The 144,179-nt window shown below is 38.2% G+C and overlaps 6 protein-coding genes across 6 annotated transcripts in view; 3 read left to right on the top strand and 3 right to left on the bottom strand.

The window, feature by feature from the left end:
- LOC139739946 (sterile alpha motif domain-containing protein 9-like) overlaps window positions 1-2,866 on the top strand; it is a 4,693-nt gene extending 1,827 nt beyond the window's left edge. The window contains exon 2 of the mRNA XM_071650546.1: window positions 1-2,866. This exon is cut by the window's left edge and continues 736 nt beyond it. Coding sequence (XP_071506647.1) covers window positions 1-2,866 — 2,866 coding nt within the window.
- Window positions 2,867-10,511: 7,645 nt separating this feature from the next.
- On the bottom strand, window positions 10,512-18,259 carry LOC139739897 (ubiquitin-like domain-containing CTD phosphatase 1). Its single transcript, XM_071650498.1, has 7 exons — window positions 18,100-18,259; window positions 16,130-16,307; window positions 15,099-15,214; window positions 14,785-14,883; window positions 13,707-13,843; window positions 12,354-12,467; window positions 10,512-11,737 (listed from the first exon to the last, which is right to left on the bottom strand). The coding sequence occupies exons 1-7, from the start codon at window positions 18,257-18,259 to the stop codon at window positions 11,591-11,593; spliced, it is 951 nt and encodes a 316-aa protein (XP_071506599.1). The 3' UTR covers window positions 10,512-11,590.
- A 10,118-nt stretch (window positions 18,260-28,377) lies between these two features.
- On the top strand, window positions 28,378-82,501 carry LOC139739896 (exocyst complex component 4-like). The gene is made up of 23 exons (XM_071650497.1): window positions 28,378-28,875; window positions 30,674-30,720; window positions 31,553-31,641; window positions 45,366-45,567; window positions 61,024-61,189; window positions 62,273-62,480; window positions 63,719-63,864; window positions 65,094-65,164; window positions 67,129-67,267; window positions 68,037-68,096; window positions 68,547-68,638; window positions 70,468-70,603; window positions 71,348-71,490; window positions 72,106-72,209; window positions 73,496-73,708; window positions 74,309-74,496; window positions 75,320-75,427; window positions 76,226-76,315; window positions 78,574-78,720; window positions 79,568-79,686; window positions 80,395-80,490; window positions 81,279-81,390; window positions 82,343-82,501. Exons 1-23 carry the CDS (start codon window positions 28,438-28,440, stop codon window positions 82,499-82,501), a joined length of 3,273 nt encoding a protein of 1,090 aa, XP_071506598.1. The 5' UTR covers window positions 28,378-28,437.
- A 7,200-nt stretch (window positions 82,502-89,701) lies between these two features.
- LOC139739895 (protein FAM136A-like) lies at window positions 89,702-95,487 on the bottom strand. Its single transcript, XM_071650496.1, has 3 exons — window positions 95,372-95,487; window positions 93,454-93,585; window positions 89,702-89,913 (listed from the first exon to the last, which is right to left on the bottom strand). Exons 1-3 carry the CDS (start codon window positions 95,477-95,479, stop codon window positions 89,719-89,721), a joined length of 435 nt encoding a protein of 144 aa, XP_071506597.1. The 5' UTR covers window positions 95,480-95,487; the 3' UTR covers window positions 89,702-89,718.
- A 352-nt stretch (window positions 95,488-95,839) lies between these two features.
- On the top strand, window positions 95,840-135,101 carry LOC139739894 (ribose-5-phosphate isomerase-like). Its single transcript, XM_071650494.1, has 8 exons — window positions 95,840-96,047; window positions 100,480-100,540; window positions 101,849-101,964; window positions 102,286-102,350; window positions 110,090-110,158; window positions 131,566-131,707; window positions 132,544-132,646; window positions 133,890-135,101. The coding sequence occupies exons 1-8, from the start codon at window positions 95,871-95,873 to the stop codon at window positions 133,976-133,978; spliced, it is 822 nt and encodes a 273-aa protein (XP_071506595.1). The 5' UTR covers window positions 95,840-95,870; the 3' UTR covers window positions 133,979-135,101.
- Window positions 113,174-123,751, bottom strand: LOC139739855 (uncharacterized). The gene is made up of 4 exons (XM_071650456.1): window positions 123,612-123,751; window positions 119,621-119,930; window positions 118,114-118,141; window positions 113,174-117,050 (listed from the first exon to the last, which is right to left on the bottom strand). Exons 2-4 carry the CDS (start codon window positions 119,910-119,912, stop codon window positions 116,783-116,785), a joined length of 588 nt encoding a protein of 195 aa, XP_071506557.1. The 5' UTR covers window positions 119,913-119,930; window positions 123,612-123,751; the 3' UTR covers window positions 113,174-116,782.
- Window positions 135,102-144,179: the final 9,078 nt, after the last annotated feature.

Below are 144,179 nucleotides of genomic sequence, written 5' to 3'. Positions count from 1 at the left end.
AATAAGATCAGAAGCAATAGAAGAACTGGGCCAGCGAGCGATTGTAGGAATATCTCCGGCCGATATTGACTGCTTTATGCAGCAAATGATGACTGCAACAGATAAGGCAGACAACGCCATTGAGCTCCCATCGAAAGGGCAACCATGTCATGTGCCAGGCAAAGTCAGGATGAGTTGGCAGGATTTGGATATCATAACTTGGGATGATTGTAGGTGCGATTCAATAAAGTCTGACAGCAAGGAATTCAAGGAATTTGTAGAGAAGAAGAAACTCGAATTCTACCAAGGGTGCTCAAGTGATTGGTGGCCGTTTTATCTGACAGAATACCACAAGAAAGACCTAGTCCTTCGTCGAAAGTGCGCTGAGGAATTGAAGAAAAAGGTTACTGGCATTCTGACTGCCTCACCTGATGGTGGCTATACTGGTGGTGGCGTTGATACAGTTGTCACCATCGACATCTTCCATGACCCCGGGTCAGGTGGAAGTACATGTGCAAGACAAGTGCTCTGGGACTTCCATCAAAAGTTGCGATGTGTCAGTGTTCGAAGAGTCGTTCCTGACACAATGGCAGCAATTCTTGCAGTCAGGCGTTACGGCTACTCCGACGACGAAAAAGAAGCAAACATACCGCCAATTCTCGTTCTCATCGACAAATCAAGTAGCAAAACCATCAAATACCTGATGTCACAAGCGAAAATGAAGACGAAGGGACTTCACCAGTTGGTATGCATATTTCTTTGCTGCAGGAGAACCGATGCAAGCATGCAGTGTGGCAAGGATGGGGACGAGAATCTATCAATTTGCGTTGAGCACAAATTGACTGAAGAAGAACGAATGTGGTTTGTTAGCAAGTCTGAGCAGTTCGAGACAAAATATCACCAAACACCGGAACAGTTGATAGGTTTTGTTGTCATGAAGGAAGAAGGTCATCCTCAATGGGTAGAGAAAATTGTGCGAAACGTCCTCCGAGATGCAAGTTTTCATGAGCAAACGCTGCTGAAGTACATAGCTATCATGGAAAAATTCATTCATAATTTCAGCATGCCTGTGTCTTGTTGTGACGATCTAATGGATGGGCATAATGATGTGAAAGTCTCAGAAAGCCAATCCAAACATACTAGTTTTCACCCATGGGAATATCACCTGACTAAGGCGGCACAACTGTTTCTCATCGGTACTGCCATACACACGAAAAAAGGACGAACAAAGGCCCTAGAACTAGTCAACTCCATCTTGGCACCAGAACTTGTTAAGCAGCTTGTTGACGAGAGAAGAGAGAGCATCGGTACTGTTGTCTGGCAGTTTACCTCGAGTCTTGTGGTTCAGCAAGTACAACAATGTACCAGTAATGTGAGTCAAGTGCACTTAGTCAATGAGTTAGTGAGGCTACTGACAGAACGAAACAACATAGAACACCCAAAGCTCATCAGGAGATACAAATTTTCCTTACTCTTGGAATACCTTCTTGAGAATGAGAAAATGCAAGCCTATGCGATTGTTCACGCTTTTCACAATTATCGTGGAGGTTTCGCGCCATGTCAGACTCTTGCCCGGATGTACCTCAGCGATGAGTTGTATGACACAGCAATGCATTATGCCCGCCTGGGGACAAACAGCAATTACGATATTCCCGGAAGAATAATAGTTGCCCAACTAAAGGGGTACTGTCTCGGCGAATGCGAAACCCCACTGAATTCTGCTGATGTAGAGGGCTTGCTTATGTTATTCTCGCAGGGTCTGGAAATTTTTAAGAAGGGGAAGGACGGCAATGTCGATACTGACAACGTAAGGGATGGTACTTTGACACCATACTACGGAGAGCTAGAGTTGATTAGTTCATTTTTGAACATTCTGAAGGTTTGTGTCGAGCCATTTTGTTCACAGGAATCACACTACCTGTTGCAGACATATCTGACTACAGATGATGATGTAGAGGGACTGGGAGATGTAATGAGACGCCACCGGGGGCAACTACATGAACTCCAGGATCGAGTAACGGCAATCATAAGCTTGATCTCAGAATTCTTGTCATCCTCAAATGACAGCAAGGGCATTGCCAAGATTTTGGGTTTTCATGAAATCAACTACTCGAAACTCGAATACTACTTCACTCTCCCAGAGAATGATGACCAAGTGGCAAATAAGCAGAGACGTAAAAAAGTGGAATCCATTATGATGTGCAAGCCCACACTTCGTGCCATCTTTAACTTCTTCAAAGAGGATGACAGGAAGAGTTTGAAATCAATCATACGTCTCTTGAGTGACAACCAGCCCAAAGACATATTTGATCTCAAAGTGCTTGTCTGTGCACACTTTGCTCTGGCAGCATTTCCCGATGAAACTGTCGACTATGGAACAGTTGAGCATTATGTACAGAGACTGCGAAGACTTCGTCCCCCGAGTCTGTACGGTGCATTCTTTCACCTGATGCTACTTTGGCCTCGGACCAACCAAACAACAATGAAGCAATCTTTGCCGCAAGCTATTAAAGCACTTGAAGATGCAAGGAATCTCACTAATCAAAATGAGAGTCACGTTGTCTTGAAACCACGTTTCTTCTTGGCTAAAAGACGGGGTCTACGCGCATTCATTCACCGGTCAACACTTGGCCTGGCAGACAGTGGCAACTCATTGGATGTTGAATCGGTAACCGAGTGTTTGCAAAGTGAGCAGCTTCGTGGGGTGCTGGCTAGACAGAAGGGTACTCTTAAAGACAACAGTCTCAAGTATTCCATACCAACAGGGGAGAAAATCACTATCAAGCTGTCAAGTCCTTACCATGTGGCTACAAGACGCGCTAAGGTCACTTTCATTCTTGGATTTAGCTATGCCGGACCAGTTGCCTATGATGTACATGAACTTTAAAAGTTTCGGTTCCAAGATCTACGAAATCCATAAATGCGATCCATGAAATGAAGGCATGACACGAGCTTTCTCTGGGTTTCTACTGACGAAAGGGTATGGTAGATATATTGAATTTGTCCATGTGCACATGTACGTTCTTGAACAGGGCTCAGAATGATCATCAAATTAAAGCAATGTTTATGTTATTATGTGTGCAGCTAGTATAAAGCAATTATCCCCGGGGAATTCGTAACGCTGTTAAAGAGTGAGCAAACATTAAATACTTATAGTGTCGGCCTATAGCTTTAACAGGAATATTATTAGGAAGATGGCGTCATTTCACTCCTGCAGAAATGTGGACTCTATAGCTGCGGACACCAACCAATTGAGGATTATTTTTCGATCACTGTGATTCAGAATACCGTCGATCAGTATGCCCTATCTCTAAGTTGTTACACTCTTGAAACTTACTTCATTGGTGCCTGAGAAACATATCTGTTAAGCATGAGGCACCATCTTTGTGTTTCATGGGAATATCAAAATAGTTTATTTAGCCTATCTTTAAAGAACTTCATTTATGCAGCGTGCATGACATATAGATAGATAGAGGGAGGTGTCAAATACGAGTGCCAACTGCCGGTAGATGATTATCTGTTCAAGATATGGGTCTTTCCTCTTCCGTGCAGTGTTGGGAAGACGTCAGCTTAGATGTTTTGTAATATTCGACTTTAAATTTACCCCTTGCCCTTTTAGTAGCATTATCTTTAGAACTGACACACATGCAACTTTTATGATTGCCATTATGTAAATATGACCTCGAGTTTATCGTTTCTTCATTACCATAAAACAAACTTGTTTTTGAATTTCATGTGTCCATGTAGAAGTGCTTGTCTAACTAAAATGTTTTACATCTTCATGCATGGTCATTATAGGTCAAGATTATATTACTTTGGAATATGACAAAATTATTTTTGTATGTATGTATGTATGTATGTATTATGCTGTATATCGTAACATGCTTATTTTTTTAATCAGAATTAGCCAAACAAGATTCGTTGACTAGAGAGGGTTACTTTACCTACTACTAAGTAATTAAATTGAAGACTAGAAATCAATAACTAAATGTCTATACTGAAAATTGAACTTGTTAGGAATGCCTCCTCAACACAAGCAACAATGATATTGATTTATTGTGTGGCGTAATTACATCAATGATGTGAAGAAATTGCTATTATATTCATTAATTTAAAGTTCATCCAGATTTCCAGGACCTTGTTTTATAAAAGTTGAGATCAAACATAAGTTTCTGAATACTCAATTTTGATTGGCTGAAACGTGCCTCAAATTTGGTTTTCTGGCGATCTTTTGAGACAAAAGAACCCTGCATTATGGCCTTTCTTTCAATACGCTTCTACTTCGCAGTTGGAGAATCACTTTACTGTTGCAATGGCATGCACATCGTACTGATCTGATAGTGCTCTAAAAGAGATGATTTACATTAACATACCGGACCTACATATTCAGTTGTGTTTCATATCGTCAAAAATTTTGTAGGCGTGCAAAATCTGTGTGTGAATACCTCATAATGCACACAACAGGTGACTTATTGTTTATCTATACCTTATCTAACACCCACTTGAATCATTACAATCTCAGGCGTTGTTTTCCCAATGTCTCTACTTGTAGTAGGTTATTATGTTATTGAATTGTTACATCATGTGGCCTTCCTGTGTTTTAGTAACATTTATTTGATCGTTTTTTCTTTGTTTTAATCGGTTCACCCAGTCACAATAGGGTCTAAAATATATCTGCATTTCATAATTTCCCTAATCTGATTTATCACGGGACCTGCAGCTGTACAAGCTTGTTTTTATGCAGGACCCATCATATTTCTCGCATTATGACCATAGCTCAACTCTAATGTATACACACTTTTGTGTTTATAACGAGACAAACTATTGTACATTCCGGTGAAGTATGTCTTGTACAATTTTTGTCTTGTGTAATTCTATTTTTTTTTCTCTGTGCTATTTGTGAGAAATATAAGATGAAATTGAAATGTTGTTATAAGTTGCATGAGATAGAATGAGCATCCAACTAGAGAGTTCGGTAAGTTAGAGAAATTTCCAAAGTACCGTATTCATAACCTTAAAAAAAACCCCGCAAAATATTACACTCAAAGTGTGCACCAGATCGTAAAATTTCAATTCTGAAAACTCAAAAGCTCCCTAACGACTGTGGGAGGATGGCAATACCCGGCCCTCCCACACCATCCCCCTCCCGGCCGCCCTGCTCTCTCGTTTGAGTGTTTCCCCGAAGTTGAACATATTCCTGCTCCTATTTACCCCTGAAAAAAGTCCGGTATTTCCAGTATTGAACCCCATACATGAATGGTAACGGGCTTTTATTATCATACGTTATTGTCATTATGATAATGTGAACGCAACTTTGTCGTCTACCATATGTAAGTAGTTATCATGTTTACAAGAAAAATAAGCTCACTGACGTAAATGCGTTATGAACACCATACTGGTTGGCAAAGAGTCTGGCATGACATCCGAGGATGCCAATATGAAAGGGGTATTAGATAAAAGTCATGATGTGTTTATCGTATAATGAACCGTAAAGGTGAAGTAAATAGCACAAATTTACTCACAGTATCAACCGCATGTGTTTTGACGTAGTCTCATATTTAAATAAGAGTCGCCACATTTGTAGTTTTGCAGAAAATCGTTTATGTTGATCATTCAATTTAATCGTCATTCTAATAATTCACGTATTGTAAACATGCAAGTATAAGCCAGTGCTAAACAGTGAACATGATATTATTCCGTTCACTGAGCACGCTGAGTGGGAATTGCCGAATTACATTTTAATCATGACAATATCACGTTTCATATCATAACTAATTTCAACCTATTGTGTGTATGTTGAATATGATGTGTGTTTAATCTGTATAAGATACATGCCTATGTAATACAAATGTGTCAACAAACAGATTCATCTAATCAGATAATGTGCGATATAATGTTATTATATATTTCCATAATCGATTTCAATATCAATTTCAATATTCGTTCTTATCATTCACCTGACAAGGTGGGGATTTGCTTGTATGTGTCTATTTTGCAGAATATATGTTGTACCTTTGATATTATGTTGTAAATATATATATATGAATATATATACCATAAGATTATAATCTACATACCGCTACACAGACAAACGTTGGTCATAGTGCTGTATGTAAGACAATTCACATTAAATACTGGATCTGTTGTGCTTCAAATCGTCAAAAAAGTTATGAGCTTGTAGAATCTGTGTGAATGTCTCACCAATGACAGCAACAACTGACTTTATTACGTAACATTTCATAATGAAATACATGAGATGATATTCAGTTATGTAATATAATACATTATAATCATTATGCACTTGTAAAACCAACTTTATCCATTACACCACAGAAGCAAACGGATTTATATGGATCTTTGTGGCACATTTCACGCATGGATGGCTAAAAGATTCTGGTTCAGATCAAAATGTATTTACTGCCCAATAATTTTCAGGAAGCGTAGCAGCGTTATTTCCTCATCGTATCATCGCAAATTTTTTTCTTAAGATTGCTTTACCTACTAAAATGTATACCCCTATATTTTATGTGTCTTTAGTATTTGATATGATTACCACAGGCCAAAACTATATACAGTAGACTCTCGTTATGACAAAGTCCTTGGGACCGGCAGTTTTCTTTTGAAATACACTTTGTATCGAAATTTCGTTATAACTGAACAAATAAACAATAAAAATACATAGAGTGGATATTGCTTAGGCCTGAATTCTTACTTCGTAGTAACCGGAATTTTGTTATAACCGTGTCATTCGTTATATCGGGAGTGCACTGTATCTAATTGTTACAAGGACAGTGAACTCCTTCACAGATGTGTGACGTAATAAGAGACCAGCACTGGGTCCGTTCAAGCACTCCTGTGGAGCAAGGTGCTCCATCAATTGTGTTAATGATTCAGCGTTACCCTCTGTTTAAATACTGAATATCCCAAAATGTTCGTTCTCACCTTTTCCACAAATCTGGTTTGATACACTTTTCCCACTTATTGCATCTCACTTTTATAGTTGCTTTAACGTTTCTTGATTTGTGTTCATTTGCTATGCCTATATATCTCTGAACTTGATTTTCGTCTTGTGTACCTGTCACAAGCAATGTGCAGGACCTGCTTTCAATTAAGATTTTACCCAGAATGTGTCTACTTATATTTGCGTACAAAGCATTTATATTTTTCATGCTGCATGTGTTCGTATTTTAACTCAACTACACGTACTACTAGTACTTTGTTGACGAGGGAGGTTTTCTTTCATGTATGCCAATAAAGGTTACGGACGAAATATAAGAGAATTTTGAGATCGATAATTAGTTCACAAGTTCGTCACCCTATTTAACTGACGCATCGTACGATCTTCGTGCGGACAGTATATACCCGACAATAACAATGTGTATATATCTATTGCAACTGGAATTGGCATAGAATGTGGCGTTGTTTTATTACATTGTACTTAATTATCAATTGTAGGTGGAAATCTTAGAAAGGCGTATTTACATTCTATTTGCACGTTGTTAACATGAAGATCAATCTTTATACAGTTGCATGCACTGGCACGTGCTAGTCATAGTACAGCTCAAGTGTACAAGTATTGGAAGACGATTCATATTATCGGGACTTGTTCACCCATGACAATAATATTTAATGGAAGGATTGTGTTTCCACCCAACATGTGAAATGAAAAAGAGTGGAATTTCTGGATATATAAAAAACATATCATTTATTCAAATTAATGAAACCATCTCTGTCGATAGGGCAAGAGCTCGGTAGTCTAGTGGATATAGCAGTCAGGAGATCGTGAGTTCAATTCCCACCACAGCGTGTATGATCCAGGATTGCTTTATCATGGCTACTATACTCAAACAGTGAGTGATTGGTGTTTATTCACGTCGGTGAAGGGCAATTGCCGTACAGTTGTAACATATTTTTGTTGCCATGATACAGTAATATCTTACTCTCTTTCTTCCTCGTGTGAAATAAATGAAACACAGAAACAGAGTTTTTCACACCAATCGCAAAATCAAATGGTTGTCCATTTACCAATTTGAGTATTCCATGCATTCTTGCATGTGAAACTTGTCAACAATTTAGTTGCAAGGTCCTATAACAATTCACCATTCTCATGTTCACATTCATATTGGATATTTCATGCGACATAATTTCTGATCTGCACATTTCAAGCACTGTATGTGGTCTACCTGCAGTGTGAAATTTGAATTAAATTTGTGTTTTAATAGCCTTCACAATATAAAGAAAACTGGGTACAAATGTCTCAATACAGACAACAGATTGTTTGTTACACTGCCTGCCTGAGAGACCTATGTTCTTCCATCTTTTTTTTTCCCACTTGCACTTGTAGTAAATAGGAACGTATAATTGCGTTTTATCCGAGTTTCCAAGAGAAAAATAATTAAAAAGTATATTGATTGAATGTACCTGTTACTACGCATTTTGAAGTTTGCATGAGGCATGGTGTGTAGAGTATTTTTATTGCTAAAATATCTACAAGTCTTCAACTTACCGGTTGTCATCAGAGGTCATTTACGTAATTCAGGCAATCATGCATATTGAGCATGTATGCATAATTGATGTTTTAACTGTATGATATACAAAGTGTATAGTAATATAGTGGTTTTTTTTCCCCAAAATGTAGCTTTGCATTGTATATCATGTCCAGCATATTATTTCAAAAAATGGCAAACAGTTCAATTTGATCACTTATCTTTACAGCCACTGCTAGGGATGGATTTGATTTGATCTAAAGTGAATTCTATTTGTGTCACAGGGAATGATTCAGTCAATGTTAATTCCACTTTTTCACCCGACATCCAACTTCTACTTCTACAGCTTTCTTTGCAGGTATATCTATTTTCCACTGTGTTCATGTACATGTACATTGTTTATACATATATATATATATATATATATATATATATATATATACATATATATATACACATATATTTACATGTGTGTGTGTATATATATATATATATTTATACACACAAACACATCTGTGTGTGTATGTGTGTTTGCTTGTGTCTGTTTGTGGGTGTGTGTTGATGCATTCCAGGGAGGTGAGAGGACCCCCCCTGTGCATTCACATAATGAAGTCAATATAAAAACATACCGGCACCAATTTTTAGAAACAAATCTCGGTGAGGTAATACCTGTGAAATCAAAGGGAGTCTGCAGTGTACTAGCAACTGGATACCAAGATGTTGATTACACAGTAGATTACACAGTTGGTTAGACAAGGATAAAAAAACACAACCCAGCCCTCAACTAAGGATTACACTTGAATCCATTTGGAAAAGTGTTGAAGAAATCCCGTGCCTATTTGGGGATTAAAATCAAATTACTGTAAAGCGAGGAATTTTCACGTGCATTTTAATTTCGCGAATTTCGCGAGCGCCAAGATTCGCGAAATTAAAATGCACGCGAAAGTTCTTTTTTACACTATATGCATTGAATGCCAGTGGCAGTTCGCGAAAATTTCATGCCGCAAAAAAGGCCGTCAGCTCCAATTCGCGAAAAATTCATGCCGCGAATATATCATGTTTTACAGTAAACATGATGGCCAAGACTCCAACATGGGAATTCTAAATCAGTAAAAATTTGTCTGAAAAGAAATAGTAAAATTTTAGAAGCACTACTTACAATTTGATCAAAATTTGATATAAAGCATTCAAAGGAAGTTATGAAATTTAAAAGATTCATCAATTTTTGCAAAACAGTTCTTGTACAGTTGATATGAATATGCAAGTGAGCTGATGATGTCATCACTTCATAATTTTCCTTTATGTACCAGAAAATTAACAAAAATTCAATTCTTCTGCTATGAAATAGTAAACCTTATATAATTCTTGGCTGAATAATTTCAAAATAATGATCGGTTTTACAGGCTACATAAGAATTTGAGCCTTGGGTATAATTTGAGCAAAAACAAAACAAAACAAAACAAAAACTGGATATCTCAAGACTATATGTACAAAATACTGTATATATGCAAGTTTTACGGCCATGACTCATCAACTTACTATTTGCATATTCATATTGACTATTCAAGGTACGTTTGTAAAAATTAGTGAAATTTCACAATTTCATAACCCCTAATTTTTACCCAATTTTGATCAACAATCGCATTTTTACTGTTATACTGGCAATTGGAATTGTATGTTTTTGTATAATCTTTCCATTTTTTGAGTGCATAGGGACATGATATATGGGCACCATCAATTATTACAATTATTCAAATGTTGTCCTTTCTTTTCAGACTAACTTGACTAGTACAGAATGCCCCTTTAAAGGAACCCACAAAAAGACCTTCAATCTAAAATCAGATGTAAGTAGAGGGTAAGTCTAATAGCATCAGTCATGTGTGCCCTTTATGAAAGAGACCTTGCTGATGCAGCCATTATTTCCTTTCCCTTCTTGGAGCAGTTAACATCAAATCACACTTGATGCATGAAACATTGGACATGTTTGGACAGAAACACAAGTGGCATACCAATTGACTTTTTGAGTTTTCAGCTTTATTCCTTTTGCTTGCTCTGAAATATTCATACAATACCCCATGGTACAATAGTTGTCATAACCTGGTTTCACAAGATGTAAAGAACCAAATACAGCTGTAGGTGTTCTTCAATGTTAAAGTTGATGCAAAAACTGTTGCTAGCCTTGACAAACATGAATGCCAATAGTAACAACAAAAAATAAACCATACTACATGTAGTTGAATCGGAAGGATGTCTAATATTTTGTGGAGACAACCTCAGGAACTGAATACAATGTTACCTTGCTGTGCAGAAATGATTTCTCTTCTCTTTGCTACACATATTTTTTTTATCTGCTTAATTTCTCCTTCCCAACACCTGGGATTATTGAGGAGTCAAAATTGATGTGAAAGTGAATATTGTTGTGATAGAGCTGTCTACCTGCTAATACAGTGGACTCCCGTTATAATGAAGTCCTCGGGACTGGCAATTTTCTTTTGTTATATCGAAATTTCGTTATAACCGAATGAATAAACAATAAAAATATATAGAGTTGATAATGTTGCAGCCCTTAATTTTACTTTGTTGTAACCGGAATTTCGATAGATGACCGTGTTCGTTATAATGGGAGTGCACTGTACTGGTAAAATGACATGACACTAAAAAAAAAAAGGAATTCTACAAAATTATAGAGATTTATGAGACTTGCTCTCCTTGGCATAATTTTTTCATACTGTCAGCAAACTATTTACAGCAAAAAGTATGAAAACACACTTCCGGACCCATTTGCTAAAGATGTTTGCTGTAATTATAAATCACAACAATTGCAGTCACCATAGCACAACTGATCAGCAGCGAATGTGAAGTTGTTGCAATTATTGTAACATATAATAATTGCAAACATCTTTAATGAAATGGGCCCCTTGGTTACAGAGTTTTTGGGCTCCTTTTCCCCTCCAAGAAAGGACAATGTATGCAGTAACAAGTCTGACAGGCACTCCAGGTCTTTTCCATTGGTAGTCACGCCCACTTGAAGTTGGTGACAGCACCCATCCAGACCACTGTCGACGCCCACCCAGACTTGTCCACGCCCACCCAGACTCGTCCACGCCCATCCCAGCTTGCACACTTCACCTTGGTGGCTTGTAGCGCTCCCAGTGTCTGTGGTTCAAGTGGCTGAGGTCATCCAGGGTCGCGATGTCCTTCAGGTAGCGAGACAGCTTCAAGAGCTCACGGTCATGCTCCCGATTCTTATGTGCTTCCCGGAAAGGTCGTATCTTGTGGAGAGAGGCAGAAAGGCTTTAGAGTCCATTACCAAAAGACTACCACAAGACTACCCACTTGGCATGTCACATCAATACACAATGTCATGCAACTGTGCTGTGTGGAAAAATTACTCACTCAAGAGCTGCACAGCATCAAATCATGAAATCGTTACAAAGCATCCTAAAACTTGCAAGGGACATTTCGGTTTATTATCACACAAAATCTGAGGCATCTAACTTGGGTCAAAGATCAAACATATGCCCAATTCCCAGTTAATATGAGGTCTGGTTATTTTTGCTGCCATCAGATACTGTACATTTGGATTCAATAGGTAGATGTGAAAGACAGAATGTTCTGATTTTCAAAATTTGATGGTCAGTACAACAGTGGGGTGCAGCTCCACACCCTCACAAGTGTTTTTACGGGTCAAATTAGAGAGAAGACAAATGCTCAGAATGAAGCAAAACTCTACCACTTTTCACTGTCAATAAGCTATGGAACACACAATTGTGAGGAGATTGTATTCAAGAAACATGATTTATGTTACTTTCAGAACTACACAAATACCATAAATTGCATCATATGTGTTTCTAAACACACGTACAGATGAGTCCTTTTGTTATTTACCTTTAGGCCGTTCTGCGGATTCATCAGGAAATTCCTTCGAAGGTCATCAAACATGATGGTGTTCTTTGGAGTGTACTGTTCGTACTTGCCCCAAATCACCCCCAGAGGCTTGGTCTATCGGAAAAATAAACGGGGATAAAATTCTGGGTAACAAGAACCAAACCAAAATGTACCAGAAATCTCCACATTTTCTATGTTGCAGGAAGAAACCTCACCATGTACAGTCAACCTTGCCTGAGTCAAATCTACTTGGACTGAAGAAATAGCTTCGCCTTTGAGAAAATTCTGAGAAAAAGACCTTTGACTTAGGCAATTATTTGATTTATGCGAGGCCAACCTAAGCAAGGTTGACTGTATTCATTGTTCACTCTCTATACTCTTTAAAATGAATAGGTTCTACACACCTTGAACTACAGTACAAGATAAAAGATTATTGTAACTTGACAAAGCCAAAGTTGTAACTAGATATCTCACACAACAGCATGGACCAAACTTGGCAAAATTCCAGCATATTATGGCTTGCAGAGTTTACATACAGTTTGGAATATAGGTAATACATGTTTCTGATTTAACAAGTACCTAAAGTTTGCTGCAACCAACTTGTATTTGTTTTTAATTCTGTGAAATCACAGAGATAAAATATTACTACATATTGCAAGCAAAAATATTTACATGCTTTTATTTTTGCACTAGTTTCATGGCACGTGAAATGCATGAAAAGTTCCACTTATATACAGTATATCTAGCATTATGTAGTAAATACGGCAAAAATCATATATGTAGGCCCCATTTTGTCAAAAGATTTAATCGATTATAAATTTCCTTAACACTCGGGCTGCCACAGATTTATGATAGAAATCAACTACACTGTATATAATCAATACTAACTCTTCATAAAATAGGGCAATGAACTTATTTGTAATTGGTTACATCCAGCTGCCACTACAGAGCACTCCCGTTATAACGAAAATGGTTATAACAAAATTCCGTTTACAACAAAATAAGAATTTAGGCTGCAACATTATCTTCTTAGTTTTCTATTGTTTATTTGTTTGGTTATAACAAAATTTCAATATAACAAAAGAAAACTGCTGGTCACAAGGACTTCTGTTATAATGGGAGTCCACTGTATTTTCAGGAATGCCACACATTTACACTTCAAAATCAGGGAGGTTCCAAATAGCAATGATGAAAATTCTTGTATGTTACATGTGCATGCATTTCAATGGGCTAGTATCATTCCTAATCACAGAGGGTTTCATATTCTATTGCCAGGACCTGAAGAGAAATCTATAATTTTCAGGGAGCCTCATTCAGAATCAGGATGACTCTATGATAATCAGCTCTGCATACCTCAATCACACCGTACTTTTGTGTGTGCACAGTGATGCAGGCTCGGCTGTCCACCATGAAGGCAATCTTGTAGTTTGGATTACTGCTGACACCCAACTCCCTCATCTTCACCTCAATCCACTTCATGTTGGTAGCAGCTGCAAGCACAAAGAGAAATCTATTTGTCATCTAGTTAATATCAGAGCATCATTTCAGTTCTATTAGAGGCCTGGCAACATTTGTAAATAATGCTAGCATTGTGCAACATCTGCAAAAATTAGAGTCAGCCAATGGAAAATGCTTCAAAACAAGAATTTTCACAAGAGAAATATTGATGCAATTACAGTCATTTTGGACATCAATGGGAGAAATATGAAAACCCTGTTCTTTTTCTGGACATGCTTACAACTTTTGCCAGCAAGTGATACTAGGATAATGAACAACTGGGTCAATGTTTAAGAGTCTATATCTTGCTGGCTTCTTTACCTACACTATACAAGATTCTAAAATTCCCATTAAGGCTTTGCATTTGGCCCATTACCGGTAGGTTTCTGATAGTTGTGGGTAGCACAGCCTTCATGCTCCCATCACTGTAGTACAGTAGTTCCTTGTTGAGAAAACTTTAGAGAGCATGCTGCTGATTTCACATTTCCTTGAAATCTGTCAATATGTATGCATCATGCCTCAACGTACCTTTGTGATGCAGGATGTATACTCATTTACACACATACAGAATAAGTCATATTTGCAGAATCTCCATGTGCAAAATATCTGAGCATGATTTAGAGGACATGAAGTCAAAGATAAATATGGTTATATTACAGAGTCTTCAAGACTTCATGTTACATGGTTTTATTGGTATTTTATTCAAACAGAAGATATCATTAATTTTTTAATGTTAAAATTTATCATTCTCATGCATTGTGTATGTAAATGACATTTCAATTCAATTCAAGTGATTTCTTAGAGTAAATACCAATTGAACATAAAATGATGATGAGGACTGCAGAAATAACAGAGACCCAGCAATTTGACAATGGTTACTTTGCACTCTATAGGAAATGTTGGAGCAAGAAACCAGTGTATCAACCAGACTCACACCAGATGGCGATGTCGTAGTCTTCGTAAGCTGCTGTCAGGAACTCATGAAGGTGTGGCCGCATCAGCTCCCGAGCATTCTCTGCCACAGAACGATGATCTTCAAAAGAGGAGATGAGCAAATGGAAGATTAAATTTTTACAAGCTCATCTGGTTATAGGTAAAGGTTGCACAGAGGATGGAAGAAAAATTAGCATTATACATAACAATGTACACTTGTATACATAGAATTTGGTCATTTTAAATGAGTTCAACAAAAGTGTCAAAAACTTATGATAAGTTGTTTTCAATGTGATTCACAGTTGCTGCACATACCAAAGAAGGTGTAATCGACATCAAGAACAAGAAGTTTCTTTCCGGGCCTGGATTCATTGACGACTTTGATCTCGTACTCTCGCACACGTCGCTCCACTTTCTGCAAGTACTCCTCTCTGTTAACAGAGACAAGAATATCAAATCAGTTGAGTGCTACAAGGGCATTCAGCCTGTCTACACTCTACAGCACTAGTGCCCTTCTGGCTCTTAATTTATTTAAAACAATTAAACATCATCAACCAAGACTGATGTCCATGATGATCAGGGGGATATTCCATGCTAGGGCCGCAGAATGTTTTTAAGGTATAGGGGATTTAGATGGGCTGCAAGTCAATGATTACCATTGCCCTTTCGCTTAATAGACAGGAAGAATCTAAGGACAAAATCTTCAGTAAGTATATTATTTGAGCACTGTGATTTTTGCCAGATTTTTTTTTCTACTCCCCCACAACCCACCCCCCTCCCCCAAAGCTCAGAATGTCATAGAATAAACCCAAAATGAATTAAAGATTACCATGAAGTTACATGTAACATCTTACTAACATGATAAATGCTGTCTGGTTAAGTGACAGACTACTGATGATCAAAGTTGTACAATTTGTATCATCAAAACTACCGGTATTACAAAGTACATACTGTATATTTTTAAGATGAAGATAGAATGGACACACACACACACACACAAAACCCAACAACAACCAAACAAACAGAAACAGGGCCAGAAACAGGAAGATGGAACATACATGGAAAGAGACAGGAAAGCTCAAGATAATCAAAATTGGTCAATACCACTTGGATGGACCACGAACTCTTTTAAATATGCCAGATTTTGTCAATAAGCATCACATATCCTATTAAAAAGTCCTTTCCATTCACAATTTTGTAGGGTTATTATACAACATATACAGACAAATTTTTGACTACATCAAGTGGAGCAATAGCAAAAGACAGAGAACTTCATTGAAATTAGATAAATGATAGAAATGTATGATCTTTACAATGACATTCTTTTGAGTACACCATATTCAAACCTGTTCTCTGTGGCAACTTCTTCATCTTCAATATCGAAGTCGTCAACGACCTCGCCAATGTCAGCCGGCTTTTCATTGGCTGCCAATATCGTTTCTTCCCTTGTGCCCATCATCATGATCTTGGTGTTGGGTTTGATGTTCAGAGCACATAGCTGGACATCATCTCCAGGAGGCTTCCCTACAAGATATAAAATAAACACATACACAATAACACACAGTAGAGCAATTATTGTAGATTGCTGTATGCACAGTACAAGAAACATTACCACCTGCCTAAAGATGTTTCCTGACTAGTTGTGGATCTGATACATTGTATTGCAGTACCCTGATTTCCAGCAAAACACTAACAGTAACAAACACGTGTCTTACAAATGGAGAAGCTGCATATCACTGAATGTATGTACCATATTGTATGAAACCTGCTGTGTGTATCTATTTTGTGTGTGTGTGTGTGTGTGTGTATCATGTGTCTATGATGACAAAATAAAAATTGAGATTAAAAAAATTTGATATATTTAACATACATTGCTGATGATATAAATTTATGTAAATTTTATGTATTATTCTAATACTAAAAAATACTGCAGAAAAGCTTAAGTGATCAAATACCGGGGGTTTTACCCTACACAACCACATACTGACATACATATGCAATGTGTGTTGTGTGGCTCAATGGTAAAGTCTAAAGACACACGATGGTCATCGATGACGATGGTCATAATGGTGCATTTATATGTGCCATATTTGTGGTTGTATAATTTACTCTGCATTTTTGTATTATGTGTAATTTTATACATACATGTACAAAAAAAAAATGCAGACAACTGTTGTAGATCTAATTAATTCAGTTCGGGAAACCCACTCACAAGGGGGGCCCCCTCCTTATAAGTAACCCGTCCCCCTTATAAGTAACCCCGTCCCCCTTATAAGTAACCCCCGGGGCACCCCTTATAAGGAGTCTCCACGCTTTTTTGCAATGCAACGCGAAAATGAAAGGACTGCGGCAATTCGCTTGATTATGTCCATAAAGCTTCACAAGTTTCCTAGTTACTCACGAAATTTGAGCAAAATCGGTTCGAGGCATCATATCTAAAATCATGGATTTAAATGCGATGTCAAACGACCCATGCGAATGCTGAAATGCAAGCGATTACTGGCGTGAGTGTCGCCAGGCGCGGCGGCGCGGCAATGCTTGAGTGCAGACGTGGCGACTGAAAGCCCGTGGCGACTGAGTACATGTACTCAGTCGCCACGTCTGCACTCAAGCATTGCCGCGCCGCCGCGCCTGGCGACACTCACGCCAGTAATCGCTCGCATTTCAGCATTCGCATGGGTCGTTTAACATCTCATTTAAATCCATGATTTTAGATATGATGCCTCGAACCGATTTTGCTCAAATTTCGTAACTAGGAAACTTGTGAAGCTTTATGGACATAATCAAGCGAATTGCCGCAGTCCTTTCATTTTCGCGTTGCATTGCAAAAAAGCGTGGAGATTCCTTATAAGGGGTGCCCCGGGGGTTAATTATAAGAGGGACGGGGTTACTTATAAGGGGGACGGGTTACTTATAAGGAGGGGCCCCCCTTGTGAGTGGGTTTCCCGAACTGAATTGTACCGTTGTCCGAGATCAGTGCATTTTACACCTCTAGGCTCTAACAAGTTACTACCCAACTATCTACCGATTTATGATACGCCGCATGCAGCTAGCTACGCGGCCGGCAACCCGCATGCTGCATGCTGCTGCAGCTGAGCTGCCGGTGGGTAAATGCAGCATGCAGCAGCTGCTGCATGCTGCAGCTAGCTGCCAGCTCCCCCCGTAGCTGCTGCGCTGCGCTACCGTTCTAGCTAGCTGCTGCTATGCCACGACAGTGCACAGTGGCAGTGCACAGCACTGAGAGTTGACGTGATGATATGGGCATCTTATCGCATTGTTACCTGGATGATGATGAGCTTAATTCGTAAAATCCTACCTTTCAGTTTCAGACCAAGTAGCTTCTGTCGGTGGGGCAATACCCCTGTCTTTTCATGAATAGCATCCTTCAAATCCTTCACGGTATCATTTCCACACACTTCGGAAAATTCGTACTCTTGTCCGCTCCACTTGACAACAATCCGCATGGGGGCTTCCATCTTTGATATTTACATCCTCAGCCGCAAAATCTCTTGAATCTGCAAGTACATTTATATTGCAAAAATATTAAGTCATAAAAGTATCCAAGTAAAATCCTTTTAACAGTTTTTTTAGTTTTTATAATTTCAAAAATGAGTTTTTAAATCTTAACCGTGAATATTTGGGACTCTGTATAATAAAATACCCAGGTATCCCCTCCCACCTTATGACAGAAACAGCACAGAAAATGTATCATACCATACCCAAGCAGGGAATTCACAAGCGAGTGTATCATCGCTGAGTAACATGACGGATAGATTGTAGGAAGAGCCTGATTGTAATAACTTATCAACCGGAAAATGGCAGCTCAGCAACCGGCTGGTAGCGGAAGGGGCCATGGACAAGGGGAAACAAGCCGAAAAGATTCCGTGAGTTCAACAGGATTCAAGCTTTCTTGTTGTTATGATGTAAATTACAAGGTTTTGACTGTAAATATGTGGGTTCAGAGTTGAACGGAGCTGGGAGTCGAGTGGGACTGAGTGCAGTGAGTTGGGCATCGTGTAGTCACAGTCGGAGCGCTCGTCGCTTCGTTGAGTTAGGTCGACTTCCCGAATTCAGGCCGTTTCCTCTCCAACAAGGCCCAGCCTACTATTATAGGGGACCATGCTATGTATTTATAGTGCTGGCAGGATATTGGAGATTAGTGTGGGATTCCGCTTTTAGAAATGTCTCACATGATTGATTACTGTAAACGTGGAAATTTTCGCGGTACATTAATTTTCGCGGATTTCGCGCTATGCTCGGCTAGCGCGAATTCAAAAACGCGCGAATATATCTTCACAATTTTCTACGCACATTTTGAACGGGATGAATTGTGTGCGCTTCATCGATGATCCTGCTACGTAGTACAATGTACAGGCATGTTTACGCTACTAGTACTGTGCGAAGAGACGATACCCTAGATTGCTGTGTACTGTAGCATGCATGTGTGCACAGCACGCATCGATGCTACAGTCCCCCGTGACTACGGTACTAGAGTCACAGCTGTACTACGTATTTGAGTGCTTGTACTCGCAGTCGAGCCGCTCGCTACGTCGCTTGTCGTACGCTGGCATAGCAAGCTATGTAGCAGAGCAGTATACGGCACTGTAGCAGAGGCTTTGGATGAAAGCAGTGAATGTGTACTACAGTAAAGTAACCTGCTGCGGAGCGCGAATTTAAGAACCCGCGAATACGTTTTCGAGCCGCTCAGCGCGAAAAATTAATCGCGCGAAAATATTGACGTTTACAGTAGTATGTAGAATCTATGGATTGTAGCTATCTAATGTTATGTCGGTGTCAGATACCTTACAAATTTACATTTAAATGTTTTGTGCATGACCATTGAATATTAAACCAAGCCTCACGCTACAAGGACTATTTTAAACAGAGCAACATCGCACACTCCCATTTCCTCCTCGTTTGGTTCCAGATGGAACATTGAGGAGTATTTTGAAGAAGAATTTAAGGATGGTATCAGTCCGGGAAACCCGCTCATGAGGACCGCCCCCGCGTACGAGGATGGTCCCTCCTCATGAGGACCTCCCCCCCGCCTCATGAGGCCCCCCGGGGAACGCCTCATGAGGCCCCCCATTCACTTCTTATTCATCTCACATCTGACGTATAAATTGTCGCAACTTTGCACGGTGATTTTTTGTTACACACACATGTCCACTATCCATGATGAAAAGAAGAAAAAATCCTGTCTGTTTTTCTTTTTTTAATCGAGTTTTAATCACCCGATGCAGAGCGCCCATCAAAACACGGGCGCCAGCGCGTTCGCACAATGCAAGACTGCTGCACCTAGCGGCCTGATCCGACTAAATATTTTCGATGCTTTTTTCTGCGGCTCTCACCTCTCCGCGCACGAATCAGCCTCGTGAAGCTGAAGTCTGACATCTTTTTACACAAATTCGTAACGAGAAAAATTAAATCAGTACTAACCTGATCTTGTCCATATATTCCAAATTACTATTCCACACTGATAGAGTAGGTGGGTAGATGACATACTCCAGTTTGTTAGCAAAATAATCACTTTGTAGGTATGACGAGTTCACTTTCTTCGTCAATTCCGCCCACGATGCCGCCGTTTGGGCGCTTTTTCTGGAATCATCCCGCGACGCGACGTACGTCGCATCACATCACGCATCCAGCACATACTAAGTACCAGACTGGTATGTGCTGGATGCGTGATGTGATGCGACGTACGTCGCGTCGCGGGATGATTCCAGAGAAAGCGCCCAAACGGTAAGCGGGCGGCGGAATCGTGGGCGGAATTGACGAAGAAAGTGAACTCGTCATACCTACAAAGTGATTATTTTGCTAACAAACTGGAGTATGTCATCTACCCACCTACTCTATCAGTGTGGAATAGTAATTTGGAATATATGGACAAGATCAGGTTAGTACTGATTTAATTTTTCTCGTTACGAATTTGTGTAAAAAGATGTCAGACTTCAGCTTCACGAGGCTAATTCGTGCGCGGAGAGGTGAGAGCCGCAGAAAAAAAGCATCGAAAATATTTAGTCGGATCAGGCCGCTAGGTGCGGCAGTCTTGCATTGTGCGAACGCGCTGGCGCCCGTGTTTTGATGGGCGCTCTGCATCGGGTGATTAAAACTCGATTTAAAAAAAAAAAAACAGACAGGATTTTTTCTTCTTTTCATCATGGATAGTGGACATGTGTGTGTAACAAAAAATCACCGTGCAAAGTTGCGACAATTTATACGTCAGATGTGAGATGAATAAGAAGTGAATGGGGGGCCTCATGAGGCGTTCCCCGGGGGGCCTCATGAGGCGGGGGGAGGTCCTCATGAGGAGGGACCATCCTCGTACGCGAGGGCGGTCCTCATGAGCGGGTTTCCCGGACTGGTATTCTGAAAATCTTCGTAAGTAAGTTTCTTCCTACAGTACACTACACATTGTAAGTCAGAAAGTTTAGAAGTGCCTTCAGTAGGAAAGACAGAATTATATTCTGAAATTTGTTCCTAAGATTAGACTTCTAATGTTAGTAGAACTGTTTCAGATTCATATTAAAGAAGAAACTTCTTAATGCAAATTAGGCCATCCTTTATCCTCGCCCATGTCCTTTCTTAAGCCATTATGAAATGCTGTATCATATAAAGGAACCAACCAATGACAATTTCATATCATGACGTAGGGTTAGATACACGTGTGTGTGATGTGCATTGCATGTCCCCTCTCTCATGCCCATTTCGCGTATCAAAGTACATGGTGCGCGCAGTGAATAACAAGTGCCTATCACGATGTTTTGCAGCTTGCTATCTTAACAATGTACAGTTGTACTTAGGACAGGGGTGGGCTTCCCTAAATATCTTCCTAAAATTCTTTCCTAAGTGCATTCTTGAATACCAACTTCGTCCTATGTCAGAAATTTGCATATCTCGTCCTCATTTGCATATCTTCCTAAGTTTCTTCCTAAGTTTAGGAAAAAACTTGGGAAGACACTCGGAAAGACACTTAGGAAGGTTTTCAGAATACCACTTAAGAAAATATCCTGACTTACGGTAGGAAGAAATTTCTTCGTAGGAAGGATTTCAGAATACCACCCATGGGCCTAATTATTAATTCAAATTGGCAAAAAAGAAATCTAGATCTAGATCTAACTTATTGTTAGGTAGATGGTTGGATAGGTTTCTAGTGATATGTAGTGAGTGGATGGTTGAATTTTGGATGGCTTACCTTACATGTCCATGGTTAAGCTCAAGTTCAGAGAGGGATTCTAGCCCTACTTTACTAATATTTTTAAATGATATGTTTTTAAATAATATATTTTAGATTATGTTCAAAAAGGTGAAACTGGTCACCCAAGTCAATGTTCAGTTTGTTTACTTTCCTGAAAGGGCTATTCTTCTTCTACATTATTCTTGAATTTGGAATCATGAAATGAATGGGAAAGTTTGATTTCTGCAGTTTTTCTACTATCTTTTTTTGTAGAGTGGTGTGATTGGAGGCCCCTTTTCATTTCTTAAAGATCCTGTACACTTCACTTTCAACTCTAATAATTTTTAAAGGATAATACTACTGCTTTGAAAGTTGGCATTAATCATGGACAGAATGTGTTAAGATAGCATGCTCATTTTCAGCTTAATCTGATGATCCCTTCATTGTTGTTGTGGTTTACATCCTGTTTTTTGTCCCATTCATCACTATAAGTTAGTATGGTTTGTCAGAGATTAAGTGCTTGAATAAACCCGATACTTCAGAGCCTCTTTTCTCAGTTCATACTTTTCCAGAGTACCGTCATATGTATTTTCTTTGCAATATTTAGATAGGTTTATCTTCTTGGAGAGTCCATTTGAATTGAGTGAGTTATACATGTACATCATTTTAAAGCCTGTAATATGTTCTTTCAGAATCTGCCCTTACCTAAAAATCCATGTCTGGCAACTTTTTGTTGGTTTTGTGAAGCAGAGTAACATATTGAATGGTCTGCATGAATACTGGTCAGTAATATACAAATGATGCACAGGATAGAGTGCGTTAGTGGAGGCGTAGCGCACTCGAGGGTATTTACAATTGTGAAACATGCACGAGGCAAAGCCGAATGCATGTTGCACTACATTGTAAATACCCGAGAGTGAGCTGCATCTCCACTAACGCCACGAAATAATCCTGTGCATCATTTGTTTTATAAAATGGGTCAAAAATTCAAAAACTAACAGCATTTTTCACGTACCTTTGTGGGTCAAGTTGTCCGAAGATGTTCGTCCCAAACATTTACGCACGTCGCACTCGGAAATCCCGCACATTAAAGTATGATGGGGGGTTGGGTTTCCGGACACTTAAGTTCCCGCATGAAAACTTACTTATTTTACATAGAATATGCACCTTTTACTTTAAAGACTTGATATAGACTCCTCATATAGGCCTACTAGACAACATACTCTGAAAATGGCGTGAGAATTAACCTGCTAAATCGTTGGATTTGCCCTTCAAAGTGACTCCATGTACGCGTCCGGTCCCACAACGCTTGGTCTACTGTACGTATAAGAGTATACGTACGCCACACATGTTATGCACAAGGGAAGAAAGGCCGGCCGGCCGGCAGCCCGAACTAGAAGTTGTTTACAGGATTGACAGCGCGTATGCATGCAATACTATGCAATTCAAAGGAGCCGCCGCGCGCACAGACGATCGGCAATAGGATTTAACATGCAGTGCAATGGGACTAAAATAACCAAAGCACACGTGACTCATTTCAGCGCTTCCTATTGGCTACATTCTTGAACCCATTTTATAATTGATCATAATGCACTCAGGCGATTAATGCACTGTTAAGGATGAAAATTTTATTGCTTGCAGTAACATCATGTCAGGTAATATGCTGCTGACAGGGCTAAAATGAATTACCGTATTGTATTAACAATCTTACCATCCCTAGATTGTAATAAAACACTTGACACTAAGTTTACAGTCCCTTGAAAGTTACAATAGTTTCCTTCAGCGCTGTGCACTTTGGAAAATATGATTCCTGTGGGGATGTCAAGTGTTACATTGTACCTCTTAAAAGGCAATATTTGTACAATAATAGTCCTTCATCTGTTTGGCTTTCATTTGGGGTTAATATTGGCCACAATGTATGAAGTGAGAACACTGCTTTATAAGTGTAGACAAATCGAACCTCCCCACCTATCTTGATTTAGTGTGGACTATTGTACTAGAATGTTTATTTCTGAATAACCTGTTTCTCAGTCAGTTGATGGCTTGTAGAGTTGGTAAAATCATAGAGCATCATTTTCTTAATTAGAATTATTTTCTGCAGCATTTTATGCTATGATGCTCAACTAAAAATGACAGGCACATTCTGTATTTAGAAGATACGGAAGATACAGCTTCAGTCCATTTCCTGTGACTGATAATGTACCGGTACTTGAAAGATATCCAACTTGAAACTTACATATGTAGTAGTAGAAAACCACCTGGAATTCTTGACTAAATTTTAGTTTTATTCTGCACTGTGTATGATATACAGTAGAAGGCATGATACACATTAGAAATTGTTTTCAGCAAATGCACTGTACTTCTCAGACAAAATATCTTTCATCAAATACAAATGTATCCTACAGCTCTGTAGATGAGAAGTATGTATGAATTAAAACTTACTGTACTTTTTATATAACCATTTGTGTTCTCTCATTCATTCATACAGTATCTGTGTTGTGTGGTTTTTTTTCAGGAATTGAGATGTACATATTTACTGCATACCATGGTAATCTTTCATTGGAGTAACACATTTCAATTTGAATGCAGACAGTATTACCCAATGCCATATCATATGATGAAAAATACACAAACTCTGATATTCAGCAGTCGAACAGTGCAATATTGTGAGGATTGCAGAAGTGATGGTGTTGTTGTCAGTACTCATGTAGTGCATGATGTATGCAGCTCTTTCTGAAATACTGCCCTCTATCCGTCATAGCAAGCAAGGACTTGAAATTTTTCCTTTCCTATGGATATTCTCCTCTGTTTACAAGGAGTTGGCTGGCTTAGAGCTCCATCATAAGCACACATGTTGAACTGTTTTCCGAATAAGAGGAGGTTTCATTTTATTACCATCATAGATAAATATGTCAAATACGGTATGTCTCCCTGTGATTATGGATAATTAGAACAGTGTGACAGTAGTTGATACTGACATTGATCAGCGTTTGTGAGTGGGATGAATCATACAATTTGTACCACAGTCATATCTTAGTGGGAGTTTCTACTTGTATTACCTCGCATCACCAATTTTTTTATTTTATTTTTTTAAATTCTTTACCTGCATCCTCTTGTATGTTACTACTTACCCAAACTGTTACTACTGAACAATAACGTATGTGGTGACACTGGGTAATGCAGATATGAGTAATATGAGGGAACTTGCAAAGTGCAGTGAACCAGAAAGTTGCAAATTATAAGGTCACAGACATGGTCGTGGGCATGCTGCCTTAAAATCCGTCCTTGAATAACATGTGGAATCACCTAGTAAGACTTTGAGACCTCCGGTCTGCTCTGTTCCTGCTGAAAATCATCCCTCCTATCACCGGTGTAGCAACCACCTAAAAAGGTGGATGACTACAATGTACCACCCTACATTACTATACCTCGCATCACCTACTATCTGATGTGTTTCTACTACACACATTGTAAGTGAAAAGTTGAGGTGCCTGTATCACCATGCATCAAACCTCCCTAGAATTTTATCGTTCAGTAGGAACACATTCTCATACAATGTAGGAACAGGGCCCTTTTGCATAAAAGTTACAATCAAACATACAAAGTCTGTGTATCTTCAATTCTGATTGGCTTTTCTACCTGACTTGTGTGTTTTTGTTTGTTTGTTTGTTTTTTTACTTATGTTTGATTGTATTATGCAACAAGGCCCAGGAGAGGAACTGCTGAATATAGCCTCTGATTAATGTTATGTTATACCATGGTAATGGTAATATTGCTACATTTCTCAAGCACTCACATTTTATAATTTAGTTCTTCTCGGCTCTGCTTTAAATACAAATTAAAAAATGAAAGAGATACTCGTGAGATAGGGCTTACACATCATAGTATATGAATCTTTGCAGTTTTTGACTTAAGGGGTAGCTGTGATATGTTTAAACAAAACTGTACTTGAATCTTGTTTTAGAAAGACAAAGAAGGAAAATCATCTAAAATTTTTAACGAAGTAATGATTACATCGTACATCCATGTAGTTTCTTAGTACAGCATTAGGTAAACACAACAGGAACAGAGAAAGGTGAAAAAAAAAAACCAAGAGCAGCAAAGCAACAACAAAATAATCATTTAAGAGAGTACAATGACACTGCACTGTCATGACTCAATAATCCAAGGTACTAGATGAAGGAATTCATTGCATGTATGCAGCTGCATATCATGAAGGCATGGTTGGTAACAAATTTCCAAGGTCCTGCTTCCAGACCGCACAGGGTGAGTGTATTTTGTGCCAGGAAAAAATCTTTCAGAGTTACAATGTATGACAGTATGCAGCCTTACAACCCACTTTGCTTTGCAAGATTCGTACCAAAAGAACTCTTTTTGTATAGATTCATTCACAGATTTTGGTGTGTTTATATGTCAAATGTAATTTGCTACATATTTTTCTTTTCATTGGAGTTTGTTTTTTAATACAATTGTAGGTAAAATCAAAAGTAGGCGAAGTGAGTAGAAGGTCTATTAGTATACCTCTGTGTGTGTATGTGTACATCATGTATTCATATTTATCGAAGGACAGTGTTTGGAAATTTCTAGAGAGTTATCAGTATAATGTTTTTACTGCATACAATGCCCTCTAGTGGTCCTATTCATAATGTTACCAAGGCAGTATGGTGTTTTTCTAGCTGCACTATGTTGCATGGGCTGGGAAGGGGCAGTTACAGTAGCTGCTTCCAAGCTTGAAGTACATTTCATGGGCACAAACCTCAGGACCACTGTTATTACTTAATTTCATTGGTAATATGCATGATAGTGTCACCTTTGGGTGTGACAGGATTAAACCAAAATGTGATGCTACAATTAAAAATATGTAACTCACCTGTCGAGGCTCCTGTTGATTTTGTTGATGACTCGCATCATCCTGCCTCCCAGACCGCAGTCTGCTGCAAACATGTGCCATCAGTCCCAAAGACATCCCCGCCATTTCAGACTCTGGCAGCGAGGGTGACAGGAGAGCGCAGCGTCAAGTTTGCTGTTAGATGACCAAGTGAGGCGCAGAACAAACCAGGGGGAAATATTGCTGGAGCTGCACCGATATCGAGACCAGGGGTGATCCGAGTGGAACCAGTGGTGTGAGACTGGCCAGGGGGAAGTACAAGTGCAAGCCTGCCTGTTTCACCACCGCTCAGGAAATGAGAATTGGCAGCGGATTGGTTGAACTCTGCCAGCTCTCTACCAAGGCCAAATACTGGTCTGTGTCCATGTCCTGTTCACCCACTCTTTTTCTTCTTTTTTTTCACTGTCATGAAGCCTGCCAGCAAATCCTACAAGTTGCGCTACTGGGCTATCGTATAGACTGAAGTACACCGTGTACAGTGTACCTGTGTTTTTCCTGTAAGAGTCTGGCAACATTTACTCCTGTCCAATATCTGCACAAACCATCTTCGGCCGCATCCCCCCCCCCCCCTACCCCCTCCCCCACACACATGCGCGCAACATGTTAAACTATCAAATACAAGCAAATGGATCTGTGCGTTTTCAAGTGTCTGGTTGGATCAAGTTTACATGTATCTTCTGATTGTCGTCATGATTTGTGATTCTCTCCACTCAGCCTGTGTGAAAGGCTACTTCCATCAACAGCTGCAGCAGTCTTAAATGCATTGTGTATGGCTACTTTTTTATGTGAACTTTCCCCACTTTTTGTTCTGAGTCTGCCCTTCAGTTTTTAATGTGTTGACATGATCAGCCAAACAAACAAGCCACATACATCAGAGTGATGCTGGTGCAAGCATCTCACTGGAGGATAGTGGACCAAGGAGATCAGATTAAGAGGAGGATCATAAGCTTCAAGTGATAACCATAAAGAGATTTTAATGCTCTTTCTCTGTCTCACACATTGATAAAATGCTCTTTTTGATTCTGACTTTGGATGAATCAGTAAACAGTGCCATGTGTGTGTCCAGTTTTGTTTCAAAGGAGCAGTGTATTATCTGTGTCACTGGATGAGGAGTGTCAAGCCAGCAAGGCAACCACACTGTCATCAGTGTCTAAAGTGTGGATATCAAGTGGTGTTTAACTTCTGTGCTATTATCCAGTAACTTGTAATGGTATGTTACATAATGGGCACAGAGTTGTGATAGCAGGCTTGCCATGATAGCTGGATCATCAACAACACACACCCATACAGGTTACGCTTTCATTGGAATTAAGCCACAAATATGTGGGTATTTCTACAGTTGCCAACTTTTTCCTGTTGGAGTGACAGCAGACAATTTTCCTTGTAGTTTTTACATTTGTGGAAACATATCATGGCGTGGTACTGAATGCAGTTATTTTCTTCTGCAAAAACATTGTTAAAGCTTAAAAAAACTTATAATCCCGTGAGATAGGAGTACTTCATTACAAGGTAGAGGAGATCTCAGCAGACTTCTGTCATTGGGATTTTTAATTGAGGAATACTCAATCAAGAATAGCGGGCCAATCACAATGGATGATCCTAATGCAAACAGGAACAGGCAAAGCTTTCGAGCCAAGCAGCTGAACCGTCTGTCGGGTGTCTTCAAACCGATCGTCAAGCACCGGCCGATGAGCCTTGGCAATGGAGACAGGGGCCTCGCGCGATTGCCGCTGCACTTCTCGAGAATGAGCAGCAGCAGCAGCAGTGCTAGCAGTTCTGGAGGCAGCCGCAGCAGCGGGGTCAGCCGTAGCAGTGGTGGCAGCCGCAGCAGCGGGGGCAGTGGAAGTAGTGGTATCAGTCGAAGCAGTGGGGGCTCTTCCTCACGGAGTAGCAAGAAAAGACCTGCCCCTCTACCACCTGCCCACCTAGAAGTGTCCCCCTGTGGGTCTCCCAGTCACTCCCCCAGAGCCCCCCGCTACCGACCGGTGTTACGCGTCGTTAAAACAAAGCCGAAACTCAAAGGTTTGGTAAGACAGAAACGCCCGCCCAATGTGGTAGGGTGTTTACAAGTATGTAGGCCTACATTCTGTGAAGTCAATGTAGAATTTATTTTTAATCCTCTGATGATAAAGCTCCTGTAACATGCAGACTATGTATCTACGAAAACAAAATGAATTGTATGTTGGTACTTTTTATTGCTTTATTGTATTTCAGGCTTTTCATTAAAGGTCCTGTTTACCTTTGGGAGCATTGATTTAAAAAATTTTCAAGATATCACATTTGATGCATACATGTATATGTAGGTTTGTCGTATTACAAAGTATCCCATCCTCGTCGCCACTGTTATATACTATGCTGGATTGGAGTTACCTTTTGGGTGTGTCTCTGTAGTCTGGCTACTGGTAGTGAAGTGAAGTATAAAGCATGCTGTCTTAACTGCAGGACTGTGGGTATATCACTGGCATTCCAATGTTCATTCAGGCCTGGGCATCTATTATTCAGTTATGCTGCACTGCCAGGCAGGGCTCCTATTCATTAGGGCACTGAGCTATCCTATTTACATAACACCTACCATATACAATTTTTGTCTTAAAGCCTAAAATATTTAGGAGATATCAGTATTTTTCTCATTAAACTTGAATTTTAGATGGTTTAGTCTGGAACATTTTTTGTAACTATTGTGCACATTTTGTGTATTTAACAATACTTAAATTGATACGGATTCAAATTTTTACGGTGGTTGTTTCTTTCCCTAACTCACATTTTAGAATTATTTTAAAGCACTAATGCTGGATTTTTGGTTCTCCTGCAAATGGTAAATTATGCCTTTAATGTTGTGAAGACTTGCTTTCACTTTTGTTCTACTCACACTCGAATAATTTGTTTCGATTTGATTTTGTTGTTCTTAGCGTCATTTGATCTGAGTAACCTTTGGGTAACCTTTTCCTTACAAGCATCTGTTTATCCGTAGGTTATCCACTATGACAGTACATGTCAATAGTATTGTCTCTGGCTTTTTTTTAAATAACAATTTTGTACATTTGTCAGTGTTGTGATGATTATTTTATCAACTACATGTTTACTCTGCTTATAATGGAAATTAATTGAGAAGTGAGGTCCCGAAAGTATACCGTTACAGAAAGTTCTCTAGCGATAGGCTACACTAAATTTATCCAGAGAATATATCATGGAGATAATAGTTTGAAGAATTCCTATGAAGAATGTACAGTGAATGTTGGCAGTTTGCCACGGTACCATTGCAACCATGTGGTTAACCTGCTCACTATGCACAATCTTGTTCCAGACATTGCATTCATTCACTGGATGAATCATCTTTGTGTTTAAAGGTTGTTTCATTGACCAAGAAGTACACCATTATCTCTATTCTATTTATCTGAATGACTTTTAGCATTGAAAGACACAAGCTATGCAGTGCCGTTTCACTGCTAATAATGATGTACACTGTACAGTGTATGTGTCATTCCTGTAGGTTACCCCTTTACGTTTGTATTAATGTAAATATAGTGAAAGATAATAGCATGAGAGGCATTCGCTTTATTTATTCGTGCATTGGAAAAATGATTAATAATGTGTGGCATTTTCTGAAAAGTAGTTACGTTGACAACACTCAGTGCAGAAAAATCATTCAACTCCATATCGAAAGATGACATATTGAGATAGAAAGTCATACCCCCGAAACACCATTCTTTTCCAATGTTCATTTTCATATATGGATTGTCAATACACACTGTAGACATTGGATGTAGAAAATGCATTTGATTATGACTGTTTATCACACTTTATTTTCTCTTTTCTCCCTTACAGTCAGGGACTGGACTTTTAATGTCAGTCATCAGAACTCTCTCAGCCAGGTATGTTGTTTCCTTACCCCCACCCTCTTTTCTCCTTTTATCTTTGCTTATTGTGTCAAAACAGCTGCAGACTTACATTGTAAGTCATAAGAATGAGTCGTCAGTGAAAATACATTTTTGTGGAATGAAAGTGACTAATGGATAAAAGACTGAGGTTTTCTTTTGGGTAAGATGGGGGATAAGAATATAATAGGAAGAGGTTGTTAGATGCCACAACTGCATTTCATCGGTGTCATGTTTCTGAAAAAGAAAGAGAATATCTTTTTGTGGGTCATCATCCAGTCAAATGAAAAATTTACAGTGCTGTATGTTTATCTTCATTTTGAGAAGTTCAGCAAGGCACCACTTTTTTCAAGGTTTGATTTTATCAATCTGTGATCATAATAATCGGACTGGGGTTTCTAGGTTACATTCATACACCATGTTGCATGTTAAACTTTAAGTTATAGATTTCACAACTATTCACGGATTCTTCTGTAGATGGGAGATTTCTTCTTTATATATTTTGATATTAGAATGATAAGTCTTCTTCTTGCGTACGAGGCAGCTGCAGCTAAGTAACATCCCATAGGCATTTTGCAACAGCCAAGTTATGGTCCCGAGGGTAGGGTGTGGAAGGTCCATGTTGAATGTCAAATGTTAAATGAACATCCTGTTAGGAGAGAAATTGTCATGATCGAAAGTAGCAAGAACTAAATTTAAACAGAAGTGTTTGTATGAATAGTATTGCATGAATGTGAATAACACAATACTGTTCTTTACTAATATTTTAATCACATGTCTTTCTGCCAATTTTTGGCCTCTGTCCCTCCCATTTCTCTATCCCTCACAGTGAAGACGAGCAGCAGAGAGGTGTAGAGAAGGCCAGGTTGGAGAAGGCCTATCGAGAGTGTGACAAAAAACTTGACAAACTCATAACAGGTTAGTCAGACACTACTTGTGATTTTCATTTCAGTTTCTTCCATTTTGGTTGCCGGGTAAAACCTCCAGATAATCTTAAGCCACCCCTTTTATGTGAGGTCACTTACCGCTGAAGAATTCAGTAGTAAATTTGGCCCATCACCATTTAAGCATGATGAAGTTGTTGAACACTGATTCCATAATACGGCATGTTTTAGTTTTTTAGACCCTTAGGCTTTCCAGGTTGTCCTGAATAACAACAACAACAACCACCACACCAGCCATTGGATACAAAGAGTTTTGAGAGAAGCACAAAATTGAGATGCAGTCAAGCACACAAGATTTTGCATTTTAACCCCCCCCCCAAAAAAAAAAAAACACCCAAAAAACAAAAAACAAACAAACAAACAAACAAACAAACAAACAAACAAACAAACAAACACCAATATGAACATTTTGAACATTGATTCCATGATTCCGGCATGTTTCAATTTTCCAGATCCAAAGGCTTTCCAGGTTATCCCAAAATATTTGTATAAAGGGGGGGGGGGTGGGTAAGGAAAACATAGCTGTGGATATAGCATTGAAACGAGCCTCCGGATACACAGAGTTTTGAGAGAATCACAATATTGAGATGCTGTCAAGCACACAAAAGCTTAGACATTTTACCAAATAAGGCCAACCCAGAATGGACATACCTCATGAGTGAATTATTGTCTATGTAGATAATGTTGAGGCATTCTGAAAACTTGATATCTGCACAGGAGATTTATAACCAGAATTTCAAACTTTTTATCCTTTAGAATATATTATGTTTCTGTTTTTAGAGCCAAATCACCTTTTTATGCAGTTTTGTTGACTTTGATTTCCACAAATGTGTCATTCTGTAATGCCTCTTTTTATTTTGTTGTAATTTTTATTTATTTGATTTTTTTTTTTTTTTTTGGGGGGGGGGGGGTTATAGGAGCTGGTTAGTGGAGGGTTCTGAAATTGATATGAGAATTCTGGTAACTGTGACACTGCACAAATTTTGAAAATAAACAGAAACCCACTTCCAGGAAATCCCAAGGTGTTGAGAGACTTAGCTTACTCACCTGCCACAAATTGTCATGGTGCAAAACATTGATTTTCTCCCAAGGAAGGCTTGTCACAGACTTTGGCTAAATTTCACATAGTTACATTTAATCAAGTCCGTGGGTTTAATAGCGATATTGAAGTTTTGACTACATAAAAACTATATTTCTGGCAAAAAATGTTCAGTGTTCTATAAAACAGATGATGCACAAAATGATGTGTGTATGCTGTGACTATGGAATCTACAATGTAGTTGTGATATTATCTTATGCACACAATTTGTACTGATGCACTCAGACCTATGCATCATTTGTATACTAACCTTCTTTCTGCACTAGATCTTGAAATGGCATTATGTATTTATAAGCCGGCTGCAAGTTGTCACAACAGGGTTAAAGAATAGTAGCACCACCCAGGTAGTAACATGGCCTGCTGAGAAAAATATATCGGGCAAAATGTGAGCACAAGTTCACGGTCTAAACTACAATGTACATCAAAATCCGAAGTAGTTCTTTTGTTGAAGAAAGAAAATAAAATTTGAGCATTGTTGCCCTTGACATTCTCTGCTAGCTGCTGCCCAATGTTGCACGTCGTCACAGATTAGAACAAAATTTTCCATCTTTTGGACTTACAAGCGATGTCCTTAAGATTATTTCAACAGTTCTTGTTTTCTATTCATGGAGCTACAGGCACAATATATCTCATGCTTGTCCATTCTGTGTGTGAGGTTGTTATCTGCACTAATTTCTAAGGCCACTAGGATGTGTCTGGATCTATTCTTGATGCGTTATGACTAGTTTTCCGGGTGTTTGCTGATCGTTGCCATGGCGATGGAATGATTGGCAGTGGGAGAGGTCAGCCAAAATAGGTCTAGATTGTCAGAATGATGGCGGCACATCAGAATTTAAAAAATAAAACAGTCAAATGTTGCAGTCATGCCAGTCAAACTGTATGCCATGAGCACAGAGAAGTATTGAGTCTCTTCTTGTATTTTAATGTACATGTGGACCCAAATAAAACAATGCACCAGCACAAATGATGTATGTAAATGGCAGACTTTGAAGGAGAGATTTGCTGACAAAATTTGAAACCCTAAATAGTCCACTGCACATCTAATACTTTCTCATGATCTTTCATTGAGTAGGCAATTTAATATGTTGATGGTTGTTTCAGAAATGCAAACTCTACAAAATGGAGGAGAAATACACATTATTTACATCAAATGAAAATCAAACTTCTGAACACAGCAGACATATGTAGCCATGAGCAGTAGTCATGGAAAGTATGGAAAGATTTTCAATTCAGTTGATTTCAATGTATTTCCATATTCTTACATAAAGAACATAAAACAATACAAAGTATACAGACATCTTGTAACAATAGCAATGACTAACAATGAAAAATTTCAACTAATCAATCAGTCAGTGATGCAAATAAATGATAGATTAAATAAAAATGAATGATAGTAAGTTAGTAATAACATGCTAAACAACTAAAGTAATACACAGTGCATCTATTTGCATTAAGTGTACATTAATCAAACTTTATATACATTGTATGTGTAATGGATAACAGGCATAAATCTTGTTTGTTCTATCTTTCGTTCTTTTATATTGATGACACACTAAACTTAATGAAAATATAGAGGAAACTAATAAAAAGTGATCACAGTATGAACTGAAAAAGTAATACTATCACACACTAGGGTAAAGGCTCACTATGACACCTTATTTGCATGTGATCAGTGCAGGAATAATTGTACATTGCCAATCCCTACTAATGTCTCGGCATCCGGTATGCATTGTTCTCTTGTGTGTACTTCTGTAATGTTGATTAGCAGTTTGCCATGTTTAATATGGGGAATTAATTCAATATTATTTGGATAAGGTTATGTAAAATTGATTGCCTTTCCATCTGAAGTAATCACATGCTTTCCATGTTGTCTAGCTTCTACATTGTAGGCTAGTATACAGTGTGTCTCTACTGTAGGTAGTGTTTTGTGTGAGTTGTGTCTGTATATTTGTCAGTCTGTCTGTATCTCCATCCCTAATGTATGTAACAGAGGTATGTCACCCACCCACATATACACACACACACACACACACACACACACACACACACACACATGCTCACACATACACACACACATGCACACACAACTTCCTGCATGTGATGGTGGGTTTTATGTGTGTGTTTCCTCCGAAAGGATAAGCCGCAAGTTGCATCCGGCAGATTACTGAATGATTGCATCTTGATCCGAGGGGTGTAATCGCGCCTCATCTGCATTGTGCCCCTCTGAGTCCGCTAACAAACTGCTTCCCCAATGGTGTCTCACATCAGCAGTATACAGATGCTTGTCTTCTTTATGTGGCACCATCTAGGCAAAGGCCAATTTTATCCCAATTGCTCTCTAAGACCATTGCTTTCATATGGACAGAAGATATACCCAAACATCACAAGGTTTTAAAGGAAAAATCTGTTGGAACTTATTGACAAATTGCCCTAAGTCGATTTGAATGTCATCAATTTGAATAAACCTGCTGGATCTTCAAAAATCACTTTGATTTATATGGTAAAATTAAATAAACAGAATCGAAGTTTTGTTAAATATGTAACACAAAGCAAGGGATGTACTGTAAAACCAGAAATTTTCACATGCATGAGACTTCTGCGAATTTCAGGAAAAGCCAAGATTTGCAAAAGTAACATGCATGCCAAAGTTCTTGCCTACACAATGCATTAAATGCCAGTGGCAATTCACTAAAGCTCCATGCTGTGGAAAAAGGCCATTGGCTCCAATTTGCGAAAGTTTCATGCTGCAAATGTTTCTGGTTTTACAGTAAATGAACAGAATCGAAGGAGTTGATCATTAAGATTGGGCACAAAACAAGGGAAGTACTGTAAAAGACAACATTTATGCTGCATGAAATTTTCGCGAATTGGAGCCCACATGTTTTTTTGCGGCATGAAATTTTCGAGAGTTGCCTCTATCATTCAACGCGTATAGTGTAGACAAGAACTTTCACATGCATTTTAATTTCATGAATCTTGGCTCTTGCGAAATTGGCAGAATTAAAATGCTCGTGAACATTCCTTGTGTTACAGTATGCAATCTATACAATAGTTTTACTTGTTTCCAAGAAATTGTGGTGTTAGTTTAATGTTTTTTGTCTTGTCAAGAAGAACGAATGACAGACATAGAAACCTGAATGGAAGCTTCATGTCTATACTCATATAAGTTTGGTCTGTCTGTGGGGAGCAAAACCTGTAATTGATTGTGGCTGCATTGTCCATCATTCTTTGATGCCAGACATACCTACAAACTGCCTTCGATCTCTCTGGGCATCTTGCCAACGTCTAGCAGCTTCTTCAGTCCCACCCTCTTAATCACCCACGATGTGTAGCATGCATGTAAAAATTGTATGTACAAATTTTGCGAGTCAACCACTATTTATGAAGTTAACAGCTCGTGGTTCAACATTGCTTCCTGTGTACACTCATGTGTAGTATATCTTCTCTACAGTGGGTTATTATTGGCTTTTCTCTTAGAAATGTGTTTGTTGATCACAAATTTCACCACTCACAAAATTGTTGAAGGGATCACATTTGTGTCAAGCCTTTGGCTTTCTTTGTAAACTCCCATGAAAATTGTTGTAAATCATTGTAAACGCACATTTTACACTATATTCTGTTTTTGTGATTACCAATAAAGTGAATTGAATGGTACATAGATGGTACCAATACAAGTTCCACATGTGGCCAATGCATAACATAAACCATAAGTTTCAATTTTTTATATTTTGTATTGTTTTCCAAAAAAATGAGTTTCTCCTATCTTTTTTTTTTCTGTAGAAATTTCATGGAAGAATTTTCTCCAATATCAATTTGTTGTAATTTGTGTGTATGGGTGAGCACTTGGGTATGTGCGTATGTGTGCCTGTTTTGTTAGTGGTGGTAACTTGTGTGGGGGTCTCTTCAATTGTTTGTTTTGCTTTTGTTCTTACCTCTTCAGAAATGGTAGTAATATTTTGTTTGTCTTCCTTCATATTTCTTGTTTAGTTCTTTGCTTGTTTGTGTGTATATGTGTGCATGTCACTGTGTCTTTTTTTCCATCAGCAAGCGTTCAGCGTAACCCAGGACCCGGCACGTGGAGCCAGCTTGCTATGGGTCCCGTTGCCTCCCTTGGGAGGACTTTTTTGAGGGGGTGGGGGAGGAGTTGGAATGGGCTTTAGGGATTGAACATGTCCTGGGAAGTTCAGAGTGTCTTCAATGGCAAAAAGTCTGTCACTTGCCGAGCTGGCAAAATCTGTCCTTGGCTGCTGCCAGATCACAAATGTTTTTCAGAAGCATGAGGTGATTTGGGTCAGCCTCTGGCTGCCTCTCGAGCCAACACATTAGCTTTGCTGCCATCTCGGTTGCTTCTCCATGTGTGGGCACATCAGGTGTTTCCATCATTCCAGACTTGGCTTCATCATCATCATCCTCCGTGTCATCGTTTCGCTGCCCGATAACTGAATCCAAAATCTCTTGGTCAGTGAGAGTCTCCCAACCAAGGTCATCCTTGTCACACTCCAGCCACTCCTGGATTTCTTCTGCTGGACATCCAGAGCCACCAGGGAGCTGATGAACTAGGGCTGCCACTTCTTCATCATCATTTTGTAGGGTAGCCCCATCCTCTCTCTCCAGATCAACTGCTGCTTCTGGACCAAGATTCAGCTTCTGCCAACACTTGGTGATGATGCTGGTTTCAACGGCATCCCACGCAGCAGCCAACATGTAGACAGCATCCTTCAGTGTGAATGATTTGATGAAGTCCACTTTCCCCTCGGTGGAATGTTGGGAATCAGAGTCAGATGAGATGATCTTCCAGATGAGATTTTTCCGGTAGATTCGTTTTGTCGTTTCCAGGATTCCTTGGTCCATTGGCTGCAACAGTGGGGTTGTGTTGGGTGGGAGAAAGATGCATCGGATGTTGCCATCATCAGACATCATGTCTGCAGCCTTGGGGTGACAGGGAGTGTTGTCAAGGAGAAGAATGGCCTTTTCTGGGAGACCGTTTTGAGTCTGATGGTTTCGAACAGCTGGCACAAAGTTCTTGTGGAACCATTCACTGAATATCTCCCCATTCATCCATGAGCTCTTTTGGCTCTGGTATGTCACAGGGAGGGCTGCTGTGTTGATGTTCTTGAAGCATCTCAGATTCTTTGATTTGCCGATCAGCAAGAGAGGCAATTTGTGTGTGCCAGTCGCGTTTGCCGTTGCCAAAAGAGTGAGCCGCTCCTTGCTTCTCTCATGCCCTGTTGCCGTCTTCTCTTCAGGCCCAACGAGTGAACAATGTGGCAGCGCTTTCCAGAAGAGGCCTGTTTCACCGCAGTTGTAGATCTGCTCCCTTGAAAGTTCTTCATCGGTTATGACATCCTCTAGCTGGTTCAAGAAGAAATCAACTACACGCAGAGTCGTGGAGAGACTCTCCCTCCTCATGAATAGACCACAGATTCCATGTCTGTCCTTGAACTTCTGAAGCCATCCAGCTGAAGCTCTGAACTCTGGGTTTCCTCCATGCCCATCACAGAGACAGGCTTCGTTGAACTTAAGAGCCTGTGCTCTCAGAGAATCTCCAGTGATTGGTATGTTGCTGCCACGCTGCTGAAGAAACCACCGATATGTTGCTTGGTCCACGGCATCATGAGTTGCTGAGCGCATGACTTTGCGTCTGGCAGAAACCTCATAGGGAGTGGTTTTTAACACAAATTTTTGCAGGGCATCTCGTTGTTTGTAGATGTCAGACACTGTGCTTGTTCCAACTCCATACAATTCTGCAATGCTGGCTTGAGTAGCTCCTGTCTCTATTCTAGATATTATCTCCAGCTTCTGGTCTACATTCAGAACAATGCGCTTACGTTTTGGAGGCATAGTGATTTGAAGTTCGATGACAAAAAAGAAAAAAACAACAACTGACAGTCATTGAAGTCTATCAAATACTCAGTAATTTCCAAACATTTATGCAAGTCAGTTTGATTTCAAATTCAGCCTTCATCCGCATGTGGATACATGATAATGATAGACTCAGAACTTGCACAGATGCGTGATAATGCAACACACAACCAAGGCGCAAATGGTGCATACCCAGTATTGATAAAATCCTTCCGTAGAATTTTTTTAGCCAAAGAGCCAAGTTTCCTGTTCAGTGCATGATTCTCTCTCACGTCTCACCTTTTTGATCATGGAAAACGTTACCAGACAGGAATAGCTTCCTTCCTGTTCTGTTGCTGGGTCAGTTCCGGAACAAGCTGGGGTGACATTTGCATTATAGAGTCCTTTCCTGCTGAGCATGTAGCCACATGTTGTAGAGATGGCTGTATATAGGCAAGGGGAAGTTTGCCATGTAGCGTGTCCACATGCATAGTGGAATGATATCAACCTCGATTAACCAGCCACATCCGGGGCATCCAGATAAGTGATTTGGCTCAATAGAGAGATACACTCAATATAGAGAAATATGACTACACGTTTGCAGTCACAGACCCTTGTCTGTTGTAAAGGAGCCTTTATGCAGTCTCTTTCACCGTGTTTACATGTATGTGTAGACCCTATAATCCCTCCACTGCACTGTAGCTACTCAATTGGGAGCAGCTACAGTACGCAGCCTATTATGGGACAGTGCCATTGATGCATAGTCTTTTGTTGCAGACTCCTTTACAATGGTTTGTGCTTGCAAGCTATACAGCGACAGTATTTAGATAAGTGACAGTATTTATTGCTGTCTTTATACCAAGCAGTTGTCTTTATTTAGATAACACTGCTGATAAAGATGTCTCAAATACTGGCTGTAATGATACAGATCTCTTTAGTCTCTGCTTTGAAAGCAGTTCAAAGTCTTGATTTTTTATGTCGATTTCTGTGGATCTATTTCACTTCCTGGTAGGTCTATAAACAAATGATCATCATACTATTCTTTCAGCTACAGCATTATAGCTTATAGTGGGATTAAGTGACAGTCCGTTGCAATGATTGGAATATGTCCTGCCTTTGTTAGCATGATAATGGATGAATATGTGTTTGTTTTGATTGAGATTTGGCACTAAAACATTTGAAAGAAAAAAAGAATGTCAGCCAGTCCACGTCCGGATTACAGAGAGATTCATTTTCTTGTTGGCTGTATCGTAATCAAGGTCGGAGTGTGGGACATTTCAAAGTCAAGTAAAACTTGGGACTCAAGTGCCATGTAATGTTTTCTGCCTCTTTGTTATAAATGTTACATTTTCTTATCAAAGCAACAGTATTATGCAGACTGTTTACTAGCCAAAGGTTTTCCAATTGATAAGTATGTACATTTTTTTTTTTTTATTTCTGTGTATGATAAACAAGCATGTACACTTAGTATATTCCATATTTTGTTTTCCCTTTGTGTTCTCTGTAAATATAAAGATTATTTCATTGTAATGCCATTCACTACCGGTTGCCAAACAGTCAAGCTTTTGGCAATTGTTGTGTACTTCGTATACAAATTAAGATGTAACTCATGTAATTATAGTAGAGATTTAATTGATAAAAATTATGATATTTATGAAAATAGTCATATTACTGTTATTTTGTATGATGTTAAATAATGAAATTGCAGAAAATTGATGTACCTGCAAAAATGCCATACAGAGAATAAATCGAATCATATCAAATCAAATTATTTATAGAGGAAAAAAAGACAACAACAACAATAAAAACTGTATGTTACTTGATCCTTTCTGATGTCTCTGAATCCTGAAAACATTAGTTCATCATAGTTCTGTGTCTTTAAAAAAAAAAATGGGTTTTGATAAGATTCATCAACTACTTTCTACCGTAATACGTCATAAGATTAGCAATTTTACCATCATTAAGGTTTCCAAGCTTTAGCTTGTTCAGTTAGCTGTAGTTCAGCTTTACTGACATAGGGATCTCTCAAGCTTGACGTAAAGACTTTTTTGACTCATAGTTTGATGAATGGATGGCCCACATTGGTTCTGGAAAAAAGAATGTGTTTCCATAGTCATGTTGTTTCAAATATCTGTGTGACCTCATTTCCATATTCTTCCCAAGGGCACCCTGTGTGCGTATTTTCTCACTCATCAGTAGTTTACTGCTTTATAGTTTAAAGGCGAGTCATGAGGCTTCACCAGGTTCACTGTACCTCTCATTTTTTTGAGGGGAAACCCCTTTGCTGCTGTGTAAAAACCGATGTCCAACCTCTAGATAGGTTCATGTTTTCCCTAGTGACTGCTAGCTGCAAAGAAAGAAAGAAAGATAGATAGATACATAGATAGACAGATAGATAGATAGATAATAGATAGATAGATAGATAGATAGATAGATAATAGATAGATAGATAGATAGATAGATAGACAGATAGATAGATAGATGATAGATAGATAGATAGATAGATAGATAGATAGACAGATAGATAGATAGATATACTAGTAGATAGATAGACAGATGGAGGAGAGGGAGGATGCAGTCAAGAAAATAAAATGGGGATACCAACCATAGAACATGTGCAAAATGATGTGTGAGACAGAATTATGTGCACCCCTTTTCTCACCCCTTCTTCTTCCTTCCCTCCCTACCCCACCCTTTTTATGCCCCATCCCTTTTATGCCCCACCCCTTTTATGTCCCTCTCTCTTTCTCCTTTTTTTTTGTGGCTCTATCTTTCTTCCCCAAACTTTGAAAACATAAAATATTCTCACACCAATGCACAACCATAGTAATTTTTGCTTTTTCAAGTAATTTATTCACTTCCATTCAAGCAGTACTTGACGCATCAATTCACTAGATGATATTACTGTACAGTATAACATACATGTTGTAATTCCTTTGATAATGGCAACAACTGAGATATCATTTCATTTTTTTTCAATGTAACAAGTACAACAACAATAGTACAGCAGTTACGAAAAAAAAGGAAGTATCGTAAAACACGATATTTTCGCGGCATGACATTTTCGTAAATACATAGATGTAGGAGGCGACGGCCTTGTTTGCGGCATGAAATTTTAGCGAGTTGCCTCTAACATCTAATCTATGCATAGTATAGACAACTTTCCCGTGCATTTTAATTTTGCGCATTTTGGCTCTCGCGAAATTCCCAAAATTAAAATGCATGCGAACATTCCTCATTTTACAGTATACTAAGATAAAACCCCATCCCCCAGAAAATTTCCGTGGCAACCCTTCCTAACAATATATGAGTATCGACTCCTGCCCCCTCTCTCTACACACACACACACACACACACACACACACACACACACATAACAAACAAACAAACAATATGCACACACTCACCTGTTGAAAATTGTGAATGACTGTACTCGGCTCACTCTATGGCAAAAGGGAATTGTTTTGTTTGTTGCATGATGACAGACGTGTTCTTCCTATGTATCCCATCAGAGGCCAAAAAGAGGATTCAAAGTACGCTATGATTGCGATGAAAAGTTCAGAATTTGAGAAAGGCAGTTGTTGAAATGAATTATGATGAGTATAGTTGAGTCAAATGCTACTTTGTAGTCATTTATGTTTCTGGTTTAAATGGCTTTAGAGGGATAGGCATGATATACCAGGTGTCCCAAAAAAAGCGACGTATGAGATGATAATTTGGGTGCGACACGCGTTCCATACGGTGAATTGTGTAAGCTTGTTGATCCATGTCAACAAAAGATACAGCTTTCACATTGGGCGCGCACACACACACAGAGACACAGACACACACACACACACTGTTTTTTTCCTGGCCCGCGCCCAAAGTGAAAGCTTTTGTTGACATGGATCACTGAGCTCACACAATATTCACCGTATGGATCGTGTGTTGCGCCCAAATTATTATCTCATAAGTCGCAAAAATCTGGCGAAAATTGAAAATGACTGCATTAACAGAAATTGGAGTAGAATAAAAAGTACTGAACCAAATTTAATGATTTTTGTATCACTGTCTTTTGCGGAAGATGTTCTTTCTAATGATGTCAAAAAATATATTACCTTAAGAACGCAAGGAACTGAAAATCCACCGTTCTTTTTGGGGGGGACATCCGGTATATATATATATTTTTTTTTTTTTTTGTACAAATTTATTGTGAATGGGCTTATATCTGAATTAGCAATTTAAATGTTATCTTGTTTATTAAACAGATAGATAATGGATCTCACTTTTGAGGTGGAAGATATTAGTATATACTTCAGATTTGCTTCTTGAATAGAGAGTTTGTATCTCATTCTGTTGCTATTGTTGATTTGTGCCACTTTAAATGCTGGCAAATATTCATAACACATTTGCATAATTGGTGTATGTAGAAATTGACATACTTTTCAACTGCTTCCTTGGAACAGTTTTCAAAAGCCAGCCCTAAACTGATTTGATATTGTCTTTTCAACACCATCAAACTTTGGACTCCTCAGGAATGTTTTCAGGTAGCTACAGACACTGTATCTTGGTGCATTGTCCATGGTATTGGGGTATTATTATTTTTTTTTTTTAAGGCACAACTCATTTATATTGATTGGTCTTGTGACAGTTACTTTTGATTTGGGTAAGTTCATGATGGACATTTAGCAAATTATGATATTTGATTCATTTTGATACATATTATGACTTATTTCTTAAATAATGGATACGTATGTAATTCTTCAGTATCTATCCTGAGGGCCCTGTTTCATAAAGCTGTCTGTAAAGTTATGCACAATTTTACTTTGCGAACGACTTTAATATGGCAAGCCAAGTGGGTTTCCTAATCACTGTTGATTTTGATGGCTAAAGTTGAAATTTGCAGATGATAACGATTATTCTTACGTTTTTTAGTTGAAGTTTAGTTGAAGTGTATTCTTGCCCCAATGTAGATGAAACACTGACAAACAGTCATGCTTTGTTAAAACGTAAGGAAAAAATAAAATGGGCACACATATTGGCACTTCATATTCCAATTGTTCGTAAAGTCATGCGTAACTTTGCGAACAGCTTTATGAAATGGGGCCCCGGGGCCCTTTTCATAAAACTTGTCATCAGTGACAACTGCCACATTTTTATGACAAATTTGCTCTCAGCCAATCAGATGCAAGGATTTCAGTAGCTTGTCACATCTATGACAACTTGACATTGATGACAAGTTTTATGAAACAGGCCCCCGATCTCATATGCACAGATATTGCATGGTATACAATGTATTCTGACCCATGATGCTGTTAAAAGTAATATGTCTGCTCCAACCAGTACTAGGATTGGCATCATACATATGCTATTAAAACCCTTTTATCACACCTTGAAATTGGCCCCAATGTTTTCTTTCTTTGCTCAACTTGAGGCCACATCACAGCTATTTGTAATCTTTTTTTTCTTCTTTTTTTTTCATGTCAAGTGAAGCTTGAGGCAGCTCAATCAGTCTTAAATTAGCACAGGCTTTCATACTTGGGCTTGTCATGTTTTTCTGTCAGTGTCCTGTATACTATGTTGTATGCAAATAAACCGTATCGATGTGTTCATTTTGATTTTCTCTAGTCTCTAGATCTCACAGTCAAGTCATTTTATTTTGTGCCTACTGTAGATTATTTATTTATCCCATTCTTTACCATCTTATTTGCCTGCTTGTGCTAAAGTATACCATTAGCTCACAGGTGACATGAAATGACAATCGGAAGTGCTTGCAATGACTGTCAAAATACACCGAAATAAAAAAGTAGAACAAAAACAAAAAAGGATAAAACGCTGTCATGTGATTACATGGCAAGTCTGTGGAGACATAAAAGGGAGATGCAAATCTTCATTAAGATTGTCTCTACAAATGCATGCATACAAATACTGTAAAACGAGGAATGTTCGCGTGCATTTTAATTTCGCGAATTTCGCGAGCGCCAAGATTCGCGACATTAAAATGCACGTGAAAATTCTTGTCTGCACTATATGCATTGAATGCCAGTGGCATTTCGTGAAAATTTCATGCCGCAAAAAAAGCCGTCGGCTCCAATTTGCGAAAAATTCATGCCGCGAATATATTATGTTTTACAGTAGCTTTGTCCAGCTTAAAGCAGCTCTTACGATGGTCATATCCACTTCCAGATGTGAACCAAAGTTGTGGTGCCTCGAAGCTGCAAGTGTAGCTTGAGTTGTGCTATGAGCAACCAGTTTTATGGCAGGTTCATTTTATATGTGTGAAAGGTGACCTAGGCAATCCATGTGAAAACATGCATGCAATGAATACATGTACGTTTATTTCAGTGTTATTTTGTGAAGTTATAGATACCATGTAATCTTATTATGGCATGCAGCAGGGGGTATTTGGGACGGAATAAGATGAAGACAATTTGTAATATCACACTAGCTATTGTTAAACCAACCCCGCATTTGTTCACGGTTGTTGTTTTGTACAGATGAAGCTCATATAATCGTGCACAGCTGCAAACTTGCTTGTTAGAGTGCAAAGTTGATATTTGCTAGATTTTTAAAAAATATTTTCCTATGTATTGATTAAAAAGTTGATAACGCATTATTCAGCCAAGACAAACTTTTGAACTGCAGTATCAAGCATTTTGATTCTGTGCAAGAGAGAACTTGTACCTGAAAAAACTGTTTTTATTGCACATACATCTGTGTACTGGTATTTTTTAAGGTCAATCTTTAATTCCTATTATTGCTAACATTTCTTTTATCAGATAACTATGACACACTTACCAAGACCATCCAGGCATACAGCAGCATCTCAGGCCGGATCAAGAATGCCCGCGAGAGGACCAAAGTGGTCAAGGCCGACCTCCTGTCCTGTAAGGAACTCCTCCACTGCCGGCGGGATGAGCTGAGGAAGCTCTGGTTGGAAGGCATCGAGCAGAAACAGGTCCTGGCCCTGCTGGACCAGATGTGAGTTCCAGGTCCACTTTTTAGTCCTGCTGCATGTATGCAAGTTTTGGGTCCATTTGAGAGTCCTGCCATGGGCATTTTCTTGAGCTTTATCTAGAAAATTGATGTCGTTTTTAGTTTAGGTACTGTACTGTACGAGCTGAAATTTTTGCGGTGGTTTTATTTTTGCGAATTTCGCGAATCACCTTTGAACCGCGAAAATAACAACACGCGAAAATAGCAACGCGCGAATAACTAAGTTCAGTTAGACCCTCATAACCATGAAATTAAAAACAAACAAAAATGTCCTCCAAGTAGCAATTTGCGAAAATATCTGTAGGCGAAAATTTCAGCTCATACAGTATGTATTTGTGCTTCTATAAAGGATTTGCTAGATTGTAATGTGTAGAAACAAGTGTGGATATTGACAAATCAATTGTATATATTTCAAGATATTCAAGAAGTCTTGGTACTTGCATTTTTAGCAGGATTTAAGTTGTTTTTTTTTTTTGCTGCAAAGTTGTTTGTTGAGAATGGTGGCTGCAAAAATTTTTGAAATTCTATACATCCCACAATGCATCGTGCGCCTAGCTCTGTGCTGTTTTTACCAGCTGTTGTGCGCTGCAGTATATTGAATTGGCATTGTGGTTTAGTAGGCATACCATTAACAATATATACTACCATTCATGTAATTGTGCTGGTCAGCTCTTTGCAAATGATCGTGACCCAAAAACTCTTCGAATTTTTTTACAGTGAGAACACAGAATCAAAAAGATGTGACTCTGATCTCAACCCAAATTTCAAAATTTTTACGTTGAGAATGGCGCTAGTGATGTCTCTTAAAGGACAAGTTCACCTTCATAGACATGTGGGTTGAGTGAATGCAGCAATATTAGTAGGACACATCAGTGAGAATTTGAGGAAAATCGGACCATCCGTTTAAAAGTTATGAATTTTTGAAGTTTCTGCTCAGTCACGGCTGGATGAAAAGACTACTATAGCTTGTAATGTCATATGAGTACAATGATATAAAGAAAGAATAAACAAAATTCAACATATTTTCATTTTTCTCGCTTAACAAAAGAACACTTAACTTCTCTCTTTCAGAAGGCAGGGGGAATAATATTAACCTTAACATACGTCAGTAGCAAGTCGAAAAAATGTGCGCTTTATTCAAAAAGTAAAGTTTTGTGAAATTCTCTTTTTATTTTCCTTATATCGTTGTATGCATGTGACATCATATACTGCAGTAGTCTTCTCATCCAGCAGTGACTGCGCAAATACTTCAAAAATTCATAACTTTTGAACAGATTGTCCGATTTTCCTCATACTTTCAGTGATGTGTTCTACTAATATTGCTGCATTCTCTCAATCCTTATGTATATGAAGGTGAACTTGTCCTTTAAGTAATGTTTATATAATATTGGATGGCCTTGAGGTTAATACAAGGAAATATTGGACGAGCAATGCACAAATATTGGACGATCGAAGACGAGTTGAATATTTCCTTGTATTGACCGAAAATAGGACACCCAATATTATCATTATTATCCTACAGAGGATTTTAGCAAAGAATATTTTCACTTACCGGTACCCTTTCTGTCTCTGAGTGCTGTATGGTTAAGTTAATCCACTTCATTCCCAGATAAAACAGTGATCTATGTATTTTGATGTACATTCCAAAGGAAACTTAGATCAACGTCGAATTAGGCCAAAACAAATCTTCTGTTCTTGAAACAAGTCTAGTAACACAATATAAACACAGAATTTTAGAAAAAAAACGATATTTTAGTTAATTCGTGATTGACCAATCACAGACGTTTTTATGCCTCCGCCACGAAGTGGTGCCGGAGGCATTATGTTTTCGGGTTGTCCGTCCGTCCGTCCGTCCGTCCGTCCGTCCTTCCGTCCGTCCGTCCGTCCTTCTGTCCGTCCGTCCATCCTTCCGTCCGTCCTTCCATCCGTCCTTCCGTCCGTCCGTAATGAATTTTGTGGACAGGGTAACTATCAAAACCTTTTGAGGTATCCTAATGAAACTTGGCATGTATAACCGGGGGGCCAAAAGCTAAAAACAGAGGTCGAGTTGCACTCTCTCTACAAACTAAGTAGACCATGCTTATTTTCAAGTTTTTATTGTAACAAACAACATTCCACTGGTCTACCTCAAAAAATTTGTTGCGAAAGCCTCCAAATCCAAGATGGCGTCCAAGATGGCCGCCATATTTACTGAATTTGTTATTGGAAAGATAGAATTTGATTGAAAGATCAGATTTCAACAAATGTGATGTCATATGAAAGAGAATAAAATTTTCTACAAGTTGATACCATTTTTGTGGGTTATTGTGATAAGTGGATTGAGATTTTAAGGAAAAAACACTCATTTTTTGATATTTTTCTGAAAAAAGGAAAATCATGAAAATGCTTGATTCAGCATAAATCAGAGAAAGACTGAAGGATTATCTTAAAACGTTTCAAAAATTTCGTTTGACATATCATTAATATTTGGAGAAAATTAGGGGTCAGTACCGTTTTTGGTTCAGGAGTTATAATGTCTCAAACTTGAAAACTCACTATGTAAAAATGGCCACTTTAGTTGTGACAATACCTTGTTGGTCTTAAAAAGAGCCTGCGCGCGCCAAGACTACTACACGCACCACTGACACTGGCGCTTGTAGCAGTGCCAGTGGTGTGTGTAGTAGTCTTAGCAAACGCAGACATTTTCTTTGACAAACAAGGGTTTGTGCCTGCAAACTAACTTTTCATACCAAGTGGTAGCTCAGGTGACGCTGATTGCTATTATTTCAAAGTAGATTGTTCTGAAGCAGATGAGATGAAGCAAAAATATCTTTCAAATAGAGGTAGAAGCTTGAAACAACCTTGCTATAGAAAGTTTCAAACAAAATCTGGATCAATCACTCAAAAAATTCAAGATTGCAGGCCATCAAAGCTGACATAGTGTATGAAATTGCGCCAAAGTAAATGTATTATTTCGTTTTTGATACAATTTTGTCTGTTGTGCTATCTTAAACCGTCTTAGGTTTTTATGGACACATCTTTAGAACCAGTGATATTCTACTCTCCGAAAAAGAAAGAAAAAACCCAAATCGAGTGGAAGTTTTTGCTTTTGATGTGAGGAGTGAATAACAAGAAAACGGTGAATTTAGAGTGAAATTGGAGTGACTTTTGAGTGAAAATGTTCATTTTCACTCATTTTAGAGTGACCTTAATAGGCAGGGCTCCACACTTACTTTTATTTTTGGTGGCCCAAAGGCAAATATCCGATCTTTTTTGGTGGCCCGATCAGGCCACCTATGTTCTTCATTTCTGACAGTTTGGTGGCCCGACGTGCGTTTTTGGTGGCCCTGGGCCACCGGACCCCACCGTTAGTGTCGAGCCCTGCCTTAGGGATCACTTGTCACTCTTCGAGTGATCCCCGAGGTCACTCTAAAATGAATGAACTAATATGGGAAAGCATCTACCAATGGCATAAGCTCAGATCAATTGTGACACTATAACCCACATGAAATCAGCCTAAAAACAATGTAAGAAAAATCTGGTAACAGAAAATACAATTTCAGCATGCTTATTTGTAAATGGGAATATACAGCACGAATAATCAATTTGGACAATTTTATTCGAACAATATACTGAAAAGTAATTTCGCACAACACATTTCGCACAACAAAGTTGAGAAATTGCCGCCATGTCGGATTTTTTTTTTTTTTTTTTTTTTTTTGGGGGGGGGATTCGGATCAGAAGGGCTTTCAAGGACATCTACGGATCAGACATTATTACACATATACCATCATCATTCAGGCGTTTCTACAACAGCAGAGCAACATACAAGTAAAAAAGCATATCTTTGATACAGAAGCATTTCTTTTTTGTCAAAGATTGGGCCTTACCCTAACACTGGAATGAGCTCCACCCCCCCCCCCCCAAAAAAAAGACCCTCAATATGGTTTACACTAGCACAATATCGTTCGGATGTATAGGAACATGTAATAGACAGCAATATAAGAAGATTAAAAAAATATATCAAATTATAAGTTATAAGTTGAGATTTAACTTTGACGCAACACACTAAAGGTATTCTACCATTGGGAGAGATATCACATTCGATTTATATATGCAGGTTAGTTGTATTACAAAACATTCTACCATTAAAGCCTAAAACATACGGAGATATCACCATTGCTTTTCAAGAAACCATAGCCATAACTGTTGACAATTTAGTATATAAAAAAACATTCTTATCAGATCTATTTAGTATATCTAACAATATTTAGCATTAATTATACTGATTTCAGTTTGTACATTAGTTGTTCTATCCCTAACTCACAGTTTAGAACTAGTTTGAGGAATTAAGTAAAGCTAGGTTTTTGTTTTACGTGCACTAATGGTAAATAATGCCTTGAACGACAACCTCGATTAATTACCGCCATCTTGAATTTTGTGTGGATACTATTTTTATCGCTAAATATTACACATTGGCAAAATTTGTGCCAAATTCCAAGCTCCTATCTCTTTTTGGAAAATACTTTCTGTTCAATTTTATCTGCCTCAGAACAATCTACTATGATGAAATGCTACAGTAATAGCGATCAGCATCACCTACCACTTGGCATGAAAAGTTAGTTTTCAGGTACTTGCAAGTCACTAGACCGTTACAGTATTACATGTGATCATGTAAACACATTGTATGCAAAATTTATAATGCATAAATGTAATTTTTTCAAGTTTTAGACGTTAACTTGTCAATAGTGTATGATATTGCCTGTAATTCCAGAAATATGAATTATGTCTCAATCTCAGTAAATCTCAATCTCAATCGCAGGTTTCAAAATAATTCTTCAGTTCTTCTTTGATAAATACTAAATCATGCATTTTCACATTTCTTCCTTTTTTCAAAACAATATAAAAATATGGATTCCCCCCCCCCAATTTATCACAATATACACAGCTAAAGTGGTATCAACTTTTAGGAAGTTTTACTCTCCTTCATATGACATCAAATGTGTTGCAATCCAATGTCTCTATCAAATTCTATGTTTGAAATGTTAATTTCAATAAAAATGGCGGCCCTATTGGACCGCATCTGTACTTTGGAGGTTTTTGCAACAAATCTATTGAGGTGTACTTACGGAACATTGCTTAGTATGCTTAATATTATGTATAGTCTTGTTTATAGAGAGAGTGGAACTCGAAAAGTAAGCACGATCTTGGATTTGACCCTCTGTGACGTCTTTGGGAACAGATGCGTGTAAATGCATATTAGGTAAAAATGGGATTTCAAGTTTGAGACATTATAACTCCTGAACCAAATACAATACTGACCTCTAATTTTCTCCAAATATTGATTATATGGGAAAGATGTTCATTTCTGCATGGTTTTCATAAACATTTTTAATTTAATTTTTTTAACTTTTTAGAGAAATATTCATGGTGCATTCTGAAAAAAATGTCTCCGTAAAAAACCTAAGATGGTTTGAAATAGCATTAAAATGTTCAGAATATATAAAAACCATATAAATAGACAGCAAAGCAGACAAAATTGTATCAAAATCGAAATGATACATTTACTTTGGCGCAATACACTATGCCAGCTTTGATGGCCTGCAATCTTGAATTTTTTGAGTGATTGATCCAGATTTTGTTTGAAACTTTCTATAGCAAGGTTGTTTCAAGCTTCTACCTCTATTTGAAAGATATTTTTGCTTCATCTCATCTGCTTCAGAACAATCTACTTTGAAATAATAGCAATCAGCGTCACCTGAGCTACCACTTGGTATGAAAAGTTAGTTTGCAGGCACAAACCCTTGTTTGTCAAAGAAAATGTCTGCGTTTGCCAAGACTACTACACGCACCACTGGCACTGCTACAAGCGCCAGTGTCAGTGGTGCGTGGAGTAGTCTTGGCGCGCGCAGGCTCTTTTTAAGACCAACAAGGTATTGTCACAACTAAAGTGGCCATTTTTACATAGTGAGTTTTCAAGTTTGAGACATTATAACTCCTGAACCAAAAACGGTACTGACCCCTAATTTTCTCCAAATATTAATGATATGTCAAACAAAATTCTTGAAACGTTTCAAGATAATCCTTCAGTCTTTCTCTGATTCATGCTGAATCAAGCATTTTCATGATTTTCCTTTTTTCAGAAAAATATCAAAAAATGAGTGTTTTTTCCTTAAAATCTCAATCCACTTATCACAATAACCCACAAAAATGGTATCAACTTGTAGAAAATTTTATTCTCTTTCATATGACATCACATTTGTTGAAATCTGATCTTTCAATCAAATTCTATCTTTCCAATAACAAATTCAGTAAATATGGCGGCCATCTTGGACGCCATCTTGGATTTGGAGGCTTTCGCAACAAATTTTTTGAGGTAGACCAGTGGAATGTTGTTTGTTACAATAAAAACTTGAAAATAAGCATGGTCTACTTAGTTTGTAGAGAGAGTGCGACTCACTCGTTAAGTAAGCGACTTTTTGGGGTTTGGCCCTCCGGTTAGTATGTGTATTAGGGGGTGAAGTTGTGCCTATCAACTTTTGGGTGCACATGCTCAAGGTCAAAGGTCAAAAGGTCAAGGTCAAATACATAAAATCTTACTATATCTACCATATCAACGCAATGCCTGAAGATATTTTCTTGAAACTTAGTGTATACATGTATTATCCAACTGAGATTCTCTGGTGAAAGTTTGGGTCATGAGGTCAAAGGTCAAAGGTTAAAAGGTCAAGTGAAAATATTAAAACTTTACCTTTTTTCTTTGTACCTCGGAAATTGTTCAAGATATCTTCATGGAACATAATATATTACATGTACTGACTGGCAGTGATTATCTAGAGAATTTAGGGTTCATGGGGTCAAAGGTCAGGGGTCAAAGGTCAATGGCAACACTTCAAAATTTTATTATTTCCCTCATGTTTATGCAATGCCAGCAGGATTTTTTTTTACACTTGGTGTATGCATGTATAACCTAATAGAGATTCTCTAGAAAGTTTTTTTTCTTTTGTTTTTGCCTCAAAGGTCAAAAGGTCAAAGATCAAGTGAAAGTGCAGAACTAATTTTTTCCTCCATGTCTCGGAAGTGGCTCAAGTTATCTTGAAACGTACTACATATTTATGCATGTTCTGCCTGACAGTGATTATCTTATGAATTTTAGGGTCAAAGGCCAGGTGAAAATGGTAACAATCTACTATTCAATACAGAAATTGCACTTTTTCTCCATACCTAGAAAATTGCTCAATGCATAAACATATGAATGGGTCAAAGTCATGTTAAAGTCCTTAAATCCCAAATACATGCTCTCCTATTCATCCAATTAAACCTAGGTCAAGGAAGGTGAACATTCAACACATTTGTGACAAACTTGTCATGTTAATATTTTGCCAATTTTGTGAAAATGTTATCACACATTGTCCACATGTACTATCTAGACCTATTAGGAGAATCATGCATTATGGCGGAGGCATACCAGTCGCCATAGCGACATTTCTAGTTACTTCATATTTCGGGTCATCTCGTATATATATATCTCAACCAATCACGGTGCAGTTTATAAAAAACGTTGGGGAATCCCCCTCTTGCCTTCCAATATTCTAAATATTGGTGGCCTCAGCGAAAAATATTGGTCGAGTTCAACAAACTTCTAAGTGGGTCGGAGGTTATGAGGTGCGTCGACAAAATAACACTTGTATTTGGGCTCTAAAAATCCTCTGTATGGATAATAATCTACCGTATTTGCTTTTGATATGCAAACAGAGACAAAAATTCATTTTCATGAAACTTTCTGAAGGATCTACCATCCCTTGTTGCGGATGGTATGACACAACGACAATGCAATGTCTTTGACATGCTTTTATGGTAGTAGAGTTGTGGAGGGAGTTGTTGAGGAACAATATACAATTAAAAACATGCCATAAAAGATGAGACATCTATGCAAGCGACACAAGAGTCGTGTGACTAAAAGAAGCCCTTTTGTAGACCTTTCTCCCAGGTTGCAAAGTCTGATGACTCACAGACAGAGAAATGCTCATAAACATGCCATTTTTTAAAAATCTTTGCTTTGTGAACATTTGTCCATATTTTCATTGAGATAGTGCCGTTGATTCCTCACTTTGCTTTGGAATTTAGATTTAGCTTGGGGTTTTTTTTTTCTTCAGGAGGAGGAGGACTTCTGCATGTATGAAAAAAAAATCGACATAAATACATCATCATGTTGCCATTGGCAAATTGGCAACTCCCCACTGGTGGCTTGTGTGATACTGCCCCCCTTTCCACTGTCGACAAGTACAGTAGATTGAGGTGGACACACATCCATAGGTCGTCTGCCGACTAACACTGTGCCAGGGCTAGAGGGAGTTTCAGTACGTCAGTGTTGCCTTTTTCCCAGGATGTGACACATTCCACAAAATAATGTCATGGTGCCGGCTTTCCTTCTCTTGCCTGATTTGGGGCTTGCTCCCCCAAAACAAGCTTAAAGGCAGCCATTAGTACAAGTTGCAGGGACTTTTATTTAACCAAACCAAAGACTCATTTTACACACAAACTATTCTTTCTTTTATACAAATATGTGTGTGTATTAAAGTAGTTGTCAAATAAGATGAAAATGCGCTTTCTTCTAAGTTTGAACATTGAACTCCTATCATTGAAATAGAATTAAAAGAGGTTTCTTTATACCCAAGCCCATCATTTCTTGTCATGCAGGTTTTATTTTCTTTTGTTTAGTCTCCCCCTCTGGAAGTGGAAGTAAGATAAAGGGATTCAAATGACATTCATCCGCTGTCTCGAGATGTAGGAGTTTACCTGCAAGACTTTGTTTCTTTCCAACTGTAGTCAAAGGTGAACCATGCAGTGCACGTGGAGATGCACATTTGGGTATCCTCATGTTGTATTACTGGCCAACGCATGGGCAAAGGTCATACATGTAGGTCATTTAAGGTCACAGGTTAGCCTGCAAGACTCTCTGTCCACAAATAGCTTTGCAACCGATGACTCAAAATGTGACCAACTTCAGAGATGCACTTGGGAAGTCTTCATGATATGAAGCAGTCCAAGGTCACATGCAAATATAATGTCAAAGGTCATAAGGGTCACTTTTTTTTTTCTGCAAGACTCTCTCCTGACTATATTTGAATTGTCCCAAGTCGTCAAGGCATAATCTGCCAATTGCTTTTTTAGATTTTACGTACCTGGTGTGCAGGTCCGCAGCTCAACTTGTTTACACACCCACAATTTTATCATACTATATCTATCAAATGGCACCAATCCACCAACAAGGGAAATCATGCAGACATTATAATACACTCTCATTCAGACACATTTACACTCACATTGAGGCACAGCTGTGTGCACAGTCACAAATCATAGCTATAGTGGAGCATTTTTATTTGGAAATTTTATGTGGAGATGCAGTGTGCTTTAGAAGGCTTATTTGGAGACGAGAAGAGAATTCCTTTGAATCTCAGGTTCTTGTGATATTAGTAATCATGCGGCAGCTTTCCTGAATAATCTCCTTCTGAAAAGGTTTTTAGAATGGACAACTTACGTACGTGAGCATACCAGACAACAGTTGTGCGACAGGTCTGTTGCTAGAGTACTGACGTACTACTAGTCAGAGACTGTGACTGAATACACGTAACATTTATACGTTGTGATCAATCGGCACGCGTTTAGCTCCCGATTATTGACTTTCTTGTGAATCAGCACATGAAAGTTTGCTTTTTATAGATGACTTGATCTTGATCCATTTCCCCCTGGTGTACAGCCTGGCTTTTAATAAAGTTCATTTAGCCTTTAATCAAAGAAACGATCGATAATAAAGGGAATGACTTCTGATGTTCTCTTTGAATGTGCCTTTGACCTTAAAGTTAATTGAGGAAGACATTCTTGACAACTTAATTTACCTGCAATTAATGTACAGGTACTACACTGTATTTACCTAAGAGAAAAACGAATGTGCTCACTAATGCGTTAAGTTTCCTCTTTTAATGCTGCATGAGGCTGATAGCCAAATGAATTACATGTACATCTATTACACACGGTATATAAACATTAATATTAGCCAAGTAATCCATGAGAAAGATGAACTTGAAAAAGTGTTTACTTTTTTTTTTGCTGAGTGTACTATTATTTTGTGAATGGAGAGGTAAAATTTGCAATTTTGCGATTCCTAGGCTAATAAAGACATCTTTCATCAGAAGAATTGTTCTGAATTGATCCAGCCCCCCCCCCCCCCAAAAAAAAAAAGAAAGCCACTATCAATACTGATCTTAGTGCCAGGTAAAATGCGTCAAGTTTTTTAAGAGATGTGAATCTCTAGGTGAGTAAAATTCACTTTCAAAGTTGCCACCTTGCATAGAGTGCTTTGTGTTGTTTTGATCTATTCATTCCTTTCTTTGCATAGTTTAATGTTTACATTAGTTACGTTCAGATGACGAGCCCTAACCTTGAAGTTAGAAAACCTTGAGGTTAAGCTCTTGCCCCCTAACTTCGACGTGCGTCCACACGATGAATCTTAACCTCAAGGCTAAATTCCTGCCCCTTTGAGTGCATTGATTTTTGTGTCCACACAGTGCTTAACTACGAGTGGGGACCCCCAGCGGCTCATGGTTAGAGTGCTAACCATAAGATTTCTCGTGGCTCTTAACATCGAGCTAACCTCGAGGTTAGCTAACTACGAGTGCATCTTCACGGTCCCTAACTACAAGCTTAACCTCGAGGTTAAGGCTTGTCGTCTGAACGTAACTAATGTATAGCATTATCATTGTATCTGTTCTGTAGGGTTAAAAAAAAAAAGAAAGAAAGAAGAAGAAGAGAGAGAGAGAGAAAAAAGATGACTGGGATATAATTCTCCATCCTGCCCAGGCAGGTGCAGATAACGATGCAAGCATGCAACACTCGACATGTCTACATCTGTCTCTGATGGAACAGAAAAGAAATGAACGTTGACAGTTGCAAGATGTCAGGAATCCTTTTTGCGTGCTTTGATAGCGCTATATTGTCTTTTTTTTTTAGTAGCTTTACTGGAGCTAATAATAGTACAGTATATAACTCATAAAGAGTTCAGACAACTTTGGTATGGTAGGCGGCACTACTGTAAACTTTATTTTTGCAGGATAAAAAGGTTTTGAAAAGGTCATGAGGTGTAATTTGAGAGAGGCTCTATCTGTCTCATGATTGAGAATTGCACCTTTCGTCACCACTGCCATGACAGGTATTACCCGGTAGCTTTCGCAGCACATGCTATGATGAAAGGTAACTGGTCCACATTACAACAGCTAATTCATGCATACCACAGGACTAGCAAACATGAAAAAAATAATTACAAAAATATGACAGTCATACATCTACAATATACCTACCGTGATATCAAGGATATTAAAGTAATATTACCACGGTACTTGAGATAAGCAAAACGCTCATGTACTTTTTTACTTTAGTGCTAGTTTCGTATAATAAATGCGTGAAAATCTCCATGCTGCAAAAGTTTCCACTTCAGAAGTCCAAACAAGCTTTTAAAATCCCATTGAGACTGCTCGCATGCCTGACCTGGTTTCCAAAAGTAGTTGATTATCTCTTTTTGTGCTTTGAGTGTTGATTGGTACAGAAAACCCCATAGCATTGTGCACACTGTCCAAAGTCCCTGGCATAGGAAGGGTTAAATGTGTGTGCATAAACTCACTGTACGTAGCCACCTGTATTGAATTAACACACATGTATAAAACCAGCCTAGATTTTCTCAGTGAAAATAAGATTATGGTGTGGTGAAAATTTAGACTAAATCCCATGGCTTGTGGGTAGAGTGGCAGCTCCGAATGTTGACAAACTGTTTATAGCTTGAAGGTAGATGTTGTCATGCTCCTGTGATTAATTTTGGATTTAGAATTTGGCGGGATGCCATTTGGGCTAATTGCGTGATGCATGGCAGGAAAAAGCCAGTATTGCAGAGCCAAATGTGGAACCACAGTTATCACAAGAAACACTCAGGTATCAGATAATCTGTGATGTATGAAGGTTGAGTTCATGAAGCAATATGATGACCGCATCTATCAATTTTTGTCCCCGCCGAACGAGTTCGAGCAGGGGACTATGAAACGGGCTCCGTACGTGTGTGTGTCCGTGTGTCCGTCCGTCCGTCCGTGTGTCCGTGTGTCCGTCCGTGTGTGCGTCCGTGTGTGATCAAAATCTTCAATTTGCTACTTCTCTGTCATTTATGAGCCAATTTTGATTCTGTTTGCTTTATATGATAGCACTACATGGGAGCTTTGAAACTTTACACAGAATTTCAGTCGTGACCTTTGACCTTGACCTTTGACCTATATTGTACATTTTGCTACAAAATGCTACTCCTTCGCCATTTCTAACCCGATTTCGATTCCGTTTGCTTTATGTGATGGCACTAGGTGAGGGCTTCAAAACTTCTACACAGAATTTTGACCTTTGACTTCTTTGACCTTTGACCTTGATTTTTGACCTGTATTGTACATTTGGCTACAAAATGCTACTCCTTCGCCATTTCTAACCCGATTTTGATTCCGTTTTCTTTATGTGATGGCACTAGGTGAGGGCTTCAAAACTTCTACACAGAATTTTGACCTTTGACTTCTTTGACCTTTGACCTTGATTTTTTGACCTATATTGTACATTTTGCTACAAAATGCTACTCCTTCGCCATTTCTAACCCGATTTCGATTCCGTTTGCTTTATGTGATGGCACTAGGTGAGGGCTTCAACACTTCTACACAGAATTTTGACCTTTGACTTCTTTGACCTTTGACCTTGATTCTTTGACCTATATTGTACATTTTGTTACAAAATGCTACTTCCGGCGGGGACATATATTACGCACCGCGTAATTTCTACTTTTCCTTGTTGTGATGATAGCTGTATGCATGGCATTTACCGTGTTACCAGACTTCATTTAGCTCTGTGATTTACCTGTGTACCTGTAATTCTCCTGTCCTCAGTTTACCTCAACTTGATGCAGAGCATGCACAGTTATTTATGGATACGACTACACTCAGTGATTTCATGACTTTAGTTGTGCATTCATATTTATGGTCTGTTTAAGTTTGGTATTGTGATGAAGTCTAAAACTGATTCTTTTATTCAGTTACAATCTATGCCACAATTTTCTTTGAATACAAGTTGACTTTTGAGAAATACCAGTGCTACACATGTACATTGTAACCGGGTGCTGTTCGTTATTGCTAAGGTTCGCTATTCCGAAGGTTCGTTATTCCAAAGGGTCGTTAATCTGAAACACGCAAATTCCTTATACCTAGAGGATCGTTAATCGGAAAATGAAAAAAGGGTTCGTTAATCCAAAAATTTGTGGCATTATTCCGAAGGTTAGTTACTCCGAAGATTGGTTAATCCGAAAATGAAATTCGGAACAATGAACCTTCAGAATAACAAATCTTAGGAATAAAGAGCCTTCGGAATAACGAACCTTCGGAATAATGAGCTGTAACCATTGTAACCAGCCATTTACCAGCAACCAGCTGTGCTAAAAATTAACAGCATTGTAACCCTTTGCATCTGTGGTTGAAAACTTCACTTAGAGTACTCGTTGGACTGTACTTGTACTGGTAAATCAACTAAATATTCCTTGAAAGTGCAGTGTAATTTGGTGAGATGTAGGATATGGGCAAAGTTATAGAAAAGTACCTGCTAAGGCTTTTAAAGAAAAGTACCTGTCTAATAAAAATTTGAACAATATCGGTGACTTGTAACTGTAACACACAAACTCATCGTGATGTACATGTGATTTCTATCGCTTCGTACAATTTGTGGCTGTAATTTGTTATTTGTGGGAAGACTGCTGAAAAGAAATGTGTGAATTACTGTCAGTTTTATTACCATGTTTCAAACTGTCTTTGCCTATTCAGCTGCTATGAGCTGACACCAATGCCAGTTGTACTTCCAAGTATCAAACACCAAATACCAATGTCAGTCATTCACCCCAGTATCAAACACCTAACACTTAATGTCAAACATCCACCCCAATGTCAAAACATCACACACCAATGTCAGACATTATCCAACAGAAATGTCAAGCATCCACCCGAATGTCAAACATTTAACACCAGTGTCAACATCTGACACAAGTGTCAAGGGTTTGTCCTGAAGTTCATATGCCAGCCAAGCAAGTAAATCAGGTTTTACTTGCAGAGCTCTGTAGTGTCTGGCCATTCTCTTCCTGGTTGAATAACGTCAAGACAGCATGAAGGAAGTAGGCCAGATGTGAGAGGGTGCACAAGTGTTGAACACGAGCCAAAAAGTCTCTTCTCTTTTTCTTTTTTAATAAAAAAGATATTAGAGAAACTCTGAGAATTTGATGCTGAGCATGGAAGAGGAAGCTCAAAGGCCAAAGGACATGTTTGTCAAAAGTGATTAGATCACCTGACTCACAAAGGAAGTCACATGGCTGGCGAGTTATGGTCGCCATGGAGACACAGAAAAATAGCCTTCTCACCCATTCATGCATCATATGGTGGTATTGTGTCTACTCCTGAATCACATTTTTTGAATATCTATGGTGACAATTTTGAGTCTCACTTGGCTTGACTTCATGAATGGATGGTATTGAATCGGCATCCCAAAGTTTGAAGATATTTTGAATGCGTTGCAAATTGACCAAAGTTCCCTGCTAAGATCTGAACCGATGACCCTGTCAAGATGTGGAAACCTTGTGAACACTGTTCCACAGGACTACGGTGCCATTAGTGCTGTGTATTTTGCTGACCAGCTACCAGCCATGGGAGTTACTGCTCCCACAATCACTGCCTCCCAGGAGGCTGCCCTTCCTGTCATTAGAGGGCTGAAACCTCCTGTGGGTTCCATGGTGCTCTAAATTTTACGGGAGAATTTTTAGTGTGCACATCACTGTTTTTATTGTAAATATGCTATGATATATTGACTGCCCCATAAAATAATCTACTGTCACAGCACATCCCATCCCAGTCTAATTCAGAAAGAGCTGCATCAGGGATTATTTCGTCAAGGTTCAAGGTTGATTTAAAGAAAGCCCTTCCCCTCTCTCAGAGGTCCTCAGGTAGGAGGCAAATTGTTCAGAAGACAAGATCCTATATGTTTCAGGATGCCGCAAAAAAAAAGGTCTTTTTTACATTTTGGAAGTAGATGAAGTAATATAAATATAAAGAGATGATGGTATGAATAGATTCGCTATATGTTATAATTTATACATGCCTATACTCATTTCAACCTTTGTTTAAATGTAATCAGGTTAGTAAGGAAAATGTGGTTCTCAGGTATACTTTATGGAACAGTGTGTGCAGTACCAAGTTTCTTGTATCAACATCTTTGATGTTGGCAGATAACATTAATCTAAAAAGTATATATTTTTTGTTTGTTTCTTTTTTTTTACTGTATAGATGTCGCAGCAGATTTATTAACTTTTCTTTTCACTGAATTTTATTTATTTCATGTTGTTCAAATGTACAGAGAGGATGTGAAGAGTGTGTCTACCAGACTGTCCACATTTCTTGCCAACAAGCACTACCTCCACGCCACAGAGCTCTTGACCAAGACCATGGGTCAACTGGACGGTGACCTGAAGGGCGTGGAAGCCCTCACTGAGACCAGGATCGAGATGTTTGCCAAGAAGGATGTGAGTTTGAAACCCAACGTCCGGCAGCAGTGCCCATTTCTATCTACATCTGTACATTTACACAAGGGAGTTGGGTCTAGGGCAATTACCCCCTGGGCATTTACCCCTGACCCTTTCCTCGGCCCTAATCCTAATCCTAATCTTGAACCTAATCCTAACCCTAACCCAAACTCCTAACTCTAAACCTAACCCTAACCCTAATCTTTACTCTAACCTCACCACTAACCAGTATTTACCCGGGGGTAATTGCCCTGATACAACCGGAGTTATAGATATTTGCACCGCAATGCAAAAATCAGTTCTATTTGCCATTCTTCACACACCCCCCCCCCCCCCCCCAAGAAAAAAAGATCATTTGGCTGCAAATGAAGTGCTTTGATTTTTTAGACAATATATGCCTAAGCAATGACCAGAGCTTGACTCTGGGTGCGCAAGTATGTGGACCTAGCATGGCAACTTGTATTATTGGATTTAAAGCGAAGAATTGATCAAATGGTTTCTTCGCATGCCATCTACACATGCTGCACAGGGCAAATTATAGTGAGATTGAGAAAAAAAAATGGAGTGATTTTTGCATTTTGATGTGTATTGCAGAAATATCAATCTTTTTTGGGTGTCAGCACTCACGAATGAATGATTTTCACATCTTTTTGCAAAAATTGACTTTTAGAAACCATTGATTTTGGATGTATGTGAACTGGAGTTGTGAAGCATCATGGTCCAGTGGGATCAGGAAAAGGGGGTTGACCAGGAGTCCATTTCTTTTTTTCAGATGTCTACATTTCTGTAAGTTGTAGTGATTCAAGTTGCCATGGCAGGGACTCAAATACTAGACTCAGAAGATTGGTTGTTGTCTGGCTGTTGCCATGACAACTACAATGATTGTTTTGCCATGGTTGTAAAGTACTTTGAAATGAAAAGATTTCGTAGGCCATACTAAATTTCATGCTAACTTAAGACATGAACTGCCACTTGTAATCAGAAGGCTGTCACAATTGTGTGCCTGAGTTATCTGACCATGATGTGGTTAAGAATGGAAAATATAATTTTCATATCTATCTCTTATTTGACGTATTCCCATAGCAACTCAGTGCTACCTTGCTGAAGGAGCTAAGAGAGCATCTCTACGAGAAGTCGGCCAACACATTCCAGAACAACTTCAGCCGCGGAGGCTCGCTGCGAGGCTCTGGCGGCCTCACGGGATCAGATCTCTCGCCCAAACTGTCGAGAAAACAGGTCCTGTCAGAGCTGGCTGGTTCGGCTAGGAAGGCCTCCACCAAAACACCTCGAAGTGAGTCAGCAGGCGCAGTGCTTTTCCTATTTTCGCATCATTTTCGTTTATAAAATGGGTTCAAAAATGTTTTTGATCAGAAGCACTGAAATGAGTCACATGTGTGCTCATTATTTTCTTACTGATACGCACGTGCAATGAAAAAGCATTACATCATGGGGTGTAATCCTGTGGCAGATCACAGATTAGTCGGTGCATCATGTAGCCACTAGATATGCTAGTGGTGTTAGCTATCTGTGTAACTAGCTAGCTGTACATATACATGCGAGCACAAGTACGTACGTGCAGGCAGCACAAACAATCACTTTTACATGGCCAATCGAATAGCGGCCTAACTGTATTGAAATATGAAGTTTTGTTAGCTGATATCATACTTAACATAGTTCATAGATCCATTTTATAAACCAATAATGCACAGGTTTAAGTTTATGACAGTAGTGAAAATGCAGCACACTCTCACCTGTGCACTATTCGTATTCTAGTGCATCATGGGGTCCCAACTGTTAACCCTTTATGTGTTTTGAGTGCTGATCGGCACCGAAAATTCCATAGGGCTGTACACACTGTCCAAAGCACCTGTCACAGAAAGGGTTAAACTCACACCCTTCGTCCTCTGCTGTTGTGTTTTTAGATCTCTTTCATGCAAGAGACTAGACATTGTCATGATAATCAATTTACAACAGAATAACAGAGGCACTAGTAGTAGTTAGTAGTCGTGGTAGTAGTGCCAGTAGAAGTAATGGGAAAAGAAGATAATTAAAATGAATATTTTGATAGTGGAATGTTTGTAATTATGATAGAAATAACAGCAGCGTTGATAATGATACTCCATTTATTACAATTGTAAGTATTAAAATCAGTGTGGTCACAACTAACAATCTTGTTGCCATGGTTGTAGTCATCATAGCGACCATTCTTTATTTTTTTTATCAGTATCAAGCCAATAACTGCCATTATTGCTTGGTGTGATTTTTAATAGTGGATTCAGAAAAAGCATCAAGGTTCAAAATTGATTTGATACGGTGACACATAACGTCAGAGACTGCGGGTAGGCATATTTATCAAATCTGGACATGTCATATGCTCTGAAAATGATTTCAGGAGAGAGTCATAGTTTTAATAGCACTGTGCAACAACATGTGCTTTCTGTTCTGTATCAATACACTTTTTCAATACAAACACCCTTATGTAGTGCTATTTAATTGCTATTTATCTAATCATTATTTTATTTATGGCAGAAGCGGTACTGAGTGACAGCTCAGAAGATGAGAACAGACCGTTGGTGGAGGACCTGACGGTAGACCCAGAGGCCAACGTAGACCACTACATAGCCATCCTCATTGAATCTCTATCACTCCTTAAGAGGATACCAGAGGCTGTTGAGGTATAGTTCATCCATGAGCAGAATGGTTGATAGTAAACGAGTATTGTCATTACAACTGATTGACTAAATGCCCTACTTTGACGTAAATAAGCTCTGATTACTCAGTGTTTTAGTAGTAGCCTTGAGAAAAAGTCTTGAGCATACATATTCAGACTAGATTCGAACCAATAATCTCCTCATCACCAAACAGGCATTGTATCTGCTGGACCACCGAGCTTCCACCCAACAGCTAATGCTGGTTTTAATCATTATAGCATGCAGCAGGTACTGTGTATTTATTCAAATCAAAGATCTTAATTTGAATGTTTGAATGCATATGCAGTAATTGCTGTATGTTGTAAGGATTAGAGTATGATCATAATGAGACTGTAATATTTTCCTGTACAGAGCATTGTACGGTGACACAATATTTCCTCTTGCGACCGTTGCTCTGGTCTTATTTTCTCCAAGGACATAGGGTTAGGGTTAGGAAAGTGATAGGGTTTTAGATTTAGTTTGATGTGAGGATTAGGATTAGGGTTTGGGTTATGCTTGTGGGTAGAAATCATGTTTGGCTTGGCGTGCAGATATTTCATGGGCGCAGTTGCCGCAAGAGCAACTGTCATAGAACCCATTGTGCAGATGCACCTCGATGCACTGTGTGAATTTCATTGCATACATTAAAGTAGCATACCATGAAACTTATTAGCCTAAACACATTGATATCTTGGTTAAATGTCTGACACCATCCTCTACAAGATTTCCTAACATGAAATAGTGATATTCCTTCCTTGTGTGAAAAAGGGAAACCAGTTGAAGTTCCTCATTGAGAATTGTTGAGCTGTTCTAAGTTTCACCGACAGAAGATCCCCTCTGACTTGTTTATGTTCAGTAGTGTTCTCATCATAGATTGATAATATTCAGGATAGATGATCAGCGTTCAGTTTCTTCATAAATCATAAAACATTGAAGTGTGTTCCTTCTGACTGAAAATTTTTCTTTTTTGTCAGATTTTTTTAAGTTAACTGTAAAATATTGTAATTTGATTGTTATGACCTGTAGTCAATAAGGCAATATGTTAAGTTTTTACCCTTTTTCCTGTATTTTTCATCTTTGATTGTTTCATGACTTTGAAAAGGCCTTGCCAAACTGTACTGTACTCTAGTCTAGCCCATGATGCATTGATCATAATTACTCCAATGTAATTACAGTTAATGCCTTTCTTTTTATTTTCTTTCTTACTAATTCAGGCACTAAAGAGCGATGCTCAACCACAGCTGGCCAAAATCGTCCACAGATCGACAACAGAAGTCGCAGACAAGTAAGCTAACGATGATGTCATGAGTAAAGTACGAGATTCACAAAGAGAAAGATAGAAAGAAAGAGAAGAGAGAGAGAGAGAGAAAGAGTGAGAGAAGTCGCAGCTTGAGTCCCATCAAAAATCATCCCCAAATATGGGCCTTGCTTGCCCACTCCATTCGCATTAAGGCCTGGTTCTTTCCCCCTCCCCCATTGTCCACTCGACTATTTTCTCATTGTCTGTGACCCTCTTCCTGTGGGCCTGGGAGAATTGGTTCCTACGTAGATGGCCTCCTAGTTCTCATGATTAAAAGGTTGATGCCCTCGCTTAACCTTCTAGTCCAACAATCCAACTTCCAAGTCCAACAGTCAAGTATTAACCTCTTTCATCAGAATCTCACTTTTATTCCTCCTTTCTAGGAGGCTGTCTTTAAAGTCTAGTTAGAGCTGTCTTCTCGTTTGACAACGAAAAATATCTGAAAAGTACAGTCACACCTGCTTTTGTGGCCACTTGTCTATAGCAGCCACCTGCCATATGTGAATCCCAATGAGAGAAAAGCCACATTAAAGACCCTGTGCATAGCAGCCACCTGTACAACATGTCCAGTGGCCACCAATTTAATCACAGACCCATACCTCAGCTGTGCTGATAATTTACTGCATTTGTCTTTATGTCTGAGGTGTCCTCCTGCCTACAGATCCTAAAACTCGTTCAGTTTCATGTAGAGATCGTCATATCTTTAAAGGGTGTGTACAGTTCTGGTCGAGGTGAAGATTTAGCTTTTAACGTTGTGTGAGATATTCACAAACCACTCTATGAGATGTCAAAGAGCTTGCAGTTCAAAGGGGTATCAAAAGTTTATTCGATGAAAATCGGTTTTGAAATGGCTGAGATATCCAAAAACAAGGTGAAACAAGGAGATACTAATAAAGTTGGGGCATGTCGCCTTTTATTATTAGCACTTTTTTTGATATCTCAGCCATTTGAAAACCAATTTTCATCAAATAAACGTTGAATTCTTCTTAAAATTACATGCTCTTTCATATTTCATAAGAGGCTTTTCATTATCTCACTTAAGAATGTTCAAAACATGAATCCCTACCTCAACCAGTACTGTACAGTCCCTTTAAGCCATGCAGATGGTTTTACATGTTTCTTAATTGACTACATGCTCTTTATGAAGCTCTATATGACTTGGAACACTACAGGCACATTATAAAGACATACATTACAGTAATCTTCAGCATGGTATGATGGCCAGTGAAAATATTCAAGGTCCACAATTTATAGTTTGTCCTTAGATGATACATTCTTGACTGTGAAATTAATTCTGGACCTATTTTGAAAAGCAAAATTAGGTGGTGTACCTGTACTACATATTATATTATGTGTCCAATAGCGTGTTTAAAGACATATGATGAATTGACAAAATGCTTATGACATTTTGAAGCAATTGAAAGGTTGATAAGATAGTGGATATTTCATGATATGTTTGAGGATTATAATTGTAGATTCTGATTCATAGGCAGCAGGAGGGTAGCTGAAAGTTTTTATCAAAACTGTGCAAACAATATGTCCTGTTAACATCTCTGTGTATTAAAGGCATTATTTACAATTTGCAGATAAAACAAAAACCCAGCTTTAGTCCTTCAAAATATTTCTAAAATGTGAGTTAGAGAAAGAAGCAACTAAATGTGAAAATGTTAATCATTATAATCAATGTTAAGTATTTCTAAATGTACAAAATGTGAACAATAGTTATAATAAAATTGTTTTCAGAATAAACCATTTACAGTTACAGGTTATTAAGAAAACTAGTGATATCTCCATATACTTTATGCTGTATTGCAAAATTTTTATATAGTATGATTTTTTTGTGTTTGATACAACCGACCTACACATTTATGCATCAAACGTAAGTATTTTTAAAAATCACTGCTCCCAATCATTAACAATACCTTGAATGTTCCTTGTTTTTCTTCCAGTGCCAAGCAGCGAGGGGAGAACATCATGCAACAGAACCAACCCAAGCTCCTTGAGGAACTCCTTGAGCTCCTGTTTGAGCGCTTCCAGTGTGTGGCAGCTGCTCACATGTGTGTCCTGGGAGCGCTTCAGAGGATCACAGTAAGACAGCCATTCTTAGAGACTCCATCAGTCCCGCTTTTTGGTGGGAGATCTCCCACTTTGAGGCCATTTTCTCAAAAAATCCCACTCTCCTGCTTTAATTTGAAATTCTCCCATCCTAACTGTGTGTCTTACACTTAAAATTTAGCTCTTTTCTAGCCCAGCCTTGTCATGTATGTTCAAAAATAAGGCCAAGATAGCACCGGAGAACATCTTTAAGCTTAGACGTACCAGGGCCCTAACTGCAAGGGGCGTCATGCTTTGCGCTTGTGATCTGTAATATCACAAGGTTTGGAAAATATTGTGTGCATGTTCATGCGATAGGAGCTTCTAGATCGCCAAGGGGTCCAAGTGGGAGAATCTGTCGTCTAAGAGATGCTTGGGGTTGGAGTCTTTTCTGAGAATGTGAAGTATACAGTAGAGCATACATGTGCAACCAATGATATCACATTTATTCAACAAACACAGAAGAATGTGTACGCATAATGTTAATTCATTATTGTAAATTAGCCAGAGAAAAAAAAACAGTGTATTACTGGGTCAACAGATATTCAGTGATACACACGATTGTTTAGTTGTTGTTTATAAATTGTTTATCTCTATGGTGCTCGTAATCTTCAGGATTTGTATCTTCTGATAGAGCAGTGTGTAGATGGGTCGACCTCAAATTTGAAAACATCATTTTGCTGATGCAGGCAGTATTGACAATGATATTGCTGATGTAGATGATGTTGAGGATGATTTCTGTCATGTGTATTTTCAACCACAGGCCTCTTCAGATGTGCAGCTATACACTATGGGTGATATATGGTCCAAGATACAGACACAGGTGAATGAATAGTGTGATGACCTCATACAGTACTTCCTTGATTAATCCTTTCAGACCCACTTCTAAAAAAATGTCATTAACATTGTATACTGCACAGAAACCATTGGTAGGGATTGGGCTAGACGTATGAGTGAGTTATTATCTTTGTGGATATTGCCAGATACAAAATCAGTTGTAATGAAAGCATCTCGACGGAGGAATTTCATGAATTTGAACAAAATCTGTTATGAATTATTATTGCACTTTCTAAAATTGTGAATCCGCCATTTCTTATGTGTGAATAAGAGTTACTTTGTTGTCATATTATATCTTATATCCTCTGGACTTTTTTTGTAATTTGTTTCTTTAACTGATTTTTCAAAGCAGTTTTTGACACTGTTTTGAGTGTTAATTGTCAGAAGCTAGTAATGCAAACTTTGGGACTCTGTTTTTTTCAATTTCCCTTTCTAGCTTCAAATGATTCTAGGCAGCTACCTTGATGTGCGGAATGTGACAGCAACAGCTCAGCAGACAGCCTCTGCCTTCACTGAAGTCAGTATAAGGTAAAGTATGTTTTTCTCTACTTCTGATGACACTGTGTTATAAATCAGTGATCAGCCCATCCTTCCACAGATACAGTGTATGTAGCTTTCCTCCGACAGACTGTTTACCACTGCACAATTTTCATCAAGGCTGGTTAATTTTGATCACTTGTTTAATGGAGCTTTACATGAAAACGAGTAGCATTGGGCAAAAACTTGATAAACATCGCAGAATTTTCATGTACCAGTAGTTTTACAGGAAAAGTCTGTACAGACAGGGTTACAGTCATTTTATAACCTAATGGCCTGTGTATATCTGGCATTTCCAGTTTTATTCCAAAGGCTTCTGATCTGATCGACTTATTCTAGCACTGACCACTGGAAAGAGTGAATCCTCTCAGCAAGTGTGAAAAGCTATAGAAAGAATGGTTTAGTTTGTTACCTTGTTTACTGTAGCTTGCAAGTTTTGTTGAAAGCCATTGACAGTGGGTGAAATGCACACACACACACACACACACTCAAATAAAACAGGAAGTAAAAAACAAAAGCAACAGCAGCAGGAACAACCAAACAAAAACAACAAGCATTAATGTAGCAGCAAGGAACATACCAATGACAGGTGCTACGTGTTCATTTCTAATCCTCCATTGTTTTCAAACCTTAAGTATGTGAAAGCAGGTGATGTGACAAAGTATGTGACATATCCCACAAACAACACTGACTGAGTGAACATTTCAGGCTGATCAAGCTAGCTATGTTTACATGGTTATGCTATCAATAGCCTCATTCACACATACAAAATAGCAGGATGATGATCGCGCTCCAAATTTCGAGATTTATTGCAAGCGTTAACACGCTCGGATATATCGCGATCCCACTCCAAATCATGAGATTTTTTTGCAAGCGTTCACAGGGACAAAAATAGCTCTTTGGTTGTCAATACATTAATTTATTGTTCATGCGCTTCACAGTGGTGTGGTGCACAAGCTGTTGTGATTTGTGCTTTGAATGATGGGATATAAAATCTTGAGCTTATAATCTCGAGTGTTCACACCGTCACCTTGGGGCAAATTGGCGCACTAATACAGAAATAAGTGCAAGATTTATTGGGATTAGCATTGCGATGCCGATTGCGCTAATTTGTGGGATTTTTATGTCCACACGTGCAAAAATCTCCATATTGTGATTGCAATGGAAATCTCGAGATTTGTAACCTGAGCAAGTATTAGCTCCTACATGTCACTGTGAGTTACAATCATGCTGTGCTTATAATTAATTGTCTTGTTGGCTAACAACAAATGACACTTGGATCACAAAATCTGCAAGTGCAGTGCTCCTTGTGAACTGAACTATTTACCCAAAAAAAAAATTTTTTGTTTCAATTTGTTTTGATTTCATTGTCCTGCACTCATATTAGAGAACACATGCAAAAAAAGATAATATGTCAGCATGTGCTTTGATTTACTAGAAATTTGCCAAACACTTGTAGTAGAAATAAAAAAAAATCAGGCGAGACTTAGTCGACATATATATTGTGCAGCTGCATCTAGGGAGTTTGTAATATATTCTGATTTTAATACAGATCTTATTATCAGGTGGTGTGAGTAACTTGCAGTTTTTAACATATTTTGTAGCTTTTGTAAATATTTTGTTATAACCTGAACTGGAATCAATGTGCATTTGCTACCCAGTAGTTATTGCTAAGGACAAGGTTGTAAAATCTTTCTTTTGCTGTCATGGAAAATCTTTTGTTCTCACGTTGTGAATAACATTTGCATACATTACCAAACACCTTCATTGTACTTTCATTAAGTCATAGACTCTGTTGTTTTTATTGGTTCTCTCTTCAGTGACTTGAATACATACTTCAGCAGACGTAAGCAAGTTCGGCAACGTAAGGTTCCCCTCTTCAAGTTTGACATGTCGTCACACGCCATCAGCATGACAAACTACATGCGAGAACAGAAGCAGGAATTCTACGGATCGGTAAGTCTTCCTCAAATTGGTAATGCCCATGCTCTCATGAAGAAATATTTTGTCAATACTTGCCATATCTGGAGTACCGATAATAAAGTGTGTATTTTGCCACTGAGGCTTGACTGGATGTTTTATTAACATGGACAGTCTAGCAGACCTTCGTGAAATTGATACCAAAGCAGCTTTTTAATTTCTTATTATCGGAATTGAAACTGGTTGATTCAAACTAATCTAGGCATTCATACCTATAAAAGAGGCCAGTTTAGCAATTTTTTTTTTCTTCAGTCAAAACTCAGCCTGATTGTATTGATGTGTTTCATTTTCATTTCATTTCATTTCGATCATTTATTGTCCACATCATGGATATTTGTTGTTGTTTTTTTCACATGCTTTTTAACAAAAAGATATAAAATACAATTTCATAAACAACAATTAAATAACGTGTAAGTCATTAAAAAAGATCTTTTTGCCAACATTTTAAACATGAAAATAAATATCTTATAATGTTTCTTATATCAACATCAATTTTCAAACATTCAACGTATTAATATATCTTTATATAATTAATATTAACTGTGAATACAACATAACTAATATGAGTAGTTTATTTCCGCGTCTTGGGGGTACAGTATACAAATCCTGCAAATTATTCATTGTAATCTCCGGATGAAATAGAATATATAACAAAGATGTTTGTTTTGTGTTGTCATCCCCCTCTCCGCCCCAACCCCTCCCCCCCCCCCCCTTCCACAGGATGGCCAAGTTCTTGCAGAGGATGAGACGAGTGAACAGACCCAGATGGTTTGCAAACCAAACATCAAGAACATCACCATCATCTTCAAACCTCTCAACCGTTTCATCAAAGACATCGAAGCATCCATGAATGTCACCAACGGGTGAGACTTTAACACCAATTGGTGCTGCCGATTTCCACTTTTCCCCATGCATAGAATCTTCTTCCAGAAATTATGTTGCCCTTATATTGTATAGTCATATACAGATGATGGGCAGTATGACAATGAGTAACAGAGTAACATTGAAATCAATTAGGCTACCATGGGTCATTGAGTGCTAGTATGTGTATCATTTATATGATTTGAAAAGATTTTTGAAGTAATTCTTATCATTGTTATAAATCTGATGTAGAGATTCTCTTGAAGGATTGGGTTTCTAATGACAACTCATTGAAAAGCATAAATCACAGAACTTTCATGACACTGTGACACATGGATGTGGAACTGTATCAAAGAAACATGTTTGCAGCATCAAAATTGATACTGAAACTGAAAAGTCACTGCAAAAAATCTAGAACGTGTGACTGGAATGAAAGAACAAAAAAAAAAACACTCTGAGTTTGAACATAAATAATATTTTTTCAAAAGAATTTCATTTCATGTAGTTATTTTCTGTTTTCTTGTGAGCAGTGACTTATTACCACTTGTCAAATATCAATGCTGCAAGAGTAAAATCTTCACATGATAATGTTCTTTTTACTCTGCTCTTTCCTGTAGGAACCACTGCACCTTGCATAACTTTGTGAGTGACTTTGTTAAGGATATCTTCCTTGGCTATCTACTGTCAGACATAGAGGACGATCTTCAAGCTGCTACAAAAGGTAAACAAAATAGAAAAACATTTCATCCCGATATTATGTTCTTTTGTATGAAAGTAGAAATTTTGTATGGAAGCCAATTGTCAGTGAATTGAGGTTACCTAATCCCTGTAATCCCCTTTGTGTTACCATGGCCTTCCTTCTGGACTGTTGCACATTGCTACACTTGTACATCTTGGTGGGCTTGCTCTTAAACTGTACACTACAGGGCTGGCGCAGCGTTTTCAAAAGTGTGGGGGCCAACTTCCGGGTTTCATGAGCTAACAAGCAAAAAAAAAAAAAAAAAGGTCCTCAGCTCATCTTTCCCCGTCCACTTCCGGGTTTCTTCAGCTGACAAGCAAAAAAAAAAAGAAAAAAAGAAAAAAAGGTCCTCAGCTCATTCTCTCCCCTCCCATTTCCGGGTGTTATTAAAAAGGTCTTCAGAGAAAACACTTAACCTTACCGCGGCCATACTTCAAGATCTCTATCTATTTCTATTTTAGTGCCACTTATGTACTTCCGGGTTGAAAAAAGTGGGGGGGGGGGCCCAAAGTGATGACACCTTATGTATTCCTTTGTATGGTGTACAAAAAGTGTGGGGGCCTCATGGCCCCCACGGCCCCCACGGCTGCACCGCCCCTGATATTTGTATACCTTATGTATACCTTATGTATTCCTTTGTATGGTGCACAAAAAGTGTGGGGGCCTCACGGCCCCCACGGCCCCCACGGCTGCGCCGCCCCTGATATTTGTAACACATTAGTAACGCGGAAGGACCAGTTCAGAGTACACTGGAAAATCTGGTTCATTAAAGGACAAGTTCACCTGGATAGACATGTAGGTTGAGTGAATGAAGCAATATTAGTAGAACACATCAGCGAGAGTTTGAGGAAAATCGGACAATCCGTTCAAAAGTTATGAATTTTAGAATTTTCTGCTCAGTCACGGCTGGATGAAAAGACTACTATAGCTTGTGATGTCACATGAGTAAAACAATATAAAGAAAGAATAAAGAAAATTCAACATATTTCCTAGGTTGTGTTTGAGGGGATTACTGAATGCTGATGAAAAAGACTGACAATTTATTCTAAAGCTAAGTGCCTCAGCATCATTGCAACCGTTTTCTTACAATAAGTCTTTGAATGCCACACTAAGCAGCAGTAAGTTAAGCATTCTGCCTTCATCAACATTTTTGATAATTTGAATACAGGGTACATATTTCTACCTGCTGTTCCCTCACTCAAGTGCATCACACTCATATCAAGTCACAAATTCAGAAGACCCATATTTCTGTGGTTGACCTCAAACAGGAAGTGAATCCCTGAAGTCACTGGTGGACATACAGACCCAGAAGACCCTGGGGGCACCCTGCCCACTCCTACAGGCCGTGGTGACCATGGACAGGGCCGTGACCTCGCTACGGCAACTGACCACTGACCTGCCGTCCTACGCTGACCAGTTCCTAAACATGCTGTGCAACATTTTACAGGATTACAAGGAGACTTGCTTTGCCACCTACCGGGGTGAGATGATCAACAAGAAACAAATCCCTATGTGTTATTTGTTTTAATGATATGACTCAAATATGCCATTTACTGATAGGCTTCAGTTAACATTATGAATCCTTTGGAGAAGACTGTACATGTGCTATTCTTTCTAAGGAAAAAACTTAACAGCAAGAGCAAAGTGTTCATGCACAGTTGCATTTCCACTTGGCTTTGCACACTATTGCACTTTTTTAATGCACCTAGCTATATACACAATTACACTTTCCTGATAGCAGCTACCATAGCAACAACCAACTGTCATTACAAACTTTGTACTTGCTGCTGGGAAGTTTGTACCCAAAGGACGAGTAGTAAAAATGTCTTTCTCCACATTTCTAATATTCAGGAGTTGCCAATTGATGGAAATGATTAATGTGATAGTGATCATTATTCACATAGACATCTAGATTGATAATAAAAAAATATATATATACTTCCCACGATATGATGCTACTGGTCAGTGAGAAGAAGTCGAAACATTTCTGTAACAAGACATCACTCATCACTAAAAACACCAACCTTTGCCACATTCAACTGAGAGAGTAAATGTACCACCAAATTATCTTCACTCAACAGGTCTTGTACAGCCTGATTCGGAAGACAAGAGAATCTTCAGTGCATCTTGGGTAAAAGACACGGACATCAACCAGTGTCTTCGCTTCCTACCAAACTGGCTGAACCTCCAGGAGGAGAGAAAGGCAGACAAGGATTCCATGGATGCTGTCCCGGAGACCATCGAGGACATCCGGGAGAGGAATGAGAAGGTGATGGCATTGACGATGGTCGCGATGTTGGTAGATTTTATTTTGAGATGATCATGATATCAAAGATGCTCAGACTGTTATTGGTAAATTTTAGATCGTCACAGAACTAAGGATGGCTAGGAGAATGGTAGATTTTCGATGGTGATGAAATTGAGGATGGTCTAGGTAGTAGATTTCTAGATGGTGGTGATATTGAGGATGTTCATTATGATAGTAGAGTTCAGATGGTGATGGCAATAAGGATGGTTGTCGTGTTGGTAGATTTCAGATGGTGATGATACTGAGGATGGTCCTGATGATGATGATAGATTTCAGATGGTGATATTGAGATTATTTGTTATGATGGTGGCACTGAAAATGGTCATAATGTTGGTGCAAAATTGTAGATTTGAGATGGTGATGATAATGGAGATAGTGGTGATGATTGTAGATATTAGATGGCAATGATGAAAGTGAGGATGGCCATGGTGTTGGTAGATTTCTGATGGTAATAGCATTGAGGATGGTTGAGATAGGATGGTTGAGATGTTGGTAGATTCGAGATGGTGATGATATTGAAGATGGTCTAGATGGTAGATTTCAGATGATGATATTGAGGTATGTTGTGATGATTTTAGATAGTGATGGTGTGGAGGATGGTCATTATAGTAAATTTTAGGAGCGTATGTATTTTTATACGATTTTTCTGAACAGAAGAGGAAATAGAGTAGAAACACTGGAAACACTTGTCATTGTTCAACATCTATTGAAGTAAGCAGGAACAAAAAATTAGGGGTAAGTTGTTAATAACTCTCCTGATTTGATGACCTTTTCCCATGCACAGGAATCTGAACTACTTGTCACTAATCTTGGGGATAAGCTGCTGCAGGACCATGAAGTCTTGACAGACTTGGGATCTCTGAGATTGCTGGCTAATCTCCATGAAAGTCTGGTGAGTACAGAATGAGCTGAGAGTGCCTGTTGTCATTCAGGACAGTATGTCCGTCAAAGGTCGTGAATATTCAAATGTTGATGAGGTGCAAGTGTATGTGATTTAATTGTTTTTAAGCACTAAATTAATGTGCATTCCAACAAGCTTGATAGCTTTTTGCGGGTTTCCGTCATGTTTCTCTTCTGTCTCTCTCTCTCTGCTCTTTTGCATCTGCAATATCAGCATAATGATGTGTACTGTACACTTTATTTCTTGTATATTTTTGTGAAATGTGTTTTGTGCATGTTATGCATTTTGTGTTACCACAAAGTATTTTTCATTTTTTTAATATATAACTTACTCAAAAATTAATGTACATTTATCCCCAAGTTGAATTATCCTTCGGGATTATGCCAGGTTCAAGTGTGTACAAGTGTGTCACACACAAACACACTGCTATAGCTTTTGACCATTTGAGCATTGAGAATCTAGGGTTTCTGGGACGAACACTCAACTAGGGCTTTCTATAGCTCAGTCGGTAGAGCACCGGGCTAGCAATCCGGAGGTCTCGGGTTCGAATCCCGATGGAATCCCATTTTCTTTGCTTTATTTTCCACTATTGAAAAAAAAAGGTTCTAATAAAATGCTGTTTCCTGCACATGCTAGTGGTGAACAAAACTTGGTCTTATACATGTTCATATACAATTTACACATGAGAGTTGTGGCTATCCTAACATGTTTCATGAAATGAGACCCTGGAGTGTCAATCAATCAATCAGTCTGATGGGGAAAGTCTCCTTCTCTTTCTCATCCTTTTAGGAATGGTTTGCCTCAAGGGTGAGAGGTTTTGCTGGCCTCCTCCCAAGCCCAGGATTCAATACCCTCAACGTCCCAGGCACTCCCTTGCTGGTAAGTCAGTGCACTCATTTAACCCTTTATGTTCTGTGAGAGCTGATTAGCACAGGAAGACTCCATAGCACTGTACACACTGTCCAAAGTCCCTGGCACAGAAAGGGTGAAACCTTTGTGTGCTTTGAATACTGATTAGAAAAGGAAGCCCCAAAGTATCATACGCAATGGTCAACCCTTCCTGTGTTGTATCACCCATCCACACATCCTGTGCTGTATCACCTTGAACCTTGAATGAGTACTCTCCCAAAATGTGAAGACGCTGTCCTGGAGAGGGATGTGCACACAGCCTGTGCTTTGCTTCAGTCACAGATTGACACTAAAATCCTAACAATAAGTGTCAATGAGTGGGGATCATGTAATCTTCTGAATCCATCACAGCACAATGGCCTTCATGTGGGACTGCACATTATTTCAGTAGAGCAAGGATACTAGCATTAATTACACTTTCTGTGTCCAGGCTCTTAAACTTACCTATCCGCCCCCCCCCTCGACATTTCGCGCTATAATTCTGTAACGTGAGAAGGCCTCATCGCGAGGCTTCTTGACTTTCTTTGTTCAAGTCTTGCGCAACTTTTGAGACCAAATTTGCAACGTCCGTGCATACTTTTGCGAAGCCACGCCCATTTTTGTAACGGAATGTCGCCCCAAAATGGGCACAATTTTGTGATTTTGTGTACATTTCCTATGGAAAACAGTGTTCTGTCATGAAAGTCATAAAAACCTGATTATTTTTACAATTAATCGCTTTCATTGATTAATTTTATGCTAATTATGGTAGAAAAGTGGTCAGTAACAATTTCCAATTAAAAAAAAAGTTGAAAAACAAGGAAATACATAAGAAATTCTGAAAACAATAAAATACATAAGAATTGAAATGAATTTTGGCAGTTTTGTGATGTACAATTGTTGAATATGCTATTTAACAGATTTACAGATCAAAAATTAGACTCAATGCTTTTAATTAGGCTAATTTGCATAATTAATTAATTAAAATTAGAAATTGATTGTTTCAAAAAATCTTATAACATAATCTTGTAGACTATGACATGAGTCTCAGGCATGCAAAATTTCATCGCGATCGCACCACCGATGGCTGAGATGGTCTTAGCATAGCCAAAAAAGCCCGGCCCTTTTAGGGTTAAGGGTTGAGCTGATTTTCATCCAGGATAATCAAAATATCAAACTTATGGCTTAGTGTATGAACACTAAGTGTTGATATCAACTGTTAAACTGTTCCTTGCAGGAACCTGGTATACCAGCTTCAAAAATGTAGACCAGTGCGTGCATTCGTGGCCTTAATTCATGTTTATACGTGTTTTGCTGCCCAGAAAAATGGCTGTGATGGAAAGATTATGGTTTCTTCTATCTATATCTGTTTATTTCTGTATAAAAAAGTGTGTGTGTGACAGTATTTTTTGCCTTTTCCTCGAGAGGAAAATATTTGGTAGTAGATAGGTTTGATACTGAGTAACACAATGAAAAGTGAGAAGAATGCTTAAAAAATTGAGAAGCTGTTTGGCTGATTTTCTGTAGTGCCCCATCAGTCTTGGACTAAAGGGATAGAAGAGAAAGAAGAGGAGGAAGAAGAAGAAGCCTCCTGAAGTTTTTTCTCTTCAATTGAAAGAAGTCATTTCGTAGGGATAAATGTGACAGAGATGATTACCGTTATGACAGCGCAGGGTGCTACATAAGCACTTGCCCGATTGCCCAAGGCAAGTGAAAATTTCGATTTCAATTTCGGACAAGTGTTTTTGAACAATGAGAACAAATACTTGCCCGAATTGGGCAAGCAAAAAGTTTTGAAGCCACCTTTTTTTTTCTCTTATTCCCCCCAACCTACCCACAAAGTCAACCATTCAGAAGCTCAAAGATAATGGCTGTTTTAATGATGTAACACACTTTATATCTCAGCAACTTTCCAGCAGTTACATGAAGAAGCCCCAGTGCAATGCAACGGCAACACTTGATCGGACCAAGTTTGTTACTTCATTGTTTTTAAGTGCGCAAATCAATGTGTGCTGTTTATTCAAATGATTGTGTTTTATTAAGCCCTTGACTTACACATAATTTTCTATATTATTTCCTTACGTTTTGGACTTTCTTTTTGGGCAAGTAAGATTGATATTCAGGCAAGTGTTTTGCAGCAAATGTCAAAATCTGCTTGCCTGATCGGGCAAGTGGTAAAATAGAGTTGTGTAGCACCCTGCAGCATGAACACAAATCCAAAGATAGTTGCTGCCTTGCACCCCTTGCAGGAAATCCCACCGGTAGACATGAGTCTTCTCCAGTCCCTCATCAGTCTAGCCAAAGAGTTCCAGGACCTGGCTGACACCTGTCTCTTGGTCCTCCATCTAGAAGTGCGACTACACTGTTTCTTCTTCCTCATGCCGGTCACCAAGCATGTGAGTTCCAGCTAGGTGTAACCAAGGCTTTTCTCTTCTCTTCCTGTCATACCATCGATCAGGGTTATGATATATTTCACTGTTTAAGGAATTAATTTTATTTAATATTTTTTTGCCAGATTGTCCATGGTAATGAGTGAATTCATCTTTCCGACAAAAATTAGTATTCCAATTTCCATCCAGATTGTCACAGAGCAAACCATTTCCTCCTGACAGCATTTTTTTTTTCCATATTCTTTCTTGGAAATAGCAGATCAAAATTTCAAAGAATGCTGAGAAGTTCTTCCTGTCGTTTGTCATTTTACACTACTTGTGAATAGTTTTGAGATTTTCACCAAAAAGAAAATACCAAACTTCACTTTCTTACCATGAGTGGGTTGAGAGAAGAAGGCATTCTTTGTCATGTTTGTAAGTAAGCTGATGAAATGGATATTGCTTCATAAGTAGACCTTCAGTGAGCAAATTATCCATCATATCTTTCATTTGGATTAAAAAATGAAACTTGATGGCACTTGACATGAATGCCAGTATCTTTGTTGGTTATTATTAGTTTGGTAGTCCTCAGCAAGTTTGTGAATTTGTGGTTCATTTTCTTTGTTTATATAATGCAGATCATGTGGGAATGTGTTAGAAGTAAACTGTACAGAACAGATGTATGCAATTTCTCTGAAAGTCAACTGTCTATAATGGCAAATTGAAACTATGATAGATCTTCAAGCGGCACTTAAGAGTCTAGTGTGAGCTCTGTTCAGCATTCAAGCATGAATGCGGCTGTTGTAGCTAAACCATAATGAATTCCACATGAAGGTAATTACCTGCCATGTCTGATCTTCTTCATATCCCTCAGTCAAGTTTCTTCACCAGTGTAGACAGCGTGGACCCTGACCCCAATGTCATCAAGCTGAGCAAAGACCTCACCAGCTTAGAGGAGGCGCTCCATACTAGTCTGCATCCAGCCAAGTTCAAGTGAGTTGCCGTGGGTTACCATGATCAGTGGATGTCAATGTGATGTTAAAAGACTATTTATATGAAATAACAGCTAGAACGTCTTTCGTCTTTTCATGTTGCCTTTACAGCTGATCAGTAGTGCTCAAAGTGTTTTTGCAACATACCGGTAACCAGATTGTCAGAGTCAAACCCATGTGTCGGCAGTACACTCACTCCATTTCCTGGTGAGCATTTTAACCAGACGTGGAGATGCCAACTGCTACTTTTTTTTTTTCAGCATTTCATACTTTTTTCCAAAAAATAACTGCACATTTCGTGGAAAATACAGTTTTCCCTAAACTGTCGTAATACTACACATGTCTACTGCAGAAAGGGTAAAAAAACACTCTCTTTCTGCCAAAAAAAATATGCCTTTTCGGCCCTCAGAATACTGCACAGTTGTTTACAAGGTTGGCAGCCATGCAGACTGCCATTTTGTGATACACAAATGCTAAGTCCAATCACCAAAGCATTTTGTTTCCTACTGGGTACCTGGTAGGCTCTATCAATACTTGTCTTTCATAGCTTGGCAGAGTGTAGTTGAGAGGCAGAGTTTACTGTGGAAGGAAAGTCACACCTTAACATGAAAGTGGGAAATGTTAGCTTTTAAGGACTTGTTTTCAATCTTATGTGTGTTTCTATTCTGTCAAATTATGATGTGTATGTCATTTACTCTTGATTTCTTAGGTACGTCTTTGAGGGCCTGGGCCATCTTGTATCGTATCTACTCATCAATAGCTCACAGTACATCAAGAGAATCAACGAAAATGGAATCAAGAAAATGTGAGTGGCAAGACGGATATTTCCGTTTAATGTGGTTCCTTGCATGCCTGCAATACTGTTAATTTCTCTTTTCAACGTTGCTCTTTGATGCAACCAAGACAATGTTGTGTGAATCCCTTCCCAATTGGATTTAAGTTAGATCATAATCTGCATTCATGAAAGACTGGAGTTGTATTAATAATTTGCTATTTTAGGAACTGCTTTAATAATGAGTTGAATTCTAGCACATAATAGGCTGGTTGGCTGTGGTAGCTAGGAGTATCAATCAATTGCTATGGTACCACCAATCATTTAGTTACTGCAATATCATACCATGACATCACAATATCATACAATGACATCACAATATCATGCCATGACATCACAATATCACGACAGTAATTTGATGCAAAGGGTACAACATTTCGTGTTGATTTTGTTTAAAAGCTGGAAACTTAGTAAATATTTATATGTAGGTCATTATGTATGACTTGTAACCCAGTAATGTCATCACCTTTTCTAATATATGTATATGTAGTTGTGATTAATTTTTCATTCATGAAAATCCACATAACTTTAAGATCCATGAATATTATATTTTATGTCAAATTAGATGAAACACTGCCCATTTGTAGTGCTGAATTTTATTCTGTTTATGAGTGAAACCAAGCTGAACATGTCATGGAAGTGCAGCTTTTATTGACAGATTTTCTCATTCAATTTGTCCAGTGATTTGGTCTTGCTACTGTGTGGCCTTAATGGCTGATCATCAGATTAATGTTCAGCTTTTGTTTCCTGATTCTCTCCAGGTGCCGGAACATCTTCATCCTCCAGCAGAATCTGACAAACATCACCATGTCAAGGGAGACAGACTTGGACCACGCCCGACAATACTATGAGCTCATGTACAAGAACACAGATGTGAGTGTGCCCACAGAACATGTCCCTCATACCTGTTGTTTGAAAGGCGGCAGTACAGTACCTTGTATGGCTTGTTTCAGTTATTACAAATTGCAGTGATTGCAGTTATCAAAGTAACTTTTTAAAATGAAAACAAAGTTCTCATATGCCTGCAGAACTGTCAATTTTTGTGCTTTGAAATGTATACATATGCAGGAGAAAGGTCTGAAATAATGCTAAAATGATACCATTTCAGTTGAGTAATAACAAAAATGTGAAATATTAGCCAAAACGGTTTGCCAGAAGTATGACAGTCTGAGAGCATACTTGATTGTGGTTAACACATGATTTTTATTTTTTTTTTTTGTTAATGAGCAATTATGGATAATCTACAAATTGAGCAACCTGGCGGTACTCACTGATCTTCTTAGTTAGAGTGAATTATATGGAGCTTGTTGGAAAGTATGATTGCTGAGATGCGATCAATTGTCACGTGACGTTTTACCTGCCAACTATTGAATGGGAGAGAGTGTTTCTGGAATAAAAGTGGTATGCATGCGTTCAAAATCTTTTTACATTTTTGACCTCAAAATACTCCAAGACAACATATTATCCTGGCAAATCGCGTCAGCCAGACAAGTTCCTTCATAGATCCTTTTGATGTATTGCAAGTAAATTTCAAATGTTGGAAGATGAATTTTGAGCCCTTCTGAGAACTATATTTTGGCTTTAAACACTGCAGCAGCTACCATGGAAAATACAGTTTTTGCACTCGCTATAAGTGGGACCATCATAAGCACACACACACAAAAAAGGAATATAGAGAAGGAACTTAACAACAAAAGAAGACTAGTGTATGCTAAGCCTCAAGCCTAAACATTGGGGTCCCATTTCAGAAGAAGATTTGTAATGACTGTAAGTTGTGACACCTGGTGTCTAGCTGTCATTTTTTTCTCAATGTCTCCCGCTCCAGGATATCCTAAACAGCATAGTTGAGCAGGGAGCAGCCTTCAAGGAGCTGGAGTACCGTAACATCATCAACCTCCTCCAACGGAGCAGCCCAGCCTATGACCAGAAATCCCTTGGTCAGCGACTCAGAAAGCTTGAAGAGATCATGACGGAAGCCGTCTAGCTTGCGCCTCTTTCAGACAGAGCGAGGAAACAAGCTGCAGTCACACTGGCAAAACTTTAAGAAATTTAACTTTTAGAACACTTCGCAAAGTTTGCTCTATTATTCTCTCTTGCGGCCAAACTTGTTGGAATTTCAGTTGTCGATAATAGAGCTCTCAAAGTTTGGGTCACTGGTGTGCATGCACAACAAAGAAGAAATCATGCACCATTTGAAAGCTGATGATTGTTATGTAATCAATGCACGCGCGTAACTCCCAATGAGTGCGCAATTCAGAGGCTCTACAAACAGGAAGTGGACTGGTCACATTACAAACCTCACAATGTTTGAGTTGCATGCTTTCAGCCTGCACAAACTTCCAGAAGATTTGCGAGAGTTCAGGAAATTTCCCTACTTTTAGTGGAAAGTTTTGCGAAAAGTTTTGAAAGTTTTTGGGATGTGTATTCAGACAGGCCAAACTTTTAGAACTTAACTTTGAGATGTTTTGCTGGTGTGACTGCAGCTATTACACTGTGTGTGTATTGCTTCAAGATGGTTATAGCCATACACAGTATGCCCAAGGTTTCTTTTGAAAGAGATCAAGGATATGAAGTAACAACCTTTTTTTTAAAATATATATTATGGGATACAACTCATCGGCCAATAAGAAATTTAAGTTCCATACTTTTGTTGAAGTAGCCACGCATCTTGCTAACAATAGATTGGCAGTAATTGTGTAAAACACAAGATACACCTCATTTGAGTAATGTCCGCATCAAATAGTTGAATATCATATCACTCATCAGTCCCGCATATTAGACACTAGATAGTACCTTGAACCATGGTTTGTGTACTGATACATTACCCAAACCCTTCTTTAGAGTACAAGGTTCAATAATGAATTGCAGACACATTTGTGGGACACATCTTAATGCTAACCAGATGTTACAAACTGTTCTATTCAGTGGCAAAAAAAACCCAAAACAACAACTGTCAGCTTCAGTGTGTATGTCCTGTCTAAATGACTTACCTTTTCCTTTCTAGTTCCCACAAGAAGTAAATAACACTATAACTCTTACCGTGAAAACTGTTAGAAGTAATTGAACATTAAGCAGCAATTTCTCTAAGGAGTTCTCTTTGTCTGTTGGTATGTTGCTGTAAAGTTTCCCTTTGCTAAAAGAATACCATACGAAACTCCTTTCTCTACATAAATTGCAGGTAAACGACTGTTTGGTAATGATTGTTAGATTGTTAGTATTAGGCTGATCTCAATGCAATAAGCAATGCCAGCTCACTAAGTCGCATATTCCTGCTTTTTTTTTTCCAGTAGGTTTATTTTAAGTCACCCAATATTTGTATTCTCAGAGCACTTGCTAGAGAGTTGTAGAGATTCATTCTGAAGTGTGTTGTGAGCAGAAATAGGGTCCTAGAAATCAAATCAGGTGCTAAAACATCTACCACAATTACAGTCACCTTTTTTAGGCAACTGAAAGAGACATAAAGGATTTCAGACAAAATTTTGAGAATTTGCAGAACATTTTCAGTTCTCTTACCAACCAAACATATATCCATACTTTTTTAAAGATCTATGCAGTCTACATTGTGCTAGAGGAATTTGAAAGGTTTTCCCCAAAATTAATATCAGACTGTGGTGAACTTTTCAAGTGAGATATGTGTCACCACTTTTGCTCCTATGTATGCTTTGGTGTTGCTCTTCATTTTTTTTTTGTGTGTGTGTTTTGTTTTGTGCTTCCAGTACATTTCAAGGAACTACAGGTGTATGTAATGCCAATGCATATAGACTTGTATTGATTCACAATACCCTTAACATCACTTAACATGTATGTGGCCATATGAATATCTAAACATGTGCCATATACAGTATATCATAATAATGTTATTTAGTTACTAATATGATTAACAAAAGACAATTCAGGAAAACATGCAAGGTATGCTCAGTGTATGGGAAGGTGCATTCCAGTGTACTTTGTTAATCAGAGGACTTTAGCATTGATTGACAGATGACGTCACAGGCAAAATCTTGGTTTGGAAGGTGTGTTTTGTTTTGCTTGTATGTTTTTCTTTTTTATTTGTGGGCATATCTAAGTAATCTAAAGAAAAATAATAGAAATATTATCTTAAGATACATGGCACTATTTAGATATTCTTTTGGCCACATATGGGATGATCAAGGTATGATGAGTCAATACAAGTCTACATGCATTTGCACTGCTTACAGGTAGTTCCTATAATGATAGCACCACCTGGAGATAACGATATGATTTGATTTATCCCACATTCTTCTCAAGATGAGGCATTCTTAAAATATCAAAGAATGTGATTATGTTCCTCTCTTGTAGTTGGCTGAAATTCTGACAAATAATCACAAAGTATGTAATCTGTAGTTCCTCTTTGTTTTTAAATAGGGATCTTTGAGTGTGAATACCACCATTGCCTCAACAATGCTCATGCATATTCATACCTTATCATCAATGCTTCTCATACATATGGATGACTCTAATAGTCCAGGTGTCAAGAGGCGAATGCCTTTGCTGTAATCAGATGAGTTACCATGGTAATTTATGACTAAACAATGAGGTGTGATTTATCTTTCTAACTGCTAGCAGCCAGATATAGGCAGATTGTGTTAGATATTTTATTTGTGTATTCATTATTTATTGTTTGTTGCGTTCACCTCACGTAACATCGTCTCCCTGCTTTTCTACTTAAACAAGGACATATTTATGATAAAATATGTTTAATTTGAAATATGTGCAATATACACTATTGTACCAAACATGAAATGTGTGTATGTTATAGTTAAGATTTGCATGCCTTAGAGTGTGTGTTGCATGTGTAAAGCAGTATAGAAATATTTTTATATGTCATAAATGTTATGTGTTGAGACTGGAGGTACAGTCAACCTTGCCTAAGTCAAATTTATTTGGACTGAAGAAATAGCTTCAACTTAGGAGAAATTTGACTTATGTGCATTAAAATCAATAGAATATGAAGAGAAGAGGACTGAGAAAGACCTTCGACTAAGGTGATTATTTGACTTAAGCAAGGTTAAATATATATTAAAAAATAATAAATAAATGAAAATAAAAAATATAGGAAACTGGAAGTATGATAATACCAGTCCTATATAGGATGGCTATCATTTGCCATTTTTCCTGTTTTTTCTTATGGCAACTATATCATTGTCAGTCGGTGCAAAAGAAAATTTCATGCCACTATTTCTACTTTGATTGACGATACTATGATAAATATTCTATTCTATTTTTTATGTTTTGGTTGTTCCATTTTGTGCCATGTTTTTTAGACCCAGAAGATTCTTTTTTTCTTCGATGACCTCTTTAACAACTTTTGACGAAGGAAAAAAAAAACATTTTTGTGCAGTTTAATATATAAAGATTCTTCTAAAATATTCCAAGATTTTACCTTCAGATGGTTCAGTTGCCATGTATGTATGACAACTACATGTACAATGTATTTCACTGTGGGAAGAAAAAAAACAACATTCCATTAGGCTATCAGGACAAATGTATCGTCACACATCAGATGTACAATTGTACTTTCATTGTAAACAGACATTTAAGCAAGTGTCTCGTGCATATAGAAATACAACTGTATTGACATTGGAGTGTATGATTGCATTGTTAAATTCTCAAGAATAGATAATTAAAATTAATGACTTTATCAAGAGGTTTTCAAGACGAATACTGATCAAGAGTTTTTCTCTTCCAAAGAACACTCCTTGCCTACTGAAACCACACTGTCTCTTACACTGATGGAGAATATGAATGTCGTGCCAGAAAACCATTGTGAGAGAAGTGACAGTAATTTGAATCCACAACCTTCTGATTAAAGGGACAACAATTCTACTGTGCAGCTCTAAGACTTTATTGTGCCAATTTTTTCTTTCATTGGGGGGGGGGGGGGGGGGGAGTTTTGACACCTTTGCACTGACAAATGTAAATCAAGGAAAACACAATGTCAGCAGGGCTTGGCAAGACTTTCTTTGTATGGTAGTTCCTGGCCAGAAATAAATACGACAAAAACATGCATATCATAAGTTTCTAAGTGTGCAACTCTAAGACATTTAAGATTCTCTCATATTCAAGTTACCTTTCCCTCTCTCCCTCTTTCCCAGTTTTGGAAATTGCATTCCCGAGGTCAAAAGTTACAGCAACAGATTTCTAGGATAAGTTGAGAATAATGCATTTTTGACCGTCGTTGATATACAGCACATGTGACATCCAATTGCAATTTCCACCTGTTGGATCTTCCTAAATCCAGTTTCTTTTTAAAGGGTGCAGACAAGGGCTTGAGGGCCTTGGTATGCCTCATTAATTTGCTAAATTTCGATGTCTGTGCATGCATTGTGTATCCAGGGAGGTGTTAGCATCCCCAAAAGAGAAGTGTTCATATTCACCAGCTAAATTTTGCTGGATGTGGACAGGTAGTGCAGCCAGACAGAAGTGGCACCATTCTGTCAAACAGCTTCTATCTACCTTATATAGTCTTTTTGATAGTTACTTGGGAGAGTATTCCTCGAGAGACAAAGCATTACATGTATTTCTTGCAAGAGAGAATGTAGAAATGCATAGTGCTTGACACTTGTTAGCCCAGAGATGAAGTGATGTTGGTAAAACTGTGAATTCCTCCCCATCTTTGACTGTATTCAACTAAAATTTTGGGCAGGTATGCACTACAGTGCACTCAAGTTATAGCAAGCCCGAATACATGTGTAACAAAAATCTCATTACAACAAAGTAAAATTTCAGGTCCTCAAATCATCTATTATTTTTATATACTTTATTGTTCAACAATTATAACAATTCATTATAATGAAAGAAAAGTGCTTTTCGCAGAGACTTCGTTACAACGGGAGTCGCACCTGTATACAAGTATCTCTCCCTCCATCCACCTCATAAGTTTGTAGAAATACTACAGGGGACCCCCATCATAACAAAGTACCTGAGACCAGCAGTTTTCTTTTGCTGTATTTAAATTTCAATATAACGAAGTGAATGTCGCACCATGTACTGTAAATTTCAATGATAATAATTCTGGGACCAGAATTTTTACTTTGTAGCAGTGCAGTTTTGTTGAAACCGTTTTGTTATAATGGGAGGTCCCTGTATTTGGTTTGCAGCTCGAGGTATTCCAGTGTAAAAAAAAAAACAATAAAGCATCTAAGTTCTTACAAGTGAGCTGTTGCCTTCAGCCCACCAAACATCAGTTGATTTCTATTTGATTGTCTCAGCTATCTGCACAAAATTTGCATGATAATGTCATTTTGTTTTCAATGTCATACTTTTCTACTCGCAGATCAGCGACACAGATACACACACACACATACAAAAAAGTGCTCCAGCTCTTTTGTGAATACAGATGCACAACAATCTTGTCTATGGTAATAAAAATTCATTTGCATATGTGTAGTTTATGACAGCTCTTCTTTGTATGCTTTACATTACACTAAATGATCATGTTTGAATTGCCAGGACAATTACAATGTACCCACTGTAATAAAAAAGAAATTTGGATGAAAAAACAGAATGTAAAACATGTGTGATCAAATGCCAGTCATTATATTGACAATATTCTTGTACAGTTTATTATTGTTTGTATATACAAATGAAATAAACATGTACATTGTAACACTCAAATTATTATATTCATCCATGTTTGTGCTTTATATTGTGATGTAACAAAAGTAATAATGAGTGAGAAAGTGAGGTGTTGTCACTTTACCCATTATTAGGATCTCAGCTCAGTTCACTTTGTAGTACTGTAAAAGTGGATATTTTCGCGCGACTAATTTTTCGCGCTTGGCTGTTCCGCGGAATCAAGACATCATGCACAGGAACATATGGCAAGCAAAAATATTCACATGCTTTCATTTTCGTGGTGGTTTCTGGTTGCGCGAAATGCACGAAAAAATTTCAACACCTAAAAAATTTCCACTTATACAGCATATAAAGTAAACCTTGTGTAGATCAACCAATCATGCAAGTTGATGCGATGAAAAGAAAAAGTGTCCTGAAAGTTTTTTTCCAGTCCTTTTAGCTTGTTGACTTCTGCATTAGGTCACCATTCACGTCAACTTACTCAAGATTTACTGTATTAATCTTTGCATCAAACTTCACGATGGGAGCTTGGCAATTGAAGGGTTCAGTACGTCAAGAAGTTCATCTCAAAGTTGCAAGGAACTTAAAATCACTTTAGAAATCTCACTTCACATCATCAGATACGCATCATGTCATGTGAAGACACTTCACCATTTATGCACATATCTGCAGGACTCCAGACATTCATGAATTATTCTGGCAACAATATGTAATCTCACATTGCACATGCCATACCTGGAGACACACTATATTTCCCTGAAAAACTTAGTTTTTAGAAAAAAATTTAAAGCATTTCAATGACCATGTATAACATTGTACATATGTAGGACAGAGATTTTTGACATCTATATTACATTTTGAAATGTGACAACAGCTGCCACCTGATACTCTTAATGAATACTGGCTTTGTAAATATGAAATTTGAAAATTTGTCAAACACTGTACTTTCTGACTAGTAGATATATTCAACTCTGCCTTCATTGTATATTTTGATCAACAAGTCAAGTTCACACATAACTTCTCCTCACAGTGAATCTAAAATTTGAGGGGTCATTCACATGATAAACTCTTTCAAGCACATAAAAAATTGGATCTCCTAAAATAATAGAGTTTGCATGGAATCCTTACCGTGACAGAACACAGTAATCCTAAACCCCTTTACATTCAATACATTGTACACTAATGTAATCCAATATCATACCAAGAGCTGGACTCCAACTCAGTCATAATCATACTTATTCATCCTCCATCTAGCAATATCGCACATTGGCAAATTCTCTTCCCAAACAATCTGCAGAAAGCTGGCTGGCTATACATCTAGTCTTCTTTCAAAACTAGCATGTAAGAATGTGCTATTTCACAGAGGAAGAATTCACACTTAAATTTTTTTAAAAATATAAAACAAATCATCTTAAAAATCAAAACCACCTCATTAGGGCATCATTCTAGCAAAGCACTGACTTTCACACAACGGCAAATATTATGTAACTTCTCCATTATCTTCGGGGCCATTGTGTACTAGCAAATTTGGCTGTTGGCTGATTTCTATGTCTATATACCTGACACCGTTTGCACACACTTCGAAAAAATCATTTGGGGCCTTCATAAAAATTTATTGACATGATCCGTCAGTCTCTTGCTGAGGGTGGGAAACATCGCTACGTGTTTGTCACCACATTTGATGAGACAGCCCTCTAGATCCCGTCTCACTCGCTGCTCCTCCGAGTCGGACATCTTGTCTCGGATCCTGTCCTTGGCGTCATCCTGGCATTGCATGGTGCAGCGCTGGAGACGATCCTACAAACCAGCCAAACAAACAGAACTCGCAAATGCCACAGCCAAAAGCATATCTTACTTGATATTCATTTAAAATCTACACATTTTACGTCCTTGAGATTTCTTGGATTAAATCTTTGACATACATGTACAGTCATTATTCTAGGCATCGCACACAACAAAAGGTATAAAGCTTACTGGTACAAGCTGGTAAGGTGACATGATTGATCTTAAATTATAGTGTTGATTTGCTCTCAGTACATAATAAAGGAGTCTTAGCTGCATGCACCTATTCAAAAGAGAATAGTTTTGGACTTATTTCTTAAAAACCAAAGAAACAGAGCAGCTCATTTTTCTAATAGCAAAGTGAAACAAATATAAGAAAAGTATTTTTGGCTTGTGTCTGTTAGTCACATAGAATACAATTGGAAAGGAACCCAAATGTTGCCTCAGTCTCAAGAATTTCATTTTACTTGTGTGTTTTAGTACATGTACACTGTATGACACTTAAGTTTATCCAAAGATGTTCACTTTGCTTGGAAAAACTGCATACCAGTATTCATGTAATCTTGTTCTATTATTTTTAGTCATGTCAGTATAAAAGTACATCCTTTGAGTACATGTTGAACTACAGTTAAACTCGCCTAAGTCGACATCGCATATGTCGAATAATCGCGCAAGTCGATGATTTTAAAAAGTCCCGATTTTTCCCCATTGACTTACGTGTAATAATTCACTCACAAGTCGAATTTTGTAAGTCGAATACTCGCCTAAGTCGATGAAATTCCAAGAACACTTTCACGGAAAAACCATTGAATTCACTGTGCCTAAGTCGAATAAGATTTTATTGTGCAATAAATTACTGTTTTTGTTTACATAAGAACTAGCCCGACCAGACAGGTGACAAAAAATGATCTAAAGTATCAAAATTCAAAGCGATCGCATGCGATTGTTCAACTCTCTTCGTGTTTGGAGGTCCGCTGGCACAGCCCTGTGGCGCTAGCGCTACGTACGTACAGCGACTGGGCTGTGTATAATATTGTGCGTACAGCGACTGAGCTGTGTATAGTCTGTGTATGTTTGCAGTCTGCGCTGTGCAGTGGATGGATGAAGCTGCTGAGTTTTCAAAGCGGAAAGTAGGGGGAAAGTTACGGGCACGGGTAAATCAGAAGTACACCTCTACACGCATTTCAAGCCACGGTATGGTAAACTGGAATCAATCACTGCTCAAATATCGTTCATATTCACTTCCCCAAGGTTTAACAAGGGTGTAAAGTAATCGGACCTGTGCCAATGCTAATGCACTGTCCATGCAAAGTTAGCCGCGGCCCTGCCGGGCGACCCGTGCTGCGGCACACCTCTCCAGCTCTCGGCTCCAGAGTAGACAACATACATGTACATTATACATAATGTACGTGTGGTGTGACTGTTGTTAAGTCGATTTTTTTTCGACTTACGCACAAGTCGAAACTCGCCTAAGTCGATGTGTTTTGCTCAGTCCCGAGAAGATCGACTTATGCGAGTTTAACTGTACTGACATTACATTACAATAAAATCACCAAAGGCAAACAAGAAGGTAAGAAGAGAGTCTTGAAACCAAGTTGAAAAGTTCCTAGGGGCACATTCCCTATGTTCTTTGACACTGAAAGGGTCTCGTCTTAATTTTCTTCTTTTGACAAATTTTGTAAAAAAAATTCACTGATCAGGGATCATTTTGCTCTACTGTGAAACATCAATTTCTTTATGACAGTCTTCCTCCCTGAAGGAAAGAACCAAAGGGGAAAATGGATACATTGTATTTGGCTTTATAAATCATATACACAAATACCATCAACTCAGTGCATGTCCCAATTTTCATTCATAGCCTTGCATGTGTTATATGGTACAGGTAGTCTTCTGTACACGCAGAAGTCGAATACACCAGGGAGGTGAGACAAAAAGGAGTGGGCACTCTGCCCTGAGGGTTTTCCCTATCACTCAACACAGGATTACAAGGGATCAGTGCCCCAACGAACAAGTAAACGACCTCTTACGTAACGAGGTCAGTCTGATCGTTATCACTGCTGTTTGATGTTCGATCCTCGGGGCCGCGGTGATTTGGCCCTCTATCGTTAGGAGTATGGACAGGCCAGTTGACTTGTGTGTGTTCACAAGGACGTGTATGAGGGTTTTACATTCTTTATGCAGGCTCACACGGCATATACTCTTGGGACCTGCTAGTCTAAGAATTCAGCTCTCGATAGATACAAAAATTTTGAAAATCGGCCTAGAAGAAGTTGAGTTTTGACAATGTAACTGTTTAACAATAGCCATTGTTTTGTTCTAGTCTTAATCAAATTACGACGCAATGTCAAGTGTAAATCCTGACTAGTGCACGCTGACGAAATTCACCTGTAGATCAGAAGATGTTGGGGGTTTTTCTTTAGTCTGATGTAGCACTTCATTGTTCGCTCTTGTTGGTTCTCTTGTCATATTTTTTGGGAAACTTGCGTACATCCGCCAAGACATGTTTTTTTCTGGTCCCACTAACATATTTTTGTGAGCAATTTTAGTTCTCCAGGGGATGAAAACACTATTTGAATGTTTTTTTGTTGTATGCTGGGGATATATTGAGGTAGGAGGGCTCGAATCTACAACAGAGTGGTCATGATGGAGACTACTATAGGACCTAATCTTGGTGAAATAACTTGCCTCCTTGCCTGGTGTATGGTGAAAACATGTGAGAGTTCAGTGAGAGCTGAACTATCTCACATGTCCTGTATCACTGTATGCCTGATAAGATATTCACCATGGCGCTTTTTTTGTCTGTCTCTCTGTTTTTGTTTTATTCTTATTTGAAAGCTGAATGGGTACAACTATTAGGGCCTGTGTTCCACTACTCAGCTGTTCATGTTTCCTTCATATTCTTACAATCAGTATATTATTATTGGTGCTGCTAATCATTATTATTAAATGTTTTTAAGTCTGTGTTAATTTGTTTCCATTTCATGTAAAAGTTATTTCACCATAATAGCATGCAAAGTACATTTGTTCCCAAGAAATCTTATAGTACATGGACATGTAAATGCACATAAATTATAATACCTTGAATACTAGCTGCAAAATTCAAAATGTGACAATGCAACCAGTTCACTGCACATCACAATGCACCAGTGTTGTTTGCAGGCACAGCAATGGGTAATGCACCAGTATACGCCACCCACCAGTACCACGTGGAGTAATCCAGGTTCTGGCCAGGGAGGGGTGAGACCCACCAGCCTGTTGACAAGGATTGCGCATGTGCACTGTGCGGCCAAGCGGCAGTAATCTAGTTAGTGGAGTGGTCTCTTGGGGAGTGCGGCTCCGAGGATGGTTCAAAAGACACTAATCCAGTGCCCACTCCTTTTCCTCTCACCTCCCTGAATACACTAAGTCGATGCATTTTCCTGTGTCTCGTCAAGATCAACTTATGCATAGTTGACCGTATTTCCTCTACTTTTAACAGTGTTTACGCTATTGGAATACCTGGATGGGGAACTTTTTTCATCTACCTGCATTTACCATCACTACATCATTTCTTACCAAAAATTCAGTGAGTTCTTTCTGCACATACTCCTCAGTCTGCTGGGCAGGTACCTGACACCTCTGGATACAGCTCTGTCGGTCACCTGACGCTTGGTCACAGCATCTGGCGCTGCACAAATACATCTCCTTCTGCAAAACGAATCAGCAAAACTTACAACTTGTGACACAGGCCAGAAACAAACTGAAGGATCGCATTAATCACGTAAGACGAAAAGATTTAAATTTAAGTGTCACTTAGATAGGGCAGGCGGAATATACGAAAGGGCTCCCTGAAGTTATTTTTATCATTTTTGTGTCAACGAACTTCCTCGCAACTTTGGACATTATCTTGTTAGTTGTTGGCAGTCTGCTTCATCCCTCTGAATATTGATGGTAATATATGCATGTCAACATAACTCTGGAGTCTGGTGCAACATTGGTACTTGACCGAAAGATCGGTCTGTATCTGTCCGTCGGGGAATGTTCCGCGGAGACTGCGTCTGGCTTCTCGGATCCCCTCCGTATACAGACCGAAGTCAATGATTGCGGCTCCTGTGTGGAGCAGTCGCGCACAGATCAAACGTTACGATAAACCAAATTTCAGACAGCTTTTTTACATTCAAACAAGTTTGACATGACATGACACATTATGCAGCAATATTTGGGATAAATTTTTCAATTGTGCAATCGAAATACTCACATAAACTCGGTTATAACGCAGAAATTTTATCGATACCGCAACATCGCCGTTCGCAAGCTGTAAGTCGCCATTTTGAATCTGTAAGCCAATCACATGCGAGGTACGTGTTTTAGTAAAACAAACACGTAGAAACTACCTCGCATGTGATTGGCTAATAGATTCATAGTGTATGTTTCTGCAGTTTGAACGTGACAACGCGACAGGCTGTGTTTTACGTTGAAAATTCTACTAAAATGTTGGATTATTCATTAATCTGGTGAGTGTAATGTATTCTTAAAAAGCTAATTTCACTATACAAGCTTAAATTTGCCGACCTAGGGCCGTGAATTAGACGCAATCGAGAAGGGTGAGGCACCTCACCCAATTTTCCATAGAGACAGTGGTTAAGAACATCCACACAGCAATGGGTACTGCAACCTTCTGTCTGTCTACGGAAGACAGCGTTAATGGCAAAATATAAAAAGAGCCCTCCGGACAGACGGATCTTTCTGTCTACATTGGTACAAGCTTACACAAAGGCTACTGTCATACAACATTACATTTGGTCTGTGAAATTAGGATTTATAGCAAGATTTGAACATAGTAATCATGATGATAAAGCAGAAAATTAGCCTATTTTGCATTTGTTGATGACTTTTCATTTTAAATAAAACTTACAAATAGAAAATTAGGCATATCTGCTGTCATGGATTCATTCCTGCATTCCAACAATTGAAGCACAATATCACAATATAGCCTAGCCCTAGGCCTACAGTGTATCATTTTATCAATTATTCAGGTCTCAATTAAGGCATTTAAACTTTACAGCAGAAAACGCACATCAGAATATTCAGATTAGATCTACAGTTTAGGCCTACGCCTCATCTCAGCTCATTTGGCTTGCAACCACATCCATTTTCCCCACCTGAACATTCTATTGTCATTGACATCACCGTGATCACAATTTAAATTTAAATTAATTACACTTTTTATGAACACAACAGGCGTTGCGTTAAACGTTAAAGCAAACAAGAAAAAAGTAAATATAATGAAGACATGTACACTCATTAGTGAAATCAATCATCTAGTTTATTAAATGCAAGTTTTGGTAATATTAACTTAAAAGTAGCGGACGATTAGAATCTAGATTACATTACATGCGTATAGTAGCTGCACCACACAGGAGTTAACGTATGGGACTATTGTGCTGATACTCCACTACTCTCCAGCCAGTAATAGCCAATCAATCGTGATTACCTGCAGTTTTCGAAGCACAGTATTATCTAAATCCGTCAGCAGTGCTTTCATACCAGAATCTACCCGATTTTGGCAGCTCTGAAGAGCTGCAGACACGGAATCTGTCATTATCAGTGTACAATTCCAGTTGGCTCTTCTAGATTCCCAAGAAGCAAGTTGAAGTTTACACAAGTAGCTAGCTCCAGCTCGAACGTACAGCATGCATCTCGCAGCGCAGAGCTAGGTAGAGAGAAGCATGATGCAAGCACGTATGGTGTACACTTCACTCGCGGTTTCCCCGGCGGCGCACATGGGCAGTTCGCTTAAGTTAGTGACAAAATATCAGATTGGCAGAAGACCGGTGGAGACCGAACATCTTCGTCCGCTGACGATGAGCCCAACAATCGCGATAGCGGAAGAGGCAAATTATTTTATTTCTCTCTCTTACCCGGACGCAGCCTTCCCGCGTTGTGCCACTTCCGCGTTAATTGTTTAAATCCACTGGAATTCGGTCAAAATAATGTTGGCGAACCCTGCAAAGAATTGTATTAGGAATGCTTGCTTGGCTGCAGCAGCGGAAAACCTGTGCCGAACAATGGCATCTACGAACGGAGTTGGCCAGCACGAAAACAAGATGAGCCTCGTTGACCAAGCAAAGAAAGCCGCGGCATGCGCGGCCGTAGACAACCATGTGAAGGTAATTTGATGAGAGAAGAGATAGAGTAGTACGTAGATAATACTATATCTCAGACTATGAATTGTAACTTGGAATTATTTGATATTATTACAATACAAAACTGTAACGTTATATTGTAAGAACAAACAAGTAGTACTGTGCATTGTTGTGGCTGTGCACAGTGATTGAACGTGGCGGAAATCTTAGAATTATTACAAAGACCATTGATGTTTAAAGGGGAAATGAACCATGTTGTTTACATTAATGACATCACAGATGATGATTTAAAAAAAAAAGGGGGGGATGCTGATGATTAACATGTTACATTTTAAAGAGCTAACTTATTGCATGCAAGAGCTGGAGCCAACCCTGATTTTTCCTTTTCTTTTCTTTTCTTTTTTTTTGTCCATATACCGCCTCGTCCTTGTCCAATTGCCAATGCTGCATGCACAATTCCAATGCAGTAAAAGAAGTTTGCCAGACCAAGGCCAGCAGATTTCTTGACCAAAACGTCGTAAATCATTCTTGCGTTTGCCTTGCTTCATGAGACAATTAACAAGAGACACTTTCATTTGTATTTAGAATCTATCATGTCCCTTTTTAAAGATTTTGATAAAAATCTTTGTTTATAATATATTAAACTTGTAACATTGTTAAACATTGCTAGGGGCAGATCCAGGAATTCCGTAACGAGGCACCTTTACAAAATTAAAGGTGTGTGTGTGTGTGGGGGGGGGGGGGGTGCATGCGCCCACTATTTTGTCTTCTTATTTCTTTTGTTTTACCAAAAACATAATGTTTTGGGGGTTTTTTACCAATAAGAAAAAAAAACACTTGAATTCACAATTTGCAATTCAAAGGATTGCAGGCCTAGCTACTTTAGTACAAGGTGCTGTGCAAGAAAACTTACTGTCACATTATAATGATGCTTAGTAACTTTCTTTGAATGCTAGGCTGTTGCAATTTTTTAGGTGATACGCTATCAGCGTATCACCTATTGTGATTGCCAAAATTTCTCTTTTTTTTTATTCTTCTTTCTTTCTGCCACATTTTGTGTCGTCAATATCTCAACAATGACATTACGGAATAACATGACATTTTCAGTCAACATGTCTCATGACAAAATCTAGCCACAATAAGGTTTTCATGACAGTAACATATCTATGACGTCATCTAGGCGCCATTTTGTGATTTTCGGACCTTGTCACATGATCGATCAAAACTTCATAACTGGATATCATTTCTGTATCATTTTCGGTGGACATAAAGTTCAGGTCACGCTCTATCTTACTTTTTAACGCTAGTTACCCAGGTCTTCATTACGCGCGCGTTTGCGCGCGTCAAAATTTTAAAAGGCTCAAAACGACTTCCCAATGGGAAATCTCGAAGTTTCAGACAATTTTAAGCGTTTCAAACATTTTCTCGCGTGCGCGTCCGTCCGCACAATTTCGCGCGCAGAGGGCGTAAGCAACATGAAAATGCATTTTTTTTTGACTGATTTGGATTCCTGATACTTTGAGTAACAATATCCATTGATTTCCGATCGATGTTGACCTATAACAAAGAAATGCACTGGCGTCAAAGTTGAAATTCCGCGCGCGCGTCTTTCTGCAAATATAGTGAAAAAACATGTCTTTGTTTATTTCGGCATAGCTCTTTAAATCGTCCATTGACCCTATATTTCTATTGCATATTACAAAAGCATATGAATTGGAAATAACGTTTCAAGTACCAATATTGCCAGGAAAACTCATGACGTCATCATATCATCATCTGAAATCAAAAAAGTGGAATTAATTTTGTTGAGGTACTGTTTCTGTCATTCATTTACTCGTATCTCTGTTGTTTAAGCTCAATATTATCCCAAATTCAGATATGTTGTACTTTGAACATTTGCCTTTTAAGTCCATATCATGCTTTTGATATTTGATGACGTCATCATACCTTAAATTGTGATTAAAGGTAAAGACGCAAAATCGGACAAGTTTACGTGTATTGTCTATGGGAGGTGAGTTTTTTTTAAACCATGCATTGACTTAACAACGTTTAAGCACCTTTATCTCAGCTGATTTTGCTTCATTTCCTCTGAAACTTAAGTATGTTGTAGCTGTGACAATAAGCTGCAGTAATCATGCATTTTATTCTTTGAAATCTCCTCATGAGGTTGACAATTTTGCAATTTAAAACTGAAAATGAGAATGGAATGTGGACGAAACGATTCCTGATTCATCTTTCACGTACATAAATCTACGTTCCTCTAATTTTCTCGTCGAGACGTATGGCTGAGTGGTTAGAGGCGTCGTCTCAGAAACGTGAGGTTGCACACGTACGGGTTCGAACCTCACAAGAGCACGAAAGAAAATAATTATTTTTTTAATTTGTTTTTTCTTCAATGGAGTACTACACCTTCGTCCATGTAGAAATCACGTTCGCATGTAGACACAACTATACGCACACACTCACATAGTATCCCTTTGTTTTGCGTTGGAGACTGCATTACTTCGACTGCTGCAAAATTTTGCAGGCTGGGCTTTTCAAACTGATTTAAAATATTGTAATAAAATGAAATTTGTTCATATCAATTCAGTAACACAATGTAGTCGTGGTTACTTTGTGCTGATTTATACATGGAACAAGCTATACATTGTAAAAAAGGTATTTGAATTGTTCCTTTAAGTCAGTCTTCTGTATTGATGATTATTTGTCAATTAGTGGTTTTTGTGGAGTTTCAGATAGTGATAAAAAGTATAGATGATAAGTACAGCGATAATTCCTACAGTTAGTTCAAAGTTGTATTACAGAGGTTTGATACATACATTTAGCATTGTGTGTGTGTGTACGTGTGTATACAGGTTGGCCATATGACACATTCTAGACAATTAATCTTAATTAATTAGCAAACGTGATCAGCTATGGAACTGAATATGGTACTAATGTATGATGTTAATGATTCTAATTAAACTGTGACGAGTTTAAAGGGATAGCTTAACTGTGTGTAAAAATAAAGCAATTATAAGGAAATTTTAGGGGAATTTGATAACCATGCCTATAATAATTTCATACAGGTACTAATAGCTGCCTCATGTTCATGTGATTGATCGTCATGTCAATAGCAAACTGACAACGTACGATGAATATGTTATACATTGAACAACTTTCCAGTCCATATCGTTATTTTCTAATTTGATGACGTCATCATGCTAGAAGGTATGGTTAAAGGCGAGATATCGAAATCAGCGAAGATTGTCCGTTATGTCTATGAAAGGGGATTTTTGTTTTTTATCCATGCATTGACTCGATAACGCTCGAGCACCTTTACCTCACTTGATTTTGATTTCCTCTGAAACTTAAGTATGTTGTAGCTGAGACAATAAGCTGCAGTAATCATACATTTTATTTTTTTTTTAATCTTCTCACCAGGTTGAGTATTTTGCAGCATAAAATTGAAAATGAGAATGGAAGATGGACGAAACGATTCCTGAGTCATCTTTCACATATAAGTTTACGTTCCTCATATTTTCTCATCGAGACGTATGACTGGGAGGTTAAAGGCGACGTCTCGGAGACGTAAGGTTGCACACGTGCGTGATTAAAGGCAAGGTATCAAAAACCAGCCGATTATAGGTTTTATGTCTGCGGGACGTATTTTTCCCAAGTTGCCAGAAATGGCATAGCGACCTCAGTCGTTACAAGGCCGCTTTTCCGTCTAGCAATGCAATAGATGTTCACACGGCCACGTTTAATAGTTGAGTGGGCATTGACTTTCCCCCTGTTATATCTATACATTGTTGTGTGTATTTTTTTTTTGTCTTACCATTTCCGTGGATGACCCGTGGCCGAGTGGTTACAGAAACGGTTTGGCATGCACCCTCAATATATTTTCAAGGTGCCTATATCACATTCTTTTCTTTGTCGATCGCAGATGACCGTCATCTGATGACCACAAGCGTATCACCTAACTCGTCCTCAATGTGACGAGTTTTCATGTCTCGTGTTGTTTGTTTTTTCTAAATATTCACTTTCTCTGATCTTATGCATTTATCAGTTCTTGCACTCTGGGAGGTTGTCTAGGGTACAGAATTTAATTTTGCATTACATGTACAGTATATTGTCAAATCTCAGACATTAAAAAAAAAAGAAAAATCAAAATGTATTTTTCCTGTTTAAGAACAAAGAAATGAAGGCTTTTTGTCTTTTTATCAGTGAGATTTCGATAGACTCCCACAAGCAATTAACCCAAGATGAATACCTTGTACTGTTTTGAACACCTACGACCTAGATGTCAGAAGTAACTAGCAATTGTTTGTCTAGATGTCTTTGTTTGTTTTGTGTGTTTGATGTGGAATTAAATATTGTCATGAGTCGTGATGAATCAGCAGAATTGCAGCACAAGTTTAAGGAAACTGATACCGGTATCATATTGTGATTGACATGTTGTGTCTCATTTCTGCAGGATAATTGCAGACTTGGTGTCGGAAGTGGCTCCACAATTGTGTTTGCTGTCCAAAGATTAGGTATGCGAGTATGGGAACAGGGTCCTTTTCATTTGAGTGAATTTTGGATATTTGCAACTTATTCCTTTGGCTGTGAGGGATGATTCAAATCATTCAATGTGGACTTTTAAAATCTGTTTTGAACAGTAAATGTCCATGCTTATATTACAGAGGGGAAAAAAAACACAAGATTATTGGAGAGTTTCATTATTTATCAGGTGCTCAAGAACCCCATATGAATTTTTCAAACCTTTGAAAATATGACATGTCTTAAGGACTACTAATTTCTTTTTTAATGAGAGGAAAGAGGCATGGCATTAACCTGAGGAAGGATCCAGAGAAGTATAGAAAGTAATGTCTGTTGCAGTTTGAATGTTAGATGGTCATCTAACATTTCATTCTCTTGGTAAAGGGAATTCTTAGTTGTATGATTGTTTGTATCCAAGGAGACAAGATATTACTCTAAAAGTGGAAATTTTCGCGGTCTTGAAATTTTTTACGCATTTTGCACAACCACAAACCCATGCGAAAATGAAAGCACGCAAATATTTGTTGCTTGCCATGTGTTCCAGTAGTTGACGTCTTGATTCTGCAGAAATTAAAAACACGCGAAACTCATCTTACCCGGCCAAGCGTGGAAAATTGGTCGTGTGAAAATACTCTTTTACAGTACCGGTATCCCATTTACCCTTTATTACTTGCTAAACATTAGACAAGCAAATAACTAAATGTGTTGTAGGTACACAGACCAACTCCAGCTTTCCATGACATTTCAGTGTACATGTAACACACATTACTTACACAAGGAATGTAAAAAGGAATTACACTTTCTTGAGTAAATACTTTAAGTATCCAAGCATAGCCTATGTGTTAAATGTACTTGATCCACTACCCATATGTTATTTCATGTGACACAGTGAAAGCCTGCATCATTTCAGCTTTTGAGTAAAATTTGGGTTTTATTTCAGAAATATTAAGATCTTCAGCACAATCTTGTAAGTACAAAGATCGCTTTGCTGTGTGGCATAGAATGAAATTTGTTTTAGAGGATTGTTTTCCCAGAAAAATAAAACTGTTTATGAGTACTCCATCATAAGCTATGTTTGTCTCTCACACATTGTATTTTTTAATATTTTACGAAAAAAGAAATTAAGTTTAAAAAGTGTTTGATTTTTCTTTTTCAATAGAATTACCAAGTAGTCAAGGAATGTAAAGCAAGCCAAGGAAGACTGGAGCTAAAGACGTGTTCTGATATATGAAATGTGGTATCTTCAAACTTGATGCAAACATGTTTATGTTTTTCCTTTGCTTCGATGACTCCATCCAAAGCTGAAAGAGTCAAGACAGAGAAGCTGAATGTAACCTGCATACCAACATCATTCCAAGCCAAACAACTCATCGTCGAAAATGGTCTGACCCTCAGCGACCTCGAACGAACTCCCGAAGTGAGTGGTACTGCATGTAGTTGGAAAACTGTTGCATATATATATAAAAGATGCTATCTTATATGGATGCAATAATGTAAAACCAGAAACATTCACAGTATGAAACTTTCGTGAATTGTATCTGACAGCATTTTTCGCGCTATGAAACTTGTGAAGTGCCAACTATGAAAAAAATTAGGTTTAGGCCCCCTTCATGTTCTGGCTAGACTCCGACATTCTGTTAGCATTTTTAACATTTGACCACAGTGAATGAACTCTTAGAAAAAAAAAGTATGTTACCAGATTCTAAGTATCTGACCTTTGACCTTTGACCTCTTGCAGCTGGATGTGGCTATCGATGGAGCCGATGAGGTGGACAGCTGTTTGACTCTGATCAAAGGGGGCGGGTGAGTGCAGATTTCTCGGAGATGGAAAATGTTTTCAGAATACGTTACCACTCATGGAGTATTTTCAGGTTAAGTTGGGATGATTGTAGTATACAGTGCAGATCAGTATGATGAAGTAAAAGAATCATTATGAAAATTTCTGCATCCCTAGTCTTTTTGTAGAGATATTACCAGTAGATGATTTAATGATGTGGATGTATAATTGCAGAATTTGTTTGAGAAGAAAAGTAATGTGAAGTATTTTTTGACATTGATGTGTTGTTAAAATGTTCAAGCTTGTGTCACCTACAATGCAGTAAGAAATGAAATTAGCATTTTATAAACTTATTTAGAAACTCCCATGAGGTTATGTGCAGTGCTGAAAGAGGAAGAAGAAGAGAAATGAAAAAAAAAAAGACAAAGACAAAGAAGAAGATATGAAAAGCAAGTGAGTAGAATTCTTTTTAGCTAATCTCAAGGATTAGGAAGAAGGTATCTGCCTCCAAACTGACAGTATTCTGTGAAATCAACTTAAAGTATGAAGATTATACTTGTATGAAATGGAATAGTGTTGCCTTGAAATGATGTGTAGTGTTGATGTTATCAGCTGTTCACAAAATGTGTACAGTGAAATCATTGATGTTGATTTTAAGGAAATTTCAGACAAAAATCAATGGCCTAACCTGTAAAAATGGTGTCAATTGATTGAAGTGGTGAAGCCGTCAGAGGTCAGAGTTCACATTTCAGTGTGTACATGCTTCATTACCGCTACGAGTAGAATCAGTTGCACCTTACTGTGGAAGTTAACAAAGTAATGAGCGTACAGGATTTTGATGTTGCCATGGTAATTGAGTCAACGTTAACCATTGATTATAATCATAGAGTGCTGCTGTCATTTTCATGATTTAAATTCTTATATTTGTTTGTTTGTGTTGTGTTATATGAGCGCACTACATTTATCACAAGTGTACGCATATTCTATGTATTCTATATTTGAGTGATACGGTCAGAGCAGCAGTCATTACATGACGCTAGTTTGTGATAGTGGATTAAAGTTGTTCATTTTATCGTTAAACAACTATGTCCTCTGTTCATCATTGAATCTGGTCCACTATTACAACATGGTGGCAGCGGTGCCGACACGGATTTATGCCAAATCAGCACGGAACTTAAGTTTTCTTAGGGAAATTCATCATGAGTGATTTGTGCTGAAACCGCCCAAGAGGACACTGCGCACAACACGTCTACGTCTACTGCAGATACGTGCATGGACTAGCTGAACGACTCGTCTTGTGAGTAACACTGTGCGTGAATAAACCGATTATTTTATCATCCATGCTGCTCATCAACGAATAACGATACGAATACATATCATCGGATTGATGAACGCTTTGCAGAGCATTCTATATTCGTTTCTACATCGTTAGATATAGCTGTGTAGCTCGTACGAAATGTTGTCAGAACATTTTCGTCACACGAATTACTGACATTCGCCACATTGGACAGTTGCAGTTCTGTAAACAAGCATTATCGACGCGCACCGTATCCAAGTACGCGCAATACCCGAGCGTTTCATTCAAGGACTTCCATTGTTGACGTAACAATAGACCAAGTTCGCATTACCTGAGCGCACCGTATCCATTGACATCCATTGTTGACATAACAATAGAAGACGCAGATAGACGCGTATTATCCTGGACTGGCCAGAATTGTGTTTATCTTATCGGCATAGCAACGTGTATTGCGACATCATTGCTTCTACTGGGACCATCACTCAGCGGAGGATATTTCTGACAGAGCATACGCAGTATCGCAGTTCATCTACCCTGCAAGCTACAACGTAGCGAGGACGGACAATCAAGACACGGCACGATCCAGACTGACATTGAATCCATGCAACCAGATAAAAGAAATGAGAGTGAGTACAATTCATTAAACTATCTCAGACATTTGAACACTTGCGTGTGGGCAATTACATACATTCGTTATTTGTGCACATGAATGTTTAGACATACAATTGTATTCCATCTGTGTATTACTGTGGTAATTTTGACATCTAGACATGTTTCGATGTATTTTGGAGAGTGTATATAATTGATACACGTATATCAGTAATGATTTTGTGTCACATATTTCTGTGTTTGCAAACTGTTATTGATTTGTTTACTTTGTAAACTATATCTATAACCATTCAGCCGTAAGTTTGCACAGTGTGACGTTGATATCAAGCATTGTATCATTTGTATCTCCAACTCAATCTAAATCAAAACGCACGATGGCAAAGTATCCAGAAATGAATTGGAATAGTGCTGATGTGCCGGAAGAATTCAAGTTATTCAAACAACGCATGGAGTTATGCTTCCAAGACAACGATGTCCAAGACCCAAAGAAGCAAGCAATCAAAATTGCAGTAGGAAATGAAGGTTTGCGTAGAATTAACGCATCCGGTCTATCCAATGAGGATCAAGAAAAACCTGCAATGTTGTGGTCTACTCTTGAAGGTCAGCTGAAAGTCAAGCTGAATTTTCGCATCCACAGACTGGAGCTGATGCGATATCGTCAACACGCAAATGAAACTATCGACGAATTTGTAAATAGATGCCGGAGTAAAGCCAAATGTGACTTTACCGAAGATGAGCTCTCAGAACGCGTGACAGAGCTAGTCATTGCGTCTACACCTATTGAGGCGTTCCAGAAAGATCTTCTAGACCAACCCAAAGGCTACAAGATAGCAAACCTCCTTGATGAAGGCAGGAAATACGAAGCCATAGCCGTAGGCAAACAGTGTCTTCGTTCGATCGACTCCTCTGCAAGCAACGTAGATGCTCTATCACATAACCAAGACAGACGTAAGAAGTGTGGTAACTGTGATTTGAATCATCCACCACGCAAGTGTCCAGCCTACAGAGACATTTGCAAAGCATGTGGTTCCAAAGGACACTGGGCTAAATGCTGCAGAAAGACAAAACACAGAAAAGTGCTTCGAGGACGAAGTCCAAGCAGAGGACGCCAAGGTGGTAACCGCAGTTTTTCACCACGAAGACAGAAGACACCCACCAGGCAGCCAACCAAACAAAATGTAGCCGAATTCTCCAAAGAGCCAAAAGGAGAAACCCAGGAAGATTTTGAGGAATTTAACACTATCGTACTGGGAAACGACCTAGACGCATCTATCGATTCTGTGCATCAGAAAGAAGCATTCGTGAAGATTGGAATTATCTGTCCCAGCAAACGTGGACAACACATCTTACATGCAAAGGTCGACACCGGAGCGAGTGGAAATACACTCCCTCTACGGACAGTCAAGGCCATGTATGGAAGCAGGTGGCAAGCAGTTGTACACCCGACTTCAGCACGTCTTACCGCATACAACGGTTCCCCGATACATTGTTTGGGCACCCTTCAGATCACGTGCAAGTACAAAGACTCCGAGTGGAGAGATCAACTTTTCTACGTGGTCGATGTCTCAGGACCAGTGATAATTGGACTACCTATGTGCAGTGAGTTACACGTGGTAACAATCCATGAGATGCACCCTCAGAGTCGTAGTCCAACTGACAGACCGTCTCCGTTGAAATCTGTCAAGGACCTGCAAGTGCTCTATCCGCAACAGTTTGATCGTATTGGTAACTTTCGTGGAGAAGCAACACTACATGTCAAAGAAGGAGCTGTCCCCACCATTGATGCTCCAAGAAAGTGCAGCGTCCACATCAAAGACAAACTCAAGGCTGAGCTTGACTCAATGGAGAAGCAAGGCATCATCAGACAAATCGACTATCACACCGACTGGTGTAGTTCGATTACTACAGTTCTAAAGAAAGATGGATCCTTGAGAGTATGCCTAGATCCCAGGAGATTAAACCAGAATCTCAAACGATGTCCTCACAAGATTCCGACTCTTGAAGAGGTCAACCCAGCTTTCTCCGGAGCAAAGTATTTCTCTAAGCTTGACGCGAAATCCGGATATTGGTCTGTTCACCTATCCAAAGAATCCCAGGAGCTGACAACTTTTCGTACTCCATTTGGCAGATACTGCTACACACGCCTACCTTTCGTACTTTCTGTCAGCCAAGACTTGTTCCAGCAACACATGGACCGTATCGTTGGTCAAGTAGATGGATGCATCTGTATCGCTGATGATATTGCAGTTGTTGGACGTACCGAGGCAGAGCATGACAAAAACCTCCACAGACTGATGGAAGTTGCCCAAAGAGAAGGACTTGTCTTCAACAGTAAGAAGTGTATCATCAAAACTTACAGCATCAACTGCTTCGGCTCTGTATATACCAGAGATGGCATCCGCCCTGATCCACAGAAGATTGAAGACATTCATGCCATGCCAACACCTCAAGACAAAGAAGATCTACAGAAGTGCCTTGGTCTTCTTAACTATCTCGCTCCACACATCGCCAACTTCTCTGAAAAGGCATCACCCTTACGTGAACTACTGAAGAGAGATGTGCCATTCACATGGCAAGACGATCATCAACATGCCTTCAACGAACTCAAGAAAGCAATCTCTGCAGAATCTTGTTTGCAGTACTATGATCCAAGGAAGACAACGATCCTAGAAGTCGACGCATCATCAAAAGGCTTAGGAGCTTGTTTGATGCAAGAAGGCAAACCTGTCGCATTTGCGTCAAAGTCTCTCTCATCGTCACAAGCTAACTACTCCAACATAGAGAGAGAAACGCTAGCCCTCGTGTTTGGAATACAACGTTTCCACACATACCTGTTCGGAAACCAGTTCACTGTCCAAACTGATCACAAACCCTTAGAGATGATCACCAGAAAGCCACTGAGATGTGCGCCACCACGTTTGCAGAGACTTCTCATCAAAATTCAAGGCTATGACTATGATGTCAAGTACAAGCCAGGCAAATCGATGATCATATCAGATGCTTTGAGCAGAATGCCTAATCCAAGCAAGAATCAAGACGTTCCCCTTGATGTCAATGTGGAAGAGATCTGTGAGGAAATCGACATATCACAGATTGACCTTATCTTCTTTGGACAAAAGAAGAGAAATGAGCTGCAACAAGAGACGTCGAGAGATCCTACCTTGCGAGCTCTGTGGCAAATCGTCACGAATGGTTGGCCAGACACAATCAAGGAAGTACCTAGAGAGGTCAGAACATTTTGGCCATACCGCGATGAAATCGGAGTATCAGATGGTGTACTTTTCAAAGGCAATCAAGTCATCATTCCCACAGACCTCAGACAAGACATCCTGAATCAACTTCATCAGGGTCATCAAGGTATTGAACGTACCCGCAGACTAGCAAGGGAAACCGTGTATTGGCCGAACATCAATAAAGACATTGAGCGAATCTCAAAGAATTGCTACGCCTGCCAAGAAAATCAGGTCAAGCAACAAAGAGAACCCTTGCAACCTCACGACATACCAACTTCGCCGTGGACGAAGCTTGGAACTGACTTGTTTACTTTCAACAAGGAAGAATACCTGTTAGTGACCGACTACCATTCAAAGTATCCAATCGTTCGCAAGTTGAAGGATACATCCAGTGCGGCAGTCGCAAACATACTGAGTGGTATCTTCAGTCTTTTCGGACCACCAGCAACTCTGATATCAGACAATGGTCCACAATTCGTTGGAAGACCATTCCAAGAGATGTGTGAGAAATGGTCAATTGATCACATTACATCGTCTCCGCGATATCCAAGATCCAACGGACTCGCTGAACGCATGGTACAAACTGTGAAAGGAATCATGACCAAGTGTACCAGAACTGGACAAGACATCCAGACAGCACTACTACATTTTCGTGCCACACCAATCGACTCCAACCTACCATCACCTGCTGAATTACTCTTTGGAAGAACAATCAGGACAACACTTCCAAGTCACCACCTGACCCGACAATCGTCTACGCCTGATTTGTTGTTTCAGAGACAGGAGAACATGAAACACAATCACGACTTGCATGGAGGGAGAGATTTACCGCCTCTGCACGTTGGACAGAAAGTGAGAGTTCTGAATCCCAAAGACAACACTTGGCTTCCTGCCAAAGTGAGCAAAGTACGTCAGGAACCAAGATCCTACGAAGTAGCAACTCCTAACGGTAGCATCTTGAGGAGAAATAGATCTCACCTGAGAGAGATGCCAACTGGAACGAAGCCAATAGTTCCAAAACGGGTTCACTTCGAAGACGACGACAGGAGTGAGGAAAGGAGACAACATCCAGACAGAAGACAAAGACAATCTGATAGGAAATCAGTCTCTACCCGGTACATAACGCGATATGGACGTGAAGTCAGACCCCCATCGCGGTACCAAGAGTAATGCAATGCTGGAAGATAAACTAGCAGCATTGTCAGTGTAAATAATATATTCATTCATTATGTTTAGTGTAGATTTATTTACAGCACATTTGTGTAACCAAGTGATACACATCATTTTATTTCACAAGACAATATTTGAAATTTAAGTCAGGAACCATAACAACTACGACATATGCTACATTTATCAAAATGTTTGTTGCATGCTATATATATATATATATATATATATATCTGTGTATAACTGTTAATCACATTTATGCATTGAAACTATGATGTAGCTGTTCTTTAATTTCACATACAAAAGTTTAATCTCAACTGAATGTTAAAAACCAACAAACATACAAGCATATATAAATCATTTCCTTGTTGATGATAATCTGAGTACAAACTCAAATGCCAAATCATTCTGTTTCTATTACATATACTATATATACATTCCATATGAATATAATTATTTCTGTCTCATACAATTAAAGATATCACGAAGATATACGTGAAATTATTTGTAAATATGCTGGTGTACGTTAAACTGCACGCATTTTGTGACAATAAGTTTGAATAATGTTATCGTTTTATTCGTTCTATCTTTCGATACCAGATATGTCGAGATTTGTTCAGTATGAAAAATGTAAAACTTATACTGATAAAAAAGAGTTTCTGATACTGAGTATATTGCATTTGTGAGACCGGCTGTTTCAAGAAGAATAGATTTTATTTGTCTGCCTGATTGTAATTCAACGTATCTATGCAAATCTCAAACAAGCTTCCTCCATTTTTCAGCATTTCGTGTCAGAGATTCACATTTATAATACTTGGAAGATCAATGTGAATGTTTCCATATGTACAAGTGCAGTTTAAAAATATTCGTCATTGTATCTTTTCAGAAGGAGGGGGATGTTGTGTTATATGAGCGCACTACATTTATCACAAGTGTACGCATATTCTATGTATTCTATATTTGAGTGATACGGTCAGAGCAGCAGTCATTACATGACGCTAGTTTGTGATAGTGGATTAAAGTTGTTCATTTTATCGTTAAACAACTATGTCCTCTGTTCATCATTGAATCTGGTCCACTATTACAACAGTTTGTTTGTTTGTTTTTATAGGGGGCATGTGAGGTGTACAACATCAATCATTGATATTTACCAAGAACTCAGAATCTCCCCCATCTTTGTGTGACCTGTTTAACCCATTGAGGACGGGCTGATTTTGCTACAACACCCATTTCCCATACAGATGCTTGCCCAAGTATACTTGGGACTCATCCTTAACGGGTTAGCAAGTGTTGGAAATAGAACATGGTGTATTTCTCTTCCTCAGTCTGCCATCAGTCTACAAGTGGCACTCCATAGTCTGTAACCATGGTGATAGTCCAGGGTGTAATGACCCAACAGTGGGGATGCAGTGGTGTGTTTGTAATTCACTTTTCTCTTCTCACTACTTCTCTCCCACAGTGGATGCCTCACTCAGGAGAAGATCGTAGCAGCCAATGCCAGCATGTTCATTGTCATCGCCGATTACAGGTAACGCTATTTATGCAGTGTGTTCCCATTACAACGAATACGCTTACCGTTACAGTGGACTCCCATTATAAAGAAGTCCTCAGGACCGGCAGTTCCTTTCGTTATATCAAAAAAATTTGTTACCTGCCAACAAATAAACAATTAAAAAAAACATAGAGCTGATAATGTTGCGGCCTGAATTTTTGTTTTGTTGTAACTGGAATTTTGTTATAACCATGCTCGTTATAACAGAAGTGCACTGTATAATCTCCTTATAATGAAGTAAAAATTCAGGACCCAAGATCATTACGTATATACTGTGAACTCCCATTAAATAATGAACATGGTTTGAACAAGATTCTTGTTACAATCATAAGTAAAAATTCAGGTCCAAAAGTTATCATCTATATATCTTTATACAGTTTACCATTTGGATATAATGAGATTTCAATATAATAATGAAATCAAACTGCTAGTCCTGTGGACATGTTAATATGGGAATTGCCTATATTTCATTTGATCAGTTATAACAAAATATTGGTGTAACGAAAGAAAAGTGCCTGTCGTGAGGACTTCATTAAATGGAGAATTGCCTGTACCTTCCAACTAGTAAAACAAATGCGATGTGGATTTACTGCCAGATGAGGGCGCTGTTTTGGCCATCTCTTATTAAAGTCAGTTGCCATGTAGACGGGATAGGGACAAGGATGCAACAGTTTGTGGGTTATACCTGAACGATGCCATAATCTCAATGCATTTACTTCACAATTTCTGTATATAGTTGATATAAATTGCAGATACATAATCCGCATGAGGTCTGAATTTTTCACCCTACATGTAGCTTTTTCATGCTACGACTCATCTATCGGAGGTATATCTCTTTGATGAAGACCAAGAATGAACAGTACACTAAATTGAAAATAATCGTACAGACACAGGCACGAAAAAAAGGGGGAAAATGACTCCTCTTCAGGGCATCACTGGATAGATCCATCATATTTTCCAAGAATTAAAGGAAAAGTTCACCTTCATAGACATGTGGGTTGAGTGAATGCAGCAATATTAGTAGAGCACATCAGTGAGAGTTTGAGCAAAATCGGACAATCCGTTCAAAAGTTATGAATTTTTGAAGTTTCTGCTCACTCAAGGCTGGATGAGAAGACTACTATAGCTTGTGATGTCACATGAATACAACGATATAAAGAAAGAATAAAGAAAATTCAACATATTCTCACTTTTCTCGCATAGCAAAAGAACACTTGACTTCTCTCTTTCAGAAGGCAGGGGGAATAATGTTACCCGTAACATATGTCAGTAACAAGTCGAAGAAATGTGCACTTAATTCAAAAAGTAAAGTTTTGTGAAATTCTCTTTTTATTTTCTTGATATGGTTGTACGCATATGACATCATACACTATAGTAGTCTTCTCATCCAGCAGTGACTACGCAGATACTTTAAAAATTCATAACTTTTGAACGGATAGTCGGATTTTCCTCAAACTTTCACTGATGTGTTCTACTAATATTGCTGCATTCACCCAATCCACATGTATATGAAGGTGGACTTGTCCTTTAATGGCAAGCCTCTGCTGCAGCTGTACATGAATGCCTGCTTCTTGGACACCTGTACAAAGCTGTGACATTTAGAAAACATACATAAATTCAAGAGCTGTGCTCATAGAGGTACACATATCCTTGTTGACACAAGTGTGGACGGCTGTTTGTGTTGACTGTGTGTGTATGGGAAACACCGACTGTAGCTACAACCCATACCCTAAAACGCTGTGTACTGAGAATGCTGTATTGATTTGTGCAGGGACCCATATGCTTTCATGTTCTCAGTGGTTTATCTGCACCGAAGATATCATCATGACATAGGAGGTATACATATACATCGCCTGTAGAGGGCAAACTCTACAATATGTCTGTGATTACAGTGGATTGAAGTGCCCTACTTAGTAATAGTGGACTTCACTTTTGTGTTTGTGTACATGTGTTTTGGGGGATTATTATGTGAGGCGTGATAAAAAGCTCGACACACGTGTGAGTGTGATGGCGTATTTACGAGGAGCATGGTGACTGTCCAGTTTTTTGCTAGGGTGTGCCATAAGGAATCATGTCTGGTTCGTATGAAAAAAGTCAGTAATTTGGTACAAAATCACCCAAAATGTTATTATGTCAAAATCAAGAACAATAAGATCACCAGTTGAAGATCAATTTTGTAACAAAATTATCAAAGGGGAAGTGATATTGATACAGAACCAGACATGGTTCCTTTTGGCACACCAAAGCAAAAAACGATTATTGCCATTACTGTGCTGGGTGTGAACGGACCTTACGAAAGACATATACAAGTGTAGGAATACTCTCAGTTGAGAAGAGACTGTGGTGATAGAGGTATGCTGATTACAAGCAAGGAGTGCATGTTTATGTGTGACATCAGAGTCATGTGACCCAATGACCATGAATACCTATGCACATACCCTAACATCAATTGAATGGAAGCATCAACTACATTTTTGTATATAGAAATTTCTGTGGTGTGGATATAAGCACGAAATTATAAGCATGCGAAAATGTTTGCTTCTTATGTGTAATGGTAGTTCATATATTAATTCCATGCAATCAAAAACACGCAAAATTCACTTTAGTGGGCCGTGCACGAAAAAATCCATGAGCAAAAATATCCACTTTGACAGTATTCCAAGGTTTTAATGAGGAATAACTCACTTGCATGTATCTACATGTAAATAAATATTTATACACGCATGCACACACCTACATATATGTAGTACACACACACACACATGTTATGTATATATAAATTATATATATATATATATATATATATATATATATATATATATTATATATATACAATGTATATTGTGTGTAATATTTATATATGCTATTATATGAAAGTACAATGCTTATTTTGTACCGTTACCATACACACAGCATATCAGCAAATTCAGTCACAAGAACATCCACATCACCCCGGTATATTCAAACCAGCAGGAAACACTTGTATTGCTTCAAATTCTACCTACTTTAATGCTTTCGTTGGATACAGTTATCAAACAATTAAGATAAAATGCTTTAAATGTGAGATAAGCTAAAAAAAACCCACCATGTATGGCAGAGCAATTAAAAAAATTGGTTCCCCCACTTGCTGGAATGGACACGAGGACATAGGTCTTGTACTTTTGAAAGGCCTGTGTCTATCTACTGTGCTTGCCCAACCTGAGGCTTAGATGCCCAGGCAAGCAGATACAAGGGTTTGTAACACCTTGCATGAATATCATGTTGGCTCATACAATTTACTTGGTCCAGGCAAGAACTGTTACAGCACTTGCTATACCCTTTATTTACCCTGCTATGTACATGTATTAACCAGGACAAAGGCTCCGACACAACTGTGCATAATTCACTTGAAATGTTATACACAAATTGAAATGCAAAGCTTTTAACTCAAAGAGTGCTTGGTTGACCTTGGCAAACTGTTAAGCAAATAAAAAACAACAACAATGTGCTAAACAAGTCATACAAAACATAAAACATGTTCCTAAAATGGACATGTTATTCAACACTAACTTAAAAAGAAATATTGATACACTTCACTTACAAATATTTTACTAAATTTCACACATATGCATAGACCCATTTGTGCTCTGTGTGTTAAATTGTCCCCTTTTCTGCCAAGATCAATATGTGTGTGTGGGTTTTCAGCTTTCTTCTCAGAAGGTAAGATTGACATGTGACGGTGAGTTTAACCCGTTAAGGACAGACTGATTTTGCTAGAGCACATTTCCCATAGACACCTGCCTGAGTATTCTTGGGACTCGCCTTCAACGGGTTAATGGGCAGACCTTCTGAGATGGATTTAGATTCACAATTTTAGTTCTTGTACAGTTATTAATACATTCTTCTTTCAAAGAGGATTTTCATAGAGATTGTACAGAAAAAAATAAAAGCATTTGATGGATTCAATACATTAGCATTTACCAGGAAAACTCTTCTAATAAAGTCTCAATGTGAAACCAACTACCAGCAGTTTCTCTCAAAGGATGTTGCTTCCAGATCAATTACTATCTTGAATTTGAATTCCAAAAACACAGTTGCTGGTGACACTGTCTTTAAGCATGACACTACAACACAAGCTCAATTATACATGTATATAATTTTAGACAAGTTATACTGTTTGTGTATCAGCACAGTCATGATTTCTTGTAAAATGTTTCAGTTTTTTTCACTGGAAACAAAGAACACTGTAAGAGCATCATTAGGAACAAGACCACATGTCTAGCACATACTGTAAACTAATACTGCAGCGCATTCATGTTATAATGAACATAATGATAACAATCTTGGTTCCAAAATTATCACACACACACACACTCTCTCTCTCTCTCTCTATATATATATATATATTTGAAGTTGTCCTGTCATAACAAAATTTCAATTAAAAAAAAGAAAACTGCTGGTCCCAAGGACTTTGGGAGTTGACTGTACATACACATGTATGAAATATGGCATACTGTTGATAGGCAATCTTCTTTCATTATAAAATGTTTACATGAAAAACAAATGAATTGTTCACGAAGTATATAATGTATGTATGAAAAAACAAACAAATTGTCAAAAATCACTGGCAGTAAGAGTATCTGGTACTGAGTAGTTGAACTTTGGTCTGAGAATAAATAATAGCTTAAAGGATGGCACGGGGCTATTTTTGTGCTGAAGTGCTGTCTGCATGCCTGTCCTTCCGTAGTAAATTATTGTGGCCTTCATACAGTAGTTTCACTAGTAGCGCACTTCCTGACACTAAACTAACACTAGACACTAAACCACACTGCAGATGGTGGAAAATGTAGCTGAAATTAATGTGCAAAGCTTGCAGATTGCGTAGATGAGTCTGTTCATATACATGTAGCTTAACCCTTTTGTGTGCTTAGTGTGCCAATAGGAACAGAGAACCCCATAGCATTGCACACGCCATCCTTAGTCCTTCGCACAGAAAGGACTAAATAGAGTCCAACCTTGATTATCTGGCCATCTCTGGAATGTACTTCTGTATCATCTGGACATGTTCACATGACAAAGGCAGTCGAAAACAAAGTGATTTCAAACTGAATCGAAACTCCTACAAAACTCACTTGATTTATGCTATTCTGAAAAGAAACATGTTCTGAATTTCATGTTAATTTGTTTTAATGTCCATTAAAAAAAAAAGAATATGCTGGCATAAATTACACCACTGTCATGGTGTGAGCTACATGTAGGCCCTACCTTGGTCAGCAGCTATGCATGTGTCCATGTACATAAACATTTTTTCTTCCATATCCGAACAAACGGCTTTGTCAGACACATGGGCTGTCGCAATGTGGCCAGATAAATACAGGTTGGACTGTACACTATGATTTAATGCATTTCCCGCAGATTGTGTGAACAAACAGTATCCTTGACCAATGGACTGAAAGTTCAGGCAAGTTACTAGTCGACTCCCACACACATTGGTTGTATCATGAAAGACCTGCATATAAACTACAAATGCACCAAAACCACAATGTACCGGTAAATAACACTACATTCACATAACTGTCTACACTTGGTTCTTCAGTTAGTCTTCTGTAAGAAATGGAAAGTGAATTTCTAAAAATACCTCTTTAAACGTAAGTGTTAAAACCAGGTACATCAACTTAATATGAAAGACTTCTAGGTAAGTTGACTTCATTCTTTTTTCCTGCATAAATGTGAAATGTCTGGGCATTTCAAGAACTTCAAACTGGACAGGCATTTATCCTAATTTATTATTGAAGGAAGTATAGTATCATATTTTTAGATGTCTGCTCAAGTATTACAATCATCTTCTTGTACAAAAGTGAAGCAGCAACTAAATTTTTCCCCCCTTAAAAAGAAATGAAAACTTGATGTAAGGTTGAGTTTACTCACCTTCTGCAACACATCTTAATTAAAACCATCCTAATTCACAAGAACCACTAGATATTGTTCAGGAAATGTGACTAATTCAGAGGAAACTTGTTCCTTATGTGGTAAACACATATATTGCAAGTTTTCTCATGAATTCAAATTCCCAGTACCTCCATAAGATGGAGTATAAATTCTTTTTTTCCAAATCCTAAAATTTAGCCATGAGTCCAGCAGCATCAAAATCTGTCAGTGGTGACTCCTTCTACACTACAGTAATGCTAGAAACTTACTTGAGGCACCCCTACTATTTTCAATTAAATGTCCTGTGTACCTTTGGGAACAGTGATATAAAAAATATCAAAAAGATATTTAATGCATATTTTTTGGTCTGTTGTACCGCAAAACATCTTATCATATGAAACTTTCACGATAAAGCCTAAAATATAAGGGGATATTTGTATTTTTCTCAATAAACCGTAACTGTAGACGGTTTAGTCTGGAAGCATTTTTATTATAACTATTGTTCACATTTTGTATATTTAACAATACCTAACATCGATTTTAGCGATTCAAATTTTTACAGTGGTTGTTTCTATCCCTAACTCACATTTTAGAACTATTTTAAAGCACTAATGCTGGGTTTTTGTTTCATCTGCAAATGGTAAATTATGCCTTTAGTGGCAGCCTGTTTACATATATGCACAATATGTACTTTCAAAACTGTGTAATCAGTCCTTCACAATCCACATCGCGTAGAGCTTGCTCAAGTGTCGCCCTTGGACCACCTGTCTTGTTCAGCCACTTGTGCAGCATTTCCAGTATAGCATCTTGCATATTCATTTGATTCTTTTGCTGTATGACCTCCAATTCAGGATGCCGTATTTCCAACTGGATTCCCATTTCCATGAATTTTTGTGGAGAAAGTATTTTGGACAGAGTGAGAAGCTGCTTGCCATTCACACGGGTACTGGAGCTTTGAGATCTGAGGAGAAGAGAAATACGTTCCAATTATGAAAACACTGCAGTACTCGTACTAGGGTCTTGTGCTTTTTAATAATGATAATAATGATAATGATTATGATTATGATTATTAGAATTATAAGAATATATAAATAATAATTATAACCCCCTGTGTGCCACATTATGCTGAGACACCAACAAAGTCATGCTTTGAGGGAAAACATTGTTTTTCAAATCTATGTAACTTTTATAGACTTCTGTTACCTTGGACATATTATGAGCAAATTTGTAGAGAAAATGTCAGTCTTTGCTTCAAATGATGTAAGTTGTATGACAAATCTATGATTGCTTTTCTTTCAAATAACCAGTGGATATATTATTGACAAGGCAGGACTTTCGCACACAAAGCAGTGACAGAAACTCGGAATTACTCGCAAATCCAGTAGGGAAAACTGCTTGATAGTAAATCACTAAATAAAATGCAAGCTGCATGTGAGAAACAAATTGTGAAAAACGCTCTCATTGTACTGTGGCATTTGGCGATTTATTGATTGGTTTGAGTGGGTTTTACTTGTTTCAGCAAAATATGCGAACTTGTCACGCCGTCGACTGAGTCAGGCGTGCGAACATGGCACATAAAGAGTTAAACACAAACATGCCAGTGAAAAGTGGGAGTTAAAGAGTTAATGCTGAGTTTGTACATGAACTGACTACAGTGCAATCCTGTTTTATGAAATGCAGTTATAATGAGATTCTCATTACAAAGCAGTAAAAATCCATGTCCTAAAATTATCGTCTACACATCTTTGTTTATACTTTACTGTTTGACTCTAACGAAATGTTGATATCACGTAAGAAAACAGCCGGTCCTGACAACTTATAACAGGAGTGCACTCTATTCAAATTCTCTGAAGAATGAAATGAAAATTCTGCACGTAACACAGAACAATTAACCAATAACACTTGATCTTTGATCTGATCCTGATTAAGAGATTGATAGCACTTTATCTTTTGTAGCACTCTACACTGAAATTAGATATTAATTATTTTGCAAATGTTAAGAATAAAACATGAAACATACTTACGAAGCTTGTGATGGAACAGCACTTTGTCCTTGAGAGTCAAATTGAAATTATAGAGAAAAATAAAAGCATAAACATATTTTCTAGCACTTGAAACAGGTTCATGCACTTTTTTCTTCGAAGGTGGCTTATATTTATTTTGTGGTCTCATTTTAAAAGTAATATGAAATATAATTTACAATAAACGATTATAAAGATGAGGGTTGTAAGTCACAAATGTATGTCATTGTGTGTAGTTAATAGTGACCAAAAATGGTGAACACAAGTATTTATAGGAATATCAGAGTATTTGAGTTATATCGTGACAGAAAACTTACGTACGTGCTTGACCTTTTTTTCTCTAGAAATTTCCCTTTCCTTTTACAAATATAGGAAGTATTTCATTAGCTGCTTCTAGATGTCTGGCATTAACAAAAAGACAGCTGATGAAAGGGGCATTACAGTTTGGTGAAAGTGGACCTTTTTTATATTAAGTGGTCATTTGTATCAACATAGTCCACTACTTCTGTCCGCTGCAAATGGAAACCTGTACAATTGCAGCAGTTGTACATAATATCTATATACGTATATACACATTGTCTGCAAATGCAGCCATCGTTTAACCCCATGTCAAAGCTATGTATGAAGTTCCAAGTGAGTGTGGCATGTTAGATTCAGGATGGCAATAGAAATTAGGTCAATGTGTCTACTGTTTGGATTGTTTGGAATAGATAACGATACCAGAATGTTCAAGTACAGACATGTTATCAAAAAGCAATCAACTGTGTCGGGCAATCTAGACCTCCGTAATCATATATGTTACTTTAGGTAAAATTTGTCATAAAGTTGGTGCAAACAGAAGGACTTACAATGGACTCCTGTTAAAATGAAGTCTTTGGGACCGGCAATTTTCTTTTGTTATATAGCAGTTTCGTTATAAACAAACAAATAAACAATAAAAACATAGAGCCAATAGTGTTGTGGCTTGAATTTTTGTTTTATTGTAACCGGAATTTCAATATAACCATGTTCGTTATAACAGGAATGCACTGTATTTGAAAGGACTAAAAAGTCCTGGTTACAGTGCACTGCCATTATTAACTGACATGGTTATGTGGAAATTTTTGTCACAGGAAAGTAAAAATTCATGTCCCAAAATTATCATCTATATCTCTTAATATACTTTATTGTTTGATTCAAGTGAACAAAATTTTGATTCAACAGTCCGGAGGACTTTGTTATAATGGGAGTTGCACACAGTGCACTCCAATTTTAATGAACACGGTTGTGATGAAATTCCGGTTACAACGAAGTAAAAATTCAGGCCCCAACATTATCCACTCTATGTCTTTATTGTTTATTTGTTTGGTTATATCAAAATTACGCTATAACCAAAGAAAACTGCTGGTCCCAAGGACTTTGTTATAATGGGAGTCCAATGTATTATCTATTCAGATAATAATGCTAGTAAAAGGCACATCATTCATAATGGTTCTCATTGTGAAATAACAACTACACAAGGAGGACATACCAGCATCATCTTCTTCTGGAAAATGGTCGTCCACCAAATCTTGAAATCCTTGTTCAACCAGAACCTGCTTAAGTTTTGCAATCTGTTCTTTCCTCGGCGTCTTCATCTTCCAGGCAAGAAGCATGTTTCTTGTCCCCTTACAGCTCACACCCCCGCCTGAACTGTTTGTCTTCACATACCCTTGGATTTGTCCCTGTCTGAATCCTAGAGCTGACCCTAATCTGGGGAGATTCTCATGGTCGCCAATATCTTCTGCTATATCATAGAGCTTCTCATCGCTGATGCCAGCCATGATTCACAGAAAAATGTCCTGCAAAAATATTAAGAAATACAAACAGCATAAGTCTGTCAAAGTAGAGTCAAACCTGCCTTAGTGGACACCTGTCTACAGTGGCCACGTGCCGTATACAACCAGTACCAGTAAATAAGTTCCCTCTGATAGAGAAAAGCCATGTTAAGACCCTATCTGTAGCAGCTACAGTGTACCTTTGTCATCTCCCTTGGGTAATTGTTACAGACAGGTTTTACTGTATTAGAATTTCACCTTGCACATCCATCAAATAGGCATGAAGAACAATATGCAATTATAATATGTCAGTTATTTCCTTACAAGAATCCCGACACGTTGATACATGCAACAGTGAAAAATATGCATACATTCAATATGATCACATCAAAGGACAAATACATCTTTTCTTTTTGAATACAGGTAATAATGACTTGAATGGAATGTAGCATCGGTATACACAGGAAAAATCAGTTATGCACTGATCTTGTAACTGTATAACTATATTAGAGCATTGCACTACACTGTAAGACATAGTATTGCCTAATGACTAGTAATGTATGTACCACAGAGATGCCAACTTCTTGATTTAAAAAAAAAAAAAACAGACAGATATACTTTTTTTTAAAAATCTGATTTCAGAGAGGAAAATCTGATTTTCATGAAATCTAGATGTTCATGAAATCTTGACACCACCACTTAGCATGTTGATCCTCGGCCAGTGAAATGCCAGAAAAAAGTTTTCCTGGTAAGAATGGGCAGGTAAAATGTTGCTACTTTATCAATATTGATGAGAAAACTGTAAAGCATCTGCATATTTCCCGCCCATTTAGGCTCATCATTCAACATTTTTGTATGGGCTGCAGGAATTTAGTAGTACTGTACATCTGTCTATGATGATGCCGTTTTTTGCAGTATACAGAGTATATCAGCTTCATTTTTTTAATTTTTATTTGAAAGATGAAAAGTTGTATTTTCAAGAGGCAATATCATGTTTCACTGTTTATTGTACTGAATACTATAAAAAATCATATTGGTTGGCATCTCTGGTACCATAAAGTTGATGTTTTTGGTGAGTGATGGGGTGAGTGAGTCTGACCATAACAGGAGTGTGAATTAAAACAAGCATGAAGGACATGGAAAACTCCTATCAGAAAAAAAAAAAATATCCACACATGTAATGTTGCCTCTGCATTATACAGTGAGTAGATGTCTTCCATTGATTTAAAAAACATACAACCAAATTACCACTAAATGTGAGCAATACCCCCATACCACTTATGACTGTATATTCAGGAAATGAACATGAAATAATCTTAAAGTTCTGGCTGAAGTCTCTAGGACAGATTTGGATTACAACCTCAGGCTTTACATTGTATGTGTGATGCTATAACCATCTGGATTGTTGGGAATGTAGAACAAAGATGTTTTTTTTCTCTCTCTTTTCACTGAACATGAACTCAAACTTTAAATCAATCACTGAGCAGTTTTGTTGAATTATCCATCTTCACTGCCTCACCTCCATGTACACCAATTTGATATTGTATATAAAACTAAAGTAAAAGTCAAATTATAAGTTTGAATAATATGGGGCAGTGTAACTAATATTCTTGAAACACAAAGTAACGTGAAATTTGAACATAGCGTAAAGCTGCAGTGTGAGCTGCAGTTCATCTGCTCATAAATAATTAGAAGCAAATGGCTGTTTATTCCTTTTATAGGGGGCTAATTTTGTGTGAAGTACGTGAAGTACATGCAGCACGGTTGCAAAGGCAGACACTGCATTTAGCAGGCACACAGGTGTACACAATAGATACATGTACAATGCTCAATACCCTCATTGTGTAGACAGGATATTGAGTGCACTAACAAAAAGCTAAACAGAGTCTTTCAAGCTTGACATGGCAATTGAATTAGTACAACCTGTAAACAGCTTCCAAGCACAGCACTGGATAATGTACACTGCAGATCAGAGAAGCAGGAAAGAACTACATGTACATTGTATTCCACCTTCCTGGTATAGATTACACAGACTTTTAGTACTTTGTACTACCATCAATATACTTTATATTTATTTATCCATTTCAGCATATTTTAACCGGATAACAAAATCGGCAGGTGAGTGCTGTTTTTTTCAAGGTCCTAGCTGTACAAGTCACATACATTACATACCGGTACATATAAAAAAAAAACAATCAAAGTATGAAGGACAGTTGAAATCAGTCATAGCTGGATGTAGGAAATGACAAAATAATATAATAAAAAAGTTGTATAAAAACAGCAATTAAAAATGGTATATATACCCAATCAAACCGTTAGTGTATAATATGAGCTAAAAACTCATACCTGCAGGAGCTTGAATTCACAAGCCCGCAGTAACAGAAAAGCAAAATTAGGTGCCCTACAATAGTCGACAATGGATAGATTACAAGCAGTTTCATGCCCATTAAACTCAAATGATAAAAAGCTCAACTGCCAGATGTATTAAACATTAGCTGGCCGCATTGCCCAGAAAGAGTACACTTGATCAAGCTGTTTTTGCCAAGAATATTCAATATTTGGCTTCAGATGTCACGCCCCATTTTCATTTTAAACAAGGAAAAGTAGAAATTACGCGGTGCGCAATATATGTCCCCGCCGGAAGTAGCATTTTGTAACAAAATGTGCAATATAGGTAAAAAATCAAGGTCAAAGGTCAAAGAAGTCAAAGGTCAAAATTCTGTGTAGAAGTTTTGAAGCCCTCATCTAGTGCCATCACATAAAGCAAATGGAATCGAAATTGGGTTAGAAATGGCGAAGGAGTAGCATTTTGTAGCCAATGTACAATATAGGTAAAAAATCAAGGTCAAAGGTCAAAGAAGACAAAGGTCAAAATTCTGTGTACAAGTTTTGAAGCCCTCACCTAGTGCTATCACATAAAGCAAACGGAATCGAAATCGGGTTAGAAATGGCGAAGGAGTAGCATTTTGTAGCAAAATGCACAATATAGGTCAAAAATCAAGGTCAAAGGTCAAAGAAGTCAAACGTCAAAATTCTGTGTAGAAGTTTTGAAGCCCTCAACTAGTGCCATCATATAAAGCAAACGGAATCGAAATCGGGTTAGAAATGGCGAAGGAGTAGCATTTTGTAGCAAAATGTACAATATAGGTCAAAAATCAAGGTCAGAGGTCAAAGAAGTCAAAGGTCAAAATTCTGTGTAGAAGTTTTGAAGCCCTCACCTAGTGCCATCACATAAAGCAAACGGAATCGAAATCGGGTTAGAAATGGCGAAGGAGTAGCATTTTGTAGCAAAATGTACAATATAGGTCAAAGGTCAAGGTCAAAGGTCACAACTGAAATTCTGTGTAGAAGTTTTAAAGCTCCCATGTAGTGCTATCATATAAAGCAAAGAGAATCAAAATTGGCTCATAAATGACAGAGAAGTAGCAAATTGAACATTTTGATCACACACGGACGCACACACGGACGGACGCACGGACGGACGGATGGACACACGGACACACGGACGCACAGACACACACACGTACGGAGCCCGTTTCATAGTCCCCTGCTCGAACTCGTTCGGCGGGGACAAAAATATATCAAAAGCTGTGATAGCATCTCTACCATGTCCCAGCTGTCTCCGCGGTTCGAGGCGCTTGCACGATCTCCGCAAAGTTGAATTTATATCAGAAAATCAGTTTAGAAAATTTGATGCTCACTTACCTACTATCGTTTTAGGCGGTTTTTGTTGGAAATAGTCCGTATTTGTCCTGAACTGACTTCGTAGCTGATCAAGTTGAGCGCGCACACGATAGGGCCCGTTAGGTCCTGCAGTATACTAAACATGAGGTCACATTGCTCAACGGCAGCTCGTTCTGGGAATCCCCAAACAAACTGCTGTGGAGCTTCCGTTGCGCCGCTTCCGGCCCCCGATGGGGGCGGAAGTCACTTTACAAAGTACAATCAACGATCCTACACTGGGCAAAGATGTACGAGATGTCTACCGTATTAAATAGTGTAGGATCTTTCTATCAATACCCGTAGCTTGCATGCTGATAAACATGAATACCCATGGGATGAATGTATTGTATAGACTATTGTAGTACTTTGTGCGTGCGTGTTTTTCTGTCTTCATTATGTCTTGTAGACCAAGTATACATAGGCATAATTCAGGGCCGGCGGAGCATTTTCAAAAGTGTGGGGGCCCCAAAGGTCCCCAGCTCATCTCTCCCCTTCCATTTCCGGGTTTCTTCAGCTGACAAGCAAAAAAAGAAAAAAGAAAAGAAGGTCCCCAGCTCATCTCTCCCCTTCCATTTCCACTTCTTTTTTTTTTCAGCTGACAAAAAAAAAAGAAGGTATGTTTCTATTTAGTGCCACTTACGTACTTCCGGGTTAAAAAAAAAGCGTGGGGGCCCAAAGTGATGACACCTTATGCAGAGCTACCAAGTCTCACGCAGAATGCGTGAGACTCAAGCATTTAGGGTCTGTCTCACGATCTCACGCATCGGGAACATAGCTTAAAGGATTAAAGTGAGAGTTGCAATTGAAGGCATATTTCTCTTTTGACTTTCAAAATAAGTAAAAAATTGAAAAAGCTCCCTACCGTGGGAGGGCGGACACCCCTCTCCCACACCCTCCCCCCGCTCAGTCGCTTTGGTCCCTCACTCACGTACATACGCGCGCGCCGAGACGCCGAGTCATGAAAATCTCACTCATAATTTTTTTTTTGAGCTTGACATCTATGCTTATGCAGGGCTCGACACTAACGGTGGCCTGGGGCCACCAAAAATGCACGTCGGGCCACCAAAATTTCAGAAATGAAGAATGTGGTGACTCGATCGGGCCACCAAAAAAGGTCGGATAGGTCGGATGTTTGCCTTTGGGCCACCAAAAATAAAAGTTAGTGTGGAGCCCTGCCTTATGTATTCCTTTGTATGATGCACAAAAAGTGTGGGTGCCCGAGTCCCCACAGTCCCCACGGCTCCGCCGGCCATGTAATTCCTCTGTATCAATTTTGTCTTACAATGTAGGCCCTATCAATAAAAAAAATGGGAAATAATGGAAAGTGTGTTTGTGTCTTCGTGTGTGTGTGTGTGTGTGCGCGCGCGCATTATTTTGATACTCGGGTGACACACGTTACAGAACTTGGAAACTTACAAAAACGACTACCAGTAGGCCTATATACAGAATAATTTTGAGGACGTTGTTTGGAAAGTTGTGTAACTTATCAACACACATGTTGGATTTAGTTCACGTTGAATAGTTTAAGTTTAATCACTATAGTGCATTCATTGCTTCTGAAGAAGACGTTTGATTACTTCGAATTACGCTAATTCTATTCTTCGAAAGGAAAGTTGGAACAGAACGCTACTTTACCAGTGTCCAGCTGAGAAACTGTCACTGCAAACGCTGGGTATAGTCTGCATGCTTTCACTTGCTAATTCCCTGCAATGACGTCACAAGTATCAGGCGTGTTCAGCGAATTACGGGAGAAAGGAGAATGGTATTCTCCCTGCTTTATTTTGCACAAATTTTTCCGTGAGGTCGGGAATTGTAATAACTGGGGCTGACTTAAACCATTGCAATTTCTTGAAATACTGTTCATGATTAATATCTTTGAATGGACAGTTTTTTTGTTTGTTTGTTTGTTTGTTTTGTGTGTGTATGTTTGCATGCATGCAGTCACTTTTCTGGTTGCATCCATCCAGTTTTTACGAAAGAGGGGGCTTCGTGCGTCTCGGTCTCTTTTGGTGCATCTTGCCTTCTTTTTTTCATAGCTTGGTCTTCTTTCTTCCTATTTAAATGCAGCAGTGTGCTAAGACTTGAATGAAGTTCCCCACCCAGGGCCCGGCGGCCTTTTTTGCCGGGTAGTATAGGCCTACTTCCGTTATAATCAGGTCCTAGGAACCGGCTTTTTAGTTTTTTGTTTTATTTTGTGGTTTGTTTGCTTGTTTGTTTTTTTCGTTCTGTCGAAATTTCATCATAACCGCACAAACACAGCATAAGAGCCAAACACGCAAACCATGCTTACATTGTATGTTGATTTTTGCATACTAAGTACTCAGATACGCTGAAAAGCTATGCTGAAAAGCTATGCTGAATGCGATAATATTTCGGTAATTTCGTCATTTAAGAGAACGCATATAGTTGTATACGTTCAAAGGAGTTTGAAAAATGACGGTGTAGGATTCGGAAACAGTTTGGTATTTCAGTGGTTCGGTATTCCGAAGACCGAAAGTTCGTGATTTTTTAAGTGTAATAACTTTCGTTATTCCGAAGGTTCGTTGACAGGAAAACGAAATAAGGTTTGGTATCTGAAAGGTTTCGTTCCCAACTTTTTTTTTTTCCAATTGCGGGTTAAAGCACTTTATTTCATTTTGGACTCTGAACTTTCGGAATAACGAACCGTGTTTCATTTTCCGATTAACGAACCTTTGGAATAACGAAGATTCCTATATCATTTTCGAATAAACAAACATTCGTAATAGCCAACCCGGCTTAGGCACTCATTCGGCCTTATTTCATTTTTGTAATGCCGAACCTTCGAAATTACAAACCTTTGGAATAATGGCACAAATGCTTGTAATAACGAACCAAGGTACATGTTTTTTGGGGGGATTTAATTCGGGTCATTTACGCGCGATTTGTGTGTTTTGGAATAATAAACGTTCGAAATAATGAACCTTAGTGTACTTCATTTTCGGATGAAAGAACCTTCGGAATAATGAACATCACGCTAAGATTGAACGTAATTTCCTCGTCGCTCACCGCCCATTCATAGACGTTCTGTAAATGTTTGTTCTGCTGTAAAATTTCCTATTAATCGATCTGCACTTCTTTAACTATAACGGAGCACATTCCTTTTGTTTTTCTTAAGGCCAAGTAAAAAAAGATAGTAGTTTCTCGTCCGGGTTTTTTGAGCAAGGCGATGAGGGAGGTCCTTACTATTTGCTATCTTACTATTTTTTCAGGGATTGTAAAAATGAAAGTAATATGTGTTTCTCGTCCGGTAATTCTGAGAAAGGTAACGAGAGAGGGTTTTATATTTTCTATATCAAATTTATGAAATGAAATATCACTCTGGTAGCTGTGTTATGAGAGACCAGGTCCCAAGTGTATGTCTTGCCTGCACTCTGTGCATTTTCAAACAAATAGATTATGTACCATACTTGAAATGAAACTTCCTGCATGCAGAAATACATTTGCTTTTTCTTTCCACTACAGATGTCAAGGGAAAATGACCATCTTAATACTGGTATTTAGCGTTGTAATGGCATTTCTGATACCAGTGTACTTGCAATTCTGATGTATTGTGCTATTAAATGAAACAGGTATAAAACATGTCTTTCAACGAAGAATGTACGACTGAAATTTAATTCCATGATATTCAAAACACTGCTTTATTCATCAATGGTGTTTGTGACTTTTTGTGTCCACACAGCTGGTATGTATCTGCATTTCTTCACAGTACAATTGTAGCACATTCAACTGGAAACTAGCTTGTACAATTGCAGATGGATGTCAAAATGATACTGATATGGCATTATAGCATTAAAAATTTAAAGATGTTTCTTCATGTTCTAAAAAGACATTTGATAATCACTCATCATTTGGATGACGAATGATTGTATACCACACTACAGAATGGGTTGATACGACTCACGGTCGTGTCCGTGAATTTACATCGTAAAGAAAAGTATCCCGCAGAAATACGAGACAAACCAGAATCCGTGGAAAAGTTATTTATTTTGTAGATACACCCATTTGATAATTCTACATTTGCTGGAAAAGTGCATTCATTTTCTCTTCAAAATAGAATAATACATCGCCGTCAGATGCAATGTTACAGAGCAGAGTGTACGGGCTCTACACATTCGAATGTGTTCATACATGCGTGCAGACAGCTGACAGACCAGGGCATGGTACATTAGCACAGGGGATGGTACCTGTGACCGACCCTGGACAGCTACAGATCTAGACAGAAAGATCCGTCTGTCCGGAGGACTCTTTTTATATTTTGCCATTAACGCTGTCCTCCGTAGACAGACGGAAGGTTGCAGTACCCATTGCTGTGTGGATGTTCTTAACCACTGTCTCTATGGAAAATTGGGTGAGGTACCTCACCCTTCTCGATTGCGTCTAATTCACGGCCCTAGGTCGGCAAATTTAAGCTTGTATAGTGAAATTAGCTTTTTAAGAATACATTAAACTCACCAGATTAATGAATAATCCAAAATTTTAGTAGAATTTTCAACGTAAAACACAGCCTGTCGCGTCGTCACGTTCAAACTGCAGAAACATACACTATGAATCTATTAGCCAATCACATGCGAGGTAGTTTCTACGTGTTTGTTTTACTAAAACACGTACCTCGCATGTGATTGGCTTACAGATTCAAAATGGCGACTTACAGCTTGCGAACGGCGATGTTGCGATATCGATAAAATGTCTGCGTTATAACCGAGTTTATGTGAGTATTTCAATTGCACAATTGAGAAATTTATCCCAAATATTGCTGCATAATGTGTCATGTCATGTCAAACTTGTTTGAATGTAAAAAAGCTGTCTGAAATTTGGTTTATCGTAACGATTGATCTGTGCGCGACTGCTCCACACAGGAGCCGCAATCATTGACTTCGGTCTGTATACGGAGGGGATCCGTGAAGCCAGACGCAGTCTCCGCGGAACATTCCCCGACGGACTGATACAGACCGATCTTTCGGTCAACTACAGATCCAGCTAGCTAGCTACAGACACGCACACTTTGCCAATACGGTGCGGCACGGCCATTGCACCGGCACCGTACCTTCCGACACTGCACACACATGCACATAGTCACAATAACATGAAAATGTATACAAACTCATACAATCCTCACAAGCATTTGTACAGTACAATTCATCCGCTTGAAATATAAACGGGGAAAAATACGAACAATGCGCGAAATATGCGTGGAATATTGACAACGATTGATCGCAAAAATGTAGCCGCGCTCGCGTTCAGGACGTACCGAGTGCGCTGTACGCTAGCCCAGGCCGGCCCGCCCGCGCCCATCCAACTACAGTTCGACTGCTTTGTGGGTCATTCCTTCTTGCCGAGCTCGCAGTGTGAAATGCATGCGTTATTACATACGCACTACAGAAGCTACAGCTGTACTATACAGCTAAGTAGAGGACGCAAGGCGTAAAATGAGACATCACGATTGGTAGGTGAATTGTCGATTTTTTTTCGGCGGCCGAAAAAATAGTAAATATCAAAAAAGTCGATGCGGCAACTGAAAATCGATGCGGGCGGGGAGCGGACTGGGACGAGAATTATGAATTTCTTGGTATTTTCAGCGCCATTTTGAAAATAGTAAATAGTAAAAAAATCGATGCGGCGGCCAAAATCGATGCGCGCGAGGACGAGAAACTGGTTTCTTTTTTTACTTGGCCTAAGCAGCGGCGCATGGAAAATAACTTCGTTAGAACGGGAATTTCGCTATAACCGTGTGAGTTGTTTTTGTTCTTTTGTTTTTTGTCGAGTCCACCGGAGGTGTGGGGAGACTAAGGGATCGCCTGCAGCGTCTGTCCGTCCGTCGTCCGTCCGTCGTCCGTCCGTCCGTCCGTCCGTCGTCTGTCCGTAACGCTACAAAAAACTTGAATAACTCTCTACTGAGGATTTCAATTTCAATCAAACTTGGAGGGAAGAGTGGTTATACAAAGTGACACATTTTACCAAACATGAAGGGCACCTCAAGGTCAAAGGTCACAGGCAGAGGTCAATGAACTTTAGGGCCCAATGTTAAGTTTTTATAGGGCGCGTTTCGTTTATGGCTCGTAACTTTTGATGTATCTGTCTGTTTGTCACCAAACTTAGATGGTAGATGTCCCTTGGGAAGTTGAAGGTTACCACAAGGTCAAAGGTCACAGACAGGGGTCAACGAACTTTTAGGGCCCAATGTTAAGTTTTTATGGTGCGTTTTGATTATGGCTCATAACTTTTGATCCCTTTTTCCGTTTGTGACCAAACTTGGATGGTACATGTCCCTTGGGGAGGTGAAGGTCATCACAAGGTCAAAGGTCACAGAAAGGGGTCAACAAACTTTTAGGGCCCAATGTTAAGTTTTTATGGCACATTTTGATTATGGCTAATAACTTTTGATCCCTTTGTCCGTTGTGACCAAACTTGGATGGTAGATGTCCGTTGGGGAGGTGAAGGTCATCACAAGGTCAAAGGTCACAGACAGGGGTCAACGAAATTTAAGGGCCCAATGTTAAGTTTTTATGGCGCGTTTCGATTGTGGCTCTTAACTTTTGATCCCTAAGTCCATTTGTGACCAAACTTGGAAGGTAGATGTCCCTTGGGGAATTAAAGATCATCACAAGGTCAAAGGTCATAGGCGGGTCAATGAACTTCATTGAGTTAGAAAAATATCAATTTCTTGTACGCGAATGGGCGAGACACAATTTGGCACTTGCCTTGTCTTAATCAGCGACGCTTCGAAATGACTTCGATAGAACGGGAATTTTGCTATAACCATGTTAGTTGTAACAGGATTTTTGTATATACGGATGCTTATTCCCAGACCGTGCCGTTTATTATGTCAAAGAGTAGCAGAATGCAACTTGATTATACCGGGTTCGTAAACCGCCACACGCCGGAACGCAACGTGATTAAACAGGATGAAACAGCCATTACTACCCATCGTGTCGTTAGAGCCTTGGCAAAACGTGTCAAAACGGGAGAACACACACACTACACGCGGCAGAACGTGACAAAACGTGAAAGGATCGTTATGCCTTGGAATACCCATCCTTCCTGTCCCGCTACGGACTGCCTCTATGATTTGTTTTGTTGTTTTGTGTTTGTTTTGGGTTGTTGTGGTTTTTTTATTTATTTTTTTGTCATATAGAGATTTATATTTATACTATAGTATAATCATCCCTTGGATCAAGGTCGTTTGAAATTGTCACGTTTTGTTGCATCATCCTGTTTTACTCCATATCCCTTAGAGTTCTCATTTAGCAACCGCACCATCCGCAAGTGCCGTGGCAAATTTTTGACAGCCTAAAAATCTAGCACGGTATCCGCGGCTTTTACTTTTGCCCATCACTGTCCATCCACGTTGTCTCACATCCATCCCGTTTTGTCCATGGCAGTCACCGGTGATTCCCGGTGGTTGCCATCGCTGGATGAGAAGACTACAACTGTTTATGACATCACAACCAAATAACCATAGTTACTGTATAAGGAAAATATGAAGGGAATTCAGGAAAATTTCTTCTTTTTTTTCTAGCGTAATGATAAAGCAGTTGACCGTCTTTCAGAAAACATACATAGTAAATAAATTCCCTCAATCATTATGTCTGTATCAAGTGAATGTAATGTGTACTTTCATTTTTTAATAAAAAAAATCAAATTTGGCTGGATTTAACAAAGAAAAATTTGTTATATTGTTCTGCAGTGACATCATAAAATGTTGTCTTCTCATCCAGATGTGGTTGCACCAAAACTTAGGAAATTCCTAACTTTGACCGGATTGTTTAAGTTTCTTCAAACTTCTCTTCTGGGGGTTCTATTAATATTGCTGCATTCACTCAATCAGCATGTATATTTGAGGAAACTTCCCCATTGAGGAGCCATGACAGACGCTGAACAGCCTTGAATGAATAATTATTTCTTCTTTACTCTCCAGGAAACAATCCAGCAAGCTTGGCGAGAGTTGGACCAAAGGGATTCCTATCGAAGTCATTCCCATGGCCTACCGCCCCATCGTCAGGACCATTGAAACTAAGTTTGGTGGCAGTCCAGAACTCAGAATGGCCAAGAGTAAAGCTGTATGTCCTCCATTCTTTTCAAAATACATGTATCATTCAAAGTTTTCTTTCATGTATTTGTTTTTCAAACCCTGATATAACAAGGTGTTTTCAGTGGTCCCAAGGAGTTTATGGTAATGAGAGTCCCCTGTATAAAAGGTCATTGCTTCAACTTACTCTACCATCTGGATAAGCTGAGAGTGAAAACATTCATAAACCTTAGAAGGGGAGTATCTGAAATACTTCTCATTCTCTTTCAGTTCAATTCAATTCAATTTCAATTGAATTAAAATTGAATTTGGAATGTACTTGAGAATGATTTCCAAATGCTATTTGTATATAATAATACTGAATTTACAACTTATAATTTATGTGTTACTTTACATTGTGATGGATGGATGTTGTAAACACAACACTGTATGATTTGTGTGGAAACTTGATAATTACATAGAAATGAAATAAAATGAAATTCATTTTAATCAATCACTTATAGATCAATACAATGTAACATTATTTCCTGGGCTAAAATTATGGTCCAGCCAGCTTATTAAGAAGCAAAGTGTGTTCAATAAAATAATGTTTGGTTTAATATATATTTGGTGATCTGAAGGTTTTGTTTTTTTTTGAGGGGGGGGGGGGCATGTAGCGCATTACAGCACTAAATATTGGTTCTCCAAACTTTTATTCGGAACTATGCTAAGGTTTCTGGTCCTGATAGAGACTTATATTAAAAATGTTCTAGCATTTCAGTTGAAACATTCATGTAAATGATTTCTCCTTGTAGTCGTTTTGCACACAATAATTTGTCAACACAATTTAATCTGACTTGTGTTTGCTATCTTTGTTTTCTCTCCAAGGGTCCAGTAGTAACTGACAATGGAAACTTCATCATTGACTGGAAGTTTGAGATGCAGCCAGAAAGTTGGGACTCCGTCAACAGAGATCTTATGATGATACCTGGTAGATTTTTCTTTTCTATCTATCATGACTACGTTTCATTAATATTTGTTTCTGATTGGATATTAGCATCCATCTTTTTTACACACTTAAGGCATTCACAATTTAGATCTTATGATGATTCCTGGTATAAAGTTTGTTGTCTATCTACAGTGCACTTCGGTTTGAAAATGGTTATAACGAAATTCTGGATACAACAAAGTAAAAATTTAGACTCTGTACAACATTATCAGCTGTATGTTCTTTATTGTTTATTTATTCGGTTATAAAAAAATTTCGATATAACGAAAGGAAACTGTCGGTCCAAAGCACTTCATTATAATGGGAGTCCACTGCATCATGATTCCATTCAATGATATTTATTTCTGTTTGAATGTTAGCATCAATGTTTTCACACGCTGAAAGCATTCACAATTTGCATCAGTTCTGGTAGAAAACAGAACAATACCAAATCATTATAGGCATTTGGAGTAAAGACCTCTTTGCAAATCTAGTTATTGACCAAGACACCATATGTGTCTCAGGGTAGCTTTGTGTTGGATGGCAAAGCCAGAAGTGATGCTCTGTTTGGGGTCTAAACCCATTTTAGAACGTATCAACCTTATTTGAGTAAAAAAAAAAACAAAAAAAAATCAGCAAAGTGAAAGCTGCATACAAGTTTTTGGACCTGCTTTGCTTGTCAATTTAATAATGATATACATGTATGTTGATCTTGCATGAACTCATTCAAAACAAGTGGAAAGATAACGTTTGCTCAGTATTGTATCTATTGTTTAGAGCTGTTGTTTGGGGTTGGCAGATGTAACATTTTCTTTTAACTTGTAGAAGGTTCAAGTAGTTAAGGCAGAGTGTGTGGGTATGACAGTGATTCCTGAGACATTCACAAAATTGAATTTTGAAACACTGCTCACACAGAAAGTTAGATTAAAATGAAACAGCCACTGATATTATCGCATATCCCTGATGTACCTCATAGTAAGTACTTCTTCTCTTCATATGTTAACATGAAAAGATGAAAGACAACATGTGTATTTGCTTTCCTGTTGACTAGTACGTTACTCTAAGCAGCAAGTTTCATAGACTCATAAAATTAGCAAAACTTATTCTTATTATATGATCGAGGTATCATTGATCATATATTAATACAAAAAAAAATGTTTTCAGAGGATGTGGAATGTCCTCATTATCAAGAAATTAACTTGAATATAATAAAATTACTAACATGACATATTCTTTTTGTTGACAGGTGTTGTCGACACAGGACTGTTCATCAATATGGCAAAGAGGGCGTACTTTGGAATGGAAGATGGCAGCGTACAAACACAGGATCCATAGTCAAAGACTTTGGCACAAATTTCCATCATGTCATAACTATATCTCCTGCACAAATGGGTGAAAGATTCAAATTCAAGTTCTTCCTACAAGCAGGGTAAACTGAAATTATGTTCTGAGGTGAAGGTAGGACAACCAAGTTTCACTGATGCACATACAGTGTATAAACTGCTTACATCATTAAGACAACAAGGATTAAAATATTGTTTTTACTGAGACAGGTAAAGAAAATCAGCCTGTTTCACCCTCTGAACTGCCTTTCAATTATCCAAATTTTGATGATCAGATTGGTTTACCTCAGAATATTTCTCTGTTCTCCATTGCTGTTTAGGAAACGATGTGGTCACTGCTAGCAAGTGCTAACAGAACTGCAAATTTTATCCCAAAATATCTGTTTCTAGGTGAAAATTGGGGGAGTACAACTAAATCTGTATTTCGCGACATCCTTCAGTGATGTATTCAAAGAGCTAAACCACATAATTTTGACTAATCTACTCATTATACATTGGGTGAATTAAAGTGATAAACATGTACCATGATTGAAGCAATGTTGATAATTTCTGAAATAGTGAAAAGAAAACAGGTATCACATTTTTTGTTCTCTTTGTACTCGTGATGACATCTGTTGAAAATTATTTTGTTCAGACAAAGACATTCCTCAGTTGTATTAACTGATATGACATGATTTAAGAAAAAAAGAGTTCAGGTACAATTTGTATTTACTTTTTCACACAAAGTTGCAACATTGTTGGGATGGATGTATTGTTCGTTATTTGCAGGGTGAGCAAATATTTATTTTCAAAGATATGAGAGCTGTAGATGTTCATATTTTGACAGAGAGGGCAGTATAACAGCATACATTGTATATGTTTATTCAGATTGTAGTAGTGTACATCCTGGTAAATTCACCTCTCTTATAGTCTCATAGGTTATCTATATTCATGAAATGAATAAGTTGATAGTTTATGGATTATGGAGTATGGCTGTTTGTGGAAAAAATATGGCTGACATTTTCATTTTCAAATGTAGCACCTAATTTAGTTTTGTCCCAAGGGGATAATTTTGTTTATTTGTAAAAGTAATCGGTTGTACATGTACTTGTCCTTTCATCAGGTAATCTGCAAGAAATGAGATGCAAAATGTCTTTACTTTTGTGAAGTGTGACATTTCAAAGGTCACTTTCGTACAGACTCCCTCTGTAGTTGACCCTTGTATAGTATATCACCATGCAGTATACATCTGCATCTGTCCTTTTGTAAATTATGTTGATGGATGATGAGGAAATATTTCTACATACAGCTGTATTTGGAAATTAAGAAATTACCACAAAGTAGAAAGAGTGACTAAAGATTATGGTTCATGATATGAAACCACCATTGATATTTAAATGTAAACAGTACGTGAATTCATATCCATCATAAACTAACTCTAAATTCCCCTCAAGTAAGCAGTGTTATACAATAATTTGTCAGAATGATATGAGAAAAGATGTTTAAAAGTGCATCATATCACATTCCACTTCATGCAAGGAACTTGCGTCCATTTGATATTACCTCCATATGTCTTTTAGTTTAGAGGCAGAAAGTAATTTTACCTTTTACCATGTCAGTTAAGTGTCATGGACGTCAAGCCCTTCCAGTCAACAGGAGATATTGCCAGTTAAGTCCTTTCGCTTCTGAGTCAATAATCCATTCATCACTGGAAAAGAGCAAAATGGCCAAACATTCAACAGTGATATGTATTACCCTGTATTGAAACATATGATACATACAGGTACACAGATATACCATGATAGATTTCTGTCTGTCTTCATTTACTGCAATGATGATATGGTACAGGTATACATGTATATACATTCTGCAAGATCTGCTTATGTTGATACTGATTCGTTGTAATTCACACAGTATAATGTTCTTTGATATTTCCAGTCATTAATGAAAGAAAGTACAATGTACTTTACAAAATACTGTTTGTGATAATTAATATCTGACCCTGACGAAAACACAGAATGAGGTACATGTATGTATTATATTGAAAGATATGAATTGAACTACATTAATCATCCAGTTCAAATGTTGAAAGCAATAAAACAGGGATCAAAACAGGTACTTTGTTCCTGTGAGTCTTGCCTAAGTTCTTATGTACAGGTATGATATTGACATCAAACAAAAGTCGAAGTAAATATGTGTGAAGATTTCTTTTTTCTTTGTCGTTTCGGTTATATTGATGATGTACAACAGGAGTGTACAAATGTGGAGACAAATTTGTTGTCTTGATAATAAATGGATGTATGTATTCCATGATCTTTAAGTTCAAAGCACTGTAGTTCATTTACGTGTTACGCTGTACTTACAAGCATTGTACTAATGCACTTGTGCATTTCAAATCCACTGTGTATGTCTCGAGTCACGTGACACCTGTGACACCTCTTCTTTTTTCTTTCAAACCAAACGTTTATTATATTCAGGAGGTGGAAGACAATAAAATCTTTTGTATTCAAATCATCATTCTTGTTTGAGTTATTGATAAGGAGGTGTTAAGAAAGTAGTTGGATTTTGTTAGCATGAATGTGATAGTAAACAAAGGATTTACAGAATTCACACAAATACAGGGTGTATGTTTATGTCGGCAAACAAACGAAAGACATTTCTGTTTTTATGGAAAACTATCATTCGAAATCTGAATGAAATTCATTCAGAGAAAGAAATCAAAGATTTTACAGACCTGAGACATGTCTCGTGTTTTACTTTCAATTGAAGAAGCCACAAAATATGTCAAGTAAATGTTCATTGTATGTAGATAAACGACTTCAAATTTATCAACAAACTCGGAAAAATCAGAGAGTAGGGGGAATGAGGAAGGTGACAGCTTGTTTGAAGTCGGGCGATCACTAGAGGGCAGTTGTCATCTTGCGACAAATCATGGACTCTACTATCTTAGAACGAGAATTACTACAGATGTATACGTTCTTGAATTATGTATATGAATGTGTGAGTTTGTGAATGAGATAATCACTTCTAGATGAAGATGAAGTGCTGGCGTTTATAATACTGAAGTGAACCACAGGAGCGAGAACGATTGAAGAAGACGTGGGAGAGACAAGTGGAGGAATGGCTTGAGAGAGGAGGCGGTCCAAATCGGGCAAGGTGGTAAGGTGTGAGAGCTATTTCGGGGAGAGCTATGAGGTAAATCCAGCCACCCCGTTTTCGGGGACAAACCGGGATCAAAACCGGATGACGATGGGATCAAATTTCAAATTCATGAACACTTTTCCCACTACCAAGAATCTAACAAGCGATTACGGTCATTTGTAGATACAACTATACTCGTACAGTTAAATAAAATGTCTACGTGTATCAAGTGCATCAGTTGTCGCATTCCCCCCAAATCGTGCATATTATGCATACTACAAGAAGTATATCGCACTATTCTTTTGAGCCACATGTGCCATATTTTTATTCATATATTTATTTACCATCATAGAGTTTTGCGATAAATTTACTTTCTTTTTGTATGCTCTCTCTTTTTTCTTTTTCTTCCTCTTGAAGTCGTAGTACAGTCATGTGGGAGCACAGTGATATTGTTGTGACAATCGCTCTATTTCACGGTGATTATACAATTTTCAGCCCACAAATAGACATTACGGTTAGAAATAAATGTAAACGAGTTTAGGGCGAGGTATTTTTTTATTTAAGACATGAAATCATTAGATTTTTTGTCTTCCACAAATTTCATTTTTAATGAGAAGTGCACATACCTTCGACTTATTAGACTTTTCTCCTTTTAAACGCTACAATATCACTTTTTTTTCCTCCACAACTATCATGTTTCTCTTGACACGCTTCTGTCGAAGATCGCTGTCTCTGTTGTGCATTTTCGTTTGCAATTTTGTTTTCTGTTTGATAGTCTTGTCCATTCCGTTTTGTCCCGTACAGCCTTTTCTTCAGCAGTTGCTTTGTTGTCTAGTCTTGTTTTTATGTTTGTTCGCGTTTGTTAGTCTTGTCCATCCCGTTTTGTCCCGTACAGCCTTTTGTCCAGCAGTTGATTTGTTGTCTAGTCTTGTCCTATGATGTTCACGTCTATGAAAGTAAGTGTATTTATCTGTGAATCTAATTCTCAGTGGGCTTCCAGACTTCTTCCTCTTTTTTTTCTTTTTTTTTGTATTTATGATGCTTCAATTAATTTTTCCGTTGATGTTATTATTCTAGAGGGGCCCACATTCTACAAGCTCTGTCTTTTTAGTGGGTCTCTCCATTTTTCGCACTTTAAGCAAAGTTATACATGTACTTCATTTCGATCACTTCTGTTTCTTTTTTACTACAATTTATAATTACTGTAAGGTTCTCCTCAATTGTTTTACATTCTTTTCGATACATAATGTTCTGTTTACCTTATTCTCTGTTGTCAAAAGAAGTGTAACTTATACAGTATGTTTTGTCGAAAAATGAAATAAACTTTGAATTGAAATTGAAATTGAAATATATATGAGGGTAATAATTTCCCTTGTCTTCTGAAAAGGGTTAATCAAGTACTCCTTCACTATCCATATGCCAGAAAATCAAAATATGTTGAATTCACCCTATTTGTTTTTAGTTGGAGTTGAAATCCTAGGTATCATGTTAAGGCAAAGTAAGAACATTACTGGCATTAAAATTGATGGAGTCGAACTCAGAGTTAGTCAATACGCTGATGATACGATTGTATATTTATCTGCTAATGAAGTGAACTTAAGAAACACATTTCAATTACTGTCTGCTTTTCAAAAAATATCTGGGATGAAAGTTAATATTGAAAAAAGCAATATCGCTTGTCTTGGTCCGTGGAGTGGCACTTTGTGTTCAGATATCCAGATGAACTGGGTAACAGAGTATTTATTTTACTTGGGAATATATATACCTTTAAGAGGAAGTGTAGACTGTTTTAACCAGAATTTCCAAATAAAGTTGAAAGAAACGGAAAGCACACTGAACATTTGGAGACACCGTAACTTGACACTGTTAGGAAAAATTACTATAATTAAGTCACTGGTGATGCCTAAGTTTGTGTATTTATTCAGTAACATACAAGATCCTCCAAAACGTTTTTTTGATGAGTTACAGAGACTCCTGTTCAACTTTGTTTGGAACCAAAAAACTGACCGTATTAAACGTATTATTATGTATGATGATTACAAAAATGGAGGCTTGAAAATGCCACATGCAGAAAGTTTTTGTCAGGCATTAAAAGTATCTTGGGTAAAGAGATTTCTCGAGGAAGAAATTCAAACAGGAACCAAAAAATGGAAATTGTTCTCTAAATTCTTTCTGGAGAAATGTGGAGGAAAGAGTGTTTTCAGAGGAAACTTTAGTGCACACGATTGTAACCACTTATCTGTAAATCTCTTTTGGATTGATGTATTAAAGGCTTGGGCCCATTACAGATACTACAACCCTGCTAGATATAAAGATATACTTTGGCAATCGATTTGGAATAACTCATTTATTAAGGTAGCAGGCAAAACTGTATTTTACAAAAGGTGGTCCAATGCAAGTATATTTTACGTTAGAGATTTGATACGAGAAAATGGTTTTTTTAAGTCTTTTGAAGAATTGCAGGCTGAATTTAATCTTCCTATTTCAAACTATTTAGATTATTTTGCAATTTTATCAGCTATACCTGCTGAGTGGAAAAGAGTTTTGAAACAAGAACATGTAAATGTTGATGAGCAGCCTGAAGTTTTTGATGACAGGTTGGAAGCATTTGTATGCCATAAATCACCTGTTAAATTTTGTTACTCACAGTTGTTAAAAAAGATCTGTCCAACCGAGTATTCCCGTGTTTTGTTAAAATGGGAAACAGATTTGCAACAACCTCTTGAGAGTTTGATTATATGGAGAAAGCGTTTCAATATTTCATTCTTTGCCACATTAGATACAAAAATTAGAACCTTTCAATTTAAGTTTTTGCACCGTATAATTGCAACAAACAAATTTTTATTTAAAATTGGTATAAAATCATCCCCAAATTGTAATTTATGCAACACTGAAGAGCAAACATTGCTCCATCTGTTTTTTTACTGTGATTATGTACGAACCTTTTGGCAAAACGTTACGAAGTGGCTAGAAAGAACTGCAATACTTTCTTCACCTCTAACCTGTATTGATATCTGTTTTGGTATTGACACCCAGAAGACTCTGGTAAACACCATTATTTTATATGCAAAACATTTTATTTTCCGTAACAAATGTCAAGACAAGACCTTAAGTTTTGATCAGTTTAAGAATGAGATAATTTATCTAGAAAAGGTTGAAAGAGCTATAGCTTATAGAAAAGGAAAATTAACATTTCATAGAACCAAATGGTGTTTGTTACTTGCAGTCTAAGCAATTGGGCTCAGTTACATTCCTAAATTCTAATTACAGTCAATTACACTTTTAACTCAGATTTTCAAACCTCTGCACTTGTCATGATCAATATGATTATAGACTCTGTTTGGACTGGCTTGTTCGGCCTGTAGACAAGTGGGGATGGAAAGTTTTGCAGGGATGATTAAATCATCCCTGAAACATGACTGAGAATATGTTGGGGTTGTGGCTGAGCCCAACAAGCTGAGTGGACTCGGTTCTTTGTTTTTGGTATAAATGAGGGAGTTTTTAGCCTCCCCCTTGCATTGTATTACAATTTGTTTTTTACCATTGCAAAAAAGAAAACATTATACGGTACTTATATATGCAGCAATGTCAAAATTCTGTATCTGTTAATCTGTGAAGAAGCAAAATAAAGACGGAAAAAGAAAAAAAAAATATGTTGAATTCTCGTTATAATTTCGTTATATCATTGTCTTATGTGCAGTGATATCACAAATTCAAGCGATTGAGTTTACCAAGTCGTTAAGGAAATTTTAGCTTTTTGAACGGATTTTAAATTTTCCTAAAACTGCATAAATATGTAATATTTATGTCATTAAATCCACGTTTGTATTTGTGTTAAAGATCTCTTAAAGTATAAGGAACGAAATATGTTATAACGGTAGACATTAAACTTGAATTACGTTATTTGGTCTGTTTATTAGTTTTTGTTCTTGCAGTAAAACCATAAAAACAAACGGGTTTCAGAAGAAAACAACATTTTTATATCGTAACAATTTGTGGGTTCATCACTTGCCCCAATGCTATTATTTTCCGCCTGCATAGCTTTTGATTTTCAAGTCTTATTTTCTTGTTCCGAGCCAATTTGATGCTAGTATAAAGTGATCGTCAGGAAACTTATAACTCTACCTACCTACACAATCATAAACTGAATTGTTAATTCTGTCCCTTTGTAAATTCTATGCTATTCGCGAGTGATACAAATATTCTATCTTCTCACACAAATTTTGATACCCTTCCAACTACTTTGAACCCTGAATAGTACTAACATTCACTCATGGTTTATATGTAATAAATCATCATCAAACATTTCGAAAACCAATTTCATGCATTTTAATACCTCACATTTTCAATCTGTTGAATGCAACATTCGTATGAATGGCATGTCGCTAATTTTAAATTTGCACGGTCATGTAAGGACTGTCAGACAGATTGGCATATTATATAAACTGGGATCCTTATTGTCGAATCATTATCCAATGAACTTATTTTTCCTTACAAGAATTATTGTAATGTCGTCTTGGGCAATCGTAATAAGACCCAAGTAAATTCGTTGTAATTGCAAAAACGGCAATCAAAATAATGCTCACACTTGGAATATACTGCCTTCTTATTCAAGCAGTTAAATGCCCTAAAATGATAATGTATACAAAAATACACAAATTGTACCAAAATGGCGCATTCTTGTATAATTACATCAAAAAATTGATTCAGCAGTCCTTTCAAAACTTCTTTGTAATACAAACATTCACTTATACCCTATACCAACACGACACTCGACAGTTTTCCACTTACAAAATCCAAAGACCTTTACAATACACAGATCAGTCAGACATCACGGGCAAGACATGGAATGCCTTACCAGACTCCCTGAAAGCACGGAAATCTATTTTCTTTCAAAGTTAGCACAAAGAAGAGTTCTTTAGCTCGAAACACTCAGTAAAATATACCTGCATAATTCACACAACCCTGTCTAGATTATGGTACCATTCCTGTAGTATGACAGTATTAATGTTCGTGAATGGTGCTTTATTGAAATAGTCCCAGCACGAATGCCTAGTGCACATGCTTCACCGGAGAACTACCTTTCTTTCTCCCACCATATTATCACAAAAAATATACATATTTTTGTGAGAGGCAAAGCTGAGCTAAGTTCCCCATGGGGCCATGAGCCCATTCAAGTCATACTAATACTTTCTTGTTGAATCAAAAATACTGCCTTCTGTGATTTATGCAACCATATAAATTATGTTTCATATTATGCTGCAGTGTCGCATGATTTTATACTTTCCTTTCTTTTTATTTAGTTATGTTATGTTCAATTCCTTACAGCAACATTATTCTATTTTGTTCGGAAATGAGAAGCAGATTAAATGAAAAACAATACCACAACAAAAACAAAACATAACAGATCACTCAAAATAAAGAAGATGGTGTCCGATTTACAATGAAGCCAGTGTTTTTAATTGAACTTAGGAGTATGAAACTTCATGTATCGCCGATTATTTTTTTTCTTCAATTTTTGTACTTATACTTCCTTTTCCGTATCTGCGACAGAAATGTACTACGTTGGCTCAATATTCCACGTGAGAGAGAGAGAGAGAGAGAGAGAGAGAGAGAGAGAGAGAGAGAGAGAGAGAGAAAGATGGGGGGGGGGGGGGGAGAGGGAAAAAACACATTGTTCTAGTGTCATGCAACTTTTGACCAATCAAAACACACTACGCGGAACGTAGAGGGCGTCAGAGGGCGCTTTATCAGTTTCCGCAGAGTTTATACACCTGCACGTTTACATAAAAATAGCCACTGCACTGTATACTGGATGGGTACATCACACACGTGCACCCAGCACGTACATACGACTAGTAACATAGCCACTTGTGGTAAGAAGACTGTACTGCCTAAAAGAATGAAATTCTCCGCTTAAACGTAGATCTGATAATGTAACCTCGAACACATAATTTTATCATAAGGTTTCGGTTAGATTGTCCTTTCATAGATTGCCAAAGAGAAAAATAAGACTTCTAGCAACTAACCTAGGTCTATATCTCTTCACTAAGTTCCGTTCTTTGGCTCGATCACCCAACGACAGACAGTGTAGAGTCTGTCTGAACCAAAGTGGGTAGCCTTATGCTGGGTGAAATCTCGCCGGATTTCTGGCTGAGCATGACGTGCCGAGGTGAACAAGCACTGCAGCCAACATGATGAACCTCTGCTGTAATATCAAGCAACACGGAGTTTTGAAGTAACTGTGTGGAGTACAGTAAGTCCAACGATCACTTGCCCTATTTCATTGTGTCATCCATTGATGATTCGGATTCTATGAGCTGTCTGGAACATGGATAATAAAATATGACAAAAAAGGAATGCTAAATTTAGCATCATATTATAGATCTCTAGATCAGATGTGGTCTTTGACCGAAAGATCGGTCTGTATCTGTCAATCGGTGAATGTTCCGCGGAGACTGCGTCTGGCTTCTCTACGGAGGACGACAGCATTAATGGCAAAATACAAAAGAGTCCTCCGGACAGACGGATCTTTCTGTCTAATGTGGTCTAGTCCTGCATATTGCATCTTATTTTCTGTGCAAATTATCATATATCCATGTGTGAAATAGAAGCAAAGTTATGTAGGGCCTACAGCATTCTGGCAAAAAAAAAAAAAAATGATTGTGGTCTTATTTTGATATTCCTCCCTCTAGAAAAGGAAAAAGAAAAAAAAAGAGTCAATACAGCAGAACCCTGTGATAGTAGGTCAGATATAGTGTAAAAGTGGAAAAATAAAACCAGAAGCTAGTCCCAAAATGAAAGCACACAAATATTTTTGCATGCCATATATTCCATTCGTTAGCAACTGTCCTGATTCCATGGAATTAAAAACACGCGAAATCCATCTTACCCAGCCGAGCGCAAAAAATTTCTCATGCGAAAATATCCACTTTTACAGTACTTAGCAGACACTATTGTAACAAAGTAATATTGCTAGTCTAAATTACATTTCTGATTAATAAGAAACTTGTTCTAGACTAAGAGCAAAGTAACTTTCATGGTCTGAGGTCTCAGATTCAATGATGTTCTAC

This window comes from Diadema antillarum, unplaced genomic scaffold (genome assembly GCF_040938485.1).
Source record: "Diadema antillarum isolate AM-2024a unplaced genomic scaffold, OU_Dant_1.0 seq00000821_RagTag, whole genome shotgun sequence".
NCBI classification, from domain to species: Eukaryota; Metazoa; Echinodermata; class Echinoidea; order Diadematoida; family Diadematidae; genus Diadema; species Diadema antillarum.
Note: the sequence above shows the minus strand (reverse complement) of the source record. Positions and strands in the feature narration are given on the sequence as shown.

Excerpts from the sequence above, each read along its gene's own strand:
- LOC139739897 (XM_071650498.1), bottom strand. The coding sequence starts at position 18,259 with ATGGAAGCCCCCATGCGGATTGTTGTCAAGTGGAGCGGACAAGAGTAC. Across the intron at positions 16,308-18,099 it reads ACTTGGTCTGAAACTGAAAG|GGAAGCCTCCTGGAGATGAT; the intron begins GTAGGATTTTAC and ends TATATCTTGTAG. Across the intron at positions 12,468-13,706 it reads AAAAGTACGGTGTGATTGAG|ACCAAGCCTCTGGGGGTGAT; the intron begins GTATGCAGAGCT and ends TTTTTCCGATAG.
- LOC139739896 (XM_071650497.1), top strand. The coding sequence starts at position 28,438 with ATGGATGATCCTAATGCAAACAGGAACAGGCAAAGCTTTCGAGCCAAG. Across the intron at positions 75,428-76,225 it reads CTAATCTCCATGAAAGTCTG|GAATGGTTTGCCTCAAGGGT; the intron begins GTGAGTACAGAA and ends TCATCCTTTTAG. Across the intron at positions 80,491-81,278 it reads GAAAATGGAATCAAGAAAAT|GTGCCGGAACATCTTCATCC; the intron begins GTGAGTGGCAAG and ends GATTCTCTCCAG.
- LOC139739895 (XM_071650496.1), bottom strand. The coding sequence starts at position 95,479 with ATGACAGATTCCGTGTCTGCAGCTCTTCAGAGCTGCCAAAATCGGGTA. Across the intron at positions 93,586-95,371 it reads CTGTGCTTCGAAAACTGCAG|AAGGAGATGTATTTGTGCAG; the intron begins GTAATCACGATT and ends TTCGTTTTGCAG. Across the intron at positions 89,914-93,453 it reads AAGAACTCACTGAATTTTTG|GATCGTCTCCAGCGCTGCAC; the intron begins GTAAGAAATGAT and ends GCTGGTTTGTAG.
- LOC139739894 (XM_071650494.1), top strand. The coding sequence starts at position 95,871 with ATGTTGGCGAACCCTGCAAAGAATTGTATTAGGAATGCTTGCTTGGCT. Across the intron at positions 100,541-101,848 it reads GTTTGCTGTCCAAAGATTAG|CTGAAAGAGTCAAGACAGAG; the intron begins GTATGCGAGTAT and ends CTCCATCCAAAG. Across the intron at positions 110,159-131,565 it reads ATTGTCATCGCCGATTACAG|GAAACAATCCAGCAAGCTTG; the intron begins GTAACGCTATTT and ends TTTACTCTCCAG.
- LOC139739855 (XM_071650456.1), bottom strand. The coding sequence starts at position 119,912 with ATGGCTGGCATCAGCGATGAGAAGCTCTATGATATAGCAGAAGATATT. Across the intron at positions 118,142-119,620 it reads TCCAGAAGAAGATGATGCTG|GACAAAGTGCTGTTCCATCA; the intron begins GTATGTCCTCCT and ends TTGACTCTCAAG. Across the intron at positions 117,051-118,113 it reads GCTGTTCCATCACAAGCTTC|ATCTCAAAGCTCCAGTACCC; the intron begins GTAAGTATGTTT and ends TCTTCTCCTCAG.